We start from the raw sequence: 121060 nt of genomic DNA, 5'->3' as shown, positions 1-121060 counted from the left end.
TCACTCAAGCATTTTCCAACTTTAAAAATAAAGCATCGAACATCATCTCTATTTCTCACTTTCTTATTTCATCAACATGTCTTAAAAGAAATTATTTACTCTGGGTCTGCATCTCAGTTACAATTAAGAATTCAAACACTGATTTTTATCTGAAATTGTTTTTGTCAAGGTTAATAACAAACTTTATATGCCTAACTCACTTGTCATTTCTTTATGCTCATCTAATTCAAATTATCCCCAGCTTTTTACCTAATTTACCATTCTGCCTTCCAAAGAGTTTATCCTATTAAAGCTTCCCTGATACCCCACTTTCCCAGCTCTCTTCTTACCACATTGATGGCTCACCCCAAATTATCTTGCTCCTTCTCAGGTTTTTGGTTTTCTGGTCTCTTAACTTACAAAACTGGAGACCACAGGCATGTAAGCATTTTGTGTCTACATCGTTCACTGTAACATGAGCAGCAAAATTCTGGAGATCAATAAATATTTATTATATAAAATGGTGTCTCATTAAAATGGATAAAAGCCTAATCTGTTAATCTGCAAAACTCTTGCTCTGTAAAATGCAATGTTGTTGCTTGAAAAATCATATACTTTAGACTGCTAGTATTGAGTATGCTGACATTAGGAAGTGTAGTGAATAGTTTCTAACCATTGATATGCAGTGCCCTAATTTCTCTCAGTAAAAAATTATATTATTATTTTTTAAAGCTTCCAGTGCTGACTTTATGCCTAGAGGAGTGTCTGGAGTATAGCCGCTGTTCAATGTTTTGTTGAAGTAATAAATTAATGCATGACCAGGCACTCTCTGTGCCTACTTCATGTTCTCAGATTATAGAATCATGAGATCTGAAGTGAGAGTTTAAGAAAGAGAGAAGGGAAGAACTGACATGATCTATGTTCTAAGGCAGTACTTTTTGCCCAAAACTGAATCATCAAGCCCATTATTAGTCTGCATAATTTAAAAGTGCTATGGGCATTTTTAAAAATTTTACTAAATTAATTTTAGTCCAATGAAATGCATTGTGTGTCAGTGCTTCTCAGGTGACATTTAATAAACTGTATTAATATTTTGTTAAATAAATTTTATTTTAATAACCTCAAGGAGAGAATGCGTGTAACCGTTTTGAAAGACCTTCATTGGCTTCAAGGGATGAATTGATACAGAAGAGTCTATTCCCCCTATCTGACAAAATAATAATGTAAATATCACCTAAATATGTCAGAAATAAATTGCCTTTAAGATTATACTCACAAATAACTTTCAACACCCTTTTAAAAAATTGCTTTAGGTATCTTAATGTATTTTCTAGAATGTCACAAGATGCAATTAAATGCTTCCACTTAATAACTTTGTTCATTGGACAACAGTGGGTACCTAGAGTATATTATAAAAATGTTTACCAAGGTCTATCAAGTTAAGGAATTTAGCAAGTAAAACTAGAGACAAAAATTGTTTGCTCCTATCTGTCTCTATGTCTCATCAAATCATGTCTGATTATGGCTAGATTCCCTAGTATTTAACTATTATTGAATGCAGTAATGAAAGAAGCCATGGAGATACTTAATTATCCACACAGTGGGTGTCCAATGGAGAAGCTTCTTTTTAACCTTTTCCTCCGTGATAAGATAATTACTGTCTGGTGCAATTGCTACTAATATAAATATTCACTGATTGCAAACTGTGGCCTAAAGGCTGCTACTGATAAAAGCTTCTCTGTGACCCTGTGGGGGTGCCGTTGCTCATTTCTAAACAAATAAGGCCTCATCAACCAAAGAACCATCAGTGTTTCCATATCCAGAAAATTTAAATAAAATTAGAAGATAATTTCTGGCAAAGCGTTATAAATCCATTTTAGTAAATCAAATATTCAGTAATGTTTCTTACTTTTTATTTAAAATAGAGCCAGATAATCATCCATGAGAATATGAATTAGCGTTAGGATGATTATCGTGTTATGTTTTCATAAATTATTGTGAAAATGTAATGCAGATTCTTTTCTCCAGGCAGTATTTCTAACCATCTATATTTTATAAGGGGATATTTCATTGCTCAGAGTAGTGGAATCAATTTGTGTTTTCTTAATGTACTAAATACTCAACAAAATATCAATGACAAATACTGACAGATAGTACTTGTATGCTTCATCAATTCAGTGCTGAGAAATGGTAAAGATTTTGACCCTAAGAGATTTCACGATTCTTTTGAATCAACAGAGATAAAATTTTGTCCAACTTGGTTTGCATACAGTACACTAATACCCTGCTCGAATTCCTTAAACATTGGTAGTTCATATATTTCTGGACTTATACTCTTTTGTGAATCAGAATATGCAATTAAAACTCCCATTATTAATCCATATTGGATAACAAATTGTGTACTATAATGGAGCTGAGTTGATGAGAAGGAATATTTTAAAAGAAACATGTTTTGTTCTCTGACTTCTTGGTATAGAATACACATTCCAAATAAATCATCATTGTTTTTTATATTCATGAGTAATCAGACACAAAATTGAATTCCAGTGTAATTCCCCTGTCGGGAAAAGGAAATAGAAACTTACTAAGGTGTAAGTATGTAACAACCTTAAAATTACCCACCTCTCAAATCCTCCTAGTGTGCCTTCTGCAACTGTTATTCCAAATTTAGCAAACTCAGTGCAATCTCAACATTTCCCCATACCTCTACTTACTGAAATTAAAATCTGGTCCTATTCTAAGGGCACCCTTCCAGTAAGTTGTGAGAAAGAGAGTTTTGTTTTGTTTTCTCACAATTTTATGTGGAGAGAGATTTGGTCCATTATTGCATTCGAAATGTACATTTTTATGGCAAACATTCTAAACTTTAACCTACCTAATAAATGCAGTAGTATTTGTCATTATTATACTTAACATTAGCATACTGATTAATAATGCTGATTAGACTTTCTTCATTTCTGATGCCTTTCAATGCAAAACACCAGCACTCTTTCGGCTTCTTTTTGCAGGCTCTTTTACAATCTTATTAAATATTGGTGTTTTTCAAGGCTCAGGTGAAGAACTTCTCACTTCTTAATCTATTTTTTGTCCCTTGGTGACCTCATTCAATTACCACCTCTATGTGAAATTAGTTTGATACGATTTCCAGACTGACATATCCAACTCATTACATCATATCTTTACTGTAATTTCTCAAGGTCACCTCACCTTCAAATCATCATGCAAATATTGAAATACTGATCAATGTCTACTACTCACAGTTATTCTCAAATATTGAGAAAAATTTTCAAACAGACCAAAAGATTGTTGGATGTCTTTAATGAAAAATCAGATACTTTCTGGCATATCTATCTGTGAATTCTGTGAATTTTATGGCATTTTATTGCATTTCCTTGTCTTTGAGCTATTGACAACTCTCTAAGTAATAGATGACTGGGAGCAATTAACATTATTTTTATCCATAGTCATTAATAAATTTTGTCTGGTAGAAACTCAGTTGATTTCCATTCCTTACTATGAAATAAACCACTTTTACATCCATTGAACAAATTCATTTCAGCATTCCATTCCTGATTGCCTATATATTTGTTATGCACCTTTAAGCTACAGGTAGTTGTAACTTCTTCAAAGTTCTCCTAATACCTACAATAAAATAAACCAGCTTGTAATATTAAAAGCTTTGGCATGTGTTTCTTTTAAATTTGTTTGAAAAATCATGATTATACCTTTCAAATAACATTCTTAATAAAAGTAACAATTATTTGATTGTGCAAAATAGAAATAAAGTCTTGACACATTATTCCTCACCTACGTCACCAATTCTAAACAAATCCTGTTGTTTTCACTTCTTTAATATTTCTATTATTTTAGTGACATCGACTGCCCATTATCATTGTCTTAGTCAAAATTATCATAATCTCTCTCAAGGACTATTGCAACAGGTATCTCACATCTATTTCTTCCCTCTTTTAAATTACTTTACATACTGTATACAGAAAATCATTTTAAAATCCATTAATATCAATTGTACACCTTTAACAGTTCAAAAATCTTTGTAAAGTAAAAACCAAAATATTGAAGATTTGTCATGTTCTCCATCTCACCTATCTCTAAGATTTCTTCTCTCAACATGCCTCACACACTTCTTTACATTTACCTTATTTTAGTTTGAAATTGTCATAAACCTTCATAATGCCATATTTTTGAAAAATGTGATTCCTACTGCTGGGAATGTGTTTATCATAGACGCCTCTGTCACAGGATCTTTTGGGTGTCACTTCACCAGCCAGAAACTCCTGTGGCTGGCGGCACCTCTGCTTGAGTTTTACTCGTGCCTGCTGGGCTCATTTCACCCACTCAGCCCAGCAGGCTGCACTTGGCTCGTGCTACTGGCCTAGATCCCATGCCTGCTGAGGGCAAGCCAGGCTCAGAGGGGTGAGGGGTGTGTGAGCAAGTGAGTGCAGGGGCCAGCCACTGCACACAGCCGGGCGTGCTGGCTGCTGTGGTGGGGCGGGCAGCTCCAGGTGTTGGCACAGGCATTGGCTCCTTGTGAGGCTACAGCTGGACCAGTAGCTGGACCAAGCATACCACAAGCAGCTTTCATTGTGGGTGGCAGCATTTGGACGAAGAGAATGTGGTGGTTCCCGAGAAAGAGATACCAGCAACCCTGGAGCCCCAAGGTGGGGGGTGCTCTACAGCTCTCTTGTTCCCATTACCCACAGCCCAGTGAATGGCGGAGAGCCTGTTTCAGCTCGTTTAGTGCTGCCACTTCCCACCAGCCCTTGGCGCTCGGGCTGGCCTAGCCCTGTCGCCACTTTCCATCACATGGGGTGGCCGCCTGATTACTGGCAGAGGACGGGAGGGTGATAGAGGTACAGGTCTGGGCCCCCAGAAGTGTCACTGCTCTTCACTCCTGCGGTCCAATAAACAGGAGCATGGCATCACTCCCAGCAGCGAACCTGCCAAGAACGTGTTACACTCCTTTTTACATTCGCCATTCATCTGGGTCCTGAGTTCTTGTCCCTCCCAGGAAGAATGAGGTTACCCGGACAATTGAAGAGTGAGCAAGGTGGAGGAGTTTTATTGAATGGCAGAACAGCTGTCAGCAGAAGTGAGTAGATTCTATCCATAGGCAGGCAGCCCCGATAACGTGGCTCAGTCCAGGGTTTTCATGGGCTCAGAATGGAAGAAGTGTGTGCTGACTGGTCCATGGGCAAGTGGAAGTACATGCTGATTGATCCATAGGCAGGCCTGGAAAACATAAAGACATAAAGGCTGGCTGAAAGACATAAAGGCTGGCTGAAAGACATAAAGGACGTTCTCACTCCTGGTGGTGGATTCCATCTGGAAGAGGCAGCCTGATTTTCAGGCTTAAGGCTGTCTCCAGCCTGAAGGGGGTCTTCCTGGGAACCCACCCCTGTCTGCCTAGAAATTGGCCTGCCTCCTGCCACCATCATTTCTCCAACTCGTTCTTTCCTACTCATCATACAATATATCTTAGAGATTTTTAGTAATTCTGTCAATCATATGTTTTCTTTGTCTTTTTGAATGAAAAATACATTTCTGTAGCTGGTAGAAAATTCCAATTATTAATCACACATATAAATATGTAAATTTATTTGTCTTTAACTCGTTTTACTTAGGCCACAAGTGATCATTTCTGCTAAGTAACAGAAAATAGATAATCTTCCCATTTGTAGTAATTTTCTAGTTTTAGAATTAATCATTTAAAGTCATCACCTGAAGTCAATATGAGCTTTAAATTAATTAATTTCAAAATTATTATTTCCCTTTCTTCTCTCCCTCCTTTTTCTCTATGGATATTATAAGTTTTTGGATATGGAGAGGGGAGAGGAAAGAAATTATATAGCATCCTAGTATGTATATAGGGCACACTGAACATAATTATATAGTAGTTCCTAGCTCACCTTGGGCATTTGAGCATTTATTATTTCCCAGCACCAAAGGTGAGGTTACTGGTCCAAATAAAATCACTGATTATGATGGTCAAGTGCTGTTCATCTTTCTTGCTCCCTGGGTTACTGTGTTCTTCATCAATTATCTCAGTATTTTTAATGTTCCTTTTCTGATATGAGTCGTAAGTTATGTAATATACTACTTTCTCTGAACCTTAATAGCCAAACAGCAGTTCTTTTGCTCAAAGATCTCCAAATGTGTCTCAGGTTTCTGTAATATTTCCCCTTGCATGCCCACTTGCATGTATGTGCACACACCACCGCATCCGCCACCAACACACACAGATACTCAGCTAGGTTTAGGAACAACAGAAGGGGACAGATATGAGGGCTTTTTCTCAAACATCCTCTGCTCTATAAATTCTAATTATGTTTCTACCAATATGCCTCAGCTTCTTTGTGTTTTCTTAATGTGTACCTTAAAGTTCTAAAGACAGTTAAAGCAAACTGCCTTTGACATTTTTATTTAATACTTAGAGGCTGGGTATTTTCAGCTGGGTAATTAAATTTATACTTATCTCTTCTTGAATAAATATAAAGTATTATAGTGTGGATGTGTCACTTAGAATCTAAGGCTGAATATGCATTCACTCTCTGAGATTTTTAGTTTAGTATTTTCATTTGCCTATAGATTAAATATTCAGCTATATGAATATAACTTATATATTATACTTCTCCAGTACTGCACTCTTTCATCTGACTTTAAAGTAATACATTCTATTTCTGGTTCATCCAGTTCCACATGCACAATTTCAACAATGTAGGTCACCAATAAAATATTAAGTAAGAATTAAGGTGTATATGTGTGTGTATGTGCTTGTGCTTAATTCTGAATAGAAACTTCTATATTCCTTAAATTTTAACTATGAAAATAGTATTGTCAGTAAGAAACAAAATGTTATTTTGAATACAATTAAAATATTTTCTCTAAAATAAATGTAAAAATCAACTTAATTGCTTTAGATAAAATTTTATTGGACTTTAAATTTTCCCATTCTATTGCATATTTTAATGTCAAGGAATTATTATATGAAACTTAAATGCAAAGCTCTGTATTTAAAATAATATCTTTATTCTTGGAAAATTATTACTGGATTTATTTTGCTCTCAGAATATTTAATTCTATTTTCTTTAAACCTTTGTTCAAAATACTATAGAGAAAAAAATTAAAAATCTAATGAAATATATCTGATATGGACTGAATTTTGTCCCCTGTAAGAGTCATATGTTGAAGCTCTATACCCTAATGTTACTGTATTCAGAAATAGAGCCATTAAGGTTAAATGCGCCATAAAGATGGAGCTCTAATCCAACAGAACTGGTATCTTCATAAGAAAACCCGACACCAGGAGTTCGTGAGCACAGAGAAAAGGCTGTGTGGGAACACAAGAAGGCAGCCATGTTCAAGACAGGAAGAGAGGCTTCACTAGAAGCCAACCCTGCCAGCACCTTGATCTTAAGATATCCAATCTCTGTAATAGAATGATTTATATTTCTTTGGGTGTATACCCATAATGGGATTGCTGGGTTGAATGGTATTTCTATCCTTAGGTCTTTGAGGAATCACCACACTGTCTTCCACAATGAAATAATTTACATTCCCACCAACAGTATAAGCATTCCTTTTTCTCCACAAGCCTCACCAGCATCTGTTATTTTTTGACTTTTTAATAATAACCATTCTGACTGGTGTGAGATGGTATTTCACTGGGGTTTTGATTTGCATTTCTATAATGATCAGTGATGTTGAACCTTTCTTCATATGATTGTTGGCTGTATTCCATTATAAAGACACATGCACATGTATGTTTATTGCAGCAATATTCATAATAGCAAAGACATGAAATCAACCTAAATACCCATCAATGATTGACTGGATAAATAAAATGTAGTACATATATACCATGGAATACTATGCAGCATAAAAAAGAATGAGATCATATCCTTTGCAGGGACATGATGGAGTTGAAGGCCATTATTCTTAGGAAACTAACACAGGAACAGAAAACCAAATACTGCATATTCTTAGTTGTAAGTGGGAGCTAAATTATGAGAACACATGGACATAGAGAGGAACAACACACACTGGGGACTTTTGGAGGTTGGAGGTTGGGAGGAGGCAGAGGATCAGAAAAAATAATAATGGATATAAGGCTTAATACCTGGGTGATTAAATAATCTGTACAACAAACCCCCATAATACAAGTTTACCTATATTACAAACCCGCACATGTATGCTGAATTTAAAATTAAAATTAAAAAAGATACCCAGGCTCCATAACTCTAAGATAATAGATTTCCTTTGTTTAAACTGCTCAGTTTGTGACATTTTATTATGGCAACCCAAGCAGAGTAACACATCATTGTATAAAAGGGTACTGGAAAGAGAAAACTTTGAAGTATCAATAAAATATGAAGTAATTTAATCTTTAAAATTCTAATAATGTATACCCTTGTCCCAACTTAGCACTAGAAATTTTGGAGTTCAAGATAGTAAACAAACTAATAGTAATATTATTATAAAAGTAAGAATAAGAATATGTTCTCATTTTCTAATTCATATTATATATTTACTAATAATAAGAAATTAATGAGTTTCTGCTTAATTTAGTTTCATATACTAAAGGTATTTTTAGAAACTAATTTATTTGAGATATGTTCAAATTAGAATGTAATTCTCAATTTTCATGTCTACAAGAACTTTAAAAACATTAAAAGAGAAACAAAAAAAAAAAAGAAAAAAAATCTGCCACTAGATTATTGAACTCAACATAACAGAGAGGTCTTATAAAATTCAGAATATAGTCTTTACCTTTTTGGTGGCCCTGAAACATACCTGACATAACTGGTTGTACTATAGCTCAGAAGTGTTGGCTAAAAATCAATTTTAACTAGGTCTTAGTTATCTTATTCAGAGCGGCTAAAGTCAATTGCACTTTTTCATCAAAGGAACATGTCTTAATGGAAGAAAAACCAGAGTGTCATCTCAGTCCCTAGCCCTTCTTTCCACCTTTTTTTTCCTCTTAAAACAACTTTTTTCTCATTATCTCAATATTGACTCCATAGATTGGTTATGTTTGTGATAAAATTGAACAACTTCAGTTTCTCATCTAATTAACTTTTTCCCCTCTTGAGTCTAACATACAAACTTAATATCTGCCCTCCTTCCTGGAAAAACAAACTCCAAACAAGGATATTTATATGGTATTTCATGTTAGAAGAATAGAAGAACAGGATAAAAGATTAAATGATGTATTCTATGGGCAAGCATGAAGAAAATATGGTTTATGTTTTCACAAAAATGCCCTATCATTAACAAAACACAAGATGTCAAAAATGTCCTTATTTAAAACCAACTAATTATGGAGTTTAATAACATATGCAAAAAAGAGAAATCTTCACAGCAACACCAAAGTTAGTGTTTGATTGAATAACTGGAGACTATAGAAGAGCCAAATTGACACAACGAAAAGATAACCACATTTCAGTTTATATTATGGTTTACCAAATGGATGAAATAATGTTCTAACCATGACATCATTGCTTTGCAACCAAGAAGTAATTCAATTCCAATCAGGATCAAACTTTCAATATTTGAAGTAAAGGAAATGTACTTATTTCCAGATTTGTCATCACTTATCTGGGTCTTGATATAACAGATTAGTAAAGATTCTTTGTTTTATTGGGAAAGGCATTAACCAAGTGATGGCAGTGCTGGAGGAAGAAGCCAAAGCTACTAGAGGAGCATCAACATCACTGGTGTTGCCATTCTTCTTACACAGGGGAACACCATCTCCATGTGTCTGCCTGCCATGGCAAACACACAGCAAAGTCCACTGAACTTTGGATTTAATCAATTGTAAACATCCTAATATCAGTACAGCATGACTAGAACAACCTAATTATATCAGAAGATGTAAACTGTGCATCAAAAGACTCCACAATGGTGTCCAACAAACATGGATATCCTATTATACAGACATTTTCAATAAGGTTGAGATGGACAAAGTCGTGGTGGCCAAAGTAATGATGGAGAATAAACAGAAAGTAATCCAGTTTTTCTATCTAGTGACTAAATCTTAAGGAAAAATTGAGTACAAACACTTGACCTAAAGAGTGGCTTACCATTAAGTTAAAAAATTTTAAAAAAAAATCTCTGCTACTAGATTACTGAACTCATCATAACAGAGAAGTCTTATAAAATCCAGAATACAGCCTCTTACTTTTTTAGTGGCCATGAAACATGCATTGAAGGGGTGATTTTAACTTCAATTTACATCAGCTAAGGTAATAATTTATTCTGGAAGCCACATATTGCTGTTGTGTTTATTAATGTATGAAATATGCTGATATCTATTTGCCCTATTATTTGATAATTTAAGAGTAGGGATAATGGTACATAGTAGTTTCAGTATGAAAAATATTTCACCAATATCAATAATCTTCATGCTGATACCTAAAGCTACTAATTTTGTTTTATATTCTATGATAAGGAGAATTAGAGAGAGCAGGTTATTCATAAATTTTAATAACAATACCTTATTATTGTAGAAGTTTCCAAACTTACTGTTACCAACATTCTTCATATTTCAGTAATTTTTTCACTATGCCTCCAGGCGAAAAGAAATACCTGGAGTCCTGCTTATTAAGGAGTTGGGTTCATACTACTTAATGTATATTTGTGCTTTAACAACTCAGTAATTATTTGTTAAAAAATGCATGAATTTAAAGAAAAAATATTGTTAAATATTGTTAAATAATCTCAATTACTTAGTAATTTTGAGAGACAGGACTAGCTGGATTTCCTAGGCCGACTAAGAATCCCTAAGCCTAGCTGGGAAGGTGACCGCATCCATCTTTAAACACAGGGCTTGCAACTTAGCTCACACCTAACAAATCAGGTAGTAAAGAGAGCTCACTAAATGCTAATTAGGCAAAAACAGGAGGTAAAGAAATAGCCAATCATCTATTGCCTGAGAGCACAGCTGGAGGGACAACAATTGGGATATAAACCCACGCATTCGAGCCAGCAATGGTTACCCTCTTGGAGTCCCCTCCCTTAGTATGGGAGCTCGGTTTTCATTCTATTAAATCTTGCAACTGCACACTCTTCTGGTCCGTGTTTGTTATGGCTTGAGCTGAGCTTTTGGTCGCTATCCACCACTGCCATTTGCCGCTGTCACAGACCCGCCTCTGACTTCCATCCCTCTGGATCCGGCGGGGTGTCCACTGTGCTCCTGATCTAGTGAGGCGCCCATTGCCGCTCCTGATCGGGCTAAAGGCTTGCCATTGTTCCTGCATGGCTAAGTGCCCGGGTTCATCCTAATCAAACTGAACACTAGTCACTGGGTTCCACGGTTCTCTTCCGTGACCCACGGCTTCTAATAGAGCTATAACACTCACTGCATGGCCCAAGATTCCATTCCTTGGAATCCGTGAGGCCAAGAACCCCAGGTCAGAGAACACGAGGCTTACCACCATCTTGGAAGTGCCCGCCGCCATTTTGGAAGCGACCCACCACCATCTTGGGAGCTCTGGGAGCAAGGACACCCCCCGCCCGGCCCCTGGAAACAATTTGATGTATTGTTGGAAGTGGACACTGTTAGTACTCAGACTGGACAGTAAACCCTCATCTCTCTTTCCACATTAGCTTTCACATAGTTCTTGCTTTTTATCACAAAAATTGCTAAAAACCCAATTTCACAAAGATATGAATGACATTGGGAAAAAAATGTAGCACTAACATGGAATCTGAACTACCTTGAGCAAATATTTCACAAGCTTTCCTACAGATGTTAAGCATTTCCATGTTCCCCAGGAGCATTTATTATATCATGCTGTGCCCCTGTGACTATGCTGAAGTACCCCGGGGTGCTTTGGTACACGTACTGAGACCCGACGTCTTATTAAGTTGTCAGTTTCTGTTTGTAAGTGTACATTCTTGTGATTTTATAAGCCAATTTGAAAACTATAAATCTTATTTCTCTGAAACTTAGTATCCCTCTACTGAGGGAAGATACTCTATTCAAACACAGTAGATATGTATACAATATTTTTTAATTTGTAGATAAGAATAACTGGCATATCTTCTACAATGACAGTCTCATCATGACAACTCTTAATCTTTTTGCATACAACGTATATACATTTTACTCCATTACCATGCAATCATGAATACCATGCATTCATCAATACCATTTTTAATTGCTCACTCATGTTACAGTTCGTTTTCCAGTGAGTGATTATCTGGTAAATCTACAGGTTATTTAAGTTAGTCTGTAAATGCTTCTACTACAAATGAAAGAACTACAGAAGATCTGATAATCATCTGTATAGGAAAATTCTTATACACAGAGATCAAGTATGTTTATGTTACTGACACTTAAAAAATGATTGCAAACCTTTTACAATTGGACACTTTTTTATTTCAATATACTAGTATTGAATATCTAGTAAATATAAGAGAATTTTATAGTCTTTGGATGAAATGGCAAGAAACAAGTTTTTTTCCTGAATATCATAAAACTTAATTCAAATTCACACATAAACATAAATCAAATGGAAATATTCAATGTTTAAAAGAGTCTTTACAAGCAATGCAAAACGGTAATGTTACTGAGAAGTCAATGAACCTCAGCACTCCGACAATCTTAGAACCTAAGCGGTCTGTTTTCTTCCTGAAAAATTACAGGTCAAGGTCATATGTCAAGGCTTGCTTGAAAGAGAAATTTTACTCACTGAGTCTATGCAAGAAGAATCACTTTAAAAATCTTGTTATAATAGTATGTTTTAAAAGAAGATATATTTTAATTATCATAGAACTCGAATTTATAAGGGTTTGATGAATGGTTCCTAAATTCATCTGGATTTTCAACCTTCCTTAAATCTTAAAATGAATCACTAAACAACTACTTGCGTGACAGTTGTCCCAGTGGCTTTGGACTGACTCCATTCTCCCCCCACTTTTTTCTTTTTTTTTTTGCTTGTAGTTCCCAAAAATTACTGTAGAATGTGTTGAAAATGCAATATCTGAGATAGGAGATAGGGAGGTACTGGCTAGAACAGCCCAGGCTCTGTTCCAGTCCTCTTTCCCCCAAAAGAGAATGACATTCAAAGTTTTAGCCCAGCATATCTCATTGTCCAAGTGTATAAAACCCAGGGGTTGAAGGGGAGACTGTTTTCCAGGGCCCTCAGCTGTGGTACAAGTTGGGCATGCGTAGTTTAGACTCCATCTGCCCTGGACTAGCATTCTTGAGCTTTGCAGGACCATTTCACAATGAAATCTAGGCTTTTTCCTTGCTGCCTATCTGTAAGTAATAAACCCATTTCATGTAACTTGTGTGTGGGTGTCCTGTTGTACCAGACTCAGGCTAGCTGCTAACCAGTGCACAGTGAACCTCTTCACATTACTATTCTTCTTGCCATAAGTAACTGTTCAATGATTCATAACATTACCAAGGCATCTAATTTCAGCATCTTTCTCTCATTCATATAATGAGACTTTTGTTCCCATTGAATTGGTAAAATTTAGACCACTGTGCAAGAATTATCTTATGTTTCTATTACCACATGAATGTTACTTGCATCTTTATTGTCCTTGACCATGTCCTTTACTTCTCTCCTAATCAATGTAATACATTTGGAAGGTGAATACTATATTAGAAGACATTTAAAGCATAGCATACAAGAATTAAGTTGCCAGAATGAGAATATCCTGGCATTAAATTCCAGATTCTTAATTAGTGAAGATTTACTTATGGAAATCACTTAACATTTCCATCTCCAAAAAGATTTCATTATAATAATATTTATCTCATAGTTATTTAGAAGCTATTAAAATAAGTGCAAAGTGTTTGGCAATTAATAAGTGCCACGGTGTACAACCTGTACTATTTATTTCTTCTTGTCAGATTTCCACAAGCAAATTGGCACACTGGAAAGAGTACCACCATTTTGTATTTTCAGCCATTCTTGGCATTAAGTCTTTTTAATTGAACAGATGTGCATATGCACGCCTTTCTTCAAATTTAAGCTCCCTTCTACAAAAAAAACAGTTTTGTTTCTTCTCTATCAACCTTCTAAACAGAGGAGGCTACACTTGGTGTTTCTAAATCTCTACCTCCTAAGTTGAATTAAATACAGCCTCTGCCTTAACTGTCTTTTACCTGGCAGCTGTGACTTGTTCAGCTCAATATGGTCCTATCAATTTCCAAATTGAGAAGATGCTTTAATTTTCATTCTAATGTTTTTAGCCCAGAAACCACATTTTGTGACTGGAGTGTTTGCCAATCCTTTTAACATTTTTCTTTCCTTCCCTTCTATGGAAAGAAAAAGTTCTTCCTTCAAAATTTTCTTCCCATAATTCTACTTGGCTTTTCCATAGGAGCCATTTCGCATAAATATGAGGATATCACTTATATTTGAGCTCCTATTCTCTTTTCCTCCTCCTACCACACAACTAAAGTATATTGTACATATTTTATTGTATTTTGGCTACTTATCTATATTTTCTACAATGGAATTTGAGGAGAAGTTACTTGCAATACATTCAGCCCTGGTTTTCAAAACTTCCCATGCATGCTTCTCCATAATCTTTCACTTCCAATTAGCTGGGTATACTAAAGAAAAGAAGAATCAAAATGTGGAAGAAACCAGGGTTTATCAATAACTGCATGAAGAAAAACATACCTGAAAACCTTGTCAGTGTTGTTAAATAAATAAGAAATAAATTTATCTTATTTTAAGCAGCTTACACTTGGGTTACATGTGATGCTGGAGCCTAGCCTGCCTTTGCTAAAGAATGATCAACCTCCTAGGCTCTCCACGTCTGCCACCTTCCCACCTTACACTCAGCTAAGCTCACATTAATCTTCTAACATGGTCATGACTCACATATTCCAAATGTCAGACAACTCATTTACAGTTTCTGGAAAACATTAAGCTTTGTTTTGCCTCAGCATATTTCAGTATGATCTTTTCAAATATTTCAGAATTTTTCTAGGTAATTTTGTTATTGATTTCCAGCTTAAAACTCTTATAGTTTGAAAACATACTTTGTATACTTTTTGCTCTTTTAAATTTGTTAAGGTTTTTTTTAGTAACTCAGAATATAATCTATATTGGTTCAATTCCATGTGCATTTGAGAAGAATATATATTCTTTTCCTGTTGAGTGGACTGTCCTAAAATACCATTTAGGTTAATTTGGCTGATGGTTTTCATTTGGGTCACCTTTACTGAACTTAAGCCAATTTGTTCTATTGGTTACTGAGAGAGGCAGGTTGGGGTTCCCACTCTAATTGTTGATTTGTCTATTTCTTCTTTAAGATCTATCAATTATTACCTCAAGTATTGCCTGAAACCCCCTTGTTAGACACATACAATTAAGATTCTTACATCTTGGAGAATTTACACCTTTATATTATGCAATGCCAATCTTTATTCCCTCCTTGTTATGAAGTCTACTTTTGCTGAAATAAATATAGCTATTCCAGCTTTTGTTTGATTAGTATTTATATTGTACATTTTTCTCCATCCTATTACCTTAACCTATGTTTTTTTTAAAAAATTAAGTTTCTTGTAGACAGCATATGTTTTCTTCTAATCTTTTAAAATGAAATCTGGCAATCTGGTATTAAATGTCTTATTTAATTTTGTGAAGAATGTAAATGGTAATTTAATGGGAATAGCTACTTTAAAATTAATATGGAACCAAAGAAGAGCCCATATAGCCAAATCTATCCTGAGCAAAAAAACAAAGCTGGCAGCATTATGCTACCCGACTTCATACTGTACTGCAAGGCTAAAGTAACCAAAACAGCATGGTACTGGTACAAAAACAGACACACAGACCAATGAAACAGAATAGAGAACTCAGAAATAAGACTGCACATCTGTTAATATAACCATCTGATCTTTGACAAACCTGGCAAAAACAAACAATGGGGAAAGGATTCTCTATTTAATAAATAGTCCTGGGAGAACTAGCCAGCCATATGCAGAAAACTGAAATTTGACCCCTTCCATACACCATACAAAAATTAACTCAAGATGTATTAAAGACTTAAATGTAAAACCCCAAACTATAAAATCCCCAGAAGAAAATCTAGCCAATACCATTCAGGACATATGCATGGGCAAAGATTTCATGACAAAAACATCAAAAACAATTGCAACAATAGCAAAAATTGACATATGGGATCTAATTAAACTAAGGAGCTTCTGCACAGCAAAAGAAACTATTATCAGAGTCAACAGACAACCTACAGAATGGGAGAAAATTTTTGTAATCTATCCATCTGACAAAGGTCTAATATCCAAAAACTACAAGGAACTTAAACAAATTTATAATAAAAAACAATCCCATTAAAAAGTGGGCAGAGGACATGAACAAACACTTCTCAAAAGAAGACATTCATGTGACCAACAAACATATGAAAAAAAGCTCAACATCACCGGCCATTAGAGAAATGAAGATCAAAACCACAATGAGGTACCATCTCATGCCAGTCAGAATGAAGATTATTAAAAAGTCAAGAAACAACAGATACTGGTGAGGCTGTGGAGAAATAGGAACACTTTTACACTGTTGGTGGGAATGTAAGTTAGTGCAACCATTGTGGAAGACAGTGTGGTGATTCCTCAAAGACCTAGAACCATTAATAGATTTGACCCAGTAATCCCATTACTGGGTATATACCCAAAGGAATATAAATCATTCTATTATAAAGATACATGCACCAGTATGTTTACTGCAGCACTATTCACAATAGCAAAGACATAGAATCAACCAAAATACCCATCAATGATCGACTGGATAAAGAAAATGTGATACATACATACCATGGAATACTATGCCACTATAAGAAGGAAAGAGATCATGCCCTTTGTAGGGCCATAGTTGGAACTTGGAGCCATTATCCTCAGCAAACTAACACAGGAAGAGAAAACCAAACACTGCATGTTCTCACTTATAAGTGGGAGCTCAACAATGAGAACACATGGACACAGAGAGGGAAACAACACACACAGAGGCCTGTCTGAGTGGGAAGAGTGGGAGGAAAGGAGAGCATCAGGAAAAATAGCTAATGCATGCTGGGTTTAATACCTAGGTCATGGGTTGATAGATGCAGAAAACCAAGATGTCACACCTTTACATATGTAACAAATCTGTACATGCTGCACATGTATCCTGGAACTTAAAATAAAATTAATAAAAATAAATTTTAAAGTGGCTTATTTAAATCACTTCCATGTAAAGTGATTGTTGATATGATTAGACTAAATATTACCAAGTTACTGCTATGTCCTTTTCATTGCGTTTCTTTCTTTTTTCTTTTTTATGTTTTTCTGTCTTTCATATTATTTTCTGTCTGATACATATTACATATATAATACTGAGAGAATAAAGGCTATTATATATTTATAGTTTTTCTTTATCAACTGTCTATTATTTCTGGTTCTCTTCATTTGTTTTTATGGATTTGAATTACCATATGGTATTATTTCCTTAGGCTAATGGAGCTTAGCTACTACCCACCATTATTACGTTATTCTTGGAAAAAAAATATTGCATTACTATATGTTACAGGCTCAACATTACATTGTATACATATTATTTTATACAACTGCTTTTCGAATCAGTAAAGAGAAGACAAATAAATATTAAATTTCTATTATCTTTTGTAATTATATAATTACTGGGATTATTTGCTTTTTTGTATGCATTCAAATTATACTCTAGGGTCACTGGTCACTTGATTTCACCCTGATGAAATTCCATTAGTATTTATTTATTATTTATTTATATATTTTTGAGATGGAGTCTTGCTCTGTTGCCTGGGCTGGAGTGCAGTGGCATGATCTCAGCTCACTGTAATCTCTGCCTTCCGCGTTCAAGTGATTATCCTGCCTCAGCCTCCTTAGTAGCTGGGATTAAAGGCACCCGCCACCGCGGCTGCCTAGTTTTTGTATTTTAGTAAAGACGAGGTTTCACCATCTTGGCCAGGCTGGTCTCAAACTCCTGACCTTGTGAGATCCACCTGCCTCAGCCTCCCAAAGTGCTGGGATCACAGACGTGAGCCACTGCGCCTGGCCAGTATTTATTTTAAGGAAGATATGCTTGCAACAAATTCCCTAGTTTGTTCATGTGTTTTTAGCTTGAGATACTTCTATATATTGGTTTCAGGTTTAACAGCTTCATCAAATGTAACATTTTTGATAGCCTGTTTTTCTTTTCTTTTTGAACTCTTTGAATACATTTTCCCTGCTGTCTTCATATCTTGATCTTTTCTGCATCAGCTATTAATCTTACTTAGGGTTTCTTGTAAGTGATGAATCATTTTTTCTCTTGCTGCTTGCACAATTTTCTTCTCATATTCGGTTTCTAGCATTTTTGCTATTGTATATTGATTAGTGGATCTCTTTGCATTTACTCCATTTAAAATTTATTGAGCCTCCTTAATGTGAGGGCTGGTGTTTTTCAATAAATTTGAGATGTTTTCACCCCAAACTATTTCTTGAAAAATTGTATCTTCCCCTTATTTTCCTCCCTTTCTTGTACTCCCATTATGCATATGTTGCTTTGTCTAATGGGGTTCCACATTCCTCTGATTCCCTGTTTATGTTCATTTATCTTTATTCTTTATTTTCTCTGTTTTTTGGATTGCATAATCTCTATGGATCTATTTTTGTGTTCACTGATTCTTCTGCCAGTTCTAATTTACTGTTCAATTCCTCTAATAAATTTTTTATTTCAGTTATGCTTTTCAACTCCAGAATTTCATTTGGTTCTTTTTCATAATTTAGATTCCTTTATTGATATTCTCTGTGTGATGCAATGTGATTCTCATACATTCTTTTTCCTATTTAACTAAGACTTCCTTTAATTTTTTGAACATAAGTATTATGGCCACTTTGAAGCCTTTTTCCACTAAATCTGACATCTGTTAGCTCTCACAAGCAGTTCATTTTTTTTTCCAGTGGATTAGTCATATGTTCCTGTTTGTTGCATGTCTTGTAAATGTTTTGCTGGAAAGAAGACATTTTTCATAATATTGTAGGAACTCTGGATTCTTGTCTCCCTACTTCCAGGCTTGTCATTTTTACTTAATTTATTTTTCAAAATAAATTACAAGACTATCAGATTATTTTAGCTAAGTCTTTTCCTCATTCCTCTGTTAAACCTCTGTTGTTGCTCCTCAGAGAGATATGACTTTGGGTATGCCCACAGCTACCCTGAAATAACACTGGTTTTGGCAGGGCTCTCTTCCTTTCTTTCCCTGACCACACCCAGAAGTTCCACTAATTTCTGGCTAATTATTCTATTGTATTCAATAATTTTCTGAAGATATAAATTCCTCTATAGCCTAATCCAATTATAAAGAGCTACTTTGCAGGAGTAGTTTCTGAGACCAGTGTATGATTTAAGTTCTAAAGTCAGACAGCTTCTTCTGGCTATCACTTTTCCCAGCTCTTTTCAGCAAACTAGCTGACTACAGTTTAAACTGTGTCTTCAGCAAATTTACCAATCTTTTTGGAATTGCCTTTTACTGAAACCACCACTACTTGTGAAAGCTCCCTTAGGTTTGAACTTTTCCACACTCTATAGCAAATGAAATCAGTTCTTTAGGGAACAGATTAGAAGCTATCTGTTTAATGATCTGCTTCTCCCCTCAGGCAAAATCTCTGAATATGGGCTTTGGAGCTGAGAAAATAAAGCAAATTGACAAATATTTTTCATAGTTAATTTTTAAAGAAACAAATTACTTTTGCGGAGTAGGCAAAAGTATTTTGTATTTTGTATTTGCGGAGTAGGCAAAAGTATTTAATAGGCCATTCTAAGATGTGCCTATTAAACGGTAGTAATAACAATGAGAACAATAGTAACACTACTGTATTTTTAAAATAGCAGGTTGTAGTACCACAATATAGTAGAGGAATAACATATTTGTTTAATATATGGAATATCTTACTTTTATCTATTGAAAATTTTAATTTTTTAAAATTTTTTTTTAGACGGAGTCACTCTCTGTTGCCAGGCTGGAGTGCAGTGGCACGATCTCTGCCTCTTAGTTTCAAGTGATTCTCCTGCCAGCCTCCCGAGTAGCTAGGACTACAAGCGCACGCCACCATGCCCAGCTAATTTTTGTATTTTTAGTAGAGACGGGGTTTCACCATGTTGGCCAGGATGGTCTCTCTCGATCTCTTGACCTCATGATCTGCCTGCCTCGGCCTCCCAAAGTGCTGGGATTACAGGCGTGAGCCACCGCGCCCGGCTGAAAATTTTAAATCTTAAAGACTAGAGATCCATGATTTCACACCAAATAAGAGATTATCTCCTATAGCACTAAAATTAGAAACATTATACATCATATCATTCTAATAGAATGTTGTCTAAGTTGGGTAACATTTTTAGCAACATTCAAAACAGGCTTTTTTTCTGGTTATGTAACTAGTGCAAATAAAAAGGCTCTTAAGAGAAAAATATTAATACACAATTCTTGTGCTACACATACTTTGCTGGTGGAAGTGAAATATGGCACAACCACTTTAGATAAATGTTAGGTAGTTTCTTGTAATTGAACACACACATCCCTTATATTAGAGTGATTCTAGTACTCAATAATTTAATAAAATAAATTTAAACACATAACCAGAAAAAATTTTAAAGCACAAATATTGTACAAAGACATGCAAAAGTCTTATTCCTAAGAGCGAAAGTTGGAAACATTACTAATATCAGTTAGTAGGGTAATGTTTAAATAAACAGTGGTATAGTCATTTAGACCATCATTACTAAGCAATACCACACAGCAATAAGAGGTACAAATTACTGATACATACAACAGCTTGGCTGAATCTCAGAAAGACATTACGTTGAGTGAAAGATGCCTGACGGAGAAATACACACTGTATAATTCTGTATATTTGACATCCAAAGGAGGCAAAAATAATTTTGGGGGATAGAAAATGGTTGTCTCCAGGGACGGATGAAAAATGTCTAAAAAAAGGCTTGAAGAAAATGTTGGAGATCAGGGAAATATTCTACATCTTGTTTTGGATAGTGGTTCCATGGATGTTTGTTAATATGAAAATTCATCAAAGTAACAAAATTAAGCTTTGTACATTTATTGCATGCAAATTATACTTCAATTAAAAATGGAATCTTTGCTGTGAATACATGAGTATTCAGGCATTTCATTGAGGTCTGTGTCCTGTGGCAGGCAGTTTAGCTGTTAAGAATCAGGGAAAGAAAGCTAGACAAACCTGTGTTCCTTTTCCAACCCTGACATTTAAATAGTTGTGTGAGAAACTTGTCATCTCTGTGTCTCTTAAATCATTATTAAAAGATCTTTCTCACAGTTCTATTCTGACGATAAAGTGATGGTGTGCTTATAAATCAACCATTATATGACCTAAAGAAACTGAAGTAGTTGTAGCCTTGTTTTTTCCACCTAACCCCTTCAGTTGTATTTTGTTCCTTCACATGAGTTCTTCAATCCCCTTAAACAGTTCCTAACCATCATCTCATATGAAGAGCACTTCATTCTTATTCCTGGAAAGAAAATTCCCCACCATCCATTTAAAAAAAATGACTTTAGGAGAGTATGGCAAGTATTTTCATCTTTTTCTGTATTAGTCTATTTTCACACTGCTGATAAAGACATGTCAGAGACTGGGTAATTTACAAAAGAAAGCGGTTTAATGGACTTAAGTTCCACGTGCTTGGGAAGGCCTCACAATCATGGTGGAAGTTGAAAGGCACGTTTCACATGGCAACACACAAGAGAAGAGGGTTTGTGCAGGGAAACTCCTCTTTTTAAAACCATCATATCTCATGAGACTTATTCACTATTATGAGAACAGCTCAGGAAAGACCTGCCTCCGTGATTCAATTACCTCCCTCCACATGAATTACAACATGTAGGAATTCGAGATGAGATTTGGGTGGGGACACAGCAAAACCATATCACTTTTACATGTATGCCTTCATATTTAGATGTGATAAAATTTTACAAATATGAATAAAACCATTTCAACTTGTTATGAGGACATTAAGAAATGATAAATACTTACACTATTAGAATGTGTTCTTTTTGTAACATTTACCCAGACTGTATACATGACCGAGTAAGCATTTTACAGTTTATTTTGGCTTATGTTTTTTTTTTTCTTTTCTGCTATCAGGATATATGCTGTATATTCTAGAGCTGTGTATAAGTTTTCTATGTTGTGAGAAAGAATAAGGGAAGAAGTGGTGAGTCAGACTGTCCAACCATGTAGCATAAGATGCTGAAGTCATAATACAGCAAAGGTAGGCTTAGGGCAGAGGCATGCCTGTGACAAAGTAATAGCCTAACAATGGTGAAGTAAAGGGATGTATATATTGCTTTTTTTCCACGCGTAATTCAGGGGAATAAAAGATAGATTAAAACAATGGACATCAGAGATTCATGATTTCACAGCAAATAAGAGACACTTTACAGAACAAAAATCAGACAACACTGTAATTATATATATATTTTTTGAGACAGGATCTTGCTCTGGTCTCCCAGGCTGGAGTGCAGTGGTGCAGTCATGGCTCACTGCAGCCTCAAACTCTCAGCCTCAAGTGATTCTCTCATCTCAGCATCCCAAGTAGCTGAGACTTGAGGCATGTGCTACTGCATCCAGGTAATTAATTTTTTTTCATTTTTACTGGAGACAAGGTCTCGCTATGTTTCCCAGGCTAGTATGAAACTCCTGAACTCAAATGGTCTTCCCACCTTAGCCTCCAAAAGTGCTGGGATTACAGGCATAAGCCACCACACCTGGCCAACACCATAATTGTATTATTCTACTAAAATATTGTTTAAGGTAGGCTACACTATTAACTATATTCAAAACAGGCTTTTTTCTGCTTAGATAGGTCGTTAAATTCTATTAACTGTGACTGTCTGTAAAAATGTATTGTGATATGTTAATGTGGAATTAGAAAATAAAGACATGAAGACAAGGGCTTTTATAAGCATTTCTGCCTTTCCTTTCTTTGTTTTTTTTTTTCTAAAGTAGGTAAGTGTCCAGAAACAACATGTCAAAATATCTAGAGCCTATATTGCCAGTTAGATGTGAGATGTTTAAAAAAAATTAAGGTAAGATAGTTTTATGGTCTATATTATAATTAGCTAAGCCCAACCATGCATGCTTATGTGAAATTAAAAATAGCAGCCTGAGTAATAGTCTACTTTCTTGGAAACTGGAGTCAATGTGTTTCTGTCACACACAGACACAGACACACGCACACATGTTTAGAAGATAATCTACTTTAGTTAGGATTAATCATCATATTGCTTTGCTTTGCCTAAAGAGCATTCCTAAGAATTTTTTTTTAAAACTTAAAATTGTAGTTAATATCTATAGTAGGAAAGTAATAACAGTTAAAGAAAAAAAACCCAGGCTATGTAGCACAGAAAAATGAGAGTCCAGGTTAGAATCATAAGCGTTTTGTTAATAATTCTAAAAAAGTGCTATACCTTAAATAATTGGCTTTCTGAAAATTCAGGATCAAGAATGATTGAGTCCTGAGTCGGGCCACAGACCATGTGGTCATCTATAACCAATGCAATTCTAGCTAAATAGCACATAAAATGTCTGGCAGATTTTCTAAAACAAATAAACATTATTAAAGAAAAAAATGCTATAGTATGGGATATTAGCTTGCAGGAAATAATCCGATGGATGATGACCCTGTCATCTTTTATTTTAAAGGATATAATATTTAACAGAAACCGAAGTTAAAGCTCTTACACTGAAGATATAATTGGGGATATCATGTGATTGTCAATAGCTGGGTTGCTTACCCCTCTTTAAAGTTTCTAAAATTTAAACAATTATACCATGAATGAACAATTTCCCACTTACGAAACTTAATAAAATAAAATTTAAAAAATGAAATTAAATTAATAAAATAAAACAAAATAATAAAATAAAAATAAAATAAAAAATTTTAAGTAGCTTTTTAAATAAAGCAGACACACTGGAAAGGAAAGCACAAAAAGAAAAGGAAATTGGAAACAAACCAATATCCAAATAGCCTCTATCCAGCCCCTCCCAGCAACAATCTGTCCCAAAGGTAACTAATCATATTCTAATACTATATATTGGTTACATCTGTTTTTTAATATTAGATAAATGAAAATATACAGTATATGCTATATTGCAACTGACTTCTTTTGATTTTAGTTTGTGATATTCATCTATATTATAGAGGATAGCAGTAGTCATTTTTCACTGGTGAGTAGCATAATATTATATAAATATGGCACAAAAAATAATCCATTCTACTCCTGAATAACTTTTGGATTGCTCTCATTTCTTTGGTTATAATGAAAAACACAGCTATAAACATTATCTTCGTGTTTCTTGATGCATGTATTTATGCATTTTTTGTGTTATAATAATGGAATTTCTGGGTCATGTAAAATGCATATATTTTTACCATCAGTAGGTACAACTACAAATTTTCTAAACAAATTGAGCAAATGTATTTATTTCCACCAGCATTATATGGAATTTCCAGTGGTGCCTCATTCTTATCAACATTTAGCTGTGTGGACATTTTAAAATGTGTCTCTTCTGGTGAGTATGTAAATGTATCTCATTATGGTTTTAATTTGCATCATCTTGATGATAAGTGATGTTGAACACATTTTATGTTTATTTGATATTTGATTGTTTGAAAAGTGTCTTTTTGAGTATATTGTCTGTTTCATTAAATTGTCTCACTTGCCTTTTTTAAAAATGTGAGAATTATTATTTATGCTGTATATCAATCCTTTGTTAAATATCTGTTTGGCAAATATTCTTCCTCCCACTCTATGATTCTGACATCTTTGCTTTATCAGAAACCCATCAGGAGCTTTTTGATACCACACTTTTTAAGAGCCTTGACAGGTGGCTAGTAATTGATATGGTAAACTAATATTGGAAAAGTTTTAATGGTAGGTAGTGAAGTTTGGTCTGTCATACTTCCCAGATAGCCATTTCTTTATAGGACCTTTTTTCAATGGCTCTATGTGATAAATCAAATAAATGACTCTATCACCAGGGCATATAGGAAGTCTCTTTTAGAAGATATTTATAGATGCCTCAATTACCCCTTACAACATATGTTCTAAGTGAAAATTCATTCCACTTATGTATATAGCCAAACCTGATTACACCACTATTTACCTGTCTAATCACCCTAATACCCTAGTGAGTTATTTTAAATAATGCCATGCAGAGCAGTTAAAATTTAAATGCTTCTTCAATGTGCTCCTTTAGCTTTCAAGGATCCTGTTACTAGAATCATATAATGTCAGTAGTCACATAGTGTTTCCCTGATTATCTGGCTATTCCATTTATACCACTAAAAAGAATGTTTAGTGCTGTAAACTTTTGTTTTTGAAATATTAAAATGTGCAGAATATAAAATGAATTTTATATTATTTTGCTAATAGATGCAAGTGGTAACATCAAAAAAAGAAGGCAACTCTAATTACTTGAATAGAAGAGAAGCATTCCAAAATTTTTGGATAATGCTATTTTTCTTTGCATATGTAGATAAAAAAGATCAAAACTTTAGAAAAACTGCCATGATTAATATTATTAAAATTAAATGAAAAATGCAGTTGATCCTCATTATTTGCGGGTTCCATATCCATGAATTTGCCTGCTTGCCAAAGCTTTCTTGTAACCCACAAGACAGTACTTAGAGCACTTTCACAGTCATTTCTGTAGTTGCTCAGAACTGCAAAAAATTTAAGTTACCCAATGCACAGATTCTCAGCTGAGATTGAACAAGGTGATGTTCTGTCTTTTAATTTGAATTTTTTCTGTAAACATGTCTTTTTTTGTGGTCTGTTTAATATCTTTTTTTAAAGTGTGCTTTTTGTTAGTGATTCTGCTATTTATAATGGCCCTAAGCACAGTATTAAAGTGTTGTCGTTATGTACAAGAAGGCTATGATGAGTCTTGTGTACTTTTTTACCTTCTAAAATTAAAAAAATAATAATTTAAAAGAATCATTTACAGTTGAAATGCAAAAATACAATCTCTAGAAATACTGTCATGAAGTGTAAAGGGTTTCGCTTTAAAACCTTTTTTAAAACTTATGAAATATAACTCATTTGAGAGAGCGTATTATAGATATATTGCCACTTAATAAATGATGAGTAATGCATCTGTGTAATACTGCCTTGTTCTAGAAATAGAGATTTGTCAGGCCTCAAGAGGACTTCAAGATCTACTTCCAGTCAAATCTTCTCTGGCCCTGCTAAACTAAACCTTGTCTTAATTCTCATAGTCATAATTTTTGGTAGACATCACTAATGTCTTATAAAGTAACAAAGTTAGTGTTTTGTAAGTAACAAAATTATTCCAGCAACATATGAAAGAAAATGTCGACTCAGCAATTCATTACTGAGGCTGATACCTAATAAATAACTGAGGCAAACATTGGTTTTTGTTTGAGGACAAAGTTATTTCACTTCTTATTTTATTTTATTTATTTTTATTTTATTTTATTTTATTTTATAGGGTTTTTTTTCTTTTAGAGGCAGGGTCTCACTCTGTCACCCAGACTGGAGTGCAGTGTGATGATCACAGCTCACTGCAGCCTTGAACTCCTGGGCTCAAGCAATCTTCCCACCTCAGCCTCTGAGTAGCTTCGACTACAGGTATGTACCACTACACCTTGCTAATCATTTCTCAACTTAAAAGTATATACTTGAAACACATTTGTTTACATTCGTACTGGTAGCTCATCTAAAAATGGCATAATAACAAGGAATTGCCTATGTAATTTTTTAAGATCTAATCTTAATTCACTTGTCTCCTACATAGAGTTAATTGCAGAAGCAAACCTCCAAAACAGATTTGCCTGATTGTCCTCAGGTTATTATAAATCTCAGGAAAGCAGTTAAGAAGGAGGACTGCTGAGCCACAGTGTGGGTTTAAATGCCAGTGCCATCGTTTAGAACAGCTCGGTATTGGCAGACTATTGAACTTCTGTAGGCATCAGTTTTCTCATCTGTAATTTGTGAGAAATAGTAATTTCCCCATCATGAGGTTTCTGAGAAATGAGTAATTTATGAAATGTGCTTCACATACTTTCTGGAACAATGACTTAAGCAAAAGTTAGCTATTACTAATAAATAAATATATTTGAATGTTTTGAAAATTCAATTAAAGAACATGTACTCTAAATAAGATTTGCAAAGGTATCTATAGGTTATTGGCATGTTGTTGCTGTGGTTATTATTAATATTATTAATATTTTCCAGACATGAGAGACATATGTCCTAAGATCTGGTAATAATGGGCAACTTTCATTATTTTTATTAATGTTTAAAATAATTATAAAGTTGTATTATATTAATCCATGTTTTAAAATTTTAATATTGCTCTTGGTCTACATTATTTCATAGTATTACATCAATTATTGTTTCAAATATAAATTTCAAAATATTGACTTGGGCCTGGTGGCTCACACCTCCAGCACTTCACGAGGCCAAGGCAGGTGGATCACTTGAGGTCAGGAGTTCAAGACTAGCCTGGACAACAAAGTGGAACCCCATCTCTACTAAAAATACAAAAATTAGTCTGGCATGGCGGCGGGTGCCTGTAATCCTAGCTACTCAGGAGGATGAGGCAGGATAATTGCTTGAACCCAGGAGGCAGAGGTTGCAGTGAACCAAGTTCACACCACTTGGTACTCCAGCTTGGGTAACAGAGCAAGATGCTGTCTCAAAAAAAAAAAATTGAAATATTTATTTTAATGTGTTAGATCATAATCCTTATATAGGATTTCACAATATCCTTATATTTGCTTGATTTTAATAAGTATTCCAAAAGGTATTATTTATTGCTATCTTCCTTTTTATATGTCAGCAAATTAATAGAAAATAAATGATTTCAAATATAGTTTTAATAATGTCACAAATGATCTCAAAAAGCATTATAATTAGACCCAGGAATCAGAACTTGTAATTTAAATTTTTTGTTTTCTTGTATTGCTAATAATATTCAACATATTTGTGCATCTTTCTTTTGGACATTTACATATCCTTTGTAACACTAAAATTCAACCCAAACCTAAAGTTATCAGGAGCTAATAGTGCATTTACTCCTGACTTCAATTAGGTGAATTAGCAATAAAAGTGTAAGTGATTATAAAATAGAGTCGACTAAGGCTATTGTGTTTAATTTCACTTTGGTTGTAAGCCCTATTTCAAAATTCCATTAGCTAAATTAGAGGTTTATCCTATAACCCATTTCTCCTACGCAAATGGCAACTCTTCATTTGTGCTGATTGTCACTGTATAATTTTATGAGTTTGTCATTTAAAAAAAATGTAATTGTACCATCTTATAGCAGAGAAAATGAAGCTATTCAACTATACTATTTCACAGATATTTACATGAATATTACATATTTTTCTACTGAGTGGTTGTGGATATAATGAGATTACACCTATTCCTGGTACCTTTCTGGATAATAAGAAGACACTACTGTACAAGATCATTTTCAAAGTCATTGAAAAGTAGAAAATGACTACGGTGTACCAATAATGACAGCACAAGTAAAATTGCTATTAATTTTTTTCACTATATAGTATCACACTGTATGAAGGGAAATGAAGAGATACCACTATTATTATTATTATTATTTAGCTAATGAGAAAATACATGAGAAAAAAGAATTCTATTGGCCATTTTTACTAAGAAATAACCATGACTTTTACTTCAGAAAACAATATAAAAGATTCATACTTTAAAATAGGGCACCATTTTTATTTAGCAGAATAAGTAGTCCTGATTTAACCTTGGTATGGAGTTGAAAACTGAAAAGATGATAATATATTTCACATTTATAATAGTGCTACCCTTCATAAGTGTATTATCAGCTAAATTCAGTAAATATAGTTAAATTCTATATATGCAGAGAACATTTTCAGAAAATTGGTATCCCCTCCTCTATCTAGCTGTTTTCTTTTATCACCATCTGCAATAATTGGACAAGCCAAGTAAAGATAATGACTATTCTCTTCATAAGAGTCATGAAAAACACATAGGATAAATCAAAAGCTTAATTCTGTCTCTGATATTTTCTTATAATTTATTCTAAATACCATGTATTATTAGTCAGGGTTCTCTAGAGGGACAGAAGTAATGGAATATATATATATATATATACATATATATATTCCACTCCTATATATATATAAAGGAGTTAATTAAGTATTAACTTACATGATCACAAAGTCCCACAACAGGCCATCTGCAGGCTGAGGAACAAGGAGGGCCAGTCCGAGTTCTAAAACTGAAGAACTTGGAGTTCGATGTTCAAGGGCAGGGAGAAAGATGTAGGCTGGGAGGCTAGGTCAATCTCCCCTTTTCATGTTTTTCTGCCTGCTTTATATTCATATTTAGCTGATTAGATTGTGCCCCCTAGATTAAGGGTGCATCTGTCTTCCCCAGCCCACTGACTCAAATGTTAATCTCCTTTGGCAACTTTCTCACAGACACACCCAGGATCAATACTTTGTATCCTCCAATACAATCAGGTTGTCACTCAGTATTAACCATCACAAGTCCACCCCTGTCAACTTGAACCCATACACGTCTCCTGAGATCACACATAATCTTCAAATAAAGACAATAATAAGGTCATAATTATGCCTAACATAACACAACTATCCTTCCTACCACTGGAAACACACCAATCCCAACCCAAATACTATTACATAAAATTAACAATACTTAAATGCTGATATGAAGTCAATAAATCTTATGTCATATGATAAAGGAAAAGGAAATAAAATGAAGATATTTTCTTAGTACAAGTGTATACATTCACAAACATGTTTTTAACAAAAGAAGGAGGAAATACTCATGACAGTTACATTTCTTGTTTCTTCAGCTGGTTACGTAGCCATAGCTGTTACTGATGCCTACCTTCTTCTACTACCCATTCTGTATTCCCTTTGCCTTCAGCAAGTACTATAGCAGGTCATGTTTTTTCCTGGTGGCATGACCCAAACCTTCATTCCTGAGGGGTCTGGATTCCTGTAGTCCTGCCTGGATTGGGCTGTTGTAGTTTCCTATTGACCTTAATCACAGGGCATGGTAATACTAAGAGACACCCTAATGGATCTCCTATATTCCATTCATACTCTTCCTTACTTCCATCAGTAGTAGACTGCTTTCATCTTGGTAGTCCAGGTCAATCACCCAGCAAACACTGTAACTCCCTTCTTAGCCAGTTGACTTCAAGGTAGGAGGAGCCCAAAGAGGTCCAAGTGGCAATCTTAAGTTCCAGTTTAATGGAATCATTGTTGTGTCTCCTGGTAGCAGCATTCCTCCCTCTGGAACTAAGACCTCTAGGCCAGCAGAACATAATGTGGTGGGAACAGGAAGCACAAATTTTGCTAGTGGGTCACTAGGGGTGATGGTGAGTGGTGCCACTTCCACCCTTGATTTCTAGACTTGTGAATCCTGGCAATGGGAAAGAAGTGCCGTATATTGGATGCTGAGTCAGAGCATACAAAGCCTTCTGGAGAACTTTGCCCCAGCCTTGCAAAGTATTGTCAGCTATTTAGCATTGTAATTGTGACTTCAAAAGGCCATTCCACTGTTTTCTTACTCCAGCTGCTTCAGGATGATGGGGAACATGGTAAGACCAGTGAATTCCATGAGCATGAGCCCACTGCTGCACTTCTTTAGCCATATAGCGAGTGCCTTGGTTAGAGGCAAAGCTGTGTGGAATACCATGACAATGTATAAGGCATTCCGTGAATCCATGGACGGTAGTCTTGGCAGAAGCACTGCTTGCAGGATAGACAAACCCATATCCGGATTAAGTGTTTATTCCAGTGAGGACAAACCTCTGCCCTTTCCATGATGGAAGAGGTCCAATATAATAAACCTGCCACCAGGTAGCTGGCTTATTACCTCGAGGAATGGTGCCATATCGAGGAATCAGTGTTGGTGTCTGCTGCTGGCAAGTTGGGCACTCAGCGGTGGCCGTAGCCAGGACAGCCTTGGTAAGTGGAAGTCCATGTTGCTGAGTACTTGTAAAGCCTCTGTACCTGCCACCATGGCCAGTTTGTTCATGGGCCCATTGGGTGATGACAGGGGTGGCTGGGGAAAGGGGCTGAGTGGTGTCCACACAACAGGTCATGCTATCCACTTGATTATTAAAATACTCCTTTGCTGAGGTCACCCGTCATAGAGCACTCACATGGTATGCAAATATATTCACAGTTTTAGACTACTCAGAGAGGTCCATCCACATACCTTTTCCCCAAATTTCTTTGCCACCGATGTTTTGATCATGCTTCTTATAAGTCCCTGACCATCCATCCAAACCATTGTCTACAGCCCACGAATCAGTATATAATCACACATCTGGCCATTTCTCCTTTCATGGAAAGTGCACAGCCGGGTGCACTGCTCGAAGTTCTGCCCACTGGGAAGATTTCCCTTCACCACTGCCCTTCAGGGATGTCCTAGAAAGTGGCTATAGTGCTGCAGCTGTCTGCTTTTGGGTGGTGCCTGCATATGGTGCAGAACCATCTGTGAACTAGGCCCTAGTCTTCTCTTCCTCTGTCAGCTGATCATAGGGAACTCCCCCTAAGCCATTGGTGCAGGCTGGGGCAGAGAAGGCAGGGTGGCAGGATTGGAGCCTGTGGGCATTTGAGCCACATCATCATTTAATTTACTTGTGCCTTCAGGACCTACTCGAGCCCAATCACGTATATACCACTTTCATTTGATGATGGAATACTGCTGTGCACAACCCACTTTATGGCTGGATGGGACAGAAAGCACCCAACTCATGAGAGGTAGTTCAGGTTGCATACTGACTTGATGGCCCATAGTCAAACGTTCAGTTTCCACCAAAGCCCAGTAACAAGCCAAGAGCTGTCTCTCAAAAGGAGAATAGTTTTCTGCAGAAGGTGGCAGAGCCTTGCTCCAAAATCCTAGAGGCCTCCGTTGTGATTCATCTATGGGGGCCTGCCAAAGGCTCCAAACAGCATCCCTATCTGCAACTGACACCTTAAGCACCATTGGATCTGCTGGGTCATATGGCCCAAGTGGCAGAGCAGCTTGCACAGCAGCCTGGACCTATTGCAGAGCCTTCTCCTGTCCTGGTCCCTACTGCTGGTACTAAAATCTGTATTAGCATTCCCTAGAGGGACAGAATTAATGGAAAATATATATATATATATATATATATAGGAGTTTATTAAATATTAATTTACATGATCAAAAGGTTCCACAATAGGCTGTCTGCAGGCTGAAGAGCAAGGAGAGCCAGTCCGAATTCCAAAACTGAAAAACCTGGAGTCCAATGTTCAAGGGCAGGAAGCATCCAGCACGGGAAAGATGTTGGATGGCTAGACCAGTCTCTCTTTTCACATTTTTCTGCCTGATTATATTCTGGCCATGCTGGCAGCTGATTAGATTGTGCCACCCAGTTTAAGAGTGGGTGTGCCTTCCCACCTTTCTGATTCAAATGTTAATCTCCTTTGCAACACTCTCACAGACACACCCAGGATCAATACTTTGTATCCTTCAATCCAATCAAGTTGACACTCAGTATTAACCATCATATACCAGCTGCCCAGATTTTTCACAGGGATAAAATACTCAAGTTATTCCACCTAAGTGCCATCTCTTCATGTCAATCACTGAAGTGTTGATGACTGAATTCCCAAACATCTCATCATTTTTTCTTCTTTCTTACTGGTGGCATACACACTACCAGATATACTGGTTCATAAAACCTGCTGTGAATCATCCCAAATTCTCATATGTTTGATTCCTCAATATGTATGTTGATGTCCATTCATAGCCTTTTTACTGGGTCTCACCTCACAGTATCCATTCTTTGAATGACTTTGTTTTGACCTGACTCAATATCTGTCTCTTCTTGCAAATATGGCTGCCACTTCTACAGCCCTGGTGAAAAGGAACATTAGTATGTTCCCAGTTCTGACCATAAAGTCTCCTGAGAGCCATGTTCACTAAAAATCTTTGCTGAGAAACAGACAACTCATAAGCAGAGGTGCTTACATTTACCAAGGGGGAGATGCTTGGGAAAAAAATTATTCCTGTAACCAAATCCTGAAATACAATGATTTATTTTCAATATATCCTGGGCATCACCTTTGATCCTCTTATATTTTTAAAATCAGCAGAATCCAAAGTTCTTCTCAATTATAAACCATTAAAATTCTTTTTGGATTTTACTTTTTAAAAAAATATTAAAGCCTCCCAGATATACTAATAGGAAGAATTTGATGTAATGGAATAAGAAAATGTAGACAATGTCACCCAATTATTTCAATGTTATATAGAGACGGTTAAGCCTTATTTGTGATGTTTATAATTTAAAATTAGTTGTGAATTAGTTTTAGTGGTTTAAGAAAGAAGTTAAACTAAGAAGGTAAACTAGATATCCATTTTGAGAATTATCCTATTTGCAAACGCTAGCATTGTATTTCCATTATGATGGTTTTTAATTTCTCAAGGGTTTAGATTGATTTCAAAATGTCTAAAATTTATTAAAAATTACTATTAGATGGCTTTGATTTTTATGTTGATATATAACACACTCTGTAAGGTCTAAAGAGTGGTTGAACTGAATTGCTATATATATATATATATATATATATATATATATATATACAAAGGAAATATTACTAGAATTGAGTCAATAGCCCTATAAGTAAATGAATTATTTTTAAATCACATTGTAATCCCTTAACAGAATTATAAACTACTTTGTAGACAAAACCAAACAAACTTTAAAGAATGAAGCAAATTGAATAGTTTGAGACAGTTTTCGCATGCTGTAAACTATTTATTAGCTATAATAAAATGTGAATAGCTAAAAACCTCTCTTACTTTTAAATATAACTGTTATAAGAAAAAATTCTATCATTACATGTATTTCAGCTTTTTAAGCCAAAAGAGAAAACATGTTTATAATTTTAAAAGTGTTTTTATATTTCAAATAGAATTAGTGTTTTTCCAAGTATTTTATTTTTAATATGTTTATTATTAACACTAATTTCTATTTATAATTAATCTACTTGGACACATTTATCTACTTGTTAAAATGTAATTTTGTTTATATATGTTCAGGCACACATAAATTCCATGCATGTGGGCATTCAATGATATCATTTATATTTTACAAAATGTATAGTTATGTGATATCAATTAAACACAATAAACTTTACTCAATGCAAAATAGTTTCATATTGAATTTTAAAGTATCCTAAATTTAATTTTGCCTCAAATTAAAAGAATCAAATTTTTACTTCAACAAAGATAATTTTAAAAATTTTGGAAGAAAATGTGTGGAGATTTTAAAAATATATTTTTATGAAGTAAGGAGCTATTCCTAAACAAAATGCAAAGCTCAGGAATTAAAAAAGTAAATAAATTCAACTACATAAAATTAAATATTTCTTCACACTGAAAATAAAAAGCAAAGATCAAAAGACAAACTTGGAATAATATATGAGTAAATGTCATACAAATTTATTAAGTCCCTTAACATGTAAGTATAGTTCTTACAATCTAATAAGAAAAATTAGGTACCTAATAAAGCACAGAAAAATAATTTATTCAGAAAACAAAATGCATATTACTTTTGGCATAAAAATATGCTAAACACTCTCTAGGATTTAAAAAGAGAAAAATCAAACCAAACTGATATACCATTTTCACATCAAGATAATTAAGGATCTAAAATTTAACTCACAGTGTGAGTGAAAATATGAAGAATGTGAACCACTTTGGGTGACCATTTGGCAACAGCTATCAAACTTTAAAATGAATATAACCTTTGACTCAACATTTAAACTTCCAGAGTCTTCTATTAAAGATAGGCCTTATAATATGCAAAAAAATCAGGGTACAAAAATAACCAATAACATTATACTTGCTAAATAGGGAAACAATGAAATATCCCTCAACAAAAAGTAACTAAAGCATAATTCCATTTCCTGGCAATGTGATATAATGCCACCAGTAGCATATTTTGGTACATTGCCCAGATTCATTTTGACAACCAGATAAACTCATCCCCCAGGTTCTGTGAGTTTGGGCTGCTAACCACTTATAATTTACAACAGCTTACAATGTTTCTAGGGAATTGGCTTCAGTAACTGTAATCACCTCACTTGGGAGATTATGTTTCCTTCTGGGAGTTGCAAGGATACTTGTTGCCAATTACATACTGACACTACAGTGCAAAATCTGGCCCCCTTCCTTGGAGATGAAGCAACTCTGTTGTGCCACTCATACTCAAGAAGTCTCCAGGGATAAAGCTGAGGCTAGACTTCAGCTAAAAGTATCTGTGTTTGCCTCTTCCCAGCCCTTATTCAGATTCCTTTACTTTCTCCCAGATTTCTCCTGAGAGCACTCTACTAGAAAATCACTTGCAAAAGAATCCTTACCTTGGGCTCCACTTCTAGGGAACCTAAAAATGGCATTAGAAGAAATAAGGTGAATGATATCTATTATTGATCAATCACTGAGATATATATGTATAATATATTGATCAATATGTTAATGACCAATTACTGAGAATATTAAGTGAAAGAGCTCTAGAGTGTACTTCTATTTTTGAAAAATAATAACATAAAGGCATAAGTATTAATATGTTATTTGTGTATGAATGCTTAAGAAACTGTATAATGGTTGCCTATGCAGATAGTGACCATAGAGATTGAAGACTTTTTATTACTAAATATATATAGTCTAATATTCTAATGTATAGAATATATGTTCACCATTTTTTACAGTAAGAAATTTTATAATGTAAAATGAATTGTATGTTAAATTATATAAGGTCAATTTAAATGACAACATGAACTATATGGTATAATTAATATGGCTTTAAAACATATTTTAAAAGGCAATGATACTTAAATACATTTGCAATTATAAGCATGTGTGTATTGCTCATTTGTATAAAAGGTAAACATGCATCTCTTAAAAATTGGAGATGCACTTATTAATAACAAATATAGAATGTAAGAAGAGGCTCAGAAAGCTACAATAAACAATATTTCTTTTATTAACATGACAACAACATTGGCCTGTTTTATCACTTGCAATTTTCAATTTTTTTAATGGTATTTCTGTTCATTTTTTAATACTTCTGTTAGGACTATCGGGTTTTTAAAAGTGCATTAGTGCCTCTTATAAATGACAAAATGTAAAAGCTAGTGATTTTCTTGTCTGTAAAATCTCAAATCACAAATATTTTACTAGGATTCCTTGTCCAATTTATTTTATACCAGTCTGTTTTCTTATATGAATATATCAGCAATTGCAATGAATTATAAAAAGGCACAATCATGATGATCATTTAAACTTTAGTGACTATTACTCTTTAAGTATCTTCTTTTTTTTACTTGTTTCCCATTTAAATGCTCAGAAAGGGAAATTATTTTTTAAAAAGTAATTTTGGTGGCTGTACTTTGCAGGTCACAGTTAATTATAGAATCAATATTCTTCTCTCCAGGTGGTCAAGCTCCACAAAGCTATGCAGCTATTTCATCACATTAGTCAAAGTTGTATTTCTGTGCTGCCCAAAGGAATGGAAAAGATTCTGTTTACTTTGTGAAAGTTTAATTGTCATGTAATGTTAGGTTTTTATACAAAAATATCATTATGATTATAATGATAATGATGTTATAAGCCCTTTATATGTATTAACTTATTTAATGTCCACAGAAAGCATATTAATCATGTTGATTGCATTAGCTTTTATGCCTGCAACACTAAAATTTCAGTTATCAATGTATGCATTTTTAATAAAATTTGAAGTTAATTTGAGGATAGTTATTATATATTTATTGTTCTGAATTTGATTTCTGAAATGTCAAAAACACATATCTATCCACTATATATATATGCACACATATTTTGCTTTAAAATATGTCAGATCACAAAATTAATTCGGATTTATTCAAGAAAATACTTTTTAATATTTTCATTGTTATAAACAATGCTTTTCATGTATTCAAAAAAGTTATTCATATACTCAAATTTAAAAATTTGGGGTACAATAGTCATTCTTTACATTGAAAAGTTTACTTTTCATGGAGACAGATTGGCATTAATTATAAAATATATAATGCAATATGTAAATGGATTCTATGGAGAAGAGCAAAGAGCTATGAAAGCATAAAACAGGTACCCTAGAAACAATCTGGTAGGAGGGGCAAATCAGTTACTTCTATACTTTCTACTTGTGCTTTTCAAATGTCATGCATTGATCCATGTTTGTATCTCTTGTCCATGCAAAGATGCCTTGAATTATGGTGCTAAGGTCACTGTTCTCTCTTCTTTTATTCTTATTTCTGTGACAGTTCCATTAAACACAGGAATAAGCCAATTGTGAAAGTTTAGTCAACAATTCTCCAATTAAATTAGAAATACATATACACAATTTTTATATCATGAAAATAAGTGCTTTCCAAAATTTGTTTCAATGACATTCAATGAACATTGTACATTAATTTAATATTTAACTTTTTTGGTATATAAATTAATAAAATGCCTGTGCCTCAAAAGCTGATAAATGTTGTCTGTGTGTGTGGAACAGGTAAACGCACACACACAAACACACTTACACACACACATTATCTGCTATAGTGATAAATGCCAAACTCACAATTGTCAATTGGACATCTTTAGATGTTTTGTACACATTTTATTTGATAATGTTGAGCCTGTTTAAGATAAAGTTAAAACACATAATATAGAATTGATTTTCAAAAGAGCAAACCCTGAATTTCCGATTGTTGCAGTATGAGTCTTTTTTAGAAAGCATAATAAGATATAAAGGAACAGTGCTGTATTTAAAACTAATATTTCAAATGGTTGTAACAAGATTGATTTTATGTCAATGGTATATTTTGAGAATCAAGAAAAATAAAATATAATTTTGTTAAAACAAAGCAAAACAAAGTTAATATTTGTTAAAATATATATATTTTAGTATACATAATAGTTGCTCACCAAGAAGAATCAAATTGGTGTGATTCTAAGATAATGCATAGTTGTACAAAGTGGAAGAATAGTATGTAAAATGGAATTGAACTTTAAAGAGGATATCTTAAATGTGTCATTTTGGCTCCTTTCTTCTTACTTGCATCAGTGTCACATTGAATTAGACAGCTGTGCTGTCAACATAACGATCTGCATTTAAATTCTCTTTTGTTTGTTGGTCAAGGAAAAATGCTTTGAGTCAGCTTTGGAATATAGAAAAAACACAACCTCAAATTATTTGGCTCTACATAAAACAGAATTAGAACTTGTGTACTTTATGCGTCTATCACCTATTTGGCACTTTTGTCAGAAACAAATTAAATTATCTTTGGAGAAGATTGATGGGACATGATTTTTCAAACATTCATAAAATTATTTAAATGTACATATTTAAATAGCTCTGCATAGGCCTATGAACTACAACACATTGAAATATGTTATTTTATAATAGAATAAAATATTTAATTATAGTAATTCTATCACTCAAATGGGTATTTTCTGTATTCTGATACTCCAGTAAAATATTATTTAACAGAATAAAATGCTTAATATTTATCATTAGTGCACTTTTCAGAAGAACTTGGGCACATGAATTTTGTCTTTGTCTACATGACATATAGTGGAAAATGTTCTCAGTGCTTGCTATGGTTTAAAATGTCTTTGCCAAAACTCATGTTGAAATTTAATTGGCTAGGTAGTATTTGGAAGTGGGACCTTTAAGAGGAACTACTCAGCCAGGCGCGGTGGCTAACGCCTGTAATCCCAGCACTTCCGGAGGCCGCGGCAGGCGGATCACAAGGTCAGGAGATCGAGACCATCCTGGCTAACACGGTGAAACCCCCATCTCTACTAAAAATAAAAAAAATAATAAAATAAAGATAAAAATTAGCCAGTCTTGGTGGCGGGCGCCTGTAGTCCCAGCTACTCGGGAGGCTGAGGCAGGAGAATGGCGTGAATCCGGGAGGCGGAGCTTGCAGTGAGCCAAGATCGCGCCAATGCCCTCCAGCCTGTGCGACAGAGCGAGACTCCATCTCAAATAAATAAATAAGTAAAAAAGAGGAAAAGAGGAACAATTCAGCAGCATCACTTATAGGGTTTTTAGAATTTTTCTGTAAGATCAAACCCAAGTTACTTTCCATGGAGCTGTGCTTGACATTACACTTACATTTGCCTCACTTTGCTACTTTACTACCAGCTTAACATTCTAATAAATCACTTTCACCCAATCCTCATCTTAGGCTCTATTTCTAAAGAACTCATTTTTTTTTTTTTTTTTGAGACAGGGTCTTGCTTTGGTGCCCAGGCTGGAGTGCTGTAGCGTGGTCATGGCTCACTGCAGCTTTACCCTCCTCGGTTCAAGTGATCTTCCCACCTCAGCCTTCCAAGTAGCTGGGACCACAGGCATGTGCCACTACACCTGACTAATTTTTGTACTTTTTGTTAGAGCCAGGGTTTCGCCATGTTGCACAGGGTGGTCTCAAACTCCTAAGCTCAAGCAATCCACCTGCCTCAGCCTAAAAAAATGCTGGGATTACAGGTATGAGAAAATGTGCCTAGTCAAGAACTCAAACATATAGATAATCCAATTAGATGTTTAGAAATTGGCAGATTTATTTCATACATTTTTGGATAGAATTATTAATCCTTTGTTTCAAAAGCACTCTTCAACCTTCCTTCTGTTAAAATTTTTATGATGTTCTAACTCCATCCTAACATTTTAAAATTTTAATTGGTCTGGATGATAGGCCAAGGAATATTTCTCTATTTTGTTTTAAATACCCAGGTGATGCTATTTTATAGGAATTATGGTTAGAAAAACTATACGGATGAGCAGGCTACTTCAGATTTTCTAGTGTATGGAAGATGTCTATGAAAGTTGCATTTGAACAGATCATTTGATGATAATATGGGGCCAAACATATAAAAAATACTGTGAAAGAGTATTATAGAAAAATGCAGGAGCCAGTTCCAAGTCTCTGAGGCCAGCAAACTATGGAGGTGGGAAGAACAGAAGGAAGGCTGGCATAGCTGGAGCCTGGTGAATGCTCAGAGTATATGATATGATGTCGGAGAGATCAGCAGTTAGGGCAGGACATCCTTGTAAGCCACAGTAGGGAGCTTTGAATTCCTTCCCAGTACAATTGAAAGCCATTGGACTGTTTTAACTAGAGTGATATAATATGATTTGTTTAAAATTATGCTGACAGTTATATGAAGAATGGATGAAAGCATTCAGAAGTGGAAAGGAGAAGGCCATTTGGAGACATTGTGAATTCAAGAAGAGAGCTATCTTTTTAAAACTATAGCCAGCACGCCAGCAATAGTAAGATGCACACTGGTACATGGTAGCATTTTATAACAAGGCAGTCAGAAACTGGTACACTAGTGTTGCTAGCAGGTAGTAACATGGAAGAATGATAAGCTGAACAGAAATAAGATGACATATCTCTACTGCAAAACTTCTCTTTTTGGTTTCACCTTAAATTACTGCAGCATTCAATGGCGGAAACAGAAAAATAAAAATCACTAAAACACTTTTCTCAAATATTCTCTCTTAAAAATTTTGGCCGGGCACGGTGGCTCATGCCTATAATCCCAGCACTTTGGGAGGCTGAAGTGGGTGGATCATGAGGTCAGGAGTTCGAGACCAGCCTAGCCAATATGGTGAAACCCCGTCTCTATTAAAAATTAGCTGGGCATGGTGGCGCATGCTGTAATCCCATCTACTCTCGAGGCTAAGGCAGAAGAATCACTTGAACCTGGGAAGCAGAGGTTGCAGTGAGCCGAGATTGTGCCACTGCACTCCAGCCTGGGCGACAGAGAGTGACCCTGTCTCAAAAAATAATAATAATAATTATTATTATTATGCTCTTCTATCTAACAGGCTGTGTTAGTAAGAGTGTACTCTTTTGTGAAGTGTTATCTCTGTTATGTCAATTGAAGTAGAAATCTCCAATGACTTCACTTCAACTAGAATGCTCAAATAGTATCACTTCCTGCACTTTTTATTTCTGAGAGATCCTCATGAAAGGTATGTAAAAATAATAAAGTGTCCTGTAATAAAATGTTATCTTTTGTTTTGTTTTTGGCTGAAGCTGAGACTGATACATTTGAATAGCTGATACATAAAGTTAAGTATAAGTCCAGGTATAATATACATAAGAATTTGTATAATAATCATCATAACAATAATCATTATTTCAAAAATTACGTTGAGCCCTTACAATTTGCTGAGTCCCTACTGTGCATTTTAAAGCACTTTACAAGTAATAACACATTTAAGTTTTGTAAGTCTTTAAGAGAGAAGTGCTAATTGTCTTTAGGGTTTAAGGAACTTCTACTAGCATGCATATAGAAAAAAGATTGAGAAATACCACAGGATTTCTGTATCATCTATCACTACAAAATATTCATTTATACCTTATTAATTTATGTTTCAAAAGCTTTAGTATCACAACATAGGCTAACAAGGTTTTCAAATGTATACTAGTTGACTACTTATTATGTAACCATTCTTTTAAAGATATTGCTGCGCTGTTATGCTTATTATTTCTTCAGTGAACAGAGTTTGGCAAAGGAAAACAATAGCAAAGGCGAATTCTGAGATAATATGTTTGTGTCAAGTGAGTCACCAGAAGATGAAGCCTAATTCCAACTGAATGCAATTCCACAATATTTCCTCAATTATTTTTAAACAATTTCAGGCACCAAGGCAATAATTTCAAGTGCATCACTTTACGTTTCTAATTTACTACAAAGATAGAGGATGCTTTTAACTTTTTACCAACTGTTTAGTGAGAAGAAAAAGTGGTGTATTGATGATCAAGACATACAGACTCCTTTTGTGGTTTTTCTATATATTAGCCATATTTATGACTTATAAAAGGATGTATTTTCTTTTACCTGAAGGATTGTCATTAAAAACTAAATCTATAACCAAAAAATTAAAACCAGAAGATTTTATGTAAGCATGAATACTCCTATTTGTTTACAGCAGAGAAACAAGAATTAGCATCATAATCATAATTATTCTCGTAATCACTAATTATTGAGCCTAATACTCATGCTAAGATTTATTTTAAATATTTTACATATATAATATCTTTCAATTGCCACAACCATGTTGTTAGGGTGGTTTAACATTTTCCCTACTTTTAAATTGTAAAACTTGCCAATGTGACACACAGTTAGGAAGGGGGATCTATTTTCAGCTTCTACACATTCTGCCTAAAAATATGACTGTTGGGAAAGAGAAGAACTTAGGATTCCAATTCTTAGTCAAACAAACCATAATGGCATGTTATACCTATACCTATAGACAGAAATTTAATAGGTATAGACAGAGATAGAGATGATAGAGACAGAGATGCAGATTTATCTGTCAATATATGTGAGGGAGAGGTTTCATAAGATTAATATTTTCATGGCTTATTTTATGTTATGAAATAAGGTACGTTTTAAAATTTTACACTTTTGCTTTTAATGTCTCAATAATAATTATACTAAACCAATTGTTTACTGAGTATATGGTTATAAGAAGAGTATATTATGAGATGAAATAAAAAGTTTCCTATGATATACCAACCTCTTGATGTTAGTGATCTCACACATCACCAATTTTATATGATCAGTTAATATGAACTTATTTGTGCTCAACCCATGAGAATCCATTTGCAATTCACTCTTCCTCTGCCATTATGGCTAATACTCATCTCTGCAAGAATAACATAATTTCAACTGGATCTCTTGTGTGGTGCTTTAGAGAACAGAACACCAAAAAGTTTAAGGTCCACAGGATGTTCAGTGTTCTCATTTCAAGAGAAGAAGAATTTTAAAATCCTCAAAATTACCAGAGCCCAGGATTGAGTGAAATAGAGCAATGGGTTCTTGCCAAGTCATTTTGGGTGAACATGAAAATGGTTTCTTTCCCTACAAAGTAAAAAGCTGCAGTGTTACTTTTTTTTTTTTTCTGTAGGCTTTTGAATATTGATGCACAACTACGGTTCACACTTTTTGAAATGTTGATGACTACAAATTTTCAACTGAAGTCTCAGTGTTGGTGGCCTTCTATATTACAATGCATAGGAAAAGGAGATAACTCTTTGGGGCATTGAATCAATAGGGTAGTTTATGAACTCTATTCGGTTTATTTACATTTTTTTCAGTTATCTCTGTTTATTGTGCCATTCCTAATAGAGACATCCGAAATATTGAATAACAATATTGTATTAGATTGTAAGAGAACTTCAATTTATTTATCCCCATGTCTTAATTTTTTCAGAAAAGAATAATAAAATAAATATTAGATACAAAGGAAAAGGAAGCCACTGAGTTTTCAAAGTGAGTAAATGCTAGAGCCTGAATTTACATGAGATATTCAGAATTTTTATTTAACTTCAAAATAAGCAATCCTATATAAGGCTTTTTAAGGTTTAACTTAGTGTCTTATTTGATGCTAACTCAATTTAGTATCAGATAAGAAAACTACTTTGAAAATAATGAAATCTTATACAAAATATAATTTTATATAACCATTATCTTTTCAAGATTTTATACTCAAAATAGCAAAATACATTTCTTTCTCAGCCTATGGAAACCATCCTCAACTTCCCTCAAACTAGTTTATTTGTATTCTTGGGACCCAAATTTCTAAGATGCAGGGCTGCTGGCAGTGATGTCATAAATCAGCAACTACACTTGGCAGCTTCAGTGTATTGACAAGCATTTTCTAGACATCTCATTTGTAGTTAAAAACAGTCCTGATGCTCTTTGACTCATTTACAGCCTCTTTGATTCATGTTTAAACTGCTTATCAAAAGCCAGAGTTATTACTGTGAACAGCATTGAACTCTGAGCAAGTCAAGCAAAAACAATCAGTCTACTAACTGTTTTGAAAGGTGTTTTTCTAAGATGCTGTGTGTGTGGAAAGCGATTCTTTTTTAAACATAAACAGAAAAAAATGTTAAGTAAAAATATGGATGATGTTCTTAGGAGGACTTTCACAGGTCACATATCTTCAGCATATTATAAAAGACTAACTCAAGGTATAGATTTAGATTCAGCCAATGAAAATAAAATAGATACTTTATTAAAAGCAAGTTATATAAGAAACATTCTGAGAAATGGTTTTCCTTTACTTCCTGCCATCCAACCCTACTAAGCAGATAATGTCAACACATTCCTAAGTTAAAAAAATTGAAACTAACATCATCATTTAGAAGATAAAAATAATAATTCACTATTATGGGCAAGTTGTGTCCCCCACAAAATTCCTAACCCTCATCACCTCAGAATGTTTTTGCAGAAAAGGTTTTTACAAGGATAACTAAGCTAACATGAATTCACTAGGAGCACCTTTATCCAACATGACTGGTGTTCTCTAAGAAGAGGAAATTTCAATTTACTAATTTGAATTTACAAAAGAGAAAATTTGAATTTAGTTTTCCTTTACTCACAGGGTATACATTCTAAGACCCACCATGGATGCCTGAAATTATGGACAGTAGAGAATCCTATATGTACTGTTTTCTCCTATAAATACCTATGATATAGATTATTTTTAAAATTAGGTATAGTAAAAGATTAACAATAACTAATAATGAAAGAGAACAAATTATAAAAAACTATAATAAAAATTATGTGAATGTGGTCTCTCTCTCAAAATATCTTTTTTGAGATATTTTGTACTATCATCATCCTTCTTGTGATAGTGTTAGATGATAAAATTCCTACATAATGAAATGAAATGATATGAATGACTTAGATATTGTAACATAATATTAAGCTACTATTAACCTTCTGAAATATGTCAGAAGGGGAATTATCTGCTTCCGGTAATCCTGGATCATTGAGCCATGAAGACGTTGATGGTTAGATGCCATGAGCAGACAATTTCACCAACTAATAGGCAGGTAGGGTACATAGCAGAGTTATGCTGGACAAAGGGATAATTCATGTTCCAGGAGGGACAGAGTGGTATGGGACCAGATTTTATTACACAAATCACAACAGAGCATAATGTAAAACTTATAACTTGTTTGTTTCTGGAATATTCCAGTTAATATTTTTGGGCTGTAGATGGCTATAGATAATTAAAACTGTGAAAATTGAGACTATGGATAAGTGGGAATGACTGAATACACCTACAGAGGTAAGACTATGTAAAGACACAAAAAAAGATGGCAATCAAGCCAAGGAGAGAGATCTAGAATAGATTCTTCTCTCATAGCCCTCAGAGGTAACCAACCTGCTGACAGCTTGTTCTCATACTTTTAGCCTCAAGAACTGTGAGAAAAAAATTATATTGTTCATTTTACACAATCTGTGGTACTTTGTTACAGTAACCCTAGCAAACTAATACGTTCAGTATAAAGAAATATACTCAGCCAGGCGCGGTGGCTCACGCCTATAATCCCGGCACTCTGGGAGGCCAAGGTGAGCGGATCACGAGGTCAGTAGATAGAGACTATCCTGGCTAACATGGTGAAACCCCATCTCTACTAAGAATACAAAAAATTAACCGGGCATGATGGTGGGCACCTGTAATTCCAGCTACTTGGGAGGCTGAGGCAGGAGAATGGCATGAACCCGGGAGGCAGAGCTTGCAGTGAGCCGAGATCACCCCACTGCACTCCAGCCTGGGCGACAGAGTGAGACGCCGTTTCAAAAAAAAAAAAAAAAAGAGAAATATACTTATGAATTAGCAGATAAATTTGTGTTTTCTTTATAGCTTTTAGCATTCCAGATTGCTGCCATTATTATAATTGTCACAAAGTCAATAAAGACATCTGAATGTACATTTCAGAGACACACACACACATACACGCAGGTGTGTGTGTGTGTAGACCTAATAGAGTTATGTTTACACATAAAAATAACAATAATATCTCCAAATTAACTGCCTCTTTTCTTCTACCTACATAACACAGTAACTCAAAACCCATTAAAAGTCCTTTCTCCTGTATCATTTTTAGTAGTCTTTCAGGGAATATCATGTATAATTAGAAATAATATTTTAAATTTTATTGTCTTTCTTTCATTTTACTCTACTTTGTAATATCAACTACTGACATGGGCTTTTGAAAATGAGTGTTGATCCTTTCCTCCTTTCACTGCCACCTGTATCCTTGAAAAGAGAAATTGAGTTCCTGAGGCTGAAGAAGCCCAAATGGCATCACCTGTTTTTTCTATTTGTTGTAAAAAGAAAAAAAAATCCTCTCTGCTTTACATGTTTCGCAATTATCCTATGAACTCTCATGAAAAGTATAAAAGAGAATAGATGAAATAGATGAAATAGATGAAAGTAAAAAAGAAAAGAAGATGAAATAGATGAAAGTAAAAAAGAAAAGAAAGTAGAAAGAAAAGAAAGAAAAAGAAAGAGAAAGAAAAAGAAAGAAAGAAAGAAAGAAAGAAAGAAAGAAAGAAAGAAAGAAAGAAAGAGAGAAAAAAGAAAGGAAGGAAGGAAAGGAAGGAAATAAGGAAGGAAGGAAGGAGGGAAGGAAATAAGGAAGGAAAGAAGAAAATAAGGAAGGAAATAAGGAAGGAAAGAAGAAAAGGAAGGAAGGAAAGGAAGGAAGGAAGGAAGGAAGGAAGATTCATCCCCTGGTTGACCCACCTGTTTTTAAATTTTGTTTCTTTTTTTAAAATTCTTTCAGTTTTATTGATGGATTTAAGGTATACAGTGTGGTGGTTTGATATATCTATACATTATGAAATGATTACCACAATCAAGTTAATTAACACATCCATCACCTAACATAGTTGTATTATTTATACAAATTTATTCTACATCTTGGCTAATAAGAAAAATGCTGCAATAAATATGGAAATGCAGGTATTTCTTCAACATATTACATTCATTTTCTTTGCATGTATGCCCAGAAGTGATATTGCTGGATTAAATAATAGTTATATTTTTAATTATTTAGAAACATCCATGCTGTTTTTTATAATAGGTGTACCAATTTACATTTTCACCCGAGTGTACACCAAGAGTGTACGAGGGTTCTCTTTTCTCCACATCCTGGCTGACACCTATTATCTCTTGTCTTTTTGATAATAGCCATCCTAACAGGTATGCAGTAATACCTCATTGTGGTTTTGATTTGGATTTCCTTGATAATTAATGGTGTTGAGCACCTTTGCATATGCCTGTTGGCCAGGCCATTTGTACACCTTCTTTGGAAAAATGTCTGCTTAGAATCTTTGCCCTGTTTAAGTCAGGTTATTTGTATTTTTGTACAGAGTGGTAAGAGTTTCTTTTTTTGTTTTGTTTTGTTTTGTGTTTTTGAGACAGAGTCTCACCCTGTCGCCCAGGCTGGAGTGGAATGGCGCAATCTCGGCTCACTGCAACCTCTGCCTCCCGGGTTCAAAAGATTCTCCTGTCTCAGCCTCCCAAGTAGCTGGGATTACAGGCATCTGCCACCACACCCAGCTAATTTTTGTATTTTTAGTAGAGACAGGGTTTCACCATGTTGGCCAGACTGGTCTCAAACTCCTGACCTCGTGATGCACCTACCTCGGCCTCCCAAAGTGCTGGGATTACAAGCGTGAGCCACTGTGCCTGACAGAGTTTCTTATATATTTCAATATTAGCCTCTTACTGGATACATGGTTTGCAAATACTTTCTCCCAATTTTCAGGTTGCCTTTGCATTTTGTTGCTTCTTTTCTCTGCTGTGCAGAAGCTTTCTTTAGTTTTATACAGTCCCACTTGTTTATTTTTGCTTCTCTTGCCTGTGCTTTCCATATCATCTACAGGAAATCATTGCTACAACCACTGTTAAAAATCTTTCCTCCTATGTTTTCTTTTGGGAGTTTTACAGTTTCAAATCTTACATTTAACTCTTCTTGTTGTTGTTGTTTTTGTTTTGTTTTTGTTTTGAGACAGAGTCCACATTGCAGCTAGAGTACAGCGATGCAATCTAGGCTCACTGCAGCCTCAACCTCCCAGTCTCAAGCAATCCTCCTACCTCAACCTCCTGAATAGCTGGGACGACAGGCATGGGCCACCACGCCAGACTACTTTTTAAAATTTTTTGTAAAGACAAGGTCTCACGATCTTGCCTAGGCTGATCTTGAATTGCTGGGCTCAAGTGATCCTCTGATCATGGCCTCCCAAATTGCTGGGATTACACGCACGAGCCACTGTGCCTGGTCACATTTAATTCGATCTAATTTATGTGTATGGTGTAAGATAAGGGTCCAGTTTCATTATTTTTCAAGTGAATAACCAGTTTCTTCTCACAAATTAATGAAGGCACTATCCTTACAACAATGCGTATTCTTGGAACCCTTATTAAAGATTAGTTAACTGTATATGTGTGGGATGTTTCTGGGTCTGATATTGTGTGGCTTTTGTCTATATGTCTGCTTTTGTGCCCGTACCATGCTGTTTTGATTACTATGGGTATGTAGTAGTTTGAAATAAGCAGTGTGATATTTACAGTTTGGCCTTCTTTTTCAAGATTGCTTTGGCTATTAAGGGTCTTTTGTGATTCCATACACGTTTTATAATTTTTTTCTATTTCTGTGAAAAATGCCTTTGGGTTTTTTTTTTAAAGGGAATGTGCTAACTCTTTAGATAGCTTTAGGGAATAAGGATATTTTAACAATATTCATACTTCCAATCTATGAACGTAAGACATCTTTCCATTTATTTATGTCATTTCCAATTTTTTTTTCACCAATGTCCTAAATTGTACAGCTGTTTGACCCTCTTAGTTAAATGTGTTCCTAGATATTTTACTAATTTTGATGCTATTGTAAATGGTATTATTTTTACATTTCTTTTTCTAATAGTTAATTGTTAGTGTATAGAAATGCAAGAACAGCCTAATAAAGCTATTAAATAGTGACCCTGTCTTTTGTAACAGATTTTGACTGATGACCTGTGCTATGGTCTGAATATCTGTGTCTTCCTCCAAATTCACACATTAAATTCTAATCAATAATATGGAGGTATAATGAGGTGGAGTTGTTGGAAAGTAGTAAGTATATGAGGGCAGTAATAAGTGTATCCCTCATGAATAAGATTAGTGTTCTTATAAAAATGGCCCCAGAGAGCTGTGTTGTCCCTTCTCCACTATGTGAGAACACAGCTAGAAGGCACCATGTATGAACCAGAAAGTGGGCCCTTACCATACACTAAATTTTCCAGCAACTTTTAGAATTCCCAACTTCTAGAATCATAAGAAATATATTTCTGTTGTTTATAACTTACCCAGTTAATGACCTTTCCTACAGTAGCACAGATATTCTAAGACAGTCTACTCTGTCTAAATATAGCAAATCCTTCTCTAATTTAGTTATCATTCGTATAGAACACCTTTTTCTATCCCTTCATTTTCATCCTATATGTGTCCTTAAAGCTAAAGCAAGCTACTTATATGCAGTATATTGTTGCATCTTGTTTTGTTATGCAGATCTCTGTGTGCTTTGATTAAGGAATTTAATCCATTTACATTTAAATGTATTATTGATAGGTAAGAATATCAGTTATATTAATATTGCCATTTTGTTAATGTTTTCTGACTATTTGTAGTTCCTTTTTCCTCTCTTAATGCCTTTGTTGTAGTTTGTTAAATTTTTTAGTAAAAGCTTAGATTCCTTTCTCTCTATATTTTGTGATTGCCTACAGGCTGTTTTTTTTTTTTTTTTTGTATGAATACCATGGAGTTTATATAAAATATAGTTATTAGACTATTTTAAGATGATAACAACTTCATTTGCATATAAAATGCTACAATTTTACTCCTCCTCTAACATTTTATGCTATTGATGACACACTTTATATATTTTTATATTGTGTATCCATTAAAATATTATAAAATATTTTTGTGTTGTATATCCATTATTCAAGCTATAGTTATTTTTAACACTTTCTTCTTTTAACTGTTATACTAGAGCTAAATGTGATATATGTACCACCATGACAGTATTAGGGAATTCTAAATTTGAATATATATTTATCTTTACCAGTAGATTTTATACTTTCTTATTTTTTTATAGTTACTTAACATCTTTTTTTTTTTCATTATGAAAGACTACCTTTTGTATTTCTTTTTTTTTTTTTTTAGACAGTCTCACTCTGTCACCAGGCTGGAGTGCAGTGGCACGATCTTGGCTCACCGCAACCTCCGACTCCCTGGTTCAAGCAATTGTCCTGCCTCAGCCTCCCAAGTAGCTGGGATAACAGGCACGTGCCACCATGCCCAGCCAATTTTTGTATTTTTAGTAGAGACGGGGTTTCAACACGTTGACCAGGACGATCTCGATCGCCTGACCTTATGGTCTGCCTGCCCATTTCTCCCTCCCAAAGTGCTGGGATTATAGGCATGAGCCACCAAGCCCAGCCCCATTTGTACTTCTTATAAGGCAAGTCTAGTGGTGACAATTACATTAGGTTTTTCTTGTCTGGGAAGGTCTGCATCTCTCTCTCTTATTTCTTAAGGACAGCTTTGTCAGGTATTTTATTTTGGGTTGGCATTTTTTTTTTTTCTTTTTTCTTCAGGACTTTGAATATACAATTCTATTCCTTTGTTGCCTGCAAAATTTCTGCCAAAAAATCCACTGATAGCTTTAAGGGGGTTCCCTTTTCTGTGATGAGTTGCTTTTCTACTGCTGCTTTTAAAATTCTAACTTTTGATGAGTTGATTACTATATGTCTAGATGTAATCTTTAGATTTGTCTTGCATGTGTCCTTTGAGATTCATGAACCTGGAGACTGATATTTTCCCCAAGATTTGGGAGTTAGACTTTATTTATTTATTTAGACGGACTGTCACTCTGTAGCTCAGGCTGGAGTGCAGTGGCACAATCTTGGCTCACTGCAACCTCTGCCACCAAGGTTCAAGTGATTCTCCTGCCTCAGCCTCCTGAGTAGCAGTGCTTGGCCCATTATTTTTCAAAATAATCAATCTTACCTTTTTATTTCTCTTCTCCTTCTGAAAATTTTACAAGCTGTATATTCATTCACTTGACAATGTTTCATGGCACCTGTGCATTTTCTTCACTTTTTTTTTTTTTTTTTTCTATATGTTTCCCTAACTTGCTAATTTCAAATGACTTTTTTTTTTTTTCAGGTTGTTGATTCTTTTCCTACACAACTGAGTCTGATATTGAAGTTCTATATTGATGTTTTTTTAGTTCTTTTATTATATTTTTCAACTCCAGAATTTGTTTGGTTATCTTTCTGGTCTCTATTTCTTTATTAAACTTCTAATATTGTTCATGCATTGTTTTTCCAGTTTTGTTTAGTTGCTTATCTGTCTTTTCTGGCATCTCAGTTAGCTTTTGTAAGATGTCTGTTTTGAATTATTATTATTATTATCTTTTCTGGCATCTCAGTTAGCTTTTGTAAGATGTCTGTTTTGAATTATTATTATTATTATTATTATTATTATTATTATTATTATTATTATTATTATTTGAGATGGAGTTTTGCTCTTGTTGCCCAGGCTTTAGTAGAGACAGGGTTTCACCATGTTGGCCAGGCTGGTCTCAAACTCCTGACCTCAGGTGATCCACCCGCTTTGGCCTCCCAAATTGCTGGGATTACAGGTGTGAACCACTGTGCCCAGCCTGTTTTGAATTATTTATCAGGCAATTACATTTGTTTTTAGTTGGTTACTGGAGCTTTATTAGTTTCCTTTAGTGCTGTCATGTTTTCTTGATTCTTTATAATCTATGTAGTCTTGCATTGGTGTCTGTGCATTTGAAGGAACAAACACCTCTTCCAGTTTTTACAGACTATTTTCAGCAAGTAAAGCTCTTCTCCTGTTGGATCCATAGCTGATGAGATTGCCTCTGGGTTTGCAGTTGAGTAAGGTTGGGGCTGAATCACGTGGCTGCTGCTTGGCCCAATAGTGGGCTCTGTGGTTGGTAGGCCTGTTACAAGGGCCCCAGTGGGAGTGGATCTTGCATTGTCCCTGGACCAACTACACTGCCTCCAGGACCTTAATCAGTTCTCTGGCACTGGGATGAGAGTTTCTTTCAAGGTTCATAGATGGTGGACCTGTTGCCGGATATGCATCTAGTAATCGCTTCCAATGAGTCCCCAAGAGTACTCCCACCAGGTCATTGGGCATGCCCCTGGGGTAGGATTGGCTCCAAACCACTGCTGAGAGAGACTGGAACAGAATCACAGGGCTGCTTGAGGGCCCAGAGCTAAGACCAGTATCTGCAGGCCTGCCTTCAAGAGCATGGATGGGCATGCCTTCTGCCAGATTCCTGGGCAGGCAGGATTATTCCTGGACCATGGCCAAGTGGAGCTGGAGCAAGGTAACAGCATTGCTTCAGGACAAGGTTGGCAGGTCTCCTCTGAGAGTATGAATGTGCATGTCACTCAGTATATCCCCAGGCAGAAAGGATTTTTCTCAGAACATAGCTGAGAGGAACTGAAACTGAGGCACAGGGCTATGTCAGAATCTGGAGTGAGACTGAATTCTGTAGGCCTGCCTCTAGGGACGTGAATAAGTTTGTCTCCTGGCAGATCTATAGGCAGGCAGGACTGCATCCAGACTGCTACTGAGAGGAGCTGGAGCCAGTTCATAGGCTGCTTCAGGTTCCTCAGCTCATACCAGGTTCAGTGACACTATTAACTGGGGTATGATTGTGCATGGGTCCTCCCTAGTCCCTTGGTGGATGGTGCTGGTGGCAAAGGCCAAACAGTGCTGTAGCTGAGGAACAGGGGAAGTTTCTGTGTCTAGATCTGTAGCCAAGACCACAGTCATTGAGCCTGCCAGCTGGATGTGGGATTGCCTTCTCAAAATGGCCCTTTTTTGTGTATGACTTTACTGGGGTTTTTCAACCTCCTACCTAGATCCCAAAGCTCCTACAAAGTCACTTTTGGTGGGAGATGGTTGCAGAATTACTGTTGCTGTAGGGGTATATGAGTCGGGGACTTCATATTATGTCACCTTATGGAGGTTTTGTTTTTATAAAATCTGTCTTGCTGGGGTTCAGAACTATTCTATGTGAAAAAGATGTCACATTGATTCACTCTGTCTCCAGGTGCCTGTTTACTAATCTCTTCTTTGCAGACTCCATTTTCTCTATACAAATTACATTATGGATTTTTGAGGTTCAAAGACTCACAAATCTAGATGTGTCAGTATACATTCCCATGTATATTACTGTTTAACTTAGTGTCTATGCCTGTCTATCTATTTATCCATCTATGTAAATTTATTACCACTAATTTTTTCAAGAGTATTATATGTTACATATAAAATGTTAATAATATAAACCTAGTAGACCATATTTTAAATGACATTCTTTGTAAATTAAATTGAATACATTTAAACATTTGATTCTAAGAAATATAAAAGCTGCTTTAGTATTTCAGATGAATTATAATTATTATTACTGATTGAGTTGTTTTATTATACTGTCAAACTGACAGACTAAGACATGCTTCATACATAGGACGATTTATTTAATAGTTCTCTCCTTGAACAATAAATAAAATCAACTATGTGCATGTCTTACCTATAAAAAGTACTTTCAAGTTAAAGGTATTTAGTCAGTATATTCAGTTGATAGTCATATGAAGATGACTATAACAGAAATTCACTCCCTGGTGCAAGATAAATAGACTGTACTAAGGTATCTTCCCTAGACTGGTAAATAAGTTTTCAGCATCCTGATTAAAACAAAATTTGATTTGTGGTTTGAATGAACTATAGTTTTCTCTATCTGCCCAAGCTCTCCTCCATTAGCATGGATATTCAAGAGACATTAGCATGGATATTCAACGACATTATAATTGCAAAAAATGTTTAGCTGAAGTTCAAATCAATGTGTTTAAATAAGACCTACCTCATGAGGGTGGACTGGTGAAGTATCTATTTATGAGTAGTCAAGGGGTATAAATCAAAAAGGTGTTTAAATTTCAGAATCCCTTACCTACGTGATATGCTTCTTTGTTGATGTCTACTTTCAGTCTCAGTAGACTGTTTTAGCATGCTTATTGTGTAAAATCTTGACAAATTTATGGTGCATTCACTCAGCACTAATCCCATAAATTTTTAAGGCTTTCATTTTTCCTGATTCAGATTGTTTTTTGCTACCTGCATTAATTGGAAGATGTCTTTCCATATTAATTAGGGTTTGATCAGAATTATTTTGAGATACAAAAGAAAAGATTTTATAAAATAAAAAGTTTTTATTCCAAATAATGACATAGGCCAAGTCATTTTTATATTGTCTACAATTACATTATATATGAATATTTGAGTTTCAAAATGCCATTTCTCTCTGAAGGAAAATCAAATAAACGTATGGTTGTCACATGCATATCTGTCTGAAAAGTAATTGAATCTTCAATGCTTGATCAATTATGTGCATTGTTATTAAAGGCCATTAGATGATAAGATATAAAGACTCCTGATCAGTTACTAATAGTGTTGTAAAATATTTTGAGACATATTGTGTTTGCAGTCTTCTGTCTAAAAAAGTAATTTGTATTGTTTTAAATTCTTGGTTGTTATTTTATGGTGACAAGATAAATATTTAATATGCCTTATATGTTATTTCTGAAAAAAAATAATAGTTTGACTCAGGCCATTGTTTCTCTGTTAAAACTATGAGGCACTGAAAGTTTATAGCCACAGGAGTGAAGCTGAAATTCATCAACAGAACAGCCATAATAACTGGATAGTATTCAAGTGTTTTGTCTTTGTATACATTGAGGGTGCTATTTTATCAGTAGCAAATATAATGCAAGAGTACATTCTGAGACACAGTATAGAAACAGCATATCCTATATTAAAATATGTGTTTTGAGGCATTGTGAATTGGGATGATTTTTCTTGGGCCTTATGTTTGGTGGAGGGCAATTGGGCATGCTACTGAAGTAGAGTAGAAAGGCTATCTAAGAAGGGGTAGTTGCAGAAAAAGCCCTCTGCTGAATCACCTTATTCTTCCATCTCTCAAGCTAACTTATGGCCATCACCAAAGCTAAATTGGTAGCGAAGTCCTCCTCCACTTTTTAGTAGCTACAAGTTGGCTCTTTTTACTTTGAAATTTTCAACTCAAGGTTGTCCAAAAGAGTACAAATAAATGTGTAGTTTTGCAGAAAAATGTCAACTAAAAAATGTTTTGGTGAAAAGTACATGCTGTAAATTGTCTTTATTGCTGTGTCCCCTTAGAGGGACATCAAATCTTGAACTTTTTAATAGCAGCTCCTTTTGTCCTATTTGTTTATATAATCTTATCTCTGAATCAAGGATAAGATTGTGTTCTAAATTAGGTAAAATGTACTCATATGTTGAGCTCCCAGAAAAACACTGAACTCTACAAACAAGTACAACAGAACCCAAAACATACTTAATCGTTTGCTTGTGTTCTTTTAGGTTTTTCAATTAATTTGAAAATACATAAGCAAACAAAAACACTGGATAAAATAAATAATGTAAAGAAAAGGATAAAGATCCTATGAGGAAAACGTGATAGAGGAAACTCAGTGATTCTTGAAGTCTGAGAAAATTTTCTTAGAATCTGACATGATGCATGGTGGGAGAGAACCAGGCTAGGCATGGTGGTCAGGGTAGTCAAGAGAAGGAAATGTATGGGAAGAATTCTGTGGTGGTACTAGACTTATGAAGGAGTTTATTATTAACATAGATTATTTCACAGAGTCAGGGACATTAGTCCAAGATTCCAAAGATGTTAATGTTTCAACATAATTTACATCTGCAAACTACTAACAGTAACATCTGTTAAAGAAAATGATTATGTGGAAAGAGACTACCACCACAGGGAGGGCAGAGGAGGCATGCAATAGTAAAGAATGCATCTCTCATCTTATCATTCTAATATGTTTTACTAATGACATGTTCCACAGTAATGGGTGTAATTTATAAATAGACTGAAATCCAGAGTGTTTGATGATCAAATAGTCCATGAATGCTACATTTCAAATGTGTGTGATATTTATAATAGGATGTAAAATGCATTTAAACACAAGCTGTGCTCATTTATATTCATAGTCAGGGCATAAGAGATACAGCAGAAGGGAATGTGTTCTTGGTGTGCTAACTTGTTCTATAGAAGGCATGAGCTGAGGTCATATTTCTCGTGATTTAAATTAGGCAACATAACCTGAGCTGAGACACGCAGAGAAAAGTTTCAGCTACCATAGAAAACTTTATTCTTCTATGAGAAAACATGTCTCTGAGAGGTTAAAAGTCAGATATGTGAAGAGAGAATGCATGGCTGTTGATTGTGGAGAGCTGCTTTGAAACATCTCTTGTTCCTATCTTGCTCCTCATTTACAGAGTAAATTAGCACAGTGCTGTGGTCTGAATGCTGTGTCCCCCCAAAATTCACATGTATAAATTTAGTCACAAATGAGATGGCATTAGGAGGTGGGGTTGTTAGGAAATCATTCTGACATGGGATTAGTGCCCTTATAAACGGGGCCCCAGAGAGCTGCCTTGACCCTATTCCACCATGTGAAAACCCAATTAGAAGACAGCATCTATGAACCAGAAAGTGAGCCCTTGCCAGACAGAGTCTGCCGGCACCTTGAGCATGGACCTCGCAGTATCCAGAACTGTAAGAAACAAATTTCTGTTATTTGTAAGCTGCCCAGTTTATGGTGTTTTGTTATATAGCAGTCTGAATGGATGAAGACACACACCACCAAAGAACAAATTCTCTTATGTTCCATATTTCATGCCCTAATTATGAATATAAATGAACACTTTAGTTTTTAATAGGTTTGAAGCTCAATTATACAATTTCACATATACATGGAATATTACATTTATTGACTATTTGATTACCAAATCTCTTTGGGTCCCAGTTTATTCATAAAGTAACACTCACAACAGTAGGGCATGCCTCTATCAAAATATATTAGAATTATGTCATAGGAGATTTAATATTTAAATCTCCACCCTTCTCTTCACCCCAGAGTGGTGATCTCTTTCCAAACAATATTTTTGAGAGATGTTACTGATAAAAATATAGGTTTATTTAAACAGATTAAGTATTTATTAAATAATAATTCTTGTTCATGTGAACCCAGTTTATATCTTATCATAAGCAGCAAGAAATAATCATCTGGGGAATGTAAGCTTCAGATACTAAGCAGAAACTAATGTGAATAATTACTGAGAATGCTAAATAGTGGCTAAGAATAAGATTTTCCTTTCAATTGCTTCAACTGAGGGAGAGAAGGGAATTGAACAAATAAGATAGGGGAGGATATGTGTGTTTATTGGGTAGAATATACACCAAATATTCAAAAGGATTTGTTTGTGTCATCTTGTTCCTTGTATTTCACCAAGTTCACGTTGTCTTTTCTAGGTCTAATTGCTACCATGCAATGCATCATTAATTTTTTTTTGAAAAAATACGATTGTCACATTATGGGGAAATCTATATTTTTGTATGATGTAGGAACAAAAGTTGATAATTTCTCCATAGATTTATTGGCACCAAGTGTCGTTTACCAGTAAAGGACAGAATGATCTTGGGAGTATGTATTGTACTTTTCACTTCATAAAGCTGAAATGAGAGGTGTTAAGAGCTTTTACTTCTGCTGAGTGTCATTGTTTCTCTATCATCCCCTTTCATGTTCCCATTATCAAAATTTTCTCAGATGTGTAGATGCCCACTACAGTGAAATGCGCTGCCAAAGAGCTTTCAGGAATTTTACAGAAGCTTTCTTTTTTGGATCACATCTCAAGTTCAACTCAGTCATCTGATTCAGTGAAATCTGTAGACTCTGAAGAAAAGAAAGAAAAAAAAAAAGAAACTCAGAAGTCCTATTGTAAATTTTGCATGAACTCACGTGCTGAACTTTTCATATTAATTGCAGTTATATTGGTAGGTGCTGAAAGTTCTGTATTCTCAAATCCTTGTGAGTTAGCATCATAGAATCTTCTGTTATTCTCATATGACAGTCCCAAGTGGAATATTCTAGGTAAGCAGGAAACTTCCTGTACATGTTGATTCAGTCCTGACATAGAATCACAAGATTCTTATATTTAGAAACTTCCCCCAACTCCCCACCCCAGTGTCTCATCTTCATCTATATCCAGCTGGCAGAAACAGAAAGGACACACCAACAAACCTGTTTCATAATTTCCTTTACAAACAAGTAACGCAATAGAAAAAAGTCGTGTTTGGTTGGTTGGTTGGTTGGTTGGTTGGTGATAGCTCATCACCTGAACACAAGAGGAGCAGGGAAAGGTAGTTCCGGGCTAGCCAGGCACACCTCAGCGATGTGATTCCATCACAGAAGAAGTTGATTATAAATTTGATGGATTTGGCTGGGCGCAGTGGATCATGCCTGTAATCCCAGCACTTTGGGAGGCCAAGGCAGGCAGATTACGAGGTCAGGAGACTGAGACCATCCTGGCTAACATGGTTAAACCACGTCTCTACTGAAGAAAAAAAAAAAAAAATTAGCCCAGAGTGGTGGCGGGTGCCTGTAGTCCCAGCTACTCAGATGGCTGAGGCAGGAGAATGGCGTGACCTGGCAGGTGGAGCTTGCAGTGAGCCAAGATGGCGCCACTGCACTCCAGCCTGGGCAACAGAGTGAGACTCAATCTCAAAAAAAAAAAAAAAAAAAAAATTAAAAATAAATAAATAAATAAATAAATTTGATGGAGTCAATAATCTTCTTCTTCTTTTCATCTAAGGTTCAGAAGAGGAGACTAGGAGTCTAAGTAGATCACCAAAATGTTGTCACAAAATTAATAATACATAATTCTTTTACTATACCAAGCATGACCCAAAGTTATTTTGTGGTTGTATTCCCTCTCTTTCTGTATTTAGTAAGGGTTAAACGGTGGAAATGCAGGAGACAGAACCACAGATTGTTTTGGGTGCTTGGGAGTTTATCATGTTTTAATGGCCAATGCAGGTTCTCATGTTATTCTATTGCATTGGCCCTAAAAAACTATATATATTAGAAATTTTGGAAACATTTACTTAATCTACAAACTGAATAGATATTTGGTATGAACAAAATAATTTGATGGGTTGTTTTTAAATTCTAAATGAGATTAATTGCCAGTATGGAATTAAACAATTAAAACTATGCATCCAACACAAATCTAATATCCAGAATCTATAAGGAACTTAATTCAAGAAGCAAAAAACAACCCCATTAAAAAGTGGGCAAGAGACAAGAACAGACACTTCTCAAAAGAAGACATAGAGGTGGCCAAAAAACATATTAAAACATGTTCAGCATCACTAATCATCAGAGAAATGCAAATCAAAACCACAATGAGAAACCATCTCACATCAGTCAGAATACCTATCATAAATAACTCAAAAAAAAAAAAAAAAAAAAAAACCTACAGATTCTGGCAAGACTGCGAAGAAAAGGGAATGCTTGCACATTGTTGGTGAGAATGTGAATTAATTCAGCCACTGTTGAAAGTATTTTGGAGATTTCCCAAAGAAGTTAATACAGAGGACCATTCAAACCAGCAATCCCATTGCTGCATATATATCCAAAGGAAAATAGATCATTCTACCAAAAAGACACATGTTGTATGCCTATGTTCATTGCAGCACTATTAGCAATAGAAAAGACTTGGAGTCAACCTAGGTGCCCACTGACGGTGGATTAGATAAAGTGTGATACTTATACACCATGCAGCCAGTTATGTCCTTTGCAGCAACATGGATACAGCTGGAGGCATTATACTAAGTGAATTAATGCAGAAACAGAAAACCAAATACTGCATGTTCTCACTTACAAGTGAGAGCTAAACATCCGGTACTCATGGACATAAAGATAACAATAGACACTGGAAACGACTAGAGGGAGGAAAGAAGGATGCTTGAAAAACTATTGGGTACTATGCTCAGTACCTGGGTGACAGGATCATTTGTACTCCAAGCCTCAGCATCACACGATATACCCATGTAACAAACCTGCACATGTACTCCCTGTATCTAAAATAAAAGTTTAAAAAGTTGTTTAAAAAGAAGTTAAGCAACTAATTAATAATAAATGTTATGACATTGTGTAGTAAAGAGTAGTAACTTCTTTGAATTCGCATATTCTTAATTTTTTTGGCATTAGTAATTTTACTACTGGCTAATTTTTCATGATGGTTTATTTATTTTTTCATAAGATTTTTCTATTTTGTTCTGAAAGATAATGATTGGAAAGGAAAGATATAAGAAGCAAAACTGAGTAGAAAAGGGATTTAAAAAGGAGAAAGACAGGCCGGGCATGGTGGCTCACGCCTGGGAGGCCGAGGTAGGCAAATCACCTGAGGTCGGGAGTTCAAGACCAGCCTGACTAACATGGAGAAACCCCGTCTCTACTAAAAATACAAAAAATTAGCCGGGCCTGGTGGTGCATGCCTGTAATCTCAGTTACTTGGGAGGCTGAGGCAGGAGAATTGCTTGAATCTGGGAGACGGAGATTGCAGTGAGCAGAGATCATGCCATGCCATTGCACTCCAGTCTGGGCAACAAGAGTGAAACTCCATCTAAAAAAAAAAAGTGGGGAAAGACAGTCTACCTCTTAGTTTCCACCACTAGGGGGTTTAAATAAATTTTGTTGTAGCTACACAGTAGACCGCTGTGTGTCTCCAGAAAGGAAAGGAATGAGTGAGTATATTAAATAATGTGTATCTTGTGCTTGAATAAATATACTAAAGTGAAAATGCAAGGCAAAAAATAATATGTATCTAATACAATTTTGCATTAAGAATGGAAATTCTGGAAGGATATGCAATGCACGAAACCACGGGTTATCTGTGGGGATAGTTTTGAGATACAGAAGAAAATAGGAGGATAGAGGAAATAATATGATGTTCACCTCAAGTTTTGGGTTATTTTAAAACATATTATCTAATCAAAAAATAAGAACATAAGTGAGAGAAAATTGACAGAAGTTTATAGACTAATGACAAATATAAAGCAGTAATATTGCTTACATTTCTTCTTTCCTTATTGCTTCCCTTCACCCTGCCATTTTGTCCTATTAAATGCTACTGCTCAAGCTTTGATAATTTTTCTTACTGGCTATTTTTTGAAACTTCTATTTCTCCTTCTCTAATGTCATCCCATATATTCCCATTTTGATATCTTTCAGCTTGTCCGAACTATTTTCTCTTCTTCATTTCCTTGCAGTCCTGCTTACTTCTCTCACCGTTTCTATTCACAGGTCTCCCTTAATTGCAGTGGCAAAAACTGGAAATTGAGTTGTATCTAATTCTTTTCTTTTCCACTCTTAATATACACATGTGACCATAACTTGTATGTAATATTTTATGTATCCTTACATTTGACTCTCACTGCTGCTTTCTGAGTTTAGGCACTTCTTGCTATCTAGGTGGTTCATGGCATTAATTTTTATAATTTTGATTTGCTTGTAAAAATTTCTTTTGCCGTATTTTAAGCAGAGAACCTAAAGTGTTGTGTTTATTTTATCTACTCCAACATTGCTGAGTTTCATTTTCTACATGAATATTCTTTTTAATTGATATATAATAGATGTACATATTTTGGGGGGTACATGTACATGTAATATTTTTGTTACATGCATACAATATGTAATAGTCAAATCAGGGTAATTGAAATATCTATCATCTCAAATATTTATCTTTTTTATACTGGCAACATTTGTATTCTTCTCTTTTAGCTATTTTGAAGTACACAGCAGACTATTATTAACTGTAGTCACCCTACAGACATATCAAACATTAAGTCCTATTTCTTCTAACTGTATTTTTGTATCAATTGATCAAACTCTCTTCATCTCAACTCACACATTTCCTGACCTCTGATAATCTCCAATATATTATTTTCATGAGGGCCTCTTTTTTCGCTTACACATATGAGTGAGAACATGCAATATTTGTCTTTGTGTGTTTGGCTTATTTCACTTGCAGTGACCTCCAGTTCCATCCATGCTTCTGTGAATGATAGGATTTTCTTCTTTTCTATGGCTGAATAATATTCTATTGTGTATATATACCACATTTTTTACCCATTCAACCTTTGATGGACAATTAGGTTGAGTTTATATTTTGGCTATTGTGAATAGTGCCTCAATAAACACGTGAATGCAGGTATTTCTTCATATATTGAAATCTTTTTTTCTGGATATATGTCCAGTAGTGGGATTGCTAGATCATACGGCGGTTCTATGTTTAGTTTTATTGAAAAGCCTCCATATTTTTTTCACACTGGCTTTACTAATTTACATTTCCATCAACAGTGTACAAGATTTCCCTTTTCTCTACATTCTTGGAGCATCCATCATAATCTATCTTTTTGATAAAAGTCATTTCAAGTAGGATGAGATGGTATCTCCTTGCAGTTTTGATTTGCTTTTCTTTGTTGATTAGTGATGTTGAATATTTTTTCACATACCTGTTGGCCATTTATATGTCTTCTTTTTAAGAAATGTCTATTCATATATTTTGCCCATTTTTTAAAAACGATTAATCGCTTTGTTTGTTTTGTTTTGTTTTAATAGATTTAGGAGGTATAAGTGCAGTTTTGTTACATGGATACCTTGTAGAGTGGTGAAGTTTGGGATTCTAATGTAAGCACCACCCGAATAGTGTACATTTTATCCTTTAAGTAATTTCTCATTCCTCACCCACCTCCCACTTCCCACATTTCTAGGCCTCCATTTTATATTATTCCATTCTTTGTGTTCATGTTTACACATTATTTATTATTATAAGTGAGAACATGCAGTGTCTGACTGTCTCTGAGTTATTTTACTTAGGATAATGGCCTCTAGTTCCATCTATGTTGATTCAAAAGACATAATTTAATTCTTTTTTTCCATGGCTGGGTATATTGTATAATATATGCAATACATATAGTATATATTGTATAATATATACTACATGTATATTGTATGATATATATACTACATACATATGTAGTGTGTATATATATATACACACATCACATTTCTAAAAACATACATGTATACATACATCACATTTCTAAACGTCATCCATTGATAGACACCTAGGTTGATTCCATATATTTACTATTGTGAATAGTGCTATGATAAACAATTGCAGGTATCCTTTTGATAAATGATTTATTTTGGGTAGATATGCAGCAGTGAGAATGCTGGATCAAATGGTAGATCTATTTTTAGTTCTTTTGCCCATTTTTAAATTGAATTATTTGGGTTTTTTGCTACTGACTTGAGTTCCTCATATATTTCAGTTACGGATTTCCTACCAGATGGATAGTTTGTGAATACTTTCTTCCGTTCTGCAGGTCGTCCCTTCACTTTGTTGATGTTTCTTTTCCTTTACAGAAGGTTTTTAGCTTGATGCAATTTCATTAGTCTATTTTTGCTTTTGCTGCCTGTGCTTTTGAGGTCTTACTTAAAAACTCTTTGTCCAGACCAGTGTCCTGGTGCATTTCCTCAATGTTTTCTTGTAGTAGTTTCTTTGTTCCAGGGCTTACATTTGTCTTTAATCCATTTTGATTTGATTTTTTTATATGGTGGAAATAGGAATCAGTTTCATGCTTCTGCATGTGACTATACAGTTTTACTAGCAGTATTTATTGAAGAGTCTGTCCTTTCCCTACTGTATGTTCCTAGCGCCTGTGTCAAGATAAGTTGGCTGTAAATGTATGAATTTATTTCTGGTTCTCTATTCTGTTCCATCGTCTATGTATCTGTTCTTAGGCCAGTACCATGATGACTTGGTTTACATAGCTTTGTAGAAAATTTTGAAGTCAGGTAGTGTGATACTTCCAGCTTCATTCTTTTTGCTCAGAATTGCTTTAGTTATTCAGGTTTTTTTGAGGTTTTGTATATACTTCAGGATTTTTTTTTCTATTTTTGTGAAGAATGTCATTAGTATTCTGATAAAGATTGCATTGAATCTCAAGATCTCTTTGGGTAGTATTGACATTTTAACAATATAATACTTCCAATCCATGAGAATGGAATATTTTTCCATTTCTGGTATAAACTTTAATTTCTTTAATCAGTGTGTTTTACAGTTTTCCTTCTATAGTTTTTATCATTTCTTTGGTTAAATATATTCTTAAGTATTATGATTTTTTTCATTGTTCACCATTGAGGTATATAAATGATGTATATAAACGTGTAACAAGTTTGAAAATATTCTTCCCCTTAGATTTTTTTGAAGAGTTTGAGTAGTATTTGGTATTAGTTCTTTAAATGTTTGGTAGAACTCAGCAGTGAAGCCATCAGATCCTGGGATTTTTTGATGGGATATTTTTATTATGGCTTCAATTTCATTATTCTCTATTACTTTGTGCAGGTTTTCTATTTCTTTCTGATTCAATCTTCATAGATTGTATGTATCTAGAAATTTATCCATTTCTTCTAGATTTTTCTACTTGTTAGCATATAATTGTGCAATGTAATTTATTTATTTATTTATTTATTTATCTCTCTCTCTCTCTCTCTTCCTTTCTTTCTTTCTTTCTTTTTTTTTTTTTTTTTTTTGGAAAGTAAGTCTCACTCTGTCGCCCAGGCTGAAGGGCAGTGGCATGATCTTAGCTCACTGCAACTTTGCCTTCCGGGTTTAAGCAATTCTCCTGCCTCCCAAATAGCTGGGATTACAGGCACTCGCCACAATGCCTGTCTAATTTTTTTGTACTTTTAGTAGAGATGGGGTTTCACCATGTTGGCCAGGCTGGTTTCGAACTCCTGACCTCTAGTCATCCACCCACCTTAGCTTCCCAAATTGTTAGGACTACAGGTATGAGCCACTGCACCCGGCCTGTTCAATGTAATTTCTAGTGATGCTTTATATTTCTCTGGCATCAGTGATGTTTCATTTTCATCTCTGATTTATCTACTTAGATCTTCCTCCTTTTTCTCTTAGTTTCTTAGTCTAGCTAAAGGTTTGTCAATTTTATCTTTTCAAAAAACCAACTTTTAATTTTGTTGATATTTTGTATTTTTTAGTCTCAATTGTATTTATTTATGCTCTGATATTTATTATTTCTTCCCTTTTATTAAGTTTGGGTTTGATTTGTTCTTGCTTTCCTAGTTCCTTGAGGGACATTGTTAGATTGTTTATTTGAAATCTACTTATTGTTTTTACGTAGGTGTTATTGCTATAAACTTCCCTCCTAGTCTTGCTTTTACTGTATCTCATAGTTTTTTTTTTTTTTTTTTTTTTTTTTTGAGACAGAGTCTGGCTCTGTTGCCCAGGCTGGAGTGTAGTGGCACGATCTCGGCTCACTGCAAGCTCCGCCTCCCGGGTTCATGCCATTCTCCTGCCTCAGCCTCCTGAGCAGCTGGGACTGCAGGCGCCCGCCACCACTCCCGGCTAATTTTTTTTTTTGTATTTTTAGTAGAGACGGGGTTTCACCGTGTTAGCCAGGATGGTCTCGATCTCCTGACCTCGTGATCTGCCCACCTCGACCTCCCAAAGTGCTGGGATTACAAGCGTAAGCCACCGCACCCGGCCATCTCATAGATTTTCACATGTGGTGCTCCCATGTTCATTTGTTTCAGAAATTTTTAAAATTTCTTTCTTAATTTTTTCATCACCCCGTTGATTGTTCAGAAGCAAGTTTTTAATTTTCATGAGTTTGTTTAGTTTCCACCACTCCTCTTGTAATTAATTTCTAGTTTATTCCATTATGGTCAGAAAGAAATACTTGAGATTTTGAGATTTTTGAATGCGTTGAGGCTGGTTTTGTGGCATAACGTGGTATATTTAGAGGATTATTTCATGTGATATTGAGAAGAATGTGCATTACGAAACACCGAAGCCCATTGGTCTAGTGTGGAGTTTAATTCCAATGTTTCTTTGCGGACTTTCTGTCTGAATGATACTAGAAGTGAGGTGTTGAAGTTTCCTACTATTACATTTTATGGTCTGTCTTTCCCTTTAAATCTATTAATATTTGCTTTATATACTTGGATGCTTCTGTTTTGGGTACCTAGATATTTATAGTTACTATATTCTTTTGAAGAATTAACCCCTTTATTGTCATCTAGTGACCTTTCTGCCTATTTTGACAGTCTTTGACTTGTCTATTTTATCTGATGCAAGTACAACTACTCCTGCTCTTCTTTGGCTTTCATTTTCATGAAATATCCTTTTCCCAACACTTCACAAATTCAAAAAGTTTGAAAAAATTCAGAAGTTTGTACGTGTTCTCTTATAAGAAATACAGCACACTTTTGGAGGCCGAGGCGGACGGATCACAAGGTCAAGACATCGAGACCATCCTGGCTAACAAGGTGAAACCCCCTCTCTACTAAAAAGCCAAAAAAATAAAGATTAGCCAGGCATGGTGGTGGGCGCCTGTAGTCCCAGCTACTCGGGAGGCTGAGGCAGGAGAATGGCGTGAACCCGGGAGGCGGAGCTTGCAGTGAGCTGAGATCGCCTCTGCACTCCAGACTGGGAGACACAGCGAGACTCTATCTCAAAAAAAAAAAAAAAGAAAAAGAAAAAGAAAAAAAGAAATATACCAATTTTGTTTGTGAATTAATGTTTTTTTGTTTTTAGAATTAATCTTTTAATTTTAAATAAATAATATTCAAATATATTACTTAAATTGTGAAAAAATTATGGCTCTTTATATAAATCATATAACATCTAAGTTTACCAGTGTTGGAAATTGCACTGGTCAGGTTTAGTGGGTAAGGAAGACTTTATTTAAGACTATTATAAGAGATAGATTGATATAAACTCTGTTGAAACAAAAAGCAGGAGAGTTTTTAAGCACAGGGATGAGCTAATCTAGTGAAAGGCTGTTAGGAGGGTAGTTGGCTGATGTGATTATGCCATCTGTGTTTGCTAGGTGATAGTTACAACAATTAGGCTCCCACTCACCAGCATAGACTAGGAGAAGGGGCACTATCTTTCTTCATGATTACATTTCAAAAGGATACCTCCCAGGTCCTTGGGAAAGACATTCATGGGTAATAAAACTGGCAAGAGGCTGGCAGAAGATTTATATCTTCCCCCAAGGGCAGAAAAAAATTTACAATTCCAAGTATTCTAAAGTGAATGCTCCAAAATAAAGGGAGGTCAAGAGGCTATATAGTCAGGAAGAAACGTTTATTCAAGCTGAGGGAAAACTTTAGACTATTCAGTCATTTACAAAGCAAACTGGTGTAACCTCATGTATGATTTGGAGGACTAAGTAAAAAGATTAAGAAATAACTCAAAAGAGAATGTGTCTGACATGAGGGATGGTCTGATCTAATTTCAGAAAACAAACCTGTGTTCTATTATAAATAGTGACCAGTATTGGTAAAAAAGTAATTGCTCTCATAGCATTTAGGAAAAATTTCTTTGAACATTACATTAATGTGTAAGAATAAATTAAGTTTCTTTCTTTTTCCTTTTTTTTTTTTTTTTTTTGAGATGGAGTCTCGCTCTGTTGCCCAGGCTAGAGTGCAGTGGCACAGTCTTGGCTCACTGCAACCTCCGCCTCCCAGGTTCAAGTGATTCTCCTGCCTCAGCCTTCAAGTGGCTGGGACTATAGGCGTGTACCACCATGCATGGCTAATTTTTTTGTATTTTTAGTAGAGACAGGGTTTCACCCTTTTAGCCAGGATGGTCTCAATCTCCTGACCTCATGATCCACCCACCTCAGCCTCCCAAAATGCTGGGATTACAAGTGTGAGCCACCGCACCCGGCCAGGAATAAGCTAAGTTTCTATAAGAAACCAAGGTTCTCTTACAGTTAAAACATGGGAAAATAGTATAAAACATGTCAGAAGTCAGTTAGAAATCCAAATAGTGCATTGCATTGTTAACGTAAATAGAATGGCATTCTTAAGCAGTTTGTAATGTTGCCTTTTAAAATTATTTCAAATTATTCAGTAATTACATATCTTTCTCATTGTGAAAAAGATTTCAGAGACTGACAGTGATAAATGATCTTAAATTCAGTTATTCAGTAGATGATAATGTCCTATTCACAAATGAACAGCTTTATCTGCTAGTCATTTTTAAAAAGTCCTTTGTACAACTGAGCTGCTGTAATAGAAAGTCCCTGTACTGCTCACTGCACTTATCATTGTGCAGTGTTTCTCCTGAATTCAAAGGATGGCAGAGGCCCATCACATTCTATTTATACTAAGTGCAAACTATAATCTTAAGGTAATGATCCAAGTTTCTAATTCAGAGTGGAAATCATCCTATTGTAAAAGATTCCATTTCTTTTTATCTTAAGTATGCTTTTTAGTCATTGATAAATAATCATGAGATTAGTGTTGAAAAAGGAACAATACTTGAAGTTTAAGCTTACTTATGATTCAATTTCTTTTATTTAATTTTATCTAACCTGTAATTTCTTTGATTTTAAAAATATGTTTGTCACTCAATTCAATCAAAAATAAGAAACAATTTTATTGTATAACTTTTTGTAGTTTCATGATTACTTTTCAGCCTTAAAGATTGAGGCTTTAAGAATTTTCTGAGCAAACCAGTAGAGCCCATCTTTGTTGACTCTAATCCCTCTAATGCTATACTTATATCCCCCTTACAGAAATTAATTCATGAATAGATAAAAATGAAACAATGTCATGTAAATAAAAACTATGATTTTAGGTTTTTCCTACTTATTCTAGTTATAGAAATGTGTGTTACAGTTATATTTGTATTTAAAAATTTAAGTGACTTGTTAATTATTTTAAATAAGAAAGACTGGAGAAATGTCAAATTTCAGTGATCAAAGTATTACTATAAAAATACATATTTTGGGGGACCAGTCAAATGGAATAAAGGTCTTTCTTAAAAATAAAATGTGCCTTCTCCCTTCCTTGTTATCCTGGTTACAGTCTTTATGTATGTTTTTGATAGTGACTATAAATAAAACAAAATATTTTCTAAGATATGTTTGATGGGCAAGGATGAAAATATAACAGAACAAACATCTACCCATAAAAATTCCTGTTATTAAGCATGTATTAGTTCTCTTAAAGAGAAAAGTTCTTTTTCTATGAACACAAAAAATTAAGTCTTTCATTGTTACATTTGTATGTATTCAATTAAGTTCTTTTCTTAGATTGTGATAACTTTGATTGGCTATCTTTTATAAATGTAGAAAAATTCAAACTCTAAAAATCTATTTCAATCAGTATATGAAGATAGATTATTTCACTAGACCTCCAATGTAAGGCTTTACCTATTTGCATAATTATGTAATAATTCCTTTATCATATCCATACAACTTCGTATAATTTTATTTATAGTTATATTTAATAGGGTATTGCTTGGATCTGCATAGTCATCACAATGTTCATTTTAGCAGCACAAAAAAATGAATGTAAGCTTTGTAGTTCACTAAACCAGTGGTTCTCAAACATTAGCATGCGTCAGAATCAACTGAAGGGCTTGTTAAAACAGATTGTCGGGCTCTCCTCTCAGAGTTTCTGTTTCAGTAGTCTGACTTCTCGAAATGTGCCTTTACTTGATGTTGATGCTGCTGAATTGGGGACCACACTTTGGAAATCATTTTATTACCATATTATTGTTCAAATGGACCGTTTTAAAATATTTGCTATGATACATTATATTGCGATACACATTTTTGTGAATTTAATTGCTTTTATTGATTCATATTGTTATCTGCTCTACTCTGAGGTAGTTATTGTTTTCTTTTTTAGAGGATAGGGAGTATGAGGATTAGATTTGGAGTCACTGCATTTCATCATTAAAAAAGTGTAGATCTGATTATTTGAATCCAAATTGGTCTAGTTTCTCATTCTTTGAATTTTACTTAACCTTGAGGTAATAAATAATTGTTAAGTTTCTATTGATTTTAAGGTTCTTTTTACAGTTTAACAGTTTTTACAACTTAACGTAGTCTCTCTTATGTGAACCAGAAATTTCTATAGTTTCTACCTGGACTAGAATGTGGCATGGCATTTTTCTATACTATTATAGCTTTCTATTCCAGACTTCCTGATAAATATATCCCCTAGCTGCAATAGGAAACTGATACCCATCCTTGGGCTGGAGGGCCAGTTTCTGGAGTGCCTGGAATTCCTGACTCTGTCTTCGCTGGCCATCAGCAGCCTCTTTTGACCATCCTTATAGGATGTCACTATTGAAGTACGTTCAGATTGCACATCTTGTGTTCATTGCAGGTAGCAAGCAAGAGTGATATTTACCACACACTGTCCTGCCAAAATATGCTGAACCTGGCCAAGGATGAGCTTATTCTCACAGACTGACGTCAATAGTTATCGGAAGAGAGCACAACAGCATATGGTGGATTAAAAAAAAAAAAAACCTGTGCAGTGATTTGTAGTTAATGCCTTAGCACATTAGAAACAAGCCACTGACGGCTGAAGTATGGCAGTAAAGAAGATGGAGGATGAACGAGGTGTATAATCCTCCCTTCTGGGCACAGCTCTAGGGTATATACACTTGAATCTCTATTTTTCTAGGTATGGTATACTTTTCTCTGTGGATTAATTTACCTATTTAGTGGCACACAAGCTAGCTACAGAGTTGCTCTATCATTCTGCAAATTAGGGCTTCTTTATTGTTTTTTAATATTTAGAAATATTCAACTGAAAGCAAATTGCATTTTTAACATTAGAAGTCAATAAAATTAAAAAGATATAGTTTTCATAACATAACTTTAATCATTGCTAATATTGTAATGGTGGTGAAAAGTGTTTTATTTACTCATGTAAACATTTCCAGTCAATTGTGATATTCAGGAATTTGGAAAGATCATCATAAAAAGTCTTTATCTGGGATTTTGTCTGCCATTTTCAAGTTTAATGCGTGGGATCAGTATACTTGATTAAGCATACTTATAATAAATTATACTAACTCAAGTCATTCACTAAATATTGTAAAATTACTTATATTGTATAATTATATATTTGCTATTTGAATTTTTATTTTAATATATTTGCTACATTCTCTTACATTTTGTATTTTTATCTTAAATACATTTTATATAAAATATTTATTCACTAAGGCCCATATAGATGTCTCCCCAATTTTATCCAGAATGATGAACAAGTATCTTCTAAACTTCCATAGAAAGGAAAAGAGTTTGTATTAGTCAGGGTTCCCTAGAGGGAGAGAATTATATATATATCTCATATATATGAGATATAGATATCCTATTAGTATATATATATTATATATAGAGATATGTATATCCTATTAGTGTATATATATATATACACTCGTCAGTATATATATACTCATTATATATATACTCATCAGTATATATATGTATACTCATCAGTATATATATATATATACTCATCAGTATATATATATACATACTCATCAGTATATATATATACTCATCTATATATATATACTCATCAGTATATATATACTCATCTATATATATATACTCATCAGTATATATATATATATACTCATCAGTATATATATATATACTCATCAGTATATATATATATACTCATCAGTATATATATATATACTCAGTATATATATATATACTCATCAGTATATATATATATATACTCATCAGTATATATATATATGTACACACACACAAACACATATATATATCTCCTCTCTCTATATATATATACATATAGGTGAGTTTATTAAATATTAACTTACACTATCACAAGATCCCACAATGGGCTGTCTGCAAGCTTGATGAATAAGGAGAGCCAGTCAGAGTCTTAAAACTGAAAACTTGGAATCCAGTGTTCAAGGGCAAAAAGCATCCAGCCCAGGAGAAAGATGTAGGCTAGGAGGCTAGGCCAGTCTTGCCTTTTCACCTTTTTCTTCTGTCTTTATATTTGCTGGCAGCTGAGTAGATTGTGCCCACCAGATTAAGGGTAGGTCTGCCTTCCCCAGCCCACTGACTCAAATGTTAATCTCCTTTGGCAACACTCACACAGATACACCCAGGATCAATACTTTGTATCCTTCAATCCAATTAAGTTGACACTCCGTATTAACCATCACAAGTCTACCCTTGTCTACTTGAACCCATACACATCTCCTGAGATCATACATAATCTTCGAATAAAGACAATAATGAGGTCATAATTATGCCTAATATAATGTAACTATCCTTTGTACAACCCAAAACACACCAATCCCCAACCCAAATACTATTACATAAAGTTAACAATACTTAAATGCTGATATGAAGTCAATAAATCTTCTGTCACATGATAAACGGAAAGGAAATAAAATGAAGATATTTTCTCAGTACAAGTGTATACACGCACAAACATGTTTTTAACAAAAGATGGAAATACTCATGACAGTTACATTCCTTGTTTCTGGAGCTGGTCACATGATTGTAGCTGGTATTGATGACTACCTTCTTCTACTATTCATTCTATATTCCCTTTGCCTTCAGAAAGCACCTCAGCAGGTCGTTGATTTTTTCCTGGTGGAGTGACCCAAACCTTCCTTCCTGAGGGTGTGGACCATTTGTAGTCCTGCCTGGATTGAGCTGTTGTGGTTTCCCATTGACCTTAATCACAGGGCATGGTAATACTAACAGATGCCTTAATGGATTTTCTGTATTACATGAATACTTTTCCTTACCTCCGTTATGGAGTAGTAGACTGATTTCATCTTGATAATCTGGATCAATAGTCCTGGCCAACACTGTAACTCCCTTCTTAGCCTGCTGACTTCAAGGTAGGAGGAGCCCAAACTATCCAGGTGGCAATCTTAACTTCCAGCTTAATGGAATAATTGTTGGCTCCCCTGGAATCAACATCAGCTCAGAGCCAGTGTCCAGTAGTCCCCAAAATGTCTGATCATTTCCCTTTCTCCAGTGCACAGTTACCCTGGTAAAAGGCCAGAGGTCTCCTTGGGGAAGGATAGGAGAACAATTCACTGCATAAATTGTTGGTAATGTAGTGGGGTCCTTCCTCAAGGGGATCCAGCCTCCCCTTCATTCAATGGGCTGTGGGTCTGTAAACTGCCTCAAGTCTGGAAGTTAATTGAGGGGCTTTGATTCTCTGTTTTCTTAATTCAAATCAGTCTTCTGTCCATTTAACCTAGAAGTTTCTCTTCATATATATTGTAAGTAGGAATGCAGTAGGCTTCCTAACAATTTTACTTCTAGGAACAGCATATTAATTAGCCAATGCCAGAGCTCTACACAAGTCAGACTATTCCTATTGCTGCTTTGTCTTTGCTGACCATTACAGTAGCCATGCCCACCTTGCCTTAGATATTTGAGTGCTGCCACTTGGCTCCTGCCACCTTGGGATCTAATTATTCCCATTGTATTTAAATTTTATAGTTGAGTGACTGCAGTTCTTACTCTTAGATCTGACATACAGAGAAGAGCTGTTACAGGGCTCTTCAAAGACACAGGTGCTGCCCTCACGAATCTATTTTGCAAGGCATTGGTCAAGAGTATATTTTCTGGACCCTTCCAGCTGGGATGAGTAGGTCTAAAGTGACTAATCCACTCCACCATTCCAAACTCCCTAAGCCTTTTGATCAATTTCTCGACCTTAAACCAAGGGAGATCAGGCATTTACAGCTCACTCACAGTAAGCCATCCTTTAATCCATATTTCCGCTAACCAAACAAATAAACTCTTATAATCTTTTTTAATTCGATGAGCTGGAACGTTAAATGCAGAGTCCCTACTTAGTGGGCCCAAATCAATGAATTCAGCCTGATCCAATTCTATATTTCTTCCACCATTATGCCACACCCTTAATATCCATTCTCATGCATGTTCTCCAGATTTCTGTTTATAAATTAGAAAACTCAAGCAGTTCTTTTTGAGTGTAGTACACCTCCTCATGGGTCAACCTCACCTCTAGGGACCCACTGGGACTTTAGTCTAGTTATAGGTCTAGAACCAAATGAGTGTTCGAGGTGGCTCATGAGAAGAACCAACATTATTTTGCCTGGCAACTGCCTCAGGGGAGGCCATCACTGTTGCCTCAGGCAGTGCAAGGTTTATCTCCTCAGACAAAGCTAGAAAGGCTGATGGCTGCATGGGTCAGGGAAGGGATGTTGTCACTACTGGTGATAGTATAGCTGTTCCTTCTGGCAAAAAAGGTTCATCAGTGTCCCCAGATTCATCAGAGTCCTCCCACACATCCCCATTCTAAGTTGCAGGGTCCCATTCTTTTTCAATCAGTATCCTCACTTTAACAGTAGACACCTGGCAAGGCTGTGGATGCACCTTTCTTTGCAGGTCAGCCACTTGCATGATAAGAGCTTATGTCTGTTTTTCCACAATTTCAGCTCTTTCTCTGCAGAAGATAAGAATCTCACTCAGGGCAATCTTAGCAGATTTAATGCTCAGTATCTGATTCTGAAGCTGGGAGTTATAATCTGCATTCATCATTTTTTCCATCACTTGTCCACTGAACTTAGGAGCAACCAACCAGCTTTATTATATTCCTTGGTTCTCCACATATGGTCAAAGGTACTATGTATAGATGACTAAACTGCTTGCCTCTCACAAGTGGTGAATCTGGAGTGTCAAATGCATTTATTTTATTTTGCATAACTCTCTAAACAGTTCATGCCAAGGACTATCAGTGTTCTCCATACTATTATAAATAGAGTCCTTAGCATTTTTGGGTCTAATCATATTAGGTAACCAACTCACAAACCCCAAAACCAATGAAAGAACTCCATCCTTAATATTCTGTTTCTCTAGAACCACTCCTGGTACCAAAATCTGTATTAGTCAGGGTCTCCTAAAGGGACATAACTAATAGAATACACACACACACACACACACACACACACACACAGACACACACACACATATATAAACGGGAGTTTATTATTAACTTACATGATCACAATTTCCCACAGTAGGCTGTCTGCCAGCTTGAGGAGCAAGGAGAGCCAGTCCAAGTCTCAAAGCTGAAGGATTTAGAGTCTGATGTTCGAGGGCAGGAAGCATCCAGCATGGGAGAAAGATGTAGGTTGGGAGTCTAGGCCATTCTCACCCTTTCACCTTTTTCTGCCATCTTTATATTTGCTGGCAGCTGATTAGATTGTGCCCACCAGATTAAGGATGGGTCTATCTTCCCCAGTCCACTGACTCAAATGTTAATCTCTTTTGGCAACACCCTCACAGACACACCCAGGATTGATACTTTGCATCCTTCAATCCAATCGAGTTGACACTCAGTATTAACAATCACAAAGTTTTAATAGATAAATTATTTCTTATCTCAGTTCTTTATTAATAGTCATTTAGCAGTCCACTATATTCCCTCTTCTCCCTGTTACCTGTGGAAGGTATCTGAGTTACTGGCAGCAAATCCATATGGGTCTGTAGCAGCCTCAATTCTTGCCTCCTCAGAAGAAATAATTCCACTAAGGGGCATAAAGCAGAAAAAGAGACCAAGGCAAGTTTCAGAGCAGGAGTGGAAGTTGATAAAAAAGCTTTAGAGCAGGAAAGAAAGGAAAGTGCACTTGGAAGAGATCCAGGTGGGCAACTTGAAGAATAATTGTGGTGTTCAGCTGTGATCCTAGGACTTTATAGTGTGGCCCCTTTCCAGTGTCTTGAACCCCTTTCTCATGACTCTTTCCTTAGAGTGGGCTGCCTGCACATGCAGCGTCCTCCTTACACTTGGGATGTGAGCATGTCCAGTGTGTTTAGGAAGTTGTGCGCATGCCCATCTGAGGCTTTTTTTCTTTTTCTGGTGGAACCCAGTAAAGGGAAAAATATCCCTAGAAGGTCATACTCTGTTATTTTGTATCTTAATGGAGAAGTTGCATCTCCCTGGCATCTGCATTCAATTAACACTTTAATGTTAACAGCTGTGGACTATTAGGAGATTGTTTCTCCCTGGTGCTGGCTGCCAACTTATCACTTTTAGAGAGACAATGTGATAATTGCCAAGCCATCACCTGACAGTCCTAGTGGTGGGGGAGAGCCCTCTCCTGCCCCACTCATGCCTGTCTAATTACCTGTAACATCCCTAAAGGACACTGTTATGACTAAATATTTGTGTTCTCCCAGTATAGTGTCATTTGGAGGTGGGGATTTGGGAGGATGATTAATTCATGAAGATGGAGCCCTCATAAATGGTATTAGTGCCCTATTAAAAGAGACCCCAAGGTGGGGTGCAGTGGCTCACACCTGTAATCCTAGCACTTTGGGAGGCCGAGGCAGGTGGATCACCTGAGGTTGGGATTTCAAGACCAGCTTGACCAACATGGAGAAATCCCATCTCTACTAAAAATACAATAAATGTTAGCCAGGCATGGTGGTGCACACCTGTAATCCCAGCTACTAGGGAGACTGAGGCAGGAGAATCACTTGAACTCAGGAGGCAGAGGTTACGGTGAGCCGAGATCATGTCACTGCACCCCAGCCTGGGCAACAAGAGTGAAACTCTGTCTCAAAAAAAAAAAAAAAAAAAAATCTCGTCTTGGACTTCCAGCCTCCAAAATAGTGAGAAATAAATTTCTGATTTCTGTTTGTTTTGGATTTTTTTTTTTTTTTTTTTGAGACAGAGTCTTGCTCTGTCACCCAGGCTGGAGGGTGGTGGCATGATTTCAGCTCACTGCAACCTCTGTCTCCCGAGTTCAAACAATTCTCCTACATCAGCTGGGACTACTAGCGCATGCCACCACACATGGCTAATTTTTACATTTTTAGTAGAGACAGGGTTTCACCATGTTGGCCAGGCTGGTCTCAAACTCCTGACTTCAAGTGATCCACCCACCTCAGCCTCCCAAAGTGCTGTGATTACAGGTGTCAGCCACCATGCCCGACCAATTTCTGTTGTTTATAAGCCACAGACTTAATGATATTTTGTTATAGAAGCCTTAAATAACTAAGACAAGCACCACAACTCATGTTTGGTCACTGTCAATTCTAGGATGTCAGCAATACACTTTTGCTTTTCAGTGTGAATTGCATATCAGCACCTTTACAAATACGTATTCCTGTCTTTCAGGATTTGCTACTTTTGCTTTTGGGGCTCCGAAATCAGTACCCCAAAATCTGGCATTTTGACATGCTAAACTAGAGAAGCCTCAGGGTCTCCCTTAACCACTGACCATTCCCCCCGCCCCACTACCAGTCCCCACTGTCTCTCCTAAAGGAACTTAAGTTCCTTTATCTGCCTAAGATCCAAACCCACTAAGAACAATTGTTTTTTCCTTCCCTCTCTGTTATCACATTATCTATTGCAGAAAAAAAAGACAAGATTCACACCTTAGCAGAAACTTTTACTATCTCCAAAGATCATTTATATCCCATTGAAAACTATTTACAAGTTAATCTCTGTTCCTGAGTCCAATTATTCTCCCTAACAATAATTTATTGCCTCTCAATAGAATTCCTTTTCTGCCTCCTCCTATAACCTATTTTACCAGAATCCAAGCCCCCTTTCTTTTTGTAACCTCAGAATGATATATAAGTTTCTGTAACTCATTAGAAATTTGGTGTGGAGTCCTGATAAGTTCGCTAAGCAACAAGAGCAAGGGATCCCAGGTGTGGGGGGAACAATTGTTTCTTTGGAAAGACAGCTAATCACAGACAACGGCTGGCATGACATCCTGTTCCCAAATACCTCCTAGCCCCAGCAGCACCATCTTATCTGCACACCTTATCTGAAAGCAGCCCCTCCAGTACAACTCAGTATCAGGTCTTGCTGTTCCAACCCCTGCCTCTTTGTAAACAGCCTCTTTTGTGCTGTGCTGCCTGTTGCTTCCCTGCAGCATACTTTCTCTCTAATAAATCTGCCTTTCTTTCCCCACGTCTTCCTTGGAAAATTCTTTTGCCACCAGCAGCACTGTCCCCAGCCAGTGGCATCCGTGATAGTTGGGTCTTCATCCTGAAGGCACTTGTGTATACATGTTAAATAAAATTGTATACCTTTTCTCTCATGAATCAACCCTGCCAGAGATTTTTCAGTGAAACTTTAGGGGGTCGATGGTAATCGCCACTACATTGTCATGATTATATTACTATTACAATTCGTTATTCTACTATTTTAATAAGAAAATTTATTTTTTGGATTGTCATGTCTCCTAGGAAGTCAATATGGTCCTAGCTCTTTCAAGCACAGGCATGCTTCATTTTATTGTGCTTTACTTTATTGCGCTTTGCAGATGTTTTTTTAATTGAAGGTATGTGGCAGTCCTGTATTTAATAAGTCTATCAGCACCATTTTTCCAACAGCATGTGTTCGTTTTGTGTCCTTGTGTCATGTTTTGGTAATTCTCACAATATTTTAGACTTTTTCATTAATATTATATCAGTTATGATGGTCTGTGATCAGTGACCTTTGATGATGCTATTGTAATTGTTGTGGCATGCTATGAACTGCATTCATATAGGACAGAAAGCTTAATTGATAAATGTGTGTCTTCTGACTGTCCCACTAACTGGCCATTCCCCTATCTCTCTCCTTCTCCTCAGGCCCCTTTATTCTTTGAGGTACAACACTATTGAAATTGGGTCAGTTAATTACCCTACAATTGCTTCTAGTGTTCAAGTGAAAGAAAGAGTCTTATGTCTCTCATATTAAATCAAAATCTAGAAACGATTAAGCTTAGTGAGGAAGGGATGTCATCAAAAGACATGGCAGCCTGACAGCTAGGTCTTTTGAACCAATAGTTAGCCAAATTGTGAATACAAAGAAAAAGTTCTTAAAGAAAATAAAGTACTACTGCAATGAACTCACAAATAAGTAAGCAAAATAGACTTATTGCTGATATGGAGAAAGTTGTAGTAGTCTGGATAGAGGACCAAACCAGCCACAACATTCTAGAGCAAGGCCAGAACTCTCTTAAGCCAAAGTCTAATCTAGAGCAAGGCCAGAACTCTGTTCAATTCCATGAACACTGAGAGAGGTGAGGAAGCTGCAGAAGTTTGAAACAGATAGTTCAGGAGGTTCAGGAGAAGAAGCTATCTTCATAGCATAAAAATGATACAGTAAGTTGCTAGTCAGACATGAGCAGAGCAGAAGAGGGCTCCCCCAACCACAAACACACCAGGAATATCAGGCGACCAACAACTGATGGTCAGGCTATTGTTAACTGTCTCTCTAAAATAATAACTAGTCACAGCCAGCACCAGAGAAAGCCAGTACTCCAGCAAACAGAAACACCAGAAGCTGGTCATCAGCAGTTTGCCAGTAAGATGTCAGGAGTTGGGTGAGTGGGCTCACACATGCACACTAGGAGGCAAAATGGTGGCATTTAACTGGTATATGATCTCCTAGGGACATTCAGCTGGTAAGGGAAGGATGCCTGAAGTGAACAAGCATACAAATCCAGTAAACACACTGAGCATGCTCCTCTTCCAAGTGCCAGCAGGCCACTACCCATGTCGGCAGCCCACCCAAAGGGAAGAATCAGGGGAGAAAGAACACAAGACCCTGGAATCATGCCAACATATAAAACTCCAAGTCAAAAGGTCAAATCATGTACTTGTCTTTCAAGTTGCCCGCTTAGCCCTCTTCCAAGTGTACTTTCTTTTCATTCCTTATAGTTGTTTGTTTTATTCAAATAATTTGATAATTGTGCATTAAGATTTAATCAGTTTTTAAGACTGATATTTTCTTCTGTTTTCTACTGTTTTCTTCTGTTTCTACTAATTTTCAAAAAGAAAATTAGTTCTTGATAAGAGCTCAATGCCAAGTACACGTAATAGTGTTTTAATTAGTACCATGAGTAAGAAGGGCCCAATTGTCATAATGAATGCACAAATTTATGTTCTAGAGAAGGCCTCAGTATTCTTCCTGTAATCTGGACAGTTACTACAACTATTTTAGTAGAGCATATAAATCTAGCAATAATGTTCCTAATTTAAAATATTTATTTGTATTCAATTGAAAATTAATTCACTAAATTAATGAATAATGTTTATAATAATAACTGCTGTGATATGCCACGTACTCATGCTATAAAAGCAACAAAGACAGTCCCTTTTCTGAAAGAGCTTACAAACTGTGGGAAGAGATGGACAAGGAATTGTTATACAATGTGTAACAACATGAATACATAGATTAATACCTTGAGATACAGAAAGCACCCATTCCTTCAAGAATTGCAAAGTGTTTGCTATATCCAGAGCATAAGCAGAAAGAAAAAGAAAAGGAATGTGAGTTAAGTGTGGAATATACCTAGAGGTCAGCTTTAGTTTGGATTTTTCCTCAGGGCAATGATGCGAAATGGAAAGATTTTTAAATGTGAAGTGGCATCATCTCCATAGAGCCCTCCTGCCCAGTAGTTCCTTTCACAGCTCAGTAGACAGTGAATGCCTGTGGCATATGCATAGTGAGACTATTGTGCACTTTACAGAAGTCATTGCCGTTGTCACCCTGAAGAATTGCATCCTACCAGCTTCATGAATGCCAGAACCACTGTCTTTATTCTCAGGGATGCTACTGAAAAGTTCCTTCCTGGAGCCTTTAAGTAGATAGCTTTTTGTTAGTTCATTATCTTGAAACTGCCTTTGCCAAGATTATGATAGTGAGAGAATTTTAGCATAGCTGAATCAGTCTTGCTTCTAGCCTCAAAGGATGGCTGTCCTCACTATTTCCTGGACATAGGCCAAGCTAACCATGGGAGGATTTAGTTTGTAGTTTAACTTTGAAACAAGGATGATAACAGTCCCTCCCTAAAACTAACCTCTCCTTGCCCAGGGACCAAAACCTTGTAAAACTAATGAAAGGCTATGAGATTAGGATCATGGGAGGGGCCTGCCTTCTGGTGAAATGTAAACACAGTTCAGCCACTGTTCTGGAGGTCACAGGATTTGTATCTTTCCCAGTTGCTCCTATGGCTAACATCACTATTATAAAACGTAAGATTGATCTTTTGAGATGTTTTTCATGCTTTTACATCCTGGGGGCCAATTCCACCCAGAGTTGTGATTCATGACTCAAGTAGTCTTGTGGCTAAACCGAGAGGATGACTTGGCACATGAGGAGTGTTTTCCACACCCCTGTGACTTCATTCCAGCTAATCAGCAGCACCCCTTCCCTAGCCCCTTGCTCACCACATTAGCCATAAAAACACTAGCCTCTGAGTTCTTGGAGTGGCTGATTTGAGTAATAAACTGTTGCAATTCCATTTGGCTCTGTATTTATTAAGCTCTTTCTCAGCTGCAATACTTCTATTTCGGTAAATCAGCTCTATCTATGCAGCAAGCAAGAAGAACCCACCAGGCAATTACAATTTTTTTCTTTGGCATTAAGATTTAAATAACCCTATCCGCAGTGGAATATACCTTAATATATCCTAAGATTCATGGGCCAGTGGAGGATGCAAGGGATCCCCTATTCAATTTTTTGCTACTTCAGATTTTCTTAAGTAAGAAATATAAAAGTGCTAATGGAGATGGTAATCCCAAAGTGATACTGTGACTCCAGCCAGAACAGAGTTCACAATTCAAGGCCCAGAGACCAGAGCCTGATAAGATATTTATGCAATAAATATTTAATAAACAAAGATTCGCAACTACATTCATAGTGAAAAGCTGCCCCAGTGTAGAATCAAAATTTAGAGTTGGGGACGATGTTTTGAGAGTCAATCATCTATAGGCCAAAGGCTTGTCCTTTTATATTTTTTCTGAACAGAGTGAACCAATGAAAAATTATTCTTAATTAGAAAAGCCTATTTTAATTCTAAAAAGTTTTTATGAAAACTTACATATATTACCCAAATATATACATATATATTTAATTATTACCCAAATATATATAGATATATATTTAATATTCATCTACCCCAAAGCTGAGAGACCTTCCATGTCATACATGTGTGGACCACAGCATGTATTACTTTTTTGTTGTCATATATATATATATGTATAGATAGATAGTATACAGTTTCAGTTTTTATTTTGTTGCAGGGGGTTGATAAGGAGTCACTTCATTTAATGATAGAAGACTTATTTTATGATCTTCTTCTCTTTCTTACCTACCACAATAAAGTATTTGTGTCGTTTCTCTCTTGCTCTCCCTCTCATATATTTCTCAATGAATAAGCATGATACACCCTTTCAAAACACAAGCTATTAAATATCAATGTGTTTCTTTTTATTTTTCTTTTTTAAAAAACTTTTTGTATAGTGAGAACACTTAAATCTAGTCTTAGCAATTTTCAAGTATGCAATGTATTGTTATTAACTATAGTCATAGCGTGTTGTGTGATAGATCTCTTGAACTTACCGCTCCTGTCTAAGTGAAATTTTGTATCCTTTGACTACCATCTTCCCAATTCTGCTCCTTTTCCCTAGGGTATTTCTTAACTTTTAAAAAATAGGCTTTATTTTTTAGAGCAGTTTTAGATTCACAGCAAAATTGAGGGGATTGTACAGGGATTTCCTGTACATCCTCTGCCCCATACATACACAGACTCCCGAATTATCAACATACTCCACCAGAGTGGAACACTTGTGACAATTGATGAACCAATGTTCACACATCATTATCACCCAAAGTCCCTAGCTTACATTAAGGTTTATTCTTGGTGTTGTATGTTCTATAAGCTTGGACAAATATACAGTGAAACATGTCCATCATTATACTACTATATAGAGTAGTTTTAGTGCCCCGAAAATTCTCTGTGTCTGCCTGTTGATCTCTCTTTCCCATCCAACCCCCGACAATCACTGATTGTTTTACTGTGTATATAGTTTTGGCTTTTCCAGAAAGTCATAGATGGAATCATATAACATACATCCTTTTACAGACTGCTTCTTTCACTTAGTAATATGTACTTAAGCTTCCTCTGTGTATTTTCATAACCTTTCTGCATGACTAATATAAATTTTTTCCTGATCTCTTTTCCAGCATATTTGTATAGAGAACAGCCTTGAAAGATAGACACAGTACTTTCCTTCAGGGCAGGAAATAGATACAATCCTTCAATAGAACAATACATATATTATCTCTGTAGAATAATATTTGAACAAGTTTACTAGAAGCTTACTTATAAAATTAAGGGTTTCCTAAACTCAGGATCCCTTAGTTGTAACACAAACCCATTGTTTATGTGCAGCACCCATCTGGGCCACTCCACATTGCTCCTATGGGACTTGGGTCTTAAGGGAACTGATGCAGGCATACAGCTCATTCTGCCTCTCATAACATAACTAATAAAAGTATTTGACTCCAACACAGGAAGCTCAATTCTTCTGCCACCATCAATAACACAGTGGCAGGCAAGCTACTTAAGTTAAAAGTAAGCCATAATATCAGATATTTTATAGCTATTAACACTTTACTATATACAAAACTACACAGGAAAATAATATTAAATAACATGTTATGTATCATTATATAGGTGATATATAATTATATAAGTTGCACAGTTCATAAATGTACAGTTTGATAAATTTTGGCAAATATGCACCTGTCATATATAAGATATAGACAAGTCCATCACTTTAGAAATTTATTTTATTCTTTTTAATCAGCCCCTTCTGTGAGCCTTTCTAGTCAGTGATTCTTATTTCTATCCTTGCAAATTAGGTTGGCTTTTTCTTGAAGTTCATTTAAATTAAATCATTTTGTATGGGCTTTTTTTGTCTGCTTCTTTTTCTTAAAATAATTTTCCTGAGAGTAATTCATGAGGTGTAATTATATTTTGTTAGTTATTGGTGAGTATAATTTCACTGAAATGATATGTGATAATTTCTTACTCATTCTTCTGTTAGTAGACATTTGTATTGTTTCTAGTTTTTGTTTCTTTTGAATAAAACTGCATCAAATATTCTTGTATTCACCTCCGTATGGACATCTTTTCATATCTTTTAGTTAAATACTTGGGAGTGGAATGACTGCCTCATATAAAGTAATATAAAATAGAGATATATTGATCTTTTCTAGGAAGCTTTCAGCTAAATTCCAAAGTGGCTCTATCATTTCATACTCTACCGGCAAAGTATGAGAGTTCCAGTTACTCTTCCTCTCCAATATTTTGTCACTTTAATTATAACCTTCCTAGTGGATGTGAAGTTATATCTAATGGTAGTTTTAATTTGCATTTTCCTGATGAAAAACAATATTGAACAACTTTTCATGCATTTGTTGATTATTGGTACGTATGCCTTTGCAAAGTGTCTTCCAATATGTTGCCCATTAAAAAAAAAAACTGTATTAAGCTGGTTGCAGTGGCTCATGTCTGTAATCCCAGCACTTTGAGAGGCCCAGGTAGGTGGATCACTTGAGGCCAGGAGTTCGAGACCAGCCTGGCCAATATGGCAAAACCCCATCTCTACTAAAAATACAAAAAATTTTCCAGGTGTGGTGGCGTGTGCCTGTAATCCTGGTTACTCGGGATGCTGAGGCAGGAGAATTGCTTGAACCTGGGAGGCAGACGTTGCAGTGAGCCAAGATCACACCACTGCACTCCAGCCTGGGTGACAAGAGCAAAACCCCATCTCAACACACACACACACACACACACACACACATACACACACACACACAGTGTTATCTTCTTACTATTTATTTGTACAAATACATTACACATATTTTCCCACACACATATGTTTATGTAGAAATATATTAAAATATTTTCTCTCAATCTATAGCTTTCAATTTTATGTGCTCAATGGTGACTTCTAAGTCAGTTTTAATTTTTATGAAGTCTTATTTATCTTTTCTTTCCCTTTTTTTGTAAGTGCATCATGGGTAAGTGTTCAATAAAGTGTGAACTATTTATTTTATGATGTGAGGTATGGGCTAAAGTACACTGTTTATCTCACTTACATTGTTTTTCTTATCAGATATAAGGTTTTTTTGACATGTTTGTTGAAGACTTGGCATTTCTCAATAATTTGCATGGTTGCAATTTAACTGACCATATACATGTGTATCTTAACATAATTGCATGCCTGTAATTGTCCAAAATTTAAGATCAGTGGCGTTTTCTAGGCCAGTTGGTATTTATTTGGTATTTTTAATTGTGGTTAACATTTTGGTTCAAGTTTTACCTGCATTTAAGTGTAATGTTTATATAACAACTCTAAAGCCATTTCTACAGGGAGTAGTCAAGTTGTTCAAATAAAAATATTTGTTTTAGTCTAAAACATTTTGCTACATTTAATGCCTTGATTGTCTCAAAAATATACAGAGTATTTACTGAAAGAAATATTTAGACAGTTTTAAACAGCTGTCTACTGACAATTTTATCAAACATAACTCATTTCTGTATAAGAAATTAACATTAAAGTTCACATTTATTAGCTTACTAATTGCTGTAATTTCTATTTTGGATCAAATTTGCAAAGGTTCAAAGTGCTTTCCAATGTGAAATATACTATTTACATGTACATGTCACAGAGAAAAGCACATTGAAAATGTGAAGTAATAAGATTCTCTATATTGTATAAGATATATACAACAAATATAATAATTGCTAATAGAAATACAGTTTTTAGTCCTTTTAAAAATGACATGGAGCATTTTAGACTCATTTTAGTGCAGCATGGTAATGGTTTCCTGAATAAAAGATTTAGGGTAAAGATTTATTAAGTTTCATTTTATCAAATCATTAAATCCAAAACTTCCTGAAATGTTTTACCACATTCTAGGAATATAACTAATGCTAACCTATTAATGTATTGTTTAATATTTAAAATCCCTATAAATGATGTTATACATCTCTAATACCTAATTTCCAGGAGTTTTTAGGAACCCACAAAACACCACAGGAGATGAAAATAGACATGGAGACCAAATTTAACATTAATGAACTGTCTATGCTTATTAGACATTTTGGTAGAGTTCTTTCATGGTGTGCAAGCCAGCGAAAGTACAACTCTAATTGGTCTTAATTGAAGATGTGTAATTAATTCTTCCCATACTGTGCTAAAAATCCCAGTGTCTGTTCTTCCAACTGACCTCTTAATATGAAAATGAAAAATTGTGTTATAGTGAAAAGGTTTATTAAATTAAACTTTGAAATAGAAAATAACTTTTTTGAAAAAAGTTTTGGTTATATTATATTAATACATGACATAATTTTTTTTATAAAAGACTAACAATATATAAAGATACGTGTTGGGAGAATGATTATATGAACTCTGCTGACATAAATGTGTAGTTCTAAAAGGCATTTATTATAAGGGTATAGTATAGAACAACTTCTAAGTAAATAAAGCAAAATTGAAGCTTGAGCTTTTAAAAATGTATTAAAATAAACCTATATTAGTAGGAGTTTTGAAGTAATATAAATTATGTGATTGTTTGCCAGTTCTAAAGATATTAATAAGACATTAATTTGAATCCCCTATTCTGTAATTCTTTCAACAGGCTAAAACATTAATATTTATATTCCTGTCATAATGATATGACAGAATCTGCAAATGTAGAGAAAAAAGCATGATTATAGAAAAGAAAAATAAAAAGAAAGCATAACGTTGCAAACATGAAACTACTTTTATTTCAAACCTTTTTAAAAACATTTTCAATCAATAAGGGAGTTGATTATAATCAGATCTTGTTATACTGTAATTTAGCCATTGAGTCTAATGTGACAAGGGGTTGTTAAGAGGTATGTCTTGTACATTTTTAATTTGGGAAATAAAATTTTTGAAAGGTTGGCCAGGCATGGTGGCTCACGCCTATAATCCCAGCACTTTGGGAGGTTGAGGCGGGCAGATCACAAGGTCAGGAGATTGAGACCATCCTGGCTAACACGGTGAAACCCTATTTCTACTAAAAACACACACAAAAAATTGCCCGGGTGTGGTGGCAGGTGCCTGTAGTCCCAGCTACTGAGGAGGCTGAGGCAGGAGAATGGTGTGAACCTGGGAGGCAGAGCTTGTGGTGATCTGAGATCATGCCACTTCACTCTAGCCTGGGCAACAGAGTGAGACTCCTTTTTAAAAAAAAAAAAATTTTTTGAAAGGTCTTATTGATGCCTACAGATAAGTTGATGACACAATAAAGAATTTGAGTATTGCTCTTTTTCCTCCTGGTGTTAGCTATAACTAAAATCTATGTCTTTACCTTAAAATAATTATATATTTATATAATATATAATATAAATATATCTTTATATTTAAATAAGCGAAATCATCTTTACTTTGAAATTATAGATCCTTGATCTTTAAAAACAATTAAATTAGTAAAGAAAAAAAGGTAGTTTTTTTCTTATGTAGTGTGTTACCAACTATGTTACATGTATCTGGGGTTTTCTAACTTAAAACATAATGAAATTTATCAGTACAGTAATTTAAAGCACTGAAAAAACTATCAAGTATGTTTAATCAATATAGAGAAACATTTTTATTGATTCATTCAAAGGTGATATTTTGATTTTTTAACTATCCTTATCTTCTCACATATAGTAAATTTTTTGCCTTAATTTCCTACATAATTGCTTTGATTTAGTGTTTAAGCCAACAAGATAAACAATAAATAATTATAATGTTTAGAGCAAACATGTTCACTATTTTAATTTGTCTACTAGAAATTCGTTCACTTATGTGACTTATGATGAAACATGATTAGAGATTAAATTCCTGGAGATAGAAAATGTATCTACATGACCCCACAGATGATATGAAATAGTTCCACTCTTAAAAAATGAGTGGTAATCATCAATTAGTATTTTCATAATACTAAATCAGAAAAAAGAAGACTTTCCAAATGTAAAATATTAAATAAATAACATATATAAGAAACCATTTATAAAAGTGGGGTAAAAACAAGAGAGAGAATTTTGCTCAAAACAAAAGAGAATGTCAGACTTATTCACTACTATATGTGCATTATATCACAGTGCCAGCTCCAGCAAGATGCTCACTAAAGATGTATTGAATAAATGGATGAATAATGACTAACAGAGTTACATAAAAGTATTCAATATTAGAACTAGTAATTTTTAATGAATATTATTTTACTCAAACATTTTAAAGGAACAGTGTGTTGCCAACTAGTTATTTTTATTAAAATACATGTAATCATTTTTCAAACATTTTAAGGAAATTAAATGCAGATTTAGCAGAAGGGACAAATAAAATAGTTTCTTACTTTCACAAAGGACTTCAGAGTAATCTGCTTGTAAACTATATCCACCTGCCATAATAAATAATATTTGACCTTTGGGATTAGGAAAAACAGTAAATTTAATTCAAGCTAATGAATGAAATGGAGATGCATGTAAAACCATAAGATACTTTCATTTGTGGTGATTTTAACTACTATTTACTTGCAGGCTCTAGCAGATATTCACGTTTTCACCAATACAAACGTATCAGTATGAAGATCTATTTTCCCTGAGTACATAAAAAAAGGTTTTAAGGAATAATACATATTCTTTAAGAACATGTTTTACTAAACCTCATGCTTAAGATATTTTATGACCTATTATAATTCTCATATTTTTCTGTAGGTGCTTTTTGCCATAACAGTCTTAAAATGAAATTTCCTCTAATAAAACCTCATTTTAAGTGATGTGAACCATTAAATGTTTATAAATGTATTTCTGTTATATTTTATATATAAAAACTACACTAATATAGGAAAAAATAACTTCCATTTTATTTTATTCTCTGAAATAGCTTGATAAAAAATAATTCAATAATATGATACAATGTATTTTAACAAATATTTGAAAATGTGAAAAATGAAAGAAATGCAGTTAGACCAATCAGGGAGATCTTAAGCTCATGCTCAGTGTGTTTATCCCAGGAATTAACTCATAATCTAATCATACATAGGCTAAATTATGCCTCATTATAAGATATAATAAATGGATTGATCTTATTCAGCTCTTGTGACATTTTAAGAATTTAAATGTTCAATGTAAATAAATCCAAACTGTTGTGGGAAGTCAGGGACCCTGAACGGAGGAACCAGCTGGAGCCGCGGCAGAGGAACATAAATTGTGAAGATTTCATGGGCATTTATCATTTCCCTAATAATACTCTTATAATTTCTTATGCCTGTCTTTACTTCAGTCTCTGAACACAAATTGTGAAGATTTCATGGACATTTATCAGTTCCCAAATAATACTCTCATAATTTCTTATGCCTGTCTTACTTTAATCTCTTAATCCTGTTATCTTCGTAAACTGAGGATGTACGTCACCTCAGGACCACTATTGTACAAACTGATTGTAAAACATGTGTGTTTGAAGAATATGAAATCTAAGCACCTTGAAAAAGAACAGAATAGCAGTGATTTTAGGGAACAAGGGGAGACAACCATAAGGTCTGACTGGCTGTGGGGTCGGGCAGAATAGAGCCATATTTTTCTTCTTGCAGACAGCCTATAAACAGACATGCAGGTAGGAGGGATATTGCTAAATTCTTTTCCTAGCAAGGATTATTAGATATTAAGACCCTAGGAAAATAATTGCATTCCTGAGGAGAGGTCTATAAATGGCCGCTCTTGGAGTGTCTGTCTTATGCAGTTGAGATAAGGACTGAAATACTCCCTGGTCTCCTGCAGTACCCTTAGGCTTATTAGGCTTATTAGGGTGGGGGAAAAAATCCAACCCTGATGAATTTGCAGTCAGACTGGTTCTCTGCTCTTGAACCCTGTTTTCTGTTGTTTAAGATGTTTATCAAGACAATACATGCACAGCCAAACACAGACCCTCATCAGTAATTATAATTTTGCTCTTTGCCTTGTGATCTGTGCTTTGTCCTTTGCCTTGTGATCTTTACTGGCTTCAGAAGCATGTGATCTTTGTGACCTACTCCCTGTTCATACACCCCCTCCCCTTTTGAAATCCCTAATAAAAACTTGCTGCTTTTGTGGCTTAGGGGGCATCACGGACCTACTGATATGTGATATCACCCCCAGCTGCCAGCTGTAAAATTCCTCTCTTTGTACTGTTTCTCTTTATTTCTCAGACCAGCCGACACTTAGGGAAAATAAAAAGAACCTATGTTGAAATATGGGAGCGGGTTCCCCCAATGCAAACATAGCCAATTAATTGTCAATTAAGACTAATTTTTGAGATGATGTCTCTTATGTGCTACTTTACCTTAAAAAATAAATACCTACAATAGCACAATAAATGTTTTGCTCCTTAAATATAAAATATAACATGACATATAATGATTCTTACATATGCAAATATTTCAAAAACAAGACATGCATATACTCGAAATACTAACTACAAATCAAATAGATAAATTCAGCTTCATGAAAATAGGAGCTATTTTTGAGAAGACATACAAGAGAGCAAAGAGATGAGTCAACGAGTGAGAGAAGTCATTTGCAACCAAAAACTAGGCACTCATATGCATAAAATATAACAAAAAGCTTTTAAGAATACACAAGTTAAAATATAGAATAAAACAATTTTAATAATGAATACAAGGCTTCAATAGCCATTTAACAAGATAGTCTAGTAGGCAATAACCATATCAAAATAGAAAGTACAGAAAAGTAAAAAGTGAAATAAAAATGGTAAACAGATAGCAAGATGATAAACATAGCCGTACAATTTAAAATTAAATGTTAGTGATTGAAACACTCAAATACAAATATTTTCAGATTAGGTGAAAAATGGGAGGTCCAACAATATGCTGCACACAAAAATGCTTAATTATAAATATTACTAAAGATCCTCTTAAAGTGTTTAAAATTTATTTTATATCTAATCACTTTTATTCTTCATTTTTATTTGAAATTTTTCTCTTATCCCTTCCCCTGACAACGCTTCTGACTAGTTTTACTATAGGTGTATCTATCTTGTTCATCTTTTCATAGAATCATACTTTAAATTGTGCTTAAACAATGTAAACTGTTATTGTTAAATTTATCTATAAATTAGTTATTTTTTCTGTTTTATTGAGTTGTGCCCTTAATTCTTTCATTACTTCTTTTTCTTTGAAAAGAACAAAATAGTTACTTCCTATTTTTTATCTCTGTCAACTATTCTCATTTTTTTAAGCTGTGCATCTCTTTATAAATATTTCATTTTCTGTGCCTCACAAAAATTTTGACCAGTGTCATTTTTGATGCCATTCTGTTATCTGTATGTAGAAATAGTCCTACACTGTATGCTTAATCTAAAGTGTATCTTGCTATGAAGGTTTGGTTTTCAAATATGTGGAATGTTAAGGTTATTTTTCTTTTTTATGTTAATTTGTAATTAATATTAATTTTATTATTGGTTCATTCTGGCAAGAGAACTTGTCATATGAGGTTGATCTTTTAGAATATGTTAATGTTTATATTGTAAGCTAGTTTTATGGCTGGTATTATGAGCCTGAGAGTCAAGAATAATTCTGACTGAAGCCTGTGAATCTCTCTATTAATTTAGGATTTGGAGATGCCTTCAACTGGGCTCCGTCATGGCCTGAACCACTTGTTACCCTTCAGCCTTTAGCTAGAAATAAGAAGATGATAGTTTTCCCAGCATTTAACTAGCAGGTCAAATTATACTCAAAACAATGTGAAAAATGAAAGGAATGCAGTTAGAGCAATCAGAGAGATCTTAAACTCGTACTCAGTGTGTTTATTAAAGTTGTACAATTATTACTTGAGGCATTTTTTCTTTACCAGATGAGTGTTTCTAGAAGAAGGTCATATACCAGTTAGGCTCTGCCATTTTGGCTATTAGTGTTTATGCTTGAGCTCATTTGTCCAACACCTGAGATCTTACTGGGAGGCTGCTGATCACCAGTTTCAGGGATTTTCTATCTATTGGGAGACTGCGTTTTCCTGGTGTTGGCTGTGACCAATGATTGTTTTTTGTTTGTTTGTTTGTTTGTTTGTTTTTTGAGAGGGAGTCTTGCTCTGTTGCCCAGGCTGGAGTGCAGTGCGGCAATCTCAGCTCACTGCAAGCTCCGCCTCCCAGGTTCACGTCATTCTCCTGCCTCAGCCTCCCGAGTAGCAATAGCTGGGACTACAGGCACCTGCCACAATGCCTGGCTAATTTTTTGTATTTTTAGTAGAGACAGTGTTTCACCGTGTTAGCCAAGATCCTCTCAGTCTCCTGACCTCATGATCCCCCTGCCTCAGCATCCCAAAGTGCTGGGATTACGGGCATGAGCTACCGCACCTGGCCCGCTGTGACCAATGATTGTTTTAGAGAAACAGTTTAACAACCATTTGACCATCATCTGATGATCGCCTGACATTCCTTGTGGTGGAGATGGGGCTCTCCTGTCCTGCTCATGTCTGACTACCTACTGTAACAGAATAAAACACTCTTCTGTTTCCCTAGACGTATTTTAATTTACTTAATTAAGTTGGAGTATATATTGTCTTCACTTAAAACAATGGTTAGCTGGGGATTTTGCATTAGTTCTACCTAGCGAGCTCCCCATATAGCTGAAGCAGAGTTATCAGAAGCTCCTCTGGTACTGGGGAAGGGTCATTGGGTTTGAAGTGATTTATGTTTAGGAATTAGTTCACATATTAAACATACCAGTTTGTTTACATAAGTTAGTGTGTCAGTGTGCAAGATTAGTCAGTGTTTCTGACCATGTGAATGTGTACAATTCACATGTTCAGAGTAATCCATATTTTTTTGTTTTCTTAAAAAATAACTTTTTTGGAGACAGGGTCTTCCTATGTTGCCCAGGCTAGTCTCAAACTCCTGGACTCAAGTTATCCTTCCACCTCAGCCTCCTGAGTATTACTCCTGGGATTACAGGCACGAGCCACCAAACCTGGCAATATGTCTTGACTAATAGCCTCTCTATGGTGTTCAGCTTCTACTCTTCATCTGTGTATCCAGAGTCTTCAGTCTATTCAGGTCAGTTAGGATATTGATTATAGTTGTGGTTTTGGCATTTTTTCATCCTATGTTATGTCCCACATCTGAAAAATATGTCCTGAGAATGGTCGTAAGTGTAGAAGTCTTTGGTGATTCTGCTGGTGTTTCGATTCCCACTTTTCTAGAATATCTCTGGCCTAGAAAGCTTTCCTCACTCCAGCCTTCTCAAAGTAAAACGTTGCCATACACCAGCTTCGCTTCTGGAAATCAGCATGCCTCCCAGTAAAGATGGAGCCAACTCAGGCAGCAGACAATCATAGCAGCAAAAACTGCAGATTAGACCCCAAGTTTTACAGTGGCAAGTATCTCACCATCTAGTTAGAGTCATTTATTATTATATATTTTCTTCCCCACTCAGTCCTGCAAGCTTTGTAGGAATCATAACGTACTGTATCAAATGTTTAAACACTAATATCTTACCCTGCTCTCCTTCCATGAGCCCAGGATTCCTCAGTAAGACATCCAGAGTTGGTGGGACTGAACAAAGCGTTCCTACTTACTAGCTATGTGACCTTTGCCAAGTCTCTTTATTTCTAAGTTTTAGTTTCCTTTTCTATAAAATTGAAGTGATATTTTTAAAAAATAAATGAGCTTATTCATCTAAATAATTTAACTTAGTCTCATAAAAAGAGCAAGAACCCAGTAAATGATAGCTATCTCTTTGCAACAACCAAGCTCACTTGAACTTTGGGAAGTCATACCGAAGTTGTTTTACACATTAAGGAAGATCTATAAGCAGTTATTTTGTTTGGTTGGTTTCTGTTTTTTCATTTGTTTGTTTGTTTTGTATTTTTTTAAAGACAGCGTCTCACTCTGTCACCCAGGCATGAGTGCATTGGCTTGATTACAGTTCACTGCAGCTTCAACCTCCTAGGTTCGAGTGATCCTTCCACTACAGTCTCCTGAGTAGCTGGGACTACAGGTATGTGCCATTACACCCAGCTAATTTTCTTTAATTTTTATTTGAGATTTTTTGTAGACATGGGGTTTCACTATGTTGCCCAGGCTGGTCTTGAAATCCTGGGCTGAAGCTATCTTTCCACTTCAGCCTCCCAAAGTGCTGGGATTATAGGCATGAGCCACCACACTGGCTCAAAAGTTTTAATTTCCTTTTTCTGTGGTTATTTATGTTTGTGAAATGAACTTTAATTCAAAACACTTTCCTCATTGGACTGTCTAGAACAAGTCTTGAACCTATTTTCTAGCTTTTCTATATACCATTTAAAAAATAAATGCATAAATAAAAAGTTAATGTAGGTAGATGATAGTTTATTTGATTTTAGAAACATTTAGGTATTTTCAAGCTCCTCCAAGATGTGGATACTCATGTCAAGTCAGCTGTATGTTGAAATGAACATTGACTTTTGAAGAAAATACTTTTGGATAATAATACTAGTTATGAAATATACAAATTGTGCGAACAGGGTAAAGTAACTAAATCTCTCTGAACTTGAATTTTCTTACCTGCAAAAGTGAAATAATAGTGTTCATTTTGTAAGGTTTTGGAAAAATTAAAATGAGGCAATGGGTGGAACAGATGACTGATGTCCCCAGCATTTTTTTCTTTTGATGTCCATGCCTTTTGATAATCCTTCCCCCTTAAGTGATGGTGAAACCTGTGACAAGTTTCTAACCAATAGAATATGGAAAAAGTAACAAATGTCAATCTCTTGATTAGGTTATATTATATGAAAGTAGGTCTTAGATAAGTACTATGAGAACTTCTGCTAGCCTTGAGGAAGTGAAGACCCCGTTATAAACTGCCTATAGAGTGTGTACTTGGAACTCCTTTAAAGGCTGAGAGTCACATCCAGCCAAAATCCAATAAATGGCTGGGATCTTGGTAATGTAGACTCAAAAAAATGACATTTTGCAACAATCTGAGTTAACATAACAATGAAATTTTCTCTAGTTGAGACCCCGGATGAAAACGCAGTCTAGCAGATACATTGATTGCTGCCTCAGGATACTTTTAGCAGAAGACACAACCAAGTTGTGCCTAGACCTCTGATCATAGAAACTGTGAGATAATGACATGTGTTGTTTTAAGTCCCTAAATTTGTGATGACTTGTCATGCAGAGTAGAAAATGGATCGACAATACTTTAAAAATATATGTTTATGTGCTAAAATGAATTACTATCACTAATATTAATGAATATTAATGCTAATATTAAATGTCTGACCTAGATAATTATGATAACAAATTATTAGAATTAGATGATCTTGATGTTATGTACATAATATTAAGTATAGATTTATTAGTATAATCAGAGAAGATAATAAAAAAATTTGTAAGTATATGTATTGAGTTTATAATCCTCTAATGTGTTGATGTAACAATGATTTTCTCCTTACAACAACATATAGACTTTTTTTGCGGGATTTAATCTAATCTTTTTCCAACCTAAATAAATACCTACAAATGCAGTGCCCAGGAAATGAACTGTGAAGCAATATATACGTATATTCTTGGATCCCATTATTGGATGCTGGATTTGTGCTGTGTTACTCTCCTTTGATACTTATTTTCATTATTTTTTCAGTTACCATTTCAGACTGAATTAAGCCACAGTTCAAGCTCTCAGTTTATGTGATGATGATGACGCTATTCTGCATGTAATTGTCCCTTGTCTCTTTTTTTAGTCATCTGTTACTGATACAGTATGAATAACAAGATCATAAACATCCCTAATTAAGCCATAAGACATGACAGGTTGTGAATTGTGTCGTAATATTTCACACCTAGTGTGCTGCTGAGCATGAGGCTGAAGGCTCTGAGCCATCAATGCACCTGAGCGTGAATTAACACTGTGCAATTCATGTCCCAAAATGTATGACTTTGATTGTGAAATAGTGAGTTTGTTTGGTAATTAAAAAAAAAAACTTCACTTTTGTTTTCTCCTATTTTAATTTTATATGCACAGGGTAGACAATACCAGTTTGGGATTAAAAAATATTTCTAATAATTTAAGATAAACCATGGAATATAATATTTTGAAATCAAAGATAAAACCATTGAAATTTACTTCCTGTACAAACTTATGGCAAACCTTCACTTGTTATTTTAATGCAATCATTTTTGACAATGATTGGCATCATTTTATGAAAATGGATTTTCAAGCATTTGATAACTCTTGCCTGATGCCCATCATATTTTGAATGATTCTTACTCAGTACTTACCTTAATGCTATAAGTGTATGAGATGTATAAGAAATGAGGGTTCATGGTTAAAAAGAAACTCCATAGCAGCAGCAGGTGACATCTCAAATATAACACAGCTGACATTTAGAAAATAATACAGAGATATGCTCTGTCTTATTCAGATAGTACCCTTTGATATGCCTTGAAAGAAAAGTCATTGAAGACAAAATAATAGCTAAAACATTGAGGTAACATCCTAGTTTTCAACTTGCTGGGTATAATGTAAATTTACATAATATATAATTTGAATTATAAAATTTGATCAGTTGCTAAGCAGGAAATCAATGTCATGTAATTTAAATAAATCTGTTTAAACGAAAGGATGTTATCCTGATTAAAATATTGTTTCTCGGCCAGACACAGTGGCTCACGTCTGTAATCCCAGCACTTTGGGAGGCCAAGTCTGGCGGATCACCTGAGGTTGAGAGCTCGAGACCAGCCTGACCAACATGGAGAAACCCAGTCTCTACTAAAAATTAGACATGGAGAAACCCAGTCTCTACAAAAAAAAATTAGCCAGGTGTGGTGGCGCGTGCATGTAATCCCATCTACTCTGGAGGCTGAGGCAGGAGAATCGCTTGAATCTGGGAAGCGGCGGTTGCAGTGAGCTGAGATCACGCCATTGCAGTCCAGCCTGGTCAACAAGAGCGAAACTCCGTCTCGGAAAAAAAAAAAGAAAAAAATATTGTTTCTCTAAATTCTGTCTTTATTAATTATTATCTTGTTTTTCCTAACAGCGCATTTTCACTGCAGAATCCCAAAAGATGCACCATAAATGGTCCCCCTAGACTGCAATGGTAATATAATATTATTTTTAACAACATAGGTTTTGATGTTGATAAAAATGACATTGCACCTTGGATTTATGGCTTACTAATGTATGACTTTGAAGAATTGTTCAATTTTTGTTAGTCTCAGTTTAACTTTGGGTATAAGGAAAGAACAATAATGCTTTCTTTATAAGATTGTTATGAAAATAAGTGAAATATGTATTTGAAGTAGAATGTTTATCACATTATTAAGCACCTTGGTTATTTGTGTACCAAATAACATGTGCATTATGTAATCATAATACTATTGTTATTAACTCCATTGAGAGACAGTGTTCTATAAATTTTTCACATTCCTTCCTGGTTCAGAATGCATTATCGAATAACAAATGTTCCTTGGAAATTAGAGATAATCCTTTGGGGATATTTAGAAAGGATTCCCCTGGAGTCATTTGCATACATTGTAAGGATAATAACCTTAAGATACTTTCTCCCTAATCCAGAAGTATTTGCTTTTATTCCAGGGTTTTAATAACCTAGAGCACTTTCCTTCTCTTCCTTGGAGAGGATTTGCTCCAGAGATGTTAATGGGCAGATGTGCCTGCCACCATATTGAAGCTTTGAGTCTTATAATTTTGAGGTTTCTCTCCTACGACGCAAAATTTACTGCATGTTCAGATAAACATCTGGCCCTTACTGGGTCACTATGTGGGGGGAATTGAGGAATAAGGAGACAATGCAAGCTGTATGAAGCCTTTATTTTAGAATGTTCTATTCCTGGATTCCAGAGCTGTAGCCACAGGTCAATAATTGCTTGACTTTTCCAAAGTAATTGATTGACTTATTTTTCTGGTTGGTTTTATCATATCTATTAAATATTCGAATTCTTTGAAGAACAGTTTTTAACTGTATTTCTTCATAAATCCTATTGCATTGCCTTATTAACTATATTAACTAATTAATGAATTGCTGAATTTTTTTAGACATTGAGGCAGAATATATTGCCTATATATTAGAAAACCATTACAACAGACAAGTGAGAATGCATGAATTAGAGCAAAGTCTTCAGAAATAGACATAGATAGAAAAATTTTATTTAGTGATATAATATATATAATTATTCATTAAATGTATATTATAGACAAAGACTAAAATTGGAGCTTAGTTTTTTATTTTAGGTTATTGTAGTGTCATTTATAAAAGTAGTTGTTTAGAAAGTAGATCTTGATTTTTATATATACATATGTATAATTTGATTTATATTTTGAGTTTGATGTTAGAGCTTGCAGGTGAAGCTGTCAAGCAGTCAGTTGGAAAATTAAGCATTTATGATTTTTATTATTTCTATTTTATGGAATAAGTGCTGAATATGGAGAGACAATGATTTTGCCTGAGGTCACATGAACAGTGACTCATGTATGAAACCAGCAGTGGTTTCAGAGTTCTGCCCTTCCCTTCTATAATATACTGACTCTAAAACTTAAATTTCTGCCATAATGTCTTTGAATATTCCCTATCAAAAACTAGCTACAGTGACAACTTTCATCCAATTGTCTGATACTCAGTTAAGGGTCATCCTTGATTTAGCTAGAGAGTACCTAAAACAAGAGCATAATGTTAACTCCTTAACAATTCTGGTATCATCCGACACCTTTTCATTTCTAGTTATCATGAAATAGAGTAATACATCTGTCTTTCTCAACTGGTCAATTACAACAGCATCTCCGTTATTCACCCCCTCTTCTTTATGCCCCTTACGTTATCACTAGTCAAAGTGTGGCCCGCAGACTAATGCCAGTCCGGAAACTGTTACAGGTCTACAACAAATGCTTAAGTTGAAATTATGAATTTACTTATGCATCAATAAAAAAGAAGATACGAATTTTCAATTTTTTTATTATACTTTAAGTTCTAGGGTACATGTGCACAACTTGCAGTTTTGTTACATATGTATACATGTGCCATGTTGGTGTGCTGTACCCGTTAACTCATCATTTACATTAGGTATATCTCCTAATGCTATCCCTCCCCCCTCTCCCCACCCTGTGACAGGCCCCCATGTGTGATGTTCCCCACCCTGTGTCCAAGTGTTCTCATTGTTCAATTCCCACCTATGAGTGAGAACATGTGGTGTTTGGTATTTTGTCCTTGTGATAGTTTGCTGAGAATGATGATTTCCAGCTTCATCTATGTCCCTACAAAGGACATGAACTCATCATTTTTATGGCTGCATAGTATTCCATGGTGTATATGTGCCACATTTTCTTAATCCAGTCCATCATTGATGGACATTTGGGTTGGTTCCAAGTCTTTGCTATTGTGAATAGTGTTGCAATAAACATACGTGTGCATGTGTCTTTATAGCAGCATGGTTTGTCCTTTGGGTATATACCCAGTAATGGGATGGCTGGTTCAAATGGTATTTCTAGTTCTAGATCTTTGAGGACTGGCCACACTGTCTTCCACAATGGTTGAACTAGTTTATAGTCCCACCAACAGTATAAAAGTGTTCCTATTTCTCCACATCCTCTCCAGCACCTGCTGTTTCCTGACTTTTTAATGATTGCCATTCTAACTGGTGTGAGATAGTATCTCATTGTGGTTTTGATTTGCATTTCTCTGATGACGAGTGATGATGAGCATTTTTTCATGTGTCTGTTGGCTGCATAAATGTCTTCTTTTGAGAAGTGTCTGTTCGTATCCTTTCACCACTTTTTGATGGGGTTGTTTGATTTTTTCTTGTAAATTTGTTTAAGTTCATTGTAGATTCTGGATATTAGCCCTTTGTCAGATAGGTAGATTGTAAAAATTATCTCCCATTCTGTAGGTTGCCTGTTCACTCTGATGGTAGTTTCTTTTGCTGTGCAGAAGCTCTTTAATTTAATTAGAGTTTAATTAGCTCTTTAGTTTAATTAGATCCCATTTGTCAATTTTGGCTTTTGTTGCCATTGCTTTTGGTGTTTTAGTCATGAAGTCCTTGCCCATGCCTATGGCCTGAATGATATTGCCTAGGTTTTCTTCTAGGGTTTTTATGGTTTTAGGTCTAACATTTAAGTCTTTAATCCACCTTGAATTAATTTTTGTATAAGGTGTAAGGAAGGGATCCAGTTTCAGCTTTCTACATATGGCTAGCCAGTTTTCCCAGCACCATTTATTAAATAGGGAATCCTTTCCCCATTGCTTGTTTTTGTCAGGTTTGTCAAAGATGAGAAAGAAATAAAGGGTATTCGATTAGGAAAGAGGAACTCAAATTGTCCCTGTTTGCAGATGACATGATTGTATATTTAGAAAACCCCATCGTCTCAGCCCAAAATCTTCTTAAGCTGATAAGCAACTTCAGCAAAGTCTCAGGATACAAAATCAATGTGCAAAAATAACAAACATTCCTATACACCAATAACAGACAAACAGAGAGCCAAATCATGAGTAAACTCCCATTCACAATTTCTTCAACAAGAACAAAATACCTAGGATTCCAACTTATGAGGGATGTGAAGGACCTCTTCCAGAACTACAAACCACTGCTCAGTGAAATAAAAGAGAAACCAAACAAATGGTAGAACATTCCATGCTCATGGATAGGAAGAATCAATATTGTGAAAATGGCCATACTGCCCAAGGTAATTTATAGATTCAATGCCATCCCCATCAAGCTACCAATGACTTTCTTCTCAGAATTGGAAAAAACTACTTTAAAGTTCATATGGCACCAAAAAAGAGCCCACATAGCCAAGACAATCCTAAGCCAAAAGAACAAAGCTGGAGGCATCACGCTGCCTGACTTCAAACTATACTACAAGGTTACAGTAACCAAAACAGCATGGTACTGGTACCACAACAGAGATATAGACCAATGGATCAGAATAGAGCCCTCAGAAATAATACCACACATCTATAACCATCTGATCTTTGAAGTTTGAAATTTTATAACAATTTGATGAAACCGTTTTTTGTCTGTTTGATCTAGTAAAAATTAAGGGCTTTTATTGTATGTACCAATATACTTTCATTTTGCTAGTAATTTCACTTGCATTTTATAAAAGTATTTATCCTAATTAAGTTGGGAGGAAAAACACTGATTATCTATTACCAATAATTTCCAAAGAACTGATTTATTACTGTACACTTATCTGGGACTCCATTATTTATAAAAGGAAATCCAATATTCCATGGTATCCATGATCTAGTCTTTTCCTCTCCCTCACATCTCTTTTTCTATTCTGATATTTTTTTGTATCACTCTTTATGAATTATAACTCTAACACAACTCATAACTCTAAAATCAATCTGCTTGTAATTTCTTTTATAAACTTATGCCTTTATGCTACTCTCTGTAATTTGAATGTTCTAACTCCAAAATACCTAACACCACACTAATATAGTAGGTTTACTTTCTCTAACTCAACATTTAGGCAGTGATAGGTGTGTTTTCAATCCTTGTATGATTCTGCTGAGTATTAATTGTAATTCCAAATTTTTTTCCAAATACCTTTGTTTATTTCTAAAATTGACCTAAACAAATATATTTTTGTATTTGCTTCATTGACTATTTTTCAAATATGACATGAGGAAAGAGCTTCTCTCTTATTTTTTGTTAATGCATCCAGTGCTTAATTGGTATTTAGAATACAAAGTTTGAAAATCAGAAGAACATAGCAAGAACAAGATGGGCTGCTAATAGCAAACTGTTAGAAATTTACCTGTAAAAAGAGAATTTTAGAATATGTGGATATTCAAGTTAATATTGTTGTACAATAAACAACTTCAAACTTAATGGTTAAACTGAAACCATTTAATTATTTTCAAAGATTCTATGGGCCATAAATTCGGGCAGGGTTTGAGATGAAAGCAATTTATTTGAGATAAAAATGGTAGCCTGATATTTCTGCCACGCACCTCAGTATCTGAGTTTACTCAGTGCCTATTCACAGTTAAAATAGCATGCCACCTTTCTAAATCTATCAAATGGTCTTCAGACATTTGCTTTTATTAGCATCAATTATACCATATTACCTAAGATGAGAGTAAATTATGCTATACCCATGCTATATTCTCTTTTCTATTCCAGATGCAAATAACATCCAATGATTTCAACAATGTTACAGTTTATTTGTGATTTCAAAGAAATTAGAAAATATATTGAAAAAATCATGCAGCCTTTAGATCACTAAGTTGTACTTTTCAATAATACTTGTTTTGCTATAATCTTTAAAACTATGAGGCATAGTCATTCCACTTGAGGAGGGTGAGTCACAATGCTTATATATAGTTTAAGAAAGTACAGTTTCGTATGGAAGACCAGATTTTACTGGTCTCACACATTGTGCTTTAATTGAACTGCCAACCAATAATGCAATTTCAAATATAAACGTGGTACTAGTCCATTTTAAAAGCTCATTTATTTCTTTCGTGTTGGATTACGAATCAAGGTATACAAAATTGTGGACACAACAATAAAACCAGAGTTCGGCTGACCCAAAAAGCATATATTATGGTTATATACAATCAGGCAATCATTGCTTATGAGGAAGTTCTAAACCAGCAGCAACAGTATCACCTGGAAATATGTTTAAAATGTTAAACTTGTTAAAAATGCAAATTCTCAGTCTCCACCTCAGGCCTACTGAATCAGAAACTTTGCAAGCTCAGCAATCTGGGCTTTAACCTTTCCAGATGATCCTGATATATTCTTAAATGCAACTAGGGAATAGTTTTGACTGGAATATGGACTCACGGAGTTTTTAACAACATATTACAAATTTAATGAGTGTGAAACTTTACACTTACTGAATCAGGTGTGTTAAGAAGTATCTATCTTTGTATCACTTTAAGTATAAATCTTGAGATCTGGTTGTTACTGATTGCAAAATAATTACTATTGCCCATTAAGGAAATATAAACTTGATGTTATTTCATTTGGAACTGAGTTCTTTTAGTCATAACCACTTGTTTAATTCGATGTTTTTATGTTTCTCTCCCTTCACCTTACTTATCTTGTATTTCTCCCTGGGGTTTGTGAGTTTACATGTCTTATTTACGGCAAGATGGAAAGAAGTGAGTAGTCTTGTAATTATTCTCTGCCTATACTGACCTCTGCGTGGGATTATTTACACTTTACTCTTCAAAGCTGTGTACCTCACTCATTATTGACACCTCGGATATGCTATGTCCTCAGGCAGCCAACTACAGTACTCTATTACTGCCTTGTTCCTATTCCGGAATACCTTAGGGGCTCTATTTAATCTAACTTGTACTTTCATTTCTTTAGAGGACATCCAAAGGTTTAGAGAAACCTCCTCTACTATACTGGAGTGTGCTGGGCTCTGCAGACTGCCCTGGGGCAGGGGATGCAATCTATGTTTGCAATTTTGCTTATAGTTTTATTCTCCCTCTCAGACAATATGTTATATGCAGGACTTCTCTAGGTATTATGTATACCTCTAGCTCTTAAATGCTAAATGTTCTTCCTTTCCACCAGTGACTTGGGGATTTGGCCCAAAGGTTGAGACATTAGACCACTTCTCAATAATCCAGCTAGTGTAGACTCCTTAGATTATCCTCCTGCCAGCTCTTAGAATTTGGGAAGGGATTAACTCTAAAATAAATTTGCATAATTTTCTATCCTTTGTCTATGGCACCTGGTCCCTCATGGTTTAATATTTAGTAGGTATAGTTTAAGGTTTTGGACCCCCATTATTAAGCCTATTTTTCAAGTTTTTACTCTTATCAATCTCAGTTTTCTTATATAGAAACTGCATTTTCAAATATGTACATAAACCAAACATATTTGGATTATGCAACATTAAACTTTGCCTTCAAAACTATTATCCCTATAGTGGGTATCAAAATAAACTATAAAGATAATTCACTGGCTTTTAAATCCTAAATGTATTCATCCTGTCCTTAAGACAAAGCATGCCACTGGCTTTATAACATTAGGGACCATTGCGAGGAAAATACCTAAAAACTCTCTTAAAATTTTTCTTCAGTGCATAAAGAAGAAGCAACTTTGGGCTGAAGAGCATAGATTAATCACCAATTAATTTTTGTATTTAATTATTTAGTGAAACACAAATTGATCTGAACAGACCATGTTCAAGTATTAGTTTTAGAAACTAGAAATGTAACACAAAACAAAAATCAAGGCAAATTAAGCAATTCTTATCCACATATAGTTTATGTATTGCCATTCATTAATATTTAGTTCTGAAGGTCTGGTTGCCACTTTGAAACATATTGTTGAGCATACTTAGAGGAGGCCAATCGCTTTCAAAGACATAGCTTTATAAACTTTCTCTGTGTAGAAATATGTATCTAAAGTGAAAAAAATGGCCTTGGTTAGTTTTACCTTTTTGACAAGACTGTATGAATAGGTCATGATATATGATCCATGTGTATAATTCACACACATATTTTGTTTTATAATAGTGGCTACATATAGCCTAACATATGAAAATATATGACAATCTTATGTGAGAAGCTCTGACAATTTAGAATCAACTTTCAGGCTTTTAAAATCATAAATATTGTCATAAGAGAAAAAAACCTCTCATTGAATTATGTCATCTACCTTGCTGTGAAGGTGTAATATCAAAGAAATAATTTTGGAGGAAATATAATTTATATAATTCCTTTTGTGTTACACAGAAATAAAAATGACATATTAAATTATAAAATATTATATCTTTTTAAATTTTTCATCCATAGCAGATATTGATGAAGATTAAATTCTAACATTAAAATTATTCTTGTCTAAAGGACCTTGAGGCATACCTTCCAATTTTTACAAAATATGTCTTCCTATTTATATACTATCATATAGATACATACGTTTTTATCTGTACAAACAATACGCTATTTGCTACTTTGCACATCATTATTTACTTTGAAAGCGGCTCATATTCCATTCAATTTAGAAAAAGCACAGTGAAATTTATCTCATTATAAAGTTTAAAGTGTTTCAATGACAAGCATTTGCTATATTTCAAAGCCTAAACAAAAGCGGATATTGAGAAGTGAAATAAAAAATAAATTTTGTATTCTGCTAATGGTGCAAAGTAGTGTGAAAGAACAGACAAGCTGGAAATAAAAAAGTCAATACGGTAATCAATAAACTCAAATAAGGATGAAATAGAGGATATACAGGCCCCGTAATTTGTAAACATACAACAATTCATAGCAGCATTCCTACAAAAATATAATCTGTTTCTCTAACATTTAGGAAAGAAAAAAAAATTGAATCTGAACATAAATGTAAACTCTAAATTCAATAGGTACATTTTTGGAAAAATGAAATTAAACAAATAATAATATATAAAAATGTGTACAGGTGAAAGATGATTTTTGAATTCCTCATTGTTAACTTTATTATTTTAAAATATATTTTTATGATTAAATACTTCAAATAATCTAGCACTTCAAGAGCCTCTACTCTTTATGCTTGATTAAACTTTAAAATAAATATGGACTGTTAAACATCCATCCTATACAGCACAACAATGATTTTCCCTCTTTTCAACTTTATGGTTATATACTTTTTAATTTAACAGAGAACAAAAATTATTTCAAGCGAAAAGAAAAAAAGTGTGAGAAAATGTTTGAGTTAAATATGCTCTAATTAAATCCTAGGTATGTATTAAATCTACTCTCAGGCTGACCAGCAACATATAATTAAACATCATTTTACCCAATAAAATATATTTGAGTTGCAATCACACATATTTACATATTTAAATACAAAACAGGGAAAATGATAGTAATAAAGTCATAAAAAGTGTCTCTAAATTGCATGTCTCTATTTATGTATGTCTCTATATTCTTAACCACTTTACCTGCTGTTACTCTTTCCCCAAAAATGTGTTGCTTTAGAAAGGGATCAGAAAGAACTGGTAGCTAAAGAATCTTTAATTCTACATATAAATATGTTTTCTATAAGTGCCAGTTCTGGCAAGAATTAGCAAAGAGAGAAATTCCTATTCTGCATATTCATCCTTCTCTTTCTTTATAATAAAGCCCCCTTAAGAAACATTTGGAGCTTCCCAGTCTGTTCTTCTTTGCCTCTTTTCCTAATCAAAATATATTTAGGAGAAATCATATTTTTATTTATCCTTTATGCATAAATATACATTTGTCATAGTTATATATAGCAGCCTATCACTCCGTTAAAGAAAAAAAAACATGCAGAACAAAGACAGGAGAGATACAGCTGTATGGAAGTTTCAATAGATTAGCAACACTTTACTCGATCAGTACATATTTTCCAGTCTAAATTTATGTTCAATATAGAGTAAAATCAGTGAGATAAAATAGAAATATCTGTTTTCCTAGTAGGCACTGTTTTGTTTGCCTAACATTTGCTCTTCTCTAGTTTGTTTCTAATGGATATTAATTTTATTGCCATCTCTGCTGAATGCCACACAACTGCACAAATTTAAGGCAACTTCCTCAGTCCCCTGCTTCTGATCTCCAGAGCTTCACACAGATTAAGCCAATGGGTGCATGGGCAAGGTGAGCAAGAATGAACCAGACAGAAGGGAAAGATTCCTACTTCATATTTGAGAAGAAAAGAGTTTCGTTTTCTCCCTCTGCATGTAAACTGGGACCCAGAATGTTGTTCCAGCTTCTCTGCCTGACATGTTATAGCATTGAAGGAAATCATCATAGGGGAAAAGCTTGAAATAATTAAAAACAGACAGAGAAATAAACTGGGTTGCTCTGATATGTAATACTATATAGAATTATACGCTATTTTGTTCTTTAAATTTTTAAAGATCGAATCAGAGTTTCTGTTATTTGCAGCCAACAATAAGCATTTTCATTTGCTTTTTGTTTTTGCTTTTGTTTTTAAGACAAGGTCTTGTTCTGTTGCCCAGCCTAGAATGCAGTGGCGCAGTCACGGCTCACTGCAACCTTAACCTCCTGGGCTCAAGCGATCTTCCTGCCTGCACTTCTGGAGTAGCTGGGACTTTAGGCATGAGCCACCACACCAGGCTAATTTGTAATTTTTTTTTTTTTTTTTTTTTTTTTTTTTGTAGAGACGGGATTTTGCCATATTGTCCAGGCTCCTCTCAAATTCCTGTCCTTACGAAATCCTCCCTCTTTGGTCTCCCAAAGTGCTGGGCTTGCAGGTCTGAGTCACTATGCCCAGCCAGCATTTTAATTTTTAGTGATGGCACTCAAGATTGAAAGACTTAATACCTCAGCTTGAAGTTAGCAACTACTTCCTAAAGTATACAGACTATTAGTTTTCCAGTATGACTTTTTCATCAAAATACATTTTGGATTTTATGTGTATCTACAATTTTTCCAGTTCTTGTGATATAAGGTGATAACCAATGTTTATTGGGTACTTGTTTCATGGCAGGGATATGTGTGTCCACTACTTAAACTTAACTATTTAAGAAATATTTCCAACAACTCTTTAAAGAGGTACTTATATTCTCACACCACTTTTCAGATTACATGACCCCAAAGAACAGGGTGAGTAAGTTTATTAAGTAGTAGATCCAGGACTAATCCCAAGCTGTCTGAATTCATCATCTATTTTCCTTATGGCCTTTTTATATTTCCAACTATAATATAAACAGCCCTTAAGCTTATCGGGTAACTCACAGGAATAATAATATTACGATGGCTAATACTGCATCTCTGATACAGGGTATATTTTTCTAAGAGTCCTGATTGGCTCTTATTCTGGCATTTGTTTTACTGAGTAACAACAGATTGGAGTCATAAAATGAATACCAACAACACAGTGTTTACTCTAGCAATCTTCTCCATCTAATCCCTTTTTGTGTTGTCACAGTTATTTTCTTCAATAATTTTGGCTGACATAGTTCTAATTTTATTTTCTGGTAAATTCATGATATTATATTTCTTTTCTTCTGTAAATGTAAATACTAGATAGAAATAGAAACCAAAGCTAGCAAGGAAATAAAACTTTCTAGATTCTAGAGAGAAAAAGGAAAACAATTACTAGAAGGTAATTGAAAGATAAATTGGTTGATGTTACATATGTTGCATAAAAATAGAACATTTAGTGAGTGTTTCTTGGCTCACAATCAGAGAGAGCTTAAATAACCCTTTGAAATGAGGATAAATCATAAGTTGCATTGGTTTTCTTGGCTCCCTGACTCTGTGTCCTGCTAATTTTGAATTTTGGAGCATTTAATGCCTCCTTGTGTTTTCACCATTCTCCAGATTCTGTGACTTATCTGCTAAAAAGAAGAGTTAATACAAAGAGATCTAGATTGTTAGTTTTTTCATGAAATCTGTGTTCAGTTGCTTACACTCTGACCTTGTATCGTAATACCGGGAACTGATTCTAATCACTTGTGCTTAAGCCCTGGCCTCTCCCTTATTTTCCATGTCTAGGTTCCTAACTTACCCCTGTTTCCGAGCATCTGCTTTGTGTTAAAGCCCATTAGCCCAATTTCCTCCAGAATTAAATTGTGTTTTAATTGTTATAACATACAACTCGATATTTTTCAAACATCTGCATCCTATATCTGTGTTTGTTCCTTAGATTTGTGACAGATGTGTTTTGGAGTGTCTATGATCTGTCTATTGGGATGTTTCTCTATCCTTCTTACTAGTTCTGTTTGAAAGTAACTGCTAAGCAACCAGGACTTCATCTTGCTGCCTGCTGTTTGAAATTCCTTTGGTATGGACCTTTCACACAGAGCTCAGTATGAGCTCCTTGACTTAGCCAGCCAAATTTTACTTAAGGAAAAACTGTCACAGAAAATAACCTCTTCAGTGCCAGATCTGAAACAACTTCAAAGCACTCTTGGCTCAGTGTAATGGCTATGGATAAAAAAAGCTGTATCCAGTGGGAGAAAAAAAAATGGACCATTTCTTCACTAAGTATGCATTAAATGAAAAATAATATTAATATTATTGAAATTAAAATGATATTGGTATTATAAAAATGTTAACTTTTATAACTTTAGATCTTTTAGAAAAAAGGTAGTACTTGTACCACGTAAGAGGAATCCATAAGATATTTAGATATTAATTAACTAATCTATAAGATATTTAGATATTAACTACTTGAAAGTCATGCCAGAGAGAGAATATGATATAGAAATCCTGACATAAATATGTATGAATGACTTTCAATATTAGCAATTATTTCTTCAGAATTTTTTTAATGGACTAAGTGGGGATTTTCATTTTGATACCCAACAACAGTAAACATAATTGCCTCAGAAGTGCAACCAATCAAATTATTCAAACCATATGTTTCGTTTTTTTGAGATTATGGTTGTAAATTTTTTATTTATCTGGAGAAGAGTTTATAAAACTTTGTCAGTAAAAGGCCAGATAGAAAATATTTTAGTGTTAGGGGGCTGTGTGGCCTACTGTCTCCTTGCAATTACTCAACTTTGCCATTTTAGTGTGAAAGAAGAATGAAGATCATGCACCCCCATAAAGTTTTATTTACCAAAAAACTTTGGCAAACCAGATTTAGATAGAGGTCTATAGTTTGTTGATGTTTATTCTATTGGCACGATATGAAATTTATAGGAAAAATGCTTGAAAGTTACCTAAAATAAACTTCAACTGCATTTCTTCTTAATGATATCCCATACCACCTACTTTACTTTTCATACTTAATTATTAGGTTGATCTTTCCTGTAAGCTACCCAATTGTTGACTATAAGGAGAAGTTATTTCTATGTTATTTAGTGATGCATCTCCATATATAATTCCTGGCCAATTAATTTACAAAAACAATAACAAGAATACATTTCTGATTTGTTTTTGCTCAGTTTTTAAAAAACACTTATTAATCCTCTACTACATTTTTGGCACTATACATGCAATAGGGATACAAAGGTGATTAAGAAAATGATCATGTTAAAAGGAGTTTAGAGTAAGTGGCATATTTATTTCTCTTCAGAGAATGGAATAAGCAAAAAGGTATTTCAGCAAGCAAAGACCCAAAAGTAAGAAATCTTTGAGTACTTACACAGTAAAGGATTAATTTATTAGATCTTGGTTGTCTAAAATCTACCTGTACATTCCAAAATAAAGTCAAACATTTTCCAGCCTCTGGAAAACAATGTCTAATGCCTTGGACTATCATGCCTGTTAATAATGTCTCTGTTTACCTAAGACCAGGCCATGCCAGATAATTTATGCTAAAAATGTGATTTATGTTTGAGCCTTGAGCTACACAATAGTAGTTTGAACTTGTGAGATGAAATAACTAACATTAAACATTCAGGTAGTCATCCATGTCTACATAACCTATCCCACCCCCAAAAAATCTGGACAAGAATGCTTGTATGAGCTTCCATTACTGTCAATAATTCATGCATGTTTATATACATTGTTGCTAGGAGAATTAGCACTCTTTATATGATTTCACTGGTAAAGGACAATTGGAAGCTTGCACCTGGTCTCTCCCAGAGTCTGCACTGTGCATTTTTTTCCGTTGCAGATTTCTTTTTTTTTTTTTTTAGATTCTCGCTCTGTTGCCCAGGCTGGAGTGCAGTGGTGCAATCTTGGCTCACTGCAACCTCCGCCTCCTGGGTTCAAGCGATTCTCCTGCCTCAGCCTCCTGAAGAGCTGGGACTACAGGCACCTACCACCAGGCCCAGCTAATTTTTGTATTTTTAGTAGAGACGGGATTTTACCATATTGGCCAGGCTGGTCTCGAACTCTTGACCTTGTGATCCACCCGCCTTGGCCTTCCAAAGTGTTGGGATTGTAGGCGTGAGCCACCGCGCCCAGCCTCTGTTGCAGATTTTAAGTTGTATCCATTTATTGTAGTAAAATATAACTTTCAGAATATAAGATCTCTGCTGAGTTCTGTGATTCTATCTAGTGAATCATTGACTATGAAATGGTCTTAGATATCCCCCGTCATAGTGCCTTTAAAGGAAAACTGATACACCAACCCCCTCTTCACCTTCTGCCATGACTTTAAGCTTTCTGAGGCCCTCATCAAAAGCAGATGCTGGTACTAGAATTGTTGTACAACCTGCAGACTGCGAGCCTATAAAACCTCTTTTCTTTAACAATTACCCAGTCTCTGATATTTCTTTATAGCATTGCAAGAACAGACTGACACAGAAAATTGATACCAAAACGATTATAATTGTCTAGGCTATTACAATCAGAAGCAGAGGCTGGTGGTTACTGTGAATAAATTCTGCAGGTTCTGCGGGTTGGGAATGTACTAAAGTGTTTAGTAAAGCATTCTTAAGATTGTGGATTTTTCTCATTATGTGTTAGAGGTTTTCAAATCTGCCCTGCCACCTTTTTTATAAACAAAGTTTCATTGGAATGCAGCCATATTCTTTCATGGAAGTATTGGCTATGACTGCATTTATGCTACAACAGAGTTACATGTTTGTGACAAAGACTGTATCCTCCATAAAGCCTAAGATATTTATTATCTGGCCCTGACAGAAACAGTCAGCAATCTCTTCCATATATAATGGGAAGTTACTGCAAGATATATGCATGGGAAACACATGATAATATGGTTTGGCTATTTTGTCCTCTCTAAATCTCATGCTGAAATGTGACCTCCAGCATTGCAGCTGGGCCAAGTGGGAGGTTGATATTATTTGGCTCTGTGTCCCCACCCAAATCTCACCTTGAATTTTAATAATCCCCACATATCAAGGGCAGGTCCAGGTGGAGATAATTGAATCATAGGGGCACTTTCCCCTGTACTGTTCTCATGATAGTGAGTGAATTCTCATGGGATCTGATGGTTTTATGAAGGGTTTTTCTCTTCTCTTGGTTTTCCATTCTCTCTTGTCTGCCACCATGTAAGACATGCCTTTGCTCTTCCTTCACCTTCTACCATGATTGTGAGGCCTCTCCAACCATGTGAAACTGTAAGTCCATTAAATATCTTTTTCTTTATAAGTTATCCAGTCTTGGGTATTTGTTTATTAGCAGCATGAAAATGTACTAATACAGTAAATTGGTACTGGTATAGAGTGGGGTGCTGCTGTAAGGATACCTCAAAATGTGGAAGGTGACTTTGGAACTGGGTAACAGGCAGAGGCTGGAATGGTTTTGAAGGCTTAGAAGAAAAAAGGAAAATGTGGGAAAGTTTGGAACTTCCAAGAGACTTGTTGAATGGCTTTGATCCAAATGCTGATAATGATATGGTCAATGAAATTCAGGCTGAGGTGGTCCTCAGATGCAGATGAGGAACTTGACAACTGAAATAAAGGTTAGTCTTGCTGTGTTTTAGCAAAGAGACTGGTGGCATTTTGCCCCTGCCCAAGAGATCTGTTGGACTTTGAACTTGAGGGAGATGATTTAGGGTATGTAGCAGGAGAAATTTCTAAGCAGCAAAGCATTCAAGAAGTGACTTGGGTGCTGTTAAAAGCATTCAATTTTAAAAGAAAAACAGAGCATAAAAGTTCGGAAAATTTGCAGCCTTGTGATGCTATAGAAAAGAAAAACCCATTTTCTGAGGGGAAATTCAAGCCGGCTGCAGAAATTTGCATAAGTAACAAGGAGCCAAATGTTAATTGCCAAGACAATGGAGAAAATGTCACTAGAGCATGTCAGAAACCTTTGAGGCAGCCCCTCCCATCACAGGTCCAGAGGCCTAGGAGGAAAACAAGATTTCCAGAGCTAGGCCCAGGGCCCCTCTGCTCTGTGCAGCCTAGGAACTTTGTGCCCTGAATCTCAGCAGTTCTAGCCATGTCTAAAAGGGGTCAAGGTACAGCTCAGGCCATGGCATCAGAGGGTGCAAGCCCCAAGACTTGGCAGCTTCCACGTGGTGTTGAGCCTGCGGGTGCACAGAAGTCAAGAATTGAGGTTTGGAAACCTCCATCTAGATTTCAGAGAATATATGGAAATGCCTAGATGTCCATGCAAAAGTTTGCTGGAGGGGAGAGACCCTCATAGAGAACCTCTGCTAGGGCAGTGCAAAAGGGAAATGTGGGGTTGAAGTCCCCACACTGAGTCCCTGCTGGGGCACCATCTAGTGGAGCTGTGAGAAGAGGGCCACTGTCCTCCAGCATGGTGGAGCTGTGAGAAGAGAGCCACAATTCTCCAGATCCTAGGAAGGTAGATGCACTGACAGTTTGCACAGTGCTCTTGAAAAAGCCTCAGACACTCAATGCCAGCCTGTGAAAGCAGCTAGGAGGGAGGCTGTACCCTGCAAAGTCACTGGGGTGGAGCTGCCAAAGACCATGACTTTGCATTTTAAACATCAAAGTATCTGACACAAATTTAATACATATGCATGAAGTTTGCTTTTTTTCCCTAAAAACTAAAAAATTAACAGAGATGAATGTGCATAATCAACAAGATTTTATTGTACATGTGTTTTGATAAGAAAGTAGGAAGGCAAAGGATAATAACTGCAATGGTTTGTGTCTCCTCCAAAATTCAGTTGTTTCCAACGTGGTAGTATTAATAGTGGAAGCCTTTAAAAGATGATTTGACTGTGAGTGCTCTTCCTTCGTGAATGGGATGAAAGCCCTTAGATAAGAAGCTTCATGTAGCATTTGGTCCTCTTCTCTTTCCAACTTCTAGCATGTGAATACACAGCAAGAAAACCCTCACCAGATGCTGACACTTTATGGACTTCTCAGCACCAGAGCAGCAATAAAGAAATTTCTTTTCCTTATAAATTACCTAGTCTCAGGTATTTTATTACAGCAGCACAAGCAGATTAAGATAATGACTAAGTCATCTGCATTTAAATGATTTCTCCATTCACTGAGATAAGGAAAATAAGAGGAATAGTGTTGGAGTAAATATGTGGCAAGTTCTATTTGAACACCTGAGATGTGGGTACTCAAGGGACATTGCAATGAAGATTTCCTATAGGTAGGTCACTTAAGTTTAAAGAATGAGCAGAAGAAGGGAAACCATTAAAGCAAAAGTTCAAATAAAATGTAAAAGAGGTCCGGACAAAGTCAGGTGGTGAGAAAATATACAAGTCAAGAGAAGAGAGTGTTTTAAGGTAAATGGAATTGATCAACAGTGTCAAAGGCTATTTCCACCAGTAAATTTTAAGACACTTAAGAAATAAAAGCTGAATATAAAAATGAGTTGGTTCTTGATGACATTGATAAAGGTAGTTTCAGTGTAGTGGTAATACAGATGTCTAAGTACAGTATATGGTTTGTCTCTGTGTCTGTACCTAAATCTCATCTTGAATTGTAATCCCCATATTTCAAGGAAGGAACCTGTTGGGAGGTGATTGGATCATGGGGGCATTTTTCCCCATGCTGTTCTCATGATATTTAGTGAGTTCTCACAAGAGCTGATGGTTTTAAATTGTGGCACTTGCTCACTTTTTTATTCCTGCCACCATGTAAGATGTGCCTGCGTCCCCTTTGCCTTCTGCCATTATTGTAAGTTTCCTGAGGCCTCCCAGCCATGCAGATCTGTGAGTCAATTAAACCTCCTTTCTTTATAAATTACCCAGTCTCAGGTAGTCTCCTTATAACAGTATGAGAATAGACTAATTCATGTGGCTTTAGTACTGAGTAGAAAGTGAGAAAGTAAATTTTAATTAATTTTTTATGAAATATGGGAGTGATGAAGAGGAGCAAAACAAGACAGTCTGAGGAAGTCAGTTGAAATGAGGGAATATTTATTTTTATTATAATATTTTAATAGAATAAACTTGAGCAAGCTTAAAGAGAAAACTATTAGGAGAGAGAGGGTGCAGTTTTACAGGAAAGGGCAAAAATTACTGAGTTATGGTCCTTAAATCTGGGAAGAGATGGGATTCAAAGTGTAGAGGAGATACATTGTAGAGGAGGTAAAGGACAATTCTTACCTTTCAAGAAGAAACAGTAAGTAGATTGCACATGGAGTAAGAGTGATTTGAAATACTTTTGTAGAAAATAAATAAATTTTTCTTATCATGTCTTTTTAATTAATTTAAAGAAACAATACATATCATCTACTGAAAATGAAGTTAACAGTTGTAACAACTGATGTTTGAGCAATGGAAGACTATTTTTGCAATAGTGTTGAAGAACAGACTGGAGTCTTGAAGAACAAACTAGAGTTGAGATCCTGGCAAAAAAACAAAGAAAGCAAGAAAGAAAGAAAGGAAGGAGGGAAGGAAGGAAGAAGGAAGGAAGGAAGGAAGGAAACACATGATTTTTTCCATGGCTGACCATAGCCAATGACAAAGGCTTTACCTAACAGGCATCTTGAGGAAAAGCTGCCCTCTCCAAACAAACTTGGTGACAATGCTTTGAAGTAGTTGTGGGGTCAGCATTAGGAACTCAGGCCCCCCTGACCAGCCATGCTCTGAAGCATTCTTGCTTCCCTAGCCCAGGCACTTTCATCAGGAGCTCTTTTGATCTCAGGAGTTTGGCCAAGGCCTTCCTTGGGCACCATTGTTGAGACCTCCTTATCAGAAAGAGGGGGTAGAAACCATGAAAACAAAACTTTCCACTGTAACTCAGTACTCCATACTTTTCTACACCTAACCCTCTCCACCTTTTCTCCAGGAGCCTTTCTTTCAGGGCTCCCACAGCAGTGCGATGACCCTTTCTACCAGTCCATTTTATGGTGGAAAATGGAACTGAGAAGAGTTAGAGCTTTGTGAATTTTATCACAGTGAGTAATTAAAATACTGACTGTTATTTCATTTTGGCTTGTAATTTTAATTGACTATGTTGACACCTTGCATCTTAGCTCTCTCTTCAGCTCAACTATGCTTCTGACCACCTGACTAGAAAGAGAAAAACCTATGTCTGGAGAGAACATCTGAAATAAAGAACTGATTAATGGCTACGGTAGCTGAGGCTAAGTAAGTAAGATCAAAATTTGTTCTCAAATAGTGGGCCATTTGAATTTAATTTTACAGTTGTAGAATTGTCCTAGGTGAAGGTAATTATAAGAGTATGGCTAAGAAAATGAATATTTGAGGAGAAATCAAGTTAATTTTATTTGATATTGCTTGCCCTTAAGAGACACGATATTAACAGGAAAGTCCACATATTATCTAGTTTGTCGTTCTACAATACTTTCATTGAGAAACAGATGTTGATATATGGCAACATTTTTTAAAGTAGATATTGATGAAGTTTTATGGCCTAAGCCATAAAGAAGCAAGGATTTATATAGTAGCTGCAATGTAATTAAGGAAACCACACACTTACCCTGAGATATCCATTTTTATAAAAGATAAACAGGCAAATGGAACACTTACTGAAAGAGGTTGAAGATGTGAGTGTTCCAGAGCACATAAAATGTTGGAATGTAAGTGAAAAACAATAGAAATTTGGGTTGTAAACAAGAACGTACAACAGGAAGGCATATCAACAAGAAGGTATAAAAGTGAGACATAATAACTTATTGGTCATACATCTTTGACAATTGTTGAGTATTAACAAGAAGCGATGTATGGTGTTTTTAGTTGACTACAAAGTAGTTGAAGCTACTGCTGTAACTAGGCCATAGTCTTCAGATTCAGGAGACACTAGAAAAGGAAGGTCAATCACTATTCTAAAAACTAGGTTTTATAAAACCTTTGGCAGAGGCTCTACTTCAGGAATCATGAATTCTTGTAGCAATATCCTGAAATACATGTATGGTCATCATGAGTTATCCTTTTTTTTTTTTTTTTTTCCAGATGGAGTTTCACTCCCATTGCTCAGGCAGGAGTGCAATGGTGCAATCTGAGCCCACTGCAACCTCCACCTCCCAGCTTCAAGCAATTCTCCTGCCTCAGCCTCATGAGTAGTTGGGATTACAGGTGCATGCCACCACGCCCAGCTAATTTTTTGTATTTTAGGTAGAGTTGGGATTTCACCAAGTTGGCCAGGCTGGTCTTGAACTCCTGACATCAGATGATCCACCCGCCTTGGGCTCCTAAAGTGCTGGGATTATAGGCGTGGGATTATAAAGTGCCCGGCAGATCCTTACTTTGAAAGTAAAACAGTTACTAGAACCAACACAAGATCTTGTTAAAGAAGCATATACATTTCCACATCACAAATTCCCCCCACTTAACATTTTGCAAACCATACTTAAATAATATTATTTCCCTTAATAATGTTATATATTTTTATTAACTTAAAACTGTGTATGAGTCTCTGAATGGGTCCATAGTTTTCACCAGACTACCAAAGGATTCCGTGGCACAAGAAAAGATGAATTAACCCTGTTTTTAGACGGGATATTTGGGCATTTTAAGCTCAAAATAGTTGCATTGAGATCTGAAGCCTAAGCACTGAGGTCAGCAATAGGAAGATGCCCCAAATTGAAAGTTCATATATTTATATATGTATTAAGCTTTCCATAGTATCTGTAATCCACAACAGACAGGAGAGTGAGCAGTAAAAATCAGGTCTTCTGAAGTGAGAGTGTTGAGTTTGAATTTTAACTTTACCATTAGCCCTCCACACTTTATCTGAAAATGTTAGCAATAATATTCATAGTAGAGATTTTTAATGATTAAATTAGTGGATATATGCAAAACACTGAGAAAAATACTTGTTCTACAATAATCACTCACTAAATACTTTCTCTTATTATTTTTTGAAGACTAGATGTTTTTACCATTTCTGTTTTATTCAACACTTTGTGAATTCTTCCTCAAAATCAGCAATATCTGATGCTCTAAAAAGTTTTAATAAGTTAAATTTGGAGATATCACATTTTACTTTGCATTTCTTAAGTAATGAGTTTGCTGTATTAGTTTTCCTATGACATGTTTTGATATGTAAAGTATGATTTATATTGTTTACCCATTTTTACATTATAGAATTTATCTCTGGTCTTTTCTTCTTACTTTTTTTGTGTGTTTCTACATATTGCTTTAGTGTGAATTCCAAGAAAATAGAGCCTGAGTCAAAGGTATATCTGGTTTATAAACACCAGGAGCACTAAAATTTTTTCATAAATGTTGTAGTTTTTCTATTTTATGTTTTAAATTGGAGAGATGAAAGTATTTAAATGCATATAATCTGATATGTCTATTTTAAAAATGTTTTATTGGATTGAATTTATAGCCCATCTAGTTGTGTATATCATATATTGCTAGCATAAGCTTAGAACTTTTCCTTAAGGGCAATTAAAAAAAAGTCATCTCCCTGTTAAGATTGGTGTTTCTAATATTTGAAAACATAATTTCATTCAAAAAGTGATATTCTGTTACTGTTAAAGAAAAATAATTGAAAACATTAATATATCATGACAGAAATGGTGATGAATTTAACATTTCTTGACTACTTATGGTTATGAAATAAGAATGATATTTATAGATTTAATTAATTAAATAACATTTTTTCAATAGCTACTTTTCTAGTACCACTGAGCAGGTACATATTTGTCTTATTTTCCTCTCTTCTGAAATATGTTTTAAAATAAAATGCTGATAATGATCCCACAGTAAAATATTTCACCAAAATAATGACATGAGCATTTAAAAATAATTATTATTTCTTACTATGAAGGGCTATTGAATTCCCTATTCCTTTGTTATACGTGACATTAGAAATGGAATTGAGTTCTCTAATTATTGCTGTAAATTCTTGTCTTTTATAGGAGGGATATTTTATGGTTGATTGCAAGCTCAATGTCCTATATTAGCAATTCATCATTTTATAATATTAATATTCATTTTTACTAAATATAGAAACCTCATATAATCAGCAATTTCCTCATCAATTTGAGGAAATCAAATTCATTATTAAGAGTTAGTATAATATTAACAACAAAATGCCTTTCCTGGTAAAAATAAACAAATCTTGATTCACCTATTATGTTTAATTTTGCATAATACGACAGAAAATTATAATGTGATTCTTAAATAATCTTAAATGTATCTAGTGAAATAACTCATTCAACCTATAGGCTAAATAAATGGGAGAAAAACAGAGAGAGAGAAAGAAAGAAAAAAGAGAGAAAGAGAAAGAGAGAGACAAAGTGAAAGAAAGAAACTAAAAATAATGTTTATTTTTTTCTAAAGATATTAACAAGAAGTACAGAAGTCTTCCAGATCATCTAAAAACTAACCTTGCTCTTAGTTAATATGTCTTTTTCTTGCCAATGTAAATCCAAAATTTATACTTAATTTTATTTAGTTACTTTGAGAACTATCTAGGGGTTTGAGGGTAAAACTATTAACACTAGAGCAATATGTATTTTTATTCAAGGAGTATACAAGGCTGGAAAGGGTATAATTATGCATATTCAAGTGAAAGCAAAGGTCTCATACTGCTGAAGATAAAGAATAAAGTGGTCAGAGATATTTCACAGAAACTTTGTGGATATATATCAACATTCTATTGCCATATTCTGCAATTCCCTAATGCATAGTTAATTAAATTGGAGTTTACATGAAAAAAAATAGTTATGCTTATTCACAAGACAGCCCCAATGCTTATTTTTAGTCAGAAATTAACAGCTTTTATCCCTTCTGAAAGAGGCATTCAAGGACCTTTCCAAAGAAAAAAAACCCAATGCATAACTAAGTTTTTCATTTTTAGAAAGGTAATTCCATGATTATTTTTAATAAACAGATTTAAGAAAGAGACAATGTAAATACTATTTTATAGGACAATCAAAATTTAAGTGAATAAAGTGAATTAGGTACTTACCCATAATATGCAAATTCTCAGTGATTCCTCAGACTTTTGAACAGGATTTACTGTTATTTGCTTTGGATGGCTAACTACTAAAATCCCTGGTTTCAGCGCAGCTTCTTGGTTTTTCTACCAATCAAAAGTTAGACTTTGCTAATATTTAGAATCTATAAGAAACTTAAAAAAATCACCAAGCAAAAATCAATTTACCCCATTAAAAAATGGGCAAAGAATATGAACAAACATTCTCAAAGGAAAACATACAAGGAGTCAGAGAACATATAAAAAATGCTCCACATCACTAATCATCAGAGAAATGCAAATCAAAACCACAATGAGATGCCATTGTCATAGGGTCCTTAGGGTTTTACTTTTCCAGCCAGAAACCTCCATGGCCAGTGGCACCTTTGCGCTAGTTTGGCTTGGGTCCACAGGGCTTGTTCTGCCCACTTGGCCCAGAAGGCTGCACTCAGCATGCACTATCAGCATGAATACCACACCTGCCAAGGGTGAGTCAGGTGGGAAGTGATGAGGGATGTGTGAGCGAGCACGGGGTCCAGCTGCTGCACACAGGCAGGTGTGCTGGTTGCAGTGGGGTGGGCAGCTCCAGGTGCCAGTACAGACCCCGGCCCTGTGCAAGGTTGCAGCTAGATCAGGCATACTTTAAGCGGCTTCCACTGTGGGCACCAGGGAATATGGTGGTGCCCCGGGAGCTTGGAGACATCAGGAATCACAAAGCCCGAAAGAAGGTGTCACAAGGCTGGCTCACAGAGCCCGTAGGTCCGGGCTCCCCAAAGGGCCACATCTCTTCTCTCCTTGTTGCCTGCAATGTGGTGAGCAGGCGACATGTTTCAGCCTTGTTTCTGTTACAGCTCTTTCAGTCCCGCCATTTGGTGGGTCCTGAGTTCTTGTCCCATGTCTAGGAAGAAGGAGGTAGGCAAACAACTGGAGAGTGAGCAATATACCTAACTTCAGAATATACCTAACCAGGAAGGTGAAAGACCTTTACAAGGAAAACTACAAAACACTACTGAAGGAAATCATACACGACACAAGCAAACATAATTACAGATATCTTGCTAGTATTTTTATTCCTTTTCTATTATATATATTTAAGATGTGCAACATGCTGTTTTGATATATGTACATATAGTGAAATGATTGCTACATGTTGCCAGCAGTTTTGAACATTTAGATGAAATAAGTATTTTGGAAAAAATATAAATAATAAAAGACTAATAAATTGTTAACACAAGAATACACCAATAACCTTTAAATTAAAAAAAATCTCAGAAATATTCTACCATCTGTCATTAAGGAAGCAGCAGCAACCAGTTTTAATGCAGAATTTTAAAACATCTTCAAGGAACAAGTAATAATTCTACATAAACCATCTACCCAAATCACCATATAAATAAGAAAAGCTATTCAAGTTTAGCAAAAATGGTACTAGTAATGCTGATATATATGTAAAAGAGTTATACTTGCTATCAACATTTTGATAAATATATGTCATACTTCTCACAAAAGTAAATCTAACAACAGTTGCACTACTTTTATGTCAAATATTTAAATATTTACTGAAGCATAAACAAAGATCTTATGAAATAGAAAGACAACCATGTTTGTTGTTTGGAAGACCCAAAGTCATAAAGATGTAAATGATTTTCAAATAATCTATGAATTAAAACAAACTTCCAATAAAAATCCCAGCACAATTTTTCATGAAATTTAACAAATTGATTCTGAATTACATAAGATATGATGAAATGTCAAAAAAGAATCTACATTTAAAAAGCAAGTTGTCAGATCTTACCTATCTGACAGCATTATTTTAAAAATTTATATTTAAAATAATATTGTCACTGTTATGTGACTTAAA

The 121060-nt window shown here is 35.1% G+C and overlaps 1 long non-coding RNA gene across 1 annotated transcript, besides 3 other annotated features; it reads right to left on the bottom strand.

The window, feature by feature from the left end:
- Positions 1 to 3280: 3280 nt before the first annotated feature.
- Positions 3281 to 119608, bottom strand: LOC124903236 (uncharacterized). The gene is made up of 2 exons (XR_007063922.1): positions 119194 to 119608; positions 3281 to 5229 (listed from the first exon to the last, which is right to left on the bottom strand). It is a non-coding gene; the product is annotated as an uncharacterized LOC124903236 (long non-coding RNA).
- Positions 4561 to 4730: an enhancer, noted in NCBI's record as "experimental_33146 CRE fragment used in MPRA reporter constructs". NCBI's record gives its function as "activates a minimal promoter by MPRAs in K562 erythroleukemia cells, with activity observed for the introgressed 13:64086204 variant allele {active_cell/tissue: K562}" and the evidence as "EXISTENCE:reporter gene assay evidence [ECO:0000049][PMID:34662402]".
- Positions 63394 to 63563: an enhancer, noted in NCBI's record as "experimental_33081 CRE fragment used in MPRA reporter constructs". NCBI's record gives its function as "activates a minimal promoter by MPRAs in K562 erythroleukemia cells, with activity observed for the non-introgressed 13:64027371 variant allele {active_cell/tissue: K562}" and the evidence as "EXISTENCE:reporter gene assay evidence [ECO:0000049][PMID:34662402]".
- Positions 111916 to 112416: an enhancer, noted in NCBI's record as "H3K27ac hESC enhancer chr13:63978433-63978933 (GRCh37/hg19 assembly coordinates)". NCBI's record gives its function as "activates a minimal SCP1, AML or CMV promoter by ChIP-STARR-seq in naive H9 embryonic stem cells {active_cell/tissue: H9 hESC(naive)}" and the evidence as "EXISTENCE:reporter gene assay evidence [ECO:0000049][PMID:30033119]".
- Positions 119609 to 121060: the final 1452 nt, after the last annotated feature.

This window comes from Homo sapiens, chromosome 13 (genome assembly GCF_000001405.40).
Source record: "Homo sapiens chromosome 13, GRCh38.p14 Primary Assembly".
NCBI lineage: Eukaryota > Metazoa > Chordata > Mammalia > Primates > Hominidae > Homo > Homo sapiens.
Note: the sequence above shows the minus strand (reverse complement) of the source record. Positions and strands in the feature narration are given on the sequence as shown.